At 37.9% G+C, this 109,154-nt stretch overlaps 1 protein-coding gene across 3 annotated transcripts; it reads left to right on the forward strand.

Moving 5' to 3' along the window:
* Positions 1–13,198: 13,198 nt before the first annotated feature.
* RBM20 (RNA binding motif protein 20) lies at positions 13,199–101,995 on the forward strand. 3 transcript variants are annotated; one of them, XM_087872883.1, is made up of 14 exons: positions 13,691–13,983; positions 68,754–68,909; positions 73,332–74,454; positions 75,319–75,380; positions 78,041–78,138; positions 79,545–79,633; positions 82,361–82,504; positions 83,311–83,442; positions 86,267–86,346; positions 87,280–87,967; positions 90,572–91,208; positions 92,323–92,442; positions 94,100–94,221; positions 99,117–101,995. In XM_087872883.1, the coding sequence occupies exons 3-14, from the start codon at positions 73,525–73,527 to the stop codon at positions 99,225–99,227; spliced, it is 3,213 nt and encodes a 1,070-aa protein (XP_087729009.1). In that variant the 5' UTR covers positions 13,691–13,983; positions 68,754–68,909; positions 73,332–73,524; the 3' UTR covers positions 99,228–101,995. The 3 variants fall into 3 exon arrangements, with proteins under 3 accessions (XP_034295968.2, XP_034295969.2, XP_087729009.1); XM_034440077.3 differs by lacking the exon at positions 68,754–68,909 and having other exon boundaries at positions 13,199–13,983; XM_034440078.3 differs by lacking the exon at positions 68,754–68,909 and having other exon boundaries at positions 13,199–13,983; positions 90,575–91,208.
* The last annotated feature ends 7,159 nt before the right edge of the window (positions 101,996–109,154 follow it).

The following is a 109,154-nucleotide window of genomic DNA, read 5'->3' on the forward strand; positions in this document are numbered from 1 at the left end:
AATTCTTGTTGATCAATCATAAATATACTTAAATATTAAATCAAATAAATAGGATTGTTTTTTCATTTGGTTATCATTTCACTTCTGAGAAAATCTTTTTCTTCTCTTTATTTCTCAGCCTACAGACAAGTATTAGAGCTTATCAATAATCATTAGGTTTTTATATTTCTAACTCATTTCTTAAATCAGCTTTAAAAAATTGTGTAAAATCTTTGGGAAAATACTATGAAGTAAAATTTATTTGTAGCCTAGCAATCTACAAATAATTTTTACTGATGTTTCTAATATAGAGTTGTTTGTTGGTATGCATTTCCACCTTCTCAGGAAGGGATTTAATTAATTTCTTTACAGTTATTTTGGGAGCCCTGCCCTATGTAAAAATATTCACCAGGCTATGTTGTGTGTATTAGTTAAGATCTTTGAGAATTTTAGACTGTAATATGATAGCTGATCTCATCACATGCTAGCTTCCTTAGATGTAACAGTTAGTTTGTAAGGTATTTTTTACATTTCAAAAAGCACTTCCAAAATACATACGGTAATTCTAATTTTTTAATAGATTCATCTGTCCTGATCATATGTGTCTATTACTGGAATTCATTTCTTACAATTCAGAAGGAATCAAAATTATTTTAAGAGAAGAGAAAGCTTTAGTTCCTACTAAAAAAAGAATGATAATCATTAGAAATGCTGTTTATTTGTATGTAAACCTAAGTATGATATCAGTTTCACTAGGAATCTATACCAAAATCCAGATAACCACTAGATGGCAACAAAAAATACAGTCAAACCTCTTTGCCATTTAGTAGTAATCTAGATTTCTGCAGTACTGCTGTAGCCCCAAATTTCACTGTACAGTTTTGGCCCCTTTAAAACCGGTTTAAAATACATTATCATATAATTGAGTTATTTATAAAAATAACATAAAATAAACAAATGAACAAACAAACAAATTATCTGAATCATGTGCCAGTAGAAAAGCTCTTGATTTTTAATGTAAAAGGCTAGGTAAATCTATCTGCCATATAACATTTCTTATGTACATAAAATATCCCCAGAACAAATGCTGAAGCTTTGATATTGTATCCTTTTCAATCCATCTCTGTTACTGTATTTGATTTATTTGTTATTTATTGATTTATGGAACTGTTGGCAACCTAAAGCATGGGAAAGTTTGTGCTCTCTGTGTTAGTTTGTGCTATTTGTAAGCACTGGGAAGTATAACCCACATTCATTCTTGTAAAAATTGGGTGTGAGGATTACCATTTAGCTTTTACAAACTTTTTACAGTTCCAGGCTCTATTGGCATACTAATATTTTGCATTTTTTAAGCATTAGCGCTTAGCACTGGCAATGAAATAAGGAACATTCAGCAGATAGTCTGTGCTGAATGCCTGTGATGTTTAGAGCAATGTTTTCCATTTTTCCTTATATAGACTACTATGTTATACTTAGGCTCACCACATAAGATAGGTATCAATCATGAAGACTTTTGAGCACCTTGATAAATACGATCAATCCCTTTCATTATTCAAATCAAAATGATTTTTAATGGCCCAAATACTATGAGATCACAATAAGAAGTCTTGCAATATTTTAGCATGATTGCCAAAATTGCAAGGTAACATTAACATCTTATGAGATTTGATAGTTTGAACATTTGTGTGCAATTTTATATATATATATATAATTATCTATTCCAGGGGCCATCTACAACATCCTCATACTGTACCTATAGTTGCTTTCTAGACTGCAGTTTAGGAACTACTTACTACAGAAACATTTCATGTATGTTTCACACTTGAATCTGATCCTTGGTACATAATGCCAAGGGATCTTCAGGTATAAATGGAGCCAAGACACAGGAGCAGATAGGTCTGAACTTCAAAAAGCTTAGATTCATTGCATAATTTTGCACTTAGAATTCAAAAACAATATGTAGGAAATTAGAATATATTCTTGTCTTTCAGCAAGTGATGGTTAAGTAGAAGTAATCAGTATACATTTGTTATTTTAAAATGAATGCTGGAAAATGAAAAGATTATGCTGATGCAAATTCTCTAAGGTCCCCCTTTCTAGAATAGGTTTCAAGAAGTATCAAGAATGAAAGAGCAGAAACATATCTCATCGCTGACCACAGAGTTGCAGTCAGTGAAAAAATGGTACGAAAACATTTGTTAAAGAAAAATACCTCCATGATTATGCTAACTGGGTTTATATATAAATACATTTTTTTTCCAAGTGTATTTGGTTTCCATAAAGAAATAGAGCAGGGGTGTCATACTGGCAGCCAACTGGCCAGATGTGTCACATGCAGTCCATGCCCATACCAGCTCCGCAAAGATGAAAAAAAGTCACAACACGTCACATGATCAGTGTGATGCAGTGAGATTGACACCCATGGAATAGAACATTATTCCTTCCACTTTAGGCTAACATTTCAATAATCTAATGAAACAATTAAATCCATTGAGATTGGTAACAGTAAGACTGAGACTAATGCTAGTTTACACATTTTTACACTATTAAGCCACAATATAGCTTTCCCTGTAAACCTGACACCTTGAATTCTTAGTGAGAATATTGTTTCATCATGGTCAAAGTGATAGGCAAAAAATTAGAACTCCTTGGATTTTCATTAACTCAACTTCTGCACGCTTGAGTGTGAGCATACCATAGCAGTTTTCAGGTATCTTAAGGACATTGATATCCTACTACATCTGTATTTTGAATCTTCCTTTACTTTAAAATATGGAATAGCTGGTACCAGTGGATAAGTCAGAGAGAGGGAATGCTTAGAGATGAAAGTTAGGAGAAATTAATGCAAATAAACAACTGCACTGTCAGAGAGATATAGAAGGAAATAAGTCACTGTGCGTATATATATATATGTATATATAACATTAGAAAGTAGTTGATAGATGAAGTTGAGCACTATATATGTATAGTATATGTACTTGTAATTTGTGTGTTTGATTAAGAAAAACTTGTTCAGTTTTTCTTATAATTGTTTTAAATGTCCTTTTTTAAAATACGAATAAAGTTTGTTTAAAAAAAAAAGATATCCTACTACATCTGGCATCTTTTTTCAATGTATATATTCATGACTATCCCAAAGGTGCTTTTTCAGGAGGCAACTGGACTTTTTTGTTTTTTCTTTGAAGACGTTTAGCTTCTCATCCAAGAAGCTTCTTCAGCTCTGATAGGATAGTGGGGAATGGAAGGATTTATATTCCTTGCAGACAGCTGGTCATTTGCATCCTTTTAGTGGGTTGTTGAAGCACTTGGAGCACTTAAAGTACATATTCATGAGTAGCTTTTTCATTCTACTATATATCTGCTATAGATACCTAAATCTGCCTGCACCTTAATGAAAATTCTGTTTGAATTATCAAAAGAAAGTTATGACAAAGATAATGTATGCCATTTATATAATATTTTCCTTCTGCTCAGCAAAACAAAAATAAAAAAGGATTGTCATTTGGTCTCCATTTGTTGTTTAAATATAAAGAAAGACTGCAAAATCCATAGCAGGAGTTTTGTATATGTATTAAAATAACAATAATATTTGATATAATTTCTGTAAGAAATGTTGCAGTAACTTATACTGGTTTTCAGTTGTCCTTCCCTTTTGGTTTTTTTCTCTGTAATACTTTCTGAAATTGAAACATTAAATTAATGTAATTATTATGTAAAATTGAATTTACATAATGATGCTGTTATAAATATGGTATACAGCAGAGGTGGGTTTCAGCAGGTTCTGACCGGTTCCGGAGAACCAGTAGTGGAAATTTTGAGTAGTTTGGAGAACCGGTAAATACCACCCCTGACTGGCCCTGTCCCCATCTATTCTCTGCCTCCCGAGTCCCAGCTGATCGGGAAGTAATGGGGATTTTGCAGTAACCTTGCCCTGGATTGGGAAGGGAATGGAGATTTTACAGTATCCTTTTTTTGCCACGCCCACCTAGCCACACCCACAGAACCAGTAGTAAAAAAAATTGAACCCCATCACTGGTATACAGTATTAATTTGTGAAGAAATTTTAAAAATTATCAACCAAACTATATGAATTAACATATAAAAAAAGATGTTGACAAAAATAGGGGGAATCGAAATTCTGTCTTCCCATTTTTTCCCCAATACAAAATTAGTTTTGATTATGAGTAACTTCATTTGTTTCTTGCAATCAGTTGGTGAAACTGTATTATGAATAAAAGCTTATTTTGGATATCACCAAGTAGATATAAATTAGCTGTATTTATGCTAAATGTGGTTTGCTCTAAACATGATTTGTTACATTATTTGCAATTCCCTGGATTCACACATCTTAAACCATAAATGGCTAACTTTACAGATAGTTTAGTGAAATGTTAATCTAACCATATTCTTTTAGCTGATCTAAAATGTAAAGAGCAAAATCAGTGCAAGTGATTTTGGTATAAAAATTATGCATATTTTAAGCAATGTGGAAAATTGTTTAACAATTTTGACTGTTTAACATTGTGAATAGTAGTCTCTTATATTTTATTCACTTTCTTTTTTCTTGGTTTTATTTTTAGCCATGACACCGAACATTTGGTGTTTCTGAATTAAGAAAGGAATAGGAAACTAACTATTCATAACATAAGACTGTATTTTGGGATCCAGGAGTATGTGTAAACACTTAGAGAATGACCACTTGCACTCTGCACTAAACTATCAGAATGTAGGCCACGGATTATCCTATCATCAGCTTTAGGTAGGAGGAAAGAGAGTAAATTCTTGTTGTGATAAATATAAAAGACAGTATGGCTTTAGTGAATGCTGTCCGGAATGAGGAGACTATTACAGAATGTTCCTTTCATCAGTTGACTAAGTTCTTGGGAAGTTTCAGCTCTCACTTGATAACCTATGCAAATATAAAATCTATGCACAAATGCTTGATAACTCTGTGTTCATGAAGTAACCCTATCCAGTGCATGCTTGCAGATCCTGAGCGGACTGAATTCTTACTGCCTTTTCTTTGATTGATTCTGTAATTTTTACCAGACGCTATATCTGATTTATTGTGTCTGGAAATTTTTTTTCCTATGCTGTGCTGACTGTATGACAGTAGAGAAGGGTTAAATAAATATATATTGATTCCTATCACTGTCTTAGTACTTTTGCGACTTCAGAAATAAATATTGTCAATCTTATTGCATATATATGAACTGATTATTTTTGTTAAACAGATTGTGTTTATTCATATTACCATGAAGAAATGAATAGAGTTGGCAAAATACAAATAATTTTAATCAGGGTTTTTTCACTTATAACCATGTATATTTTGGATATCATGTTTTTAATTTAAAATATTTGATTTTCACTGTGTATAGAATACTTACAATAGTAAGTCTATATATAGTGAAATAACAAGATTAGATATGATAGGATGAGAGCCATATTATCTATGGTATCACCTTTTCTATCTAACAAATTTTATTAAAGGCATAAGCTTTCATGAACTACAGCTAACATTATCAGATACAGAGTGGCTAAACTGCTGTAGGATTTAAACTGTAATGCAACCAGGAGAGGGACTACAGGGGAAGATAGATTGGTTATGCAAATGTAGGCTACCTATGAAGTGTAGTACCACTACTATATTAATAATTACAATGTATTAAACAATTAAAACCCTATACTATATTAGTCAAAACGCTCTGTGCATCTGATTGCAGCTCACAAAAACTTTTAATCATTGTTAGTTGGAAAAAGTAGTCCTGATGTAGGGCTTACCATATTCACAACTAAACTGATGTATATAAGATTTCACTGCAAACTACCACAATCATATTGGTAGGATAGCAATAAATGCACAGCACAACAAAAGTATTTTGATTCAGATCATTTCTGGTGTCTGCAGTCTTCCAGTTAATAACAACAGTCTTTTTAATGTGATCCTGGAGAAAATAAAGTGCAAGGGACAACGATATTTAAGTGACTATATAAAATGTTTTTAAAAAGAAAAGCATGACAGTATATGAATTGGAATAGTGACAAATATAAGCTCTATTACAAAAGAATATGCAAAATAGTATAAATAAAACAGCCAAATGTGGATGTATCATGGATGAATGATTTCTTATTTTGGTAATTTGGTTTCTTAGTCCTGATTCTGGGAATGTCTTTGGATGGAAAGGAGGCGGGAGAAATGACTGTAATTTGTAAGAATTCATTCTCTGGACCACTTTGTTTTTTTCACCTTTTCAGTTATACCCACATTTTAAACATAGATGGACTGGGCTGCTGTCCTGTGAAATGTGGAGCTGAGTATTAAGATATACTAGAGATAAGAATATTTGGGAAAATAAGCACTATAAACCTAGATTTGTCATTCTAGCATTAGTAATTTGGTTATTCCAATCCACCATGATTTAAATAAAGTATATATATATTGAACTGAATACAAAAGTTTTTAGATTTAATTTTAAAATTGAGACAATTACTTTCTGTTCCAATCAGAAAAGTTTTGTACTTAAACAAAAGTAGGTGCTAATTTAAAAGTTGATTGTTTTGCAAAAACCAACTAAGGATGCATTTTTACAAATTATTTTGAAATTGCAAGATGTCTATGGAGGTTCTCAGTCATCCAGGTCATGGTTGTCCCAAAGATGCTATCAACTAGCGAAGCATTTCTGACCTGCTCTCGAATTGACATAGAATAGAATAGAATAGAATTTTTTATTGGCCAAGTGTGATTGGACACACAAGGAATTTGTCTTGGTGCATATGCTCTCAGCGTACATAAAAGAAAAGATATGTTAATCAAGAATCATAAGGTACAACACTTAATGATAGTCATAGGGTACAAATAAGCAACCAGGAAACAATATCAATATAAATTGTAAGGATACAAGCAACAAAATTACAGTCATACAATCATAAGTGGAAGGAGATGGGTGGTGGGAACGATGAGAAGATTAATAGTAGTGCAGACTTAGTAAATAGTTTGACAGTGTTGAGGGAATTATTTGTTTAGCAGAGTGATGGCATTCGGGAAAATAGGCAGGGGGATGGGGAACTGAGCCTCGCAGCTACATCAAGGAACTTGTACATCAGTCAAAACAAAGCACATTCCAGCTGGCGATTGTCAAGGCCGTCTCCAAGGAGACCCACAATGGCCAAAGGGAGTGACTTCTACAGCCTGCAAAATTCCTTCCTTGGGGAATGTGACTAATGACACACCTTGGGGGAAGGGTGGAAACAGGGTCAGAGCCAAGGCATGAACTAAGTGAGGTCAGAGTTGGCTTCACTTGGGTCGTGCTGACATGGCGCTCCTAATAACTGAATTTCTTTTGAAGCTTGGCTTGAGGCTCATGATTTAATTAGAGCATTGGATGGAAGCCTGACAGGTACTTTTTTCCAAGAGGCAGCTGAATTTCCTTGTTTTTCTTTGAAGATGTTTCATTTTTAATCCAAGAATCTTCTTAGACAAGAAGCAAAACATCTTCAAAGAAAAACGAAGTCCAGTTGTCTCTTGGAAAAAGCACCTTTGGGAAAACTGCAAGATAGTTTTTAGTTTTATATTTTTCAGAATAAATTACTATTTGTTTAGAAGAGTTGCTTCTATGCATTTATTACAGAATACAGTATGTGAATTAAAATTTGCAATGGTTTTGCATGTAGCAAAATAATTTTCTCCTCCGTTATAATTTTCATTATTCTGAGTGATTATCATAGGTTTATATAGTTTATACCTGTTTTTTGTACACATGCAAATGTATGACAGATGCATGGCAACTGGAATATCACATTTCAGAAAAGAACAGGTATTTTAAATCTGAGAATAAATAAAAATAAATTAAATCCTAAAATATATAATTGCAACAACACTATAATTAGAGGTCTCTAAAGCTTTGGTTAGAGGTTGAGTCTTTGATATTCCTTTCCCTATTTCTTTGTGTAGGACCTTTGCATCTATTATTCCTTCCCCTCCTTACAATACCAAGTTGAGATTTACAGGCTTCAGAATCTGAGTATTTGAGTGTAACAGCTTTTCTTCTGCTCACATCGATGCAGTTCAAAAGTAGAACAGAGACTAATGTGATACATTGATTGTTTCTATCTTTAAATTACTGTAGTAATATCCAAACTTCATATTTAACAATAATTTAATTCTAACTACATTATTAGAAATGATTTTTTTCTGTTTAAAAATAGAGAATCAATTTATAATATATGGGCTGCATTATATTTATTATTTTTATTGATATAAACCTTGGCACTTGATTTTTTCAGTTGGCTGTTTTGTTACATACGTACATTTTATAAGAATATTATAGAGGTGCATTTCAATCTATGGAGGTACCTTAGATACATTAACTATAAGCAGCATTTGAGTTTGTTCAATAGCAATGGAAGCAAAATAAAACATATGATACTGATTTGTAAAATAAATAATAGAACTCACTGCCTTTTAATTTTTTATTCTTTAGCTTCAATCTTTATAGATTTTTACTTCCTCTGAATATTATTTTTCTACTCAGTTTGGTTTTATCTATTGAGGATTATTGAAATTTACTTATGCTTTCCTGTATTGCTTTTAAAGATATGTTGCCCAAAATTGTATTTCATATGTGTTGCAAGTAGCAGAATACTGATAGACTGTTAACGTCTTATGAATTCTTTTTAATATTTTTAAAGGTCATATAATGATTCTTAAAAATGTTTTATTGTATTCTCATGATTGAGAAGGTAATAGGAATAGCAACAAGATAATGCATACGTCTTTGATATAAGGATGGAAAAAATTCACTCTCACATTCAGCATTTGATTGGAAAAATTTCCTCCTGAAGAAATGTTAATGTTTGAAGGTCTGTGCTATCTAAATAGAAGAAAGATGAGGTGGTCTTTGCAGTTTTCTTTACTCCTTGGTATTGTAGGAAGTTAGCACCCACCCTTTCCTAGAAGATTGAAATATTTTAGGAAATATTTGAGAAATGGAGAAACATGTTTTAAAGACAAAGCAGCTTCCAGCCTCCCCACCAATGTTAATGGGCCATTAAGGCCTCAGCCAAGCTCACTCAATGGGCCATCATCTGCAACATAATAGGACCCATCTAGCAACAGAAATTCACCACATGGCACCTGGGAAGATTACATCAGCCAGTAAGGCTAGCCAAGACCCCCACCCCATGAGAGTCTGACAACCAATCAGGATACTCTTCCTGCGCTCCAGGAAGTTCAAAGCCAGAGAGAGCATAAAACCCGGGAACTCACTGTATCTCGCCCCTTTTCTGTTCAGGAACTCAAGCCATGTGATCCTGTCCACCATTAAGCCATCTTTCCAAGCAGTTTCCATGTTCCCAGTGTCTTTTTCCCCACTTGGAGCAGAACCCAAAAGGATATTTCTTCTAACAGTATTGTATCCATTTTCCATTCTTTCTGTTTCCTTTCTGGTTATTAAACATATTTATTGTAGAAACCCAAAGCAATATACAATAACTACAAATTAAAAAGAGTAAGAAAGTTAAAACATAGCACATTTAAAATAAAATAAAAATGGTAACTGATCTGGAATCAAATGCAATAATCAAATTAATAATTCCAGAAAATTAGATTCTTTTCCCTAGTTTTTACAGATAAAAATGCACTGAGACTTCTGGTAATTTCTTTGGACAAATCTGCAAAAAAAGGAAAATAACGTTTTTTTCAGCAAATTGATTAAGATATTAGGTCAGAGAGCCAGGCTTTGTACATAGGACAACACAATAAAATATGAGAATCTAGTTTGATTTTTCTGAAGCGTTTGTAAAAACCGCTATTATTATAATACCTCCCTTTCAGTACCACAGAGGACAACACATTAGTCAATGAAAATGTCTTCAATGAGGACTAGACAAGTTATTAGTAAAATAGTTGGCTAGCATCAAAGATCCAAATTATATTGATCACTATTGTAGATACATTTTCTGTAAAATTTAATTTTTTAAAAAATTACACTTTTCTAAATTTCTTAAAATTATGTTTTCTACCTAAAAAATGTTGTATTCCAAAAATGCTGGTTTAATCTCTGAAGTTGCTTCATCGTATCCTTTCAGCAAGAACTGGGCTTAAGGACCACCCACGGTAACTTCAATTCTCTTCTTACAAGAAGAACCAAATCTATCAACAACTAAAAAGGGCAACTATCTTCTGAATAATTTTCAGACAGTACTTTAACTGGTGTATTCTCATGTAGACCAGATTCCAGACATAAATGTGTGTTAGGCACCAGAGGAACTATAAAGCACTGTTCTTATATTTCTAGTTTGTCTTGCTTCTAAAGCTTTTAAATCCTTCTATATACAGTGCTGTGTGTGATCCAATAAAAGGTTCAGTGTTTTGGCCTTAAGTAATTTAACTCTACCAGGACAAAATTACTGCCTCTTCAGCTAACAAATTAGATTACAGAAGTCTTTGTGCATTCCATGCAATGGATGACTGGAGGACTCTGATTTATTTGAAGTCTAGGTGAACAAGTTGTATTTCAATTATGTGCAGGCTAGTGACAAAGAAAAAGAACAGAGCTGGGGGCTCCTCAGTTTACCAGTTGAGCCAGGACATACATACATATACTCCAACTGAAGTCTGAAGACACTCTGCTGTTTTCTCTTTAAGAATATGTCCTTAAAACTCAGCTTTGCCTTATCTCAGGTTGCCTAACCTCAAATATATTGATCTAATGTTAGTGATCTGTATTGTTCAAATCATTACTGTACTTGTAATTATGAGCTGTAGGCTTTTCTGTTTGTGATATAGACAGAGGCTTTATTTTGCTGGGTGAAATTTCAACTATTATGTAGCTAGAAAAAAGGGGAGGAGATGCTTGTACTGTTCAGCTGTCCAAAAGGATAGTTTCATGTGGGATGTTTGCATCAGTTCAGAATTAACTCTGGATCTGGCTGTTTCAGTGTTTGGAAGCTGGGTTCACTTATTTCTCTGTGATGTATTTGAAAAACTCCCCCCTCCCCCCATCTGCAGTTCTGAAAATCCTGAAGGACATTTATCCTTTGGCAGCAATTCTTGACTAACCTTTCCTTCTACCTTGTGAAAGCAAACCACAATTACAGTACTCTATCTCCCTCAACCTATAGACTGAATATTCTATGTAATCAGTCTGAGTTAGTACTGGTTGGATCAGAGTGTTTTCAGTCACTGAGGATTTATAGCAGTGACAATAATTTCAGGCGAGCCTTAAAATTATTTTTTAAAATAATATATATTTATTTATATATAAACATTTTGAAAACAGTATATTGTCCAGGTATTTCATTTTACCAAAAAACACAACAGATATAGTAATAATAATGATAATATACATAATAATTATAGCAATATTAATAGTTATATTAGCTTATTTATAATTATATTCATTATACTAGCATACTTATAGTCATAAGTCAATCTTTCTTCATCTAACCTCTTTCTCTTATGTCTAACCATTGATAAAACCTATCCCATGTTGAGTAGTACTCTGTATCTCCTTTATCTTTTATTTTCAACGTCAGTCTATGCACAATCCAATATTTTCTGAATTATGCTTTCATCTGATGGGGTGTTCTTATTTTTCCAATATTATCCAAATACAATTCTTGCTGCTGTCAATACATGTAGCATTGGGTATATAGTCCCTTTATCATAGCTTTCTCGTATTATACCTAACAAAAATATTTCTGGCTTTAAATCTATATGCTGTTTAATCATCTTTTTCAGCCATGCATGTATTTTTGTCCAGTATTTTCTTGCCTTCATACATGCCCACCACATATGATAAGTACCAAGCATCTGGTTACAGTTCCAACATTTGGTGAACATATTTTTAAACATTGTTGCTAGTCTTGTTGGTGGCAGATTCCACCTATAGAACATTTTGTAAAGGTTTTCCTTATAAACAGTAGCCATTGTCAATTTGTACTTTCTATCCCAAAGTTTTTGCCATTTGTCTAATTCTATAGCATAGCAAAAGTTTTTTGCCTATACTATCATTGTTTCTTTTACTTGTTCATCTTCCATTTTGAAGTTTAGTAGATAACTATGTAATTTTCTTATCAGTTTTTCATCTGTCCCTATTGTATCTGATCAAGTGTTGTTGGTTCTTTATAGAAACCCCATGTTTTCGCATCTCTCTAATATCTCGATTGTATTTGCAGGTGTGGCCACCATACTAACTCCACCCCTTGATTTTGTAATTCCTGTCTGGTTTTAATTTCTTATTTTATACGTATAATGTTTAATTTTTTGAATAACAACTATAATAACTTAGAAATAGGAGTAAATGTGTGTGATTTATTTTTCTAGTTGTTAGTAATTATTGTAGTTATTTGCTCCATTCTGGTTTTGTTCTTTTAAATTTTGCTGGCATTGATTGAATAAAAATTATTAATTCATTGACATTCCTAAGATTTACAATAGTCACAGAAACCCTGCAGTCATATGATTGACACTTGGGAGATTCATAAGCAGCTGTCATTTATGACCATAACAGGATCCTGTAGTCATGTGGTTGACATTTGCGTGCTTTATAGCTGACTTCTGACAAGCAGTTAGAAATAGAGTAATTGGCAGTAAAATTGCAAGTCGCAGTTATGTGATGTCTCATTTAATGACTTGTGTAATTTGTTTAATGACCACAGCAGAGCTAGCAGAGCTACATCTAGCATGATCACATATTTTGCTTAATAACCACACTGCTTAGCAATGGGAGTTGCAGATCCAATTGTAGTCATTAAAACATAATTACTTGTACTGTGTAACATTTGAATATTGTGTACTATGCAACCATATGAATCTGCAACTGTTGTTTGAGGCAGCCAATGTATAAGTTTCAAGATCACTTTATAGTTTTACTTACTTAAATTTTCCATTTCAGAAATAGTACAACTATCCAAAGCATCTCTTGAAATCATTAAAGCAGCCATCTTATTTAGGTTTGCGAGGTTGCTTCTGTAGCTGTTTCAGGTGTCTCTACAAGTAGGTGCACTTACCATTTCACCACACATCACTATACAATAAAATGGAACTAGTTTCCAAAAATAGTTGCCTGTATGATTATTTTCATGTGGGGTTTTTTTGGGCGGGGGCAGTACCTTTACAGTTTTGCATGGTATCATTTTTTAGTGTTTCACCGCCTTAATCTGCGAGCCTCTTCAATCACTTGGAAACTGTGTAAATGCACAGAAATATGTGCTGCCTTGCATAGCCTGGAATGGGAAGTCCTGGATGGCAGTTGGACAATGATTCTCATTTATAGGGCAGGCGTTTACGGGGTTCAATCTGAGGACAGGTAAAGCCAAGCTCAGTCTTGGGTACGAAAGAGGGAAAGCATGAAGAAAAAGCAGGACACCAGAAAGGGAAGAGGCAGAATCTGGGGAAAATTCCAGATGACCCTAATTCCTGTTTTCCTGTTCCTTGAGCAGAAACTTGGGGGAGATACTTATCTCCAGCCTCAGTGACACAGTATCTAAGCAACACATAGTACGAGTTCCCATCGTCTCCTTCCAACCTGGGCTTGCCCAATCAAAAAACGGCCCGAAATGATCGAGTCTCCAAAAATTTCTTGGTACGGGAAAGTGGCACCTCCTTCTTCCATTGGCTCTGCTGTCGCCGGCGTCGCCATAAATGCCTTTCCCCAGAGTCCCCCGGCCTCCTCAGCAGAGATACCTTTCAGCCGGGCGGGCGAGCGCCAGTGGCATTTGCTTCGGGTTCCTGAGAGACGCGCACTCCAGCCAGGCTCGTGTGTGGCGCTGCTGTCTTTCCCCCCAACCGTTTGGCTGTATCCGAGGGAAATTCGAGTATCGCCGACCGAACGTGCATCTGCTGAATGGTCCCAGGGTGGTCATGAACCAGGCCCCGGACCCCCGTGGCCCCGAGCAATCTGAGAGAGATGCCCGAAGCTCGGCTAATTTCCCGCCGACTGCCGGTGGCGGTCCCGTTAGGGGGATGCCTCAGACGCCCGGCCTGCCCCAACTCGTGCAAAAGTAAGAGGTGTCCGCGTGAGGAGCTGGGGTGGGTGGGTAGGGGAGGGGGAGGGTAAGAGCTAGCAAGGCTAACGGTCGTCTGATCTTTCTTGCCGCTGCGCCGCCCCGCTTTCCGGACAGAGGCAATAAGAGCAACGGGGAACCCTTTGGCCTTGGTGTCGAATAGCTCCAGGAGCTTGGGCGGGCTGCCCCTTTGCCCCTCCATGGTGTGCCTTTCCGCGGCCACGTGGTTCCCAAAGCCAGAAATGTGGTCGCTTGTCACTGTCCAAAAAGTCGTTCGGCGGGGGGGGGGGGGAATGAATGGAACTTTACCTTTCTTCCGTAAGATCACGTTGCGTATTGTTTCTCTTTCCATTTGCTGACTTGTCAAGTAAGCAAAAGCAAAAATAAATAAATAAATAAAAATCAAGGAAATCCTACAAATTCAGACTTTACGATCTGCTAGTACTTAGGTACTAAGCCCCTTAGTTTACTCATTTAAGCGTTTGTTTTTATTGGTCCCGATTTTTGGGCCCGAGGTGCCCAAGTGTAGTGGTTAATATTGTGCAACGTAAAGGAAATGTAAATTTGTCAAAACATCACATAAGAAAATGCACTTGATTAAAGGCTTTGTAGGGGTTATAGCGCTAATAAGGGTATCTATCTACGGAAGACGGAGAATTTAGATTTTCCTGTCTGTAGTATAGGAAAAGATAGACATATCTGTTTATATGCATTTAAAGTATTTGTAAAAGATATAGTTGAATTTCTGATGACGATATTTTGTCATCTGGTTATAATGTTGGAGTGAAATAAATCAGATTACTGTTTGGTCAGTAATTTTAATATTAAATTATTTTACCAGTTATCTACAATCTCTACATTCTCCTCAGTTTGCTTTTATTGGAAAAAAATTACATCCTTTTAGTCTCTGCTATAGGAAAAAGCTTAATTTTCATATTGAGAAATAGTACTAAGGAAATGTATGTGTATATGAATTTATTGAAAAAAGAAAATCATTATGCCTTAACGAAGCAAAAGATTCTTATTTTGCTATGTTGTTATTAAACGTTGGTGGAAGTTGAACCTGAAGTGAACCTGAAATGTTTAAGTTGTTTGCAATTGGAAAATATTGTTTAAAAAAAAAAGCAGGGGGCACTTTTCATTCCATGGTGAGAATGAAAAGGAATGAGTATAATTTCATATTCCTTAATATTCAGAGGAATTTAGAGCAGTAGATGCTAATTTCTGCTTTGTAATATAGGCAAGAATTTGATTTGTTTTTTTGTTTTGTTTTTTTTGCTAAAATGTAAAAGAGTGAAAATTAATAAGAATGACAAACTGAATATTTTCTTTATTGATATGTGACCAACATTGAAATCTGTAATAAATCCCATTGGAAGGTACTGTTCGAGTCGTGGAGATGGCTGAATTTGCCGTCAAGATAATAGATTTTTAATCAGTTATTTATCAGTTTTTGTTTTAGTCATACAATGAATAACACTGATGAAGTTATATATCATTATTTTGAGTTAGTTCTACATGTACTGAGAAGTTGCTTGTTTTTTCAAAACCACTCCTTAGAATCACTTTCTCCTTAGTAAATTATAGCCTATATCGTCTAAATCAAGGATAAATTATAAAGTTTAAAATTACACTATTTTAATTTCTGCTGGTGAAATACACAAATTAAAAATGAGTGCCAGCCTTCAAAAATCGAACAAAAGGCCGTAATGTGTGCAGCCATTCTCTAGCATAGTGGCATGGTGTAAAATAGCAAATGTCAGAACTTCTGTCTGGGTGGTGGAATATGATCACTGTATTTGTAACTGTGTTGCATAATTTAATCTCTACATGGTGACATACTGTAATTAGTGCACCTAATACCTAACGTCACTAAACAGAAAACCACTAGTCGTATGTTGTATTTTTGATCATGATTTGAATGTTTTAATAAAACAAAAAAGTGGTTAACATATAGATTTTTAAATTTTATGTGAAAATTTAATTATGAAGAATGTATTTTTAAATTATTACGAGATTTATGGTGTTTTCCTACTTTTGTGACTACATTGAAAGAAATTATATAGTTATATATATAGGTAGTAGTTATTAATCTGCAAAGTTCCTGTCTGAAAAAAGACAACCAAAAGGATAATTTTCTTAAAGAAATAAAAGATTTAAGACTTAGTTTAGATTTCCTATAATTATATGTTTTTCAGGTTTTCTTTTTTTATCTATTGATTTTTAAAAAGAAAATACTCAATTTGAATTTATCACATGGGTGACAGGAACCAATTAAATTGGTTCCTGGTTAACTAACAGGAAATAAGATGACTTTTCCAATTTTATTACAAAATATAAAATTATATATCTGAATTATATATTTCAGAAATTATAACAGTGGCCACACAAATATAATACTCAGCCACTCAGTCCCCTTGAACATGAGACGATGACATATAAAAAATAAATAGATAGATAGATAGCTGTCTAGAACCAGAACTACCTTCCTTTTAAAACTTGTAGAATCTTAGACTATGAAAATATGGCAACTAATCTATATTTTATTGTTCATTTCAACTGGTATTCAGTTTGAATTAGCTTTACAGAATGTAAAGTTTTGGTGGTGGTAAAATTAAGGAACTATAACCAAAATGTATTAGTCTTTTCTATAATATTAATGATAAATATGAGTTTTAAAAACTGGAAATTTAATACTTCTGTTTCCATAAGCAGACACACTTGAAAATCGTGAGTGTATTTATTGATATTCTGAAAATGTAAGATTAATACATTGATATGAGTAAGTTTACTAATATTATCAGTAAAGCTTTACTTTAAAGAGGAACAAGTTAGAGAAACATCCTGAATTTTAACTGATAACATTAAGAAATGGTAATGGTTTTAAGAGTGAAATATACAGAAAACAATGTATTTCTTTGACTAATTTTTATGGAGTTTGTAAATAAACAGTTTGATATGAATATTTTTCTTTTGATGGCTTTTGTCACAAGTTGCTATAAAGATGTAATCATCTGTTTTATATAAATTATGTATCACTTGCAATCTGTTGGTTTGTATGTATCAGGGATATATTAATTGTATTTATTTCACTGAATCTATAATTTACTTATAATGTGTCACACTAAATTTAATGGGATTCAAATAAGTGCATAATAGTGCGATTGTCAAGCTGCAATGATGAAAAAAGTTATTAAACATGCATCATGACTCGATACAACTATTACCTTTTATGTTTATGTCCTGGTGTCAGACACAACTACATAACTTAGGTGGTTTCTGTCACAACCTTGTAACATGTATTATTTGCTCTTTGCTGTCCTGTGGATGCCATTTTGTTCTCCTAGGCTAAAGCATGTAAAATAGTTAGGTTTATGGGCTATATTTAAATTATCTGAGGGCTGCATAAAAGAAACCTATGATTCTAGTTTGCCATACCCTTGTATAAATGCTCACTAAGAATACATGGTTATTTTGATCTGAACACATTTAGAGTAAAACTATGGTATCTCTGTATGGTTCCAAAAGAGATTATTGTCTGTGAAACTGTATAGTGACTATTTGAGTGCAAAGTATTTAAAATTCAAGGTGAATTGTCAGAGAAAAAAAAAAGTTTATTTGAAGACCATAACTCTGACAATAATGTGAACAAATATATTTTCCCTGTCACCATTGGATCTGTTTAGTGGTTGAAGTAATGAGGAATTCATTAAATCCTGATCTGACATATAAGGGGCAGTCTGTCAGTATTTTGCTATGGTTGTTAATGTTGTTTTTTTTTATTGAAAAGTTTTAAAAAGTTTACATATATATCCCCCCCTTCCCTCCACCCTCCCCAACCCTCCCCCTCCCACCCACCCCCCTCCCTACTTCCCAGAGCAAAATACAGCGTATAACATTCAACAATCATAATCTAACATAGTCTAATTAATTATAACCTCTTACATCCCTCTAATACTTTAACTCCCCGTTTACCAAACTAAATTTGAATACATAATAACATCTCTCTATCTATTTGTAAGCTATTTGAAATTTTTTAGTCCGATATTTACTTTGAATATAATCTATCCATCTTCTCCATTCTATCATATATTTCTCATTTGAATAGCCCTTCAAATATGCTGAGATCTTTGCCATCTCTGCTAAATTTGCTACTTTTAATATCCATTCTTGAATAGTAGGCAAATATTCCTTCTTCCAATACTGCGCCACCAACAATCTTGCTGCAGTTATTAAATTCAGGATCAAATTAGTCTCTATAACCGTACAATCCATGATTATACCCAACAAAAATAACTGTGGAGTAAACTTTATCCTCTTTTTAAGAATATTTTGAATAATCCACCAAATTTTTATCCAGAATGCTTTAACCTTTTTACAAGTCCACCATACATGAAAATAAGTAGTATCATCACAATCACATCTCCAACATTTAGATTGTAAGTTCGGATACATACAAGCTAACTTTTTGGGATCTAAATGCCATCTATAAAACATTTTGTAAAAGTTTTCTCTCAAGTTTTGCGCTTGTGTAAATTTTACATTTCTTACCCATATCTTTTCCCATGTTTCCATCATTATTGGTTGTTCAAAGTTTTGTGGCTATGGTTGTTAATGTTAATGTTTCTTGAGAGGGAGAAGGTAAATTGCTCACATCTAGTCTGACTAGAATATATTGTTTTAATAGAAATATTGGTCTTATTACACTGATCAGTTTAAGTTCTTTGATTCTGAGGATGCCCTCAAGTTTTGCAAAAAATATTTTTATGTGACTGTAATTATTCTTGACTTAGCAAGAAAAGTCATAAGAAAATTGATTTTATTTTAGTGAGGGCTAGTATCAGTACATTTTTGACTGAAATGATGTCCCTAATGTTGAAAGTGTCAATCAGCCTTTCTTGCTAAAATAAACTATTGTTATCTAAAAGTTTCTGATATCTAAAAGTTTGAGACAAGCTAATTTAGTATTGTAGTTTCTTTAGAATATACATTCGGCTGTCTTAGTCTTCAACAATTGTCTACTGGTGAATGAAAGAGCTTTTTAGTAATAGTAATAAGTATTTAGCAGAAAGAAGCTTCTCTGGTATCTTATTAATGACATTTCAATAGCCAATGTAGGGTTTCCCCTCTCTTTTCAAGCTTTCAAGTCTGTTCAAAATTTTAATTTAAATATCTAGCTTTGTAACTTATAAAGTGATTTTATTTTGATACGTGTATAATGTGAATATTTTTTGGAGGATAGGAGTTAAAATAGCTGCTTTCCTCCTCCTCCTCTTCTATACTTTCTTTCATCATTATGTAGTCTTAAATTATCAAAATCAAAAATAGTATCTAAACTAAAGGTGTCTTGTCAAAAAAACATGACTCACCTGTGACTCTAGAACGATATGAAATGATATTGGTTGATGGTCTTTTTGTGGGGATGGGGAACATACTGAAGCCATGTGTCCATATTAGTTTTACTAGACCTTCTAGCAGTCTTTAACACAATAATTTATCAGGATTTTTTTTAGACAGCTGAGAGCTGTATAGTCTAGCCACTTACAGATATAAAATTCAGTTTCCATTACCACCCAGCATTGTGGGAAAATCAGTAATTCAGAAGATTATCAGGTTGGGGAAGGTTGGTTCAAAGATTTGGCAATTTAGGTTAAGATATATCCTGTTGTCTGATTGCTTATCTGTCTGACATATTTTTTATCAGTGCATCAAGTGAATTGGTGATTTTAATGCCATTTATACTTATGTAATATGATTACAACTTGTGTTTGAATTATTTTGTTCATTAAATCCTGTCCAAAATATATATAATTGATATTTTTCTAGAATTCTAAATATTCTGCATAGAACATATATGTTTTTGGGGAAAATCTGTGTAATAGGGCATGCTGTGGTTCCTAGAAGGGAATCTATAAATTATGCATAACCTGCAAAATCCCACAAATTTTGGGAGCAGTAAATTTTAGGAGCAGTATATTTAGTAAATGTTGGTAGAATCCATTTAATCAGGAGAAAAGATCTCTGCACTGGTTTACTTAGGAAGAGGAAAATCATCAATTATCTTCTTGTCAACAGGTCACCTGGTGATTGGGATTTGTGTCAAAAGCATGCATTTGCCGCCCATTTCACCTGTTAGAATGAGCACATTGTTTCAATAAGAAATGCAAGTATTCATTATGTACATCAAGTTAAAGAAATCAAAAAAGAGTTGAAAGTTAATTTAGTCCTGCCATCAGGTAAACACATAAACACACTGAAAAAATACAAGCATAAGAAAATCAAACCACAGTTCAGATCATTTTCCATAACCATAAATGTATAATTTGTACCTAGCTTCTAATTTCATTTTCCCAGTCTTTAATGTTTCTGTGTGCTATCTAGATTCACAGGTCAGATTTGACTGACACATCATATTAAATATTTATTTACTTATTTGTATATTTATTTGTTTGTTTATTTATAGTTTGTCAAATTTATATGGCTGCTGAACTCACATAAAGTGACTTTGGATAGCATACAATAAAACCACCAATTGAAACATTCTATATTTTTCAGAAAAAATCTTGTCTTGGAATCTCTTACAATGAGATATTCCCAAAATTGTACAAACCATTATTGAATTAGATATATTTCATTTAGTTCATTTTTTTTCACTTTGGCAAACTTTCAGAATGTTCATAAAACTACATTGCTAAAGATATTTTTAATAATGGGCAACTGGGAACAGAAGTGTACAAGTTGGGCATCATTGATATATTATTGATACTTTAATGTGGCTTCATGCAGACATTAAAAAAGAAAGGGGAGAGAAAAGCTGTGAGGCATCATGCAAAGCAAGGGCTTCGGCCTGATTGCTCTTCTTTCAATACTAATTGGACCTAGACCTGGAGGAAGGAGAATCACCACAAAATGATGGCTAACAGTATGAAAAGACCACCAAAACATCAAAGTGAGCCAGGCTGAATGTTACTACTCTCATACTGAATTTGTCATGGGTAATCAAGAGGATTGAACAGAAATCGTCTCAGTACGATATAGTGGTCTACTCCTGTCCTCATGCGTGCCCCTTGCTTCCTGCTATATCTCTTATTGTCCATTATCATTGTAATATTCTCTCTTGTCTCTAAACACTTCCAGATACCCTTTAACCCCCATGTCCCACCATTTCCTTTAGCCATCAAAAGTCCCAGTCATAACCCAATCACAGCATTTCTATTTAGCCAGGATGCTTCTAACCTTACACTCAGGACCTCTGAGCTGACTCAGTGCCCACTCAGTCTCAAAACCCAGCCATTACCTCCCTTTCTGCTTTCAGCAGGAAAAGAAGACAACAAAGACACAATTTCACCAAAGTAAGGCAAACTACTATTCTTCATTCGGTCTTTTACCCAGGAGAGTGGAATAGAGGGCTTAAGCCTGAACCCTTTAGAATATTATTTTACCCTCCAAACTGCCTTTGCTCTCATAGTAACCCCTCTCTCCCTCATCAGTTCCAGTTCCAGGTGTTCTAAAGGCAGAGTGGTACCCATCCAGTGTTCTTCTTACATTTCTCTTAGAAAGAGAAATTTAATTTCTACATTAATGAATTCTTCTTTTATGGTTTTAAGCAACAGAATAGAAGCAAACATCCCAATCCTTGCTTCTGTAAGACTAGCAGCGATTCTACTAGAAAAACACTAGCTGTAAGAAGAATGCCAAGACTTTCTGTTCCATTTAAAATTAAAATAGAAATTTATTTGAATTTTTAATTTTTTTTATTAGTATACTTACTGGTATTTTCATGCCTTCTCCCTTTCTATATTATTATGGTGTTTTTAAGACGTAAACAGTTTATTGTTGAGAAATGATAGGCTGTTTATTGCTTGCTTGATTGATTTTGTCGCGTTTCTATGCCGCCCAACTCCCAAGGGACTCTGGGCAGCTAATCTGATGCTGATCCTTTGTTCATTTACGGTAATTCTGATTCAGTTTTTATCATAATAAATTGAATACTTGTATAAAGGGAATTTGTAAAAGGTATAATAAACTGAATGTATGAATTTGGAAAATATATTTCTAATTTATGGATTTTAAAAAACTTACAGTAAACTGATTTATGGTAAATTCCTTCTGTTGGTTACTTCCCTCCCCCAGTATAATACTTTTGATTAATATCTAAACAGTGAATTTTATATCCACACAGGACCATGAAATCTTGTCATTCTAGGCAAAGAGAATTAACTTTTATTGGCTGTATCTGAATTCAAAACCCTTGCACAAAGTAAAAATAAAGCTCTTTCATAAATCCTTAAACCAATTTCTGTATTCCATGAGAGATAAAGTCATGAAAGATGATACCTTAAACCATATATTAAGAGAAAGAAAGAAGGAAGGAAAATTGGTTGTCATTAAGATTTAAAATTCAGCCTTCTCCAGTGAGGCTGTGGCATTGTCCAGACATGGGTTGTTACAGTTGGATCTGCCTAAAGACTAAATCATAGTTTTTCGGCCATGCTCCTCACCTGTTCCCCTCGGGTCCAGTTTTCGACTCAGTTGGCCTGAGAGAAACATCTCTTTGCAGATCTGGCTATTTCAGCCCATTTCTGTTTGATTGGATAAATTGAATAAGTTTTTCGGCTGTATTGATTTTAAACCTTTAGGAGTGCACCGGTCTACCTGGCTTGCTGGAAACACTGCAGATCGCTCCCACTGCGGATTGCCTGTTTCAGGCGGCCTCGCCGCGGAGCCTGGACCTCAGGCGAGCGATTTTAGCTTCCTATGCCACCAACGAGGCAGGCAACTTCTCTACCACCAATGGACATTTATTTGAGGCGATACGAACCTGGCCAGCAGCTCCGGAGCCGCGCCTCTCGGCTGCTGTCGCCTACAGCAATTTAATACCAGTCAGCTGTAGCGCGGCCCTTTGAAGTGCTGAGGAACTCGCTCAGCCACTTTTTAGCCGCTTCACTAACGGGAGGGTGAAAGCCTCTGGCCGTCTTCAGCAGCAATCCCTCGCCTCCAAGGCCAGGACCAGCGGCAGCGTTTGATTGCAGAGCCCCAACAACCTCTGGAAGCCTCCGAAACGCGGCCTGCTGGTCTAGCCTGGCTATGACCCAATGGCCATCGGCGCTGGGAGCTGGCATGCTTGAGGCCTAGCCTAGGCAAGCCGCCCCTCCAAGTAGTGTCTTCCTGCTTGAAAGTGAGCTGGCTAGCCCGGTTTTACTGGCACAGTCGCCACTGCTGGTTCTATCTCATGGCACATTAAGGCCTGTATCAGATCTGGACTCCATTTTGGATACAGTGAGTACATTGCCTAAACAAAATGGCGGATCAATTTAGACAGGGAGGTGGCTGGGACCTCCAAGGGTGGGAAAGCCTCTTACAAATCTAATAAAGGGAGTAAGAGTAAACAGCCCTCTAAAGCAGAGCTCAAGGATCTAGAACGAAGACAAAAGGCCTTAGAAAGACAAATCGCCAAGGCTGCTCTGCAACAGACCCCAATTGAACCTCAATCTCATCGCAGTGATCCTTCTGTTTCCCGCCAGCCTCAATGTCTTAGTTACCACCTTTAGAGCGCTCCATGGCTTAGGACCGGGGTACTTACGAGACCGCCTTCTGCCACCAATAGCCTCTCACCGCCCAGTACGCTCCCATAGAGAGGGGCTTCTCAGGGTGCCGTCAGCCAAACAATGTAGACTGGCGGCCCCCAGGGGGAGACCCTTTTCTGTGAGGGCACCCACCATCTGGAACGAGCTCCCCCCCAGAGATACAGAAGATTCCGGATCTGCGCACTTTCCGCCGTGCCTTCAAAACATTCCTGTTTCAGCAGGCCGGCCTGGCCTAACTTTCCCTTTATATTGCTTTTTGATTTTATTTTAAACTGGGATGTCTTGAATTATCTAGGACCAGAATGTTTAGTATATTTTAATTGGTTTTTTATTATTAACGTTTGTATTACATGTATTTTTATTGTTCGCTGTTCACCGCCCTGAGTCCCTTAGGAATAGGGCGGTATATAAATTTAATAAATAAATAAATAAATGCCACACCTTGCCTCCCTTACTGCAGGCCTGGTCACCTGAAGGTGCGGGGGAATCTTCCACGTTTCCAGCCTCACTGGACAGTGGAGATCAAATCGCTATCACTAACCCCTTTGATTGTCATGTGCCACCAGCAGCAGATGCAGCCCTTAGTGGCAGTTCAGCCTCGGTGAATCCACCAGGCACCCCGGCCTCACCTGTCAGACCTCCCTTGGGTCCTTTCAAGGATTTGCCCAAGAGTATTCAAGAGTATTCTCATTAATGAAGCAATTTCAAAGCGCATAGTGACTGCTCTACAGGGACGTTGCTCAGACGTCTGAACAGTTCTTGCATAGCCGCGTCTCCCCATCAGCAAGACGACAATCCACAGTCCGCATTTATAATGCCACCTGGAGCTTTTTCTCCAGATGGTGTGCCACACGCCAGGTTGACCCTCTCTTAGCTTCTGTTCCACAGGTGCTCGAGTTTCTGCAGGCTGGCCTGGACCAACGTTTGGCTTACAGCACCATCCGGCAGCATGTGGTGGCCATCTCCACGGTATTGTCAGGTAACATGGGGGAACCCCTCGCATGACACCCTGTCATCCGCAGATTTTTATGTGGCACAAGTAACTTGTGACCCCTGACTGTTCATAGGTATCCCACCTGGGATTTGCCCAAGGTCCTCAGGGCCCTCACAGAGGCCCCCATTGAGCCCCTCAGGACTACCAGCATCAGGTATCTCACCATCAAGGTTGACTTCCTGGTAGCCATAACGTCCACTCAACGTTCAAGATGGTGGCGTTATCTATCAGAGAGGATCTCTGTGTATTCCATCCGGAGAAGGTGGTCTTGAGGCTTGACCCTTCATTTATTCCCAAAATCAACTCCTGGTTTCACAGGGCCCAGGAGGTGATACTCCCAAATTTCTGCCCACCGCCATCACATGTTTTAGAACGGAGGTGGCACACTCTAAATGTCAGAAGGGCCCTCAGGATCTATATTAAACAAACAGCACCAACCAGGAGATCCGAGGCCTTATTTGTTTCATTTCAACCAAACTCACTGGGCTCCAAAGTGTCGTCCTGGAACATTGGTCGCTGGATCCGGGCGTGTATTGCCTCGGCTTATCACACCCAGACGATCCCACTTCCCAGGCACATCACCACCCACTCCACTAGGAGTGTGGCTACCTCAGCAGCCTGGGCCACACAGGTCTCCCTAGAGGGGGTCTGCTGGGCGGCCACCTGGACTACTCCTTCGCCTTTCATCAGGCATTATAAGCTGGATGTCTTCACATCAGCGGAGGGATCCTTTGGGAGGAGAGTCCTGCAACAAGTACATCAAGCCAGGGTCGTTCCAGGCCCTTCGGCTTCTCGCCCTTAGGACTGCCAAGCTTTGGTATGTCCCATGTCTGGATGATGCCACAGCCTCACTGGAGAATGGGCGTTGGTTCTACCTGAACACCTGTTCTTGGTGTGCTGTGGCATCGTCCATCCCTTCCCTTCTGATCAAGGTCCTGGAGCTGACCTTCCTCTAACTATTGACAGAGTTTTTCTTCCAGATGGTGGAATTTCTCTTCCTGCTCTGTCTTCGCTGAAACTGGGCCCGAGAGGAACAGGTGAGGGGCGTGGCCGAAAAACTATGACTCAGTCTCTAGGCAGATCCGATTGTAACAACGATGCCACAGCACATCAAGAACAGGTGTTCAGGTAGGACCAATGCCCATTTACAATATTATCTAACTCACCAGAAGAGGATGCCAGAAACAGAAGATCATTATATACATGAATACATATGTTCTTCTCCTACTCCATGGAAAAGTTTAATTTGTTTAGAATGTATTTGCACGTTTTTATATTTTTCAGTCTCATTTTATATTCATTCATTCATTCACCTTTTGGTCACATTTATTCATTTTATCATGCTAGTCTATGATTTTAATATACTTTAAGTAATATATGCTTGTTTACAAGACTATTTTTTAAAATAACATTTCTATAATTTATTTCATACTAAACTGATGGAGATATTAAAAGAGAATGAAATACAAAATGTGAAGGAGAAACATAAATTTCCTCTTAGTGAGACTTTAAAGATAATTTTAATTATAGAAAATGTAGTATAAAATCAAAAGAATCTATTACTGTTATAAGTTTCATATACAAGTGGTTTTGTTTGTACTGATGGTTTTATTGTTTGGCAGAATAATTTAAGCAAAGGTCTTCACACCCTTAGCAGAAGACATGTCTAAACCACAGAAGGTAATCTATTTGAAACTAACTGAGGCTGAAAAAAGGATTAAAAAAAATAATGATCACTTATCCAGTATCGGCTAAGGGTAAAAAATAACTAGAATAATACCAAAAACCAATTAAAAGTAGAACCAATTAAATAGAATTTAATAATATTTAAAGATAGTAGTGAGACAAATGCATAGTGCAGATGTAATAAATATGTGTGGTCACTTTTCAATTCTACATTTTGCTAATCTCTTGTTTTCATATGCATCTGTTACAAGCCATAATAATATCAAAATGACAACAGCGTGAATCATGATGTCATAAAGCAATTGATATGATTTATATATTTACATCATAATATCTGATGCAATTATATGAGTCAAGTCATTTCCATAATCTCCTGATACACACATCATCATTATTTCTAACCTCCCTTTCCCACTGCAAACACCATAATTAGTTGCTTGGGTTAGTAATTGGGTTAGTAAATTGGATTGTCATATCTCTATTCAATGGGCACTTAAGTCAATTGTATTCGGATCAATTTTCAATTTTTAAGGTACAATTGATTCAAACTAAGATGTGTTGCTCCTCGTCTATGAATATTTGCATTTCAATAAAACACTAGTATTCTTGGAATCTGTCAGATGTAGTTGCTATATAAACAACCAGATGATACTACATACTATAAAACAGAGGTGGGTAATATTTTGGCAGCTATAGTGTCATTATGCAAGATGACAATAATGAGGATTTTCTGAAGAGGGATTTGATTGAGAGCGGGAAATTAGGAGTTACCTTCATTTTGTTAAATTCCTATTTTAGGTTAGGCATGTTTTGTTTTACTGTTTATAGTCTCCAAAGAGCCGAAAAATACCATCAATTTTCTGTAAGTAGGGTTGAAGGGACAGGATTATATAAAAGGGGCTTGGGGAGTGCATGAAGTCCTTGAGCCTCATGCTGCCTATCCAGCTGTAAAATAGTGAGATGTTATGAGATCCAACTCCTATCCAAAAACATATTTCCCTTCAGTTCCTTTTACTCTATAAATCTGAACACTAAAAGCTAAAGCATAGATTCAAATTACAGAAAATTTTTAACACTAATTCAAATTATTGTGTTTGTTTGCTTAGGACTTTCTTAGGGCTAAAAGATAATAAAAATACAATCTAATTTAATAATAGACTATATAATAATATGCTTATATGGGAAAAATGACATAATTAAGAATATGCCTGTCTTCAGATGGTATTCTAGGAGCTATTTATGCTATTGTTTCTGCTTATTCAATGACTATACATTTTTTTAAAAAACAACACACATACCCTATTTCTTCCATGATAAGTGGGTCCTTAAGTGTCTTAAGAATTTTGCTATGCAATTGTTGTTGAGAAAAAACAATTCTAAACTTTTAAACCCTTCTTTGAGTTCAGGAAGCTAGTGATCTGCTTTTAGTATAATAGTACATTGCCAAAACTATCTCTCGATTTTTAGCAGCATCAATCTCTGTCTATGAATGGGGAAGTGGGCGTTTTTTAAAATGAAATGGCATATATAAATTTGAATGGTGATAAACTTTTAAGCTAGCAGGAACAGCTTTTAAGCATTCTTTTTATTTACTTTTGTTCTTGCTTCCTTTATATTGTTGTTGTTGCAGCTGTTGTTGTGAGAAATGATAGAAGAACCACTCTGCCAGACCTTTGTTATTATTACAGAGAAAGTACTCAGGATTACCACCTACAGATTAATGCCTTGTTTAATTCTTCAAACAGTTTCTATACAGTCTTAATCTCTGTTCATTATGTCTCAATTTTTAAGTCTGGTTTTGGTGATGACCATGTAGCTATTTTTTACAATTTAGCAAATTGAAATATTTCTGACAATATTAGCTTGCAATATCTAATTTCCATAAAGAATATCTAAATAACTAAACAAATGGAAAAATAATCCTAAAAATGTTTCAGGGGCTCCCAGTAATAACAAAGACTTGTATGTCCCCAACTCAAGACCAGTGTAGCTTCTGTTTGCTGTATTTGGCATTTATGTTTGATTGTTAAGCTGGGAATATACAGATTTCTCTGTATATTAGCAAAACAATCCAATGATTCAGTGATTATTGGAAGAGTTTATTAAGAATCTTTAATTCAAGAATTAAGGATTCTTGAAGGGGTTTGCTCATAGTCTTTAGTAGAGATTGAAAGAGCTATTCTCTCTACTCTCTGAAGTCTTGAGAGATGCTACCAGGATTGTGTATTACTGTGTTGTTCACTCACATAATGTTTTGGTATTTCTCTAAATATTCCATTTTTCTTATGAAGTAGTCTGATCTTGTTCTGGTGACAGTTTGTTCAGAAATAATCAAATCCCCAAAGAAGGTTTCTTTCTTTCAAGGGATTAGAATTGCTACCTCCCTTCATATCATGACATGGATTTTCAGTTACATTATTCTTTTTCCCATAATTATTGGCCACAGAGCCTTTCCTAGTCTAGGAAATTTGTAGCTGTTGTAAAAAATATCTGCTCACATAATCTTTTTTTATCCCAACTCTTTCATCAATATCATTTCTTAGTCACATCTATGACAACCCATCCATTCAGGGCAAGCTGTGACAGACATTTTGGAAGCAACAGTACTTTTAATAGAATTGGTGTCAATGTCAAATGCTTTTTCTGTTGATATGGTGAAGTAACATCTAATGGGTCTGTTCAGTTACTAACAGTGTTACCCTCTTCAATGGATAACTTCAACAGTTGATTAAGAACCCAGGTTCCAGGTTCCTGATTGTATTTCTGCGATATCTTAAGTAATCCTGTCAATATTACTTAAGGTTATATCAGATGCATGGTAGAAATATTTTTATGCTATATCACTATACTCTATTTAAGTATGATGAACCGAAAAAGAAATGTTGGTTTATGTTTTTCCATCCATTTTCTTGCTCCCTGGTTATTTATTTATTTATTTATTTGTTTGTTCAACTTGTATGCCGCCTTTCTCCGAAGACTCAACTGTCAATTGAGACAGTTTAAACCAAATTCAGATTTGAATGCAATCAACTCAAGTGGAAAATGAAATTAAAAATGTGGATGTTATAAAACAGATGTACCTATGTCATCATATGCTGTCTTTAAGATTGATAACCCTCAATCTTATATCACCCAGTGTCATCACTTTGCTGTTAGATATTAAAAGTAAGTAATACAAATATTTTTAAAATATAGGACATATACTTTTAGATATTTTTGTACTTTAATTTTCTGATATATATATTTAAAACTGTAAAAAGCATTTTCAGGATAATAATAAATGTTTAAATAGTTTTGTGATTTTGGAAAATTCTGCAACAACATTTGCTCCAAAGTACAGAATAAAACCATGCTTCAGTTATACAGGGCATAACATTTAACTATGTGTACTGGACTTATTAATAGAATATGCTGCATTTCTTTAATAAACATAAGATAAGCACTTTGCTGAGAGGAAAAAAAAACCTGCTGTGCCTTTCAATATTTAAAGCCAGTTCATCATCCAGCTAAAATTAAAGGGTGAAGTCAGACAGTTCTTCCATTCTATTTTAATTCATTTAGCATGTGAACATGACATCTTTCTTTAGGATTCTCTAATTCAATTATCTGGTTATTCAGGACATTCTCATCTCATATTGCTGAATTTAAAGTGTAAATTTAAGAGATGGACATACTAACATGTTTTCATTTGACTAGGCCTTCTAATATCTTTGCAGTAATATGACAATTTGCAGCTGGTGAGTTTGAAGAATGCGGAAGCGCAACTGATCAGAGATGGGGCTTAGTTAATTTGATATTTGCACCAATAATTTGCACATGCATTAATGTTAAGTCAAGGTGTGCTTTCTGCACAAACTCTTTCTTTAAATAAAAGGAGCTTTTTAAAAGAGCTCAGCTTGGCTTGGATCTAGAACAGTGGTTCTCAACCTTCCTAATGCTGCGACCCTTTAATACAGTTCCTCATGTTGTGGTGACCCCCCAACCAGGGGTGGGTTCTAAATTTTTTACTACCGGTTCTGTGGACGTGGCTTATTTTGTGGACGTGGCTTGGAGATCATGTGACTGGGTGGGCGTGGCTAGCTGGTCATGTGACCGGGTGGCCATGGCTATGTGTATAGGGACTACTCAGAGGGCTGAAAAAAGTCATTTCTGACAGGTCCTCGGACTTTTGACTGGTCCTCACACTTATGATCATCCTCACATTTATGCCTGTGCAGCATTCTTAACAACCATGTCACTCATTTCACAACTGCTTCTCTTCAACATGGTATAAGATAGGGCAAAAAACGTAAAATGTGAGGACAGTCGTAAATTTGAGGACTGGTCAAAAGTGCGAGGACCAGTCAAAAATAACTTTTTCAGCCCTCTGAGTAGTCCATATGCATAAAAAGATACAGCAATAGAGAGGGATGAAGGAAGGGAAGGGAAATTAGAGTAGGAGTGAGGGTAAGAGAGGGAGGAAGAGAGGAGGAGAAGGAGAAAGAAAGAGGAAGTAGGGAGAAGAAGAAGTGGGGGGAAGAGAAAGTAAGAAGGAAAGAAAAGACAGAGGTGGTAGGTTTGAGGAGAAAGATTGCTGTACAATAAAAAAGATGAAAGGGAAGAAAGCCAACCCCAAACAAATATAAAGATATTAAGATAAAGAATGAATTGTTAAACTTTAAAGAATAAAAGAAAACAAATAGCAATAAATAGCAATAATTAGAAACACACATACAAACATACAACGTATTTTCTTTGAACAGAGTATTTGGCCGGTTCACAAATTTAAACAGTTGTAGGAGGTTAGCACCCACCCCTTTCCTAGAAGAATGAAATATTTTGGGAAATATTAAAAAGGCAGAATATTATATTTCCCTGGATGAGAAATGCAGAAGCATATTTTACAGACAAAGCAGTTCCCACCTTCCTGCCCCCCACCCTTTGTTAATGGGCCAGAGGCAGAAAGTCAATCCTTTGTCAAAGGACATTTGCAATACAATAGCAACAGAAACTAACACAGTGGGCCCCATCTAGCAACTGAAACTCACCACAAGTGACCTGGGAAGCATGTGACCTGGGAAGCACATGTGACTATCAGCCAGCAAGGCTAGCTAAGACCCCAACTCCTGGGAGTCTGACAACCAATCAGGGTTGTCGGGGCCCCAAGACAACCAATCGGGGCCCCAAGAAATGCAAAGCCAGAGAGAGCATAAAAACCCGAGGATTTACTGTATCTGCCCCTTTTCTGTTCAGGAACTCAAGCCATGTGATCCTGTCCACCATTAAACCATCTTTCCAAGAAGTCTCCATCTTTCCAGTGTCTTTTTCCCCACTTGGAGCAGAACCCAGAAGGATATTTCGTCCAACGCAGTGTTTAGTCATTTCAATTAAATTTACAATTTCTATATTTCCTTTTTACCATATTTATTCCTCATCTATTTTTTAAAGAAACCAATATTACCCTTCATCCTCATCTCTAATCTTAATCAAATTCAATTTTTCCCTTCTATTCTATATTATACCCCTTCGCATTGTCATCTATTTTTATATCCATCCTCACATTGGTTAATTATGTAATTATGTAATACAGTTGTTTAATACAAATTCAGCATTTTAATATAAATCAATTAGTTATATAACTATCTTTTTTGTATATTAATCAATATGAACATGAATATTCCAATTATTTCCATGCAATCCAATTTCTTACAAATCAATTAATTATATTTACCAATAATAATTAACCAAATAATTTCCCCCATATATTCCTCCAAACCACAACTTAACCATCTCTGCTTTCAACACAATATACAATTAATAGTATCTCAATTATTACAATTCCCTAGTTAAATAGAGCTTTTTTTCTTTTGTGTTTTAAAATCTTGAACCTCCTCTTTTGCCCTAAATTTCCCATTGTTTGCAGTTTTGCACCTACCTTTTTTGGTGAGGAAAAAGAAAAAGAAATCTCTCTGCCTCATTTTGTCACGTTGCAGCAAAGACCCTTCTTTACTTTCAATTTTGCTTTTTCAGCATAGCTAGGGGGAAAAAAATTTGCTCCAGGAATTTACCTCTTTGTAGTCCCGCGGCATTTTCAAAGAGGAATTTACCTCTTTGAAGTCCCGCGGCAAGAATTTAAAGGACTCCGGAGGGAGCAATAGATTGAGAGTGGGCGGGGTAAGCGAACGGCGACCAGGCGATCCAACAGAGGCAGAGGGTGAGGGTGAGTGAAGGCGTGGGGGAGGGCGAGAGAGGGCTTTGGCGACCCCTGTGAAATGGCCGTTCGACCCCCAAAGGGGTCGCGACCCCCAGGTTGAGAACCGCTGATCTAGAATGAACCAATAGAGGGGGATGGATAGAAGATTATTTTCTTTCCATTATCTCTTTTGCGAAAGCATCACAATTTGCTCCAAATTATGTATTTTATGACAGAGAGTTAAAGCACAGGGACTATTACAGGAAAGCATGCACTTACACCTTCTGCAAACTTCAGAAGAATTTTTACTTAGTTTTCACTTTCTAGGATTTTCTGATTTATTTATTTATTTATTTTGTTGTATTTCTATGCTGCCCAACTCCCAAGGGACTCTTGGCAGAATTGCAGAATTTTTGATCTCTGTCTAACAATATTTTAGTAATTTAGAAGAGAGAATAATCTGTTCTCGGTTAATAGAACACTTCTAGGGAACAGGTTCAGAGGGATTTATAGTCAGTTATGAAAACATTCATATGAGACATAATTAACCATTTTGCTATATGTTAAAAAAAAATCTTGTTGGTTTCAGTGTTTCTAAGATAAAAGATTACATTTTTTATTATTAGAATGTTGGTGTTGACTTATTAGCCTTATTAAGAACACAAAATAGTTAAATTGTGTTTCATGGTGCTGATTAAGAACTAAGATGCCATTTGCTTCCAGCTCTTGATACAATTCAGACACTGTAATAGTAAAATATTAGAAAAATATGATTTAGCTCTACAATAACAAGCAGGGTAGTTAAATCAGTATTAAATCTACCAACATGCTAGTTCTTTTGGTATGTAATCTATTACAATTAAATGGTTATTATAAAACATTATATTGAACATTATTTTGAATCACTGGTTTTAGATAATTTTATTGGTATCATATAAAATTACAACTCCCAAAAGACCAGTCGGGATACAAAAACCAACAATGGCAAGCTTTCAATCAATATTGTTTTGAAAATTGAAGAGAAAAAATGAGGGGCATAGAATTAAAATTCATAGCAAACATAAAAACGTAGAATGTTGATATTTTAAAAAATTAACCATAGAGTCCTACTGAGACCCCAGAATTCTAATAGTGATTGATAGAGATTGATTGTTAGGCACAAATTTTTAACTTGGTTGCTATCAAGAAATTGGCACTGACTTTAATTAAAAACTCCCAGAGCTCTTTCTCACAAGATTTATAAAAGGGAATAGCATACAGTTACAGAATTCTCAGTAACTGGATTACTTACACTGTAAATAAATGCCAGTTAATCTTTCAGTTACTTAAGACAGAGACTTTTTGGCTTTTTTAAAATAATAGCCACTTTGTGAATGGTAAGATGCTGATTTCTAGATAACAAAAGAATGTATAGTGTTAGTGTTTTTCTATCTGAATCTGAATCTCAGGAGCTGAATATTCTGTTGCGATTCCTATAATATAAATTACAATTCTATTTCTTGATAGTTGATAAGAATGTTGTTAGACACTTTAAAAATTTGGAGCACAGATCATAGCCACAAATTAATATATGTTTTCACATACTAATTTTATGTATCTAGGCAGTGGGAGAAGAACAAAGCCTGGTTTTTGCTGTTAAAGATATAAAAATACCTTTAAGGCAATGTATGTGGATGGCTAGGAAAGAGAAAAAATATATGTAAAAGATCTTAGTTGGGTAACAACAAGTTTCAGTCACTGGGAATCCTTTGCAGTTCTGCATATACCTATTCTTGGAAAAATAATATGAGAAGCTGAAATGTTATATATCTACAAATCTCCTAGTCATCTTACTGAAATATGTTAGGGTGAGCATTCAGTTGGCAGTCTTTGTCCCTGAACTCAGCTTTTGCCAACGTGCTTCCAGAATATGTGGCTTCTTTTTGAGTTCTTGTTCTGTCTCTGTCATATTCTGGTGCTCCTGAGTTATCCCCCTCCTCCACAATAGACCCTTGGGGTTTTTAAAAGGGTTTTAAAAAGTTTTGGTGGAGACTGATGCAGGCCTAGTAGGCTTATTTAGTGTTATCTCCCTCATGCTCATTCCTATGCAACTTTTGGGCAATCTGTTCATCAGTCCTGCAGCTGTTTAGTACCTTAGGTTCTTTTCCTAGAAATAGCTCTTGTACTGTCTATGATAAAGGAAGTAGGTTAAGGGAAAGGATTCCCTGTGTCTTTTTCTGCTACAAAAATTTGTGTTTTTATATTATTCTGCACACTATATTTTCACCCACCTCCCAGTGTTATTGAATATCCTTTTATAGTACCTTGAAAATCTACCATAAGACATTGGGATATTGTTGGGGGAGCAGCACCCATTGTTGGGTGAGCATTATGACATTACTAGCGATATCATTTCCATATCAATCAGAAAATTATTTCCTGACTACTGAATGACTATTGTTTAAGTGATGTTTTATAGCAGATTATTTTAATTATGAAAATATTCATGTCAATATGTATATTTACTTTTAATTAATAGAGGCATAGAATGGAATAAAAGTGTGATTTGCAAAGACTTTAAGTGCAATGAAATTATAACAATAGTTTACTGTTAAAAATATTTGCAACATTTGTTATATTTTGGATTCCAACACTGATTCTTTTTATCATTAGTTCCACAGTAACATACCATGCATTGGTTATACATACTTTTCTTGTATGTGGGAGTGCAGTGGACCATTTGCTGACACTGTGCTTATTTCTTTTCTGCATGAATAATGAATTAATGAAACATGTTTGGAAACATTTCCAGGCAGAACCAGAACACTCAAAATTGTAAAATAATGAAGCATAAAATACATGTATTATATTGTGTTCCAGGAATAATAATTCATATTTTGTTGCAAAAGTTACTACATTCACTATTTAAATATGGTCTTTTGTTCAGCATTGCTTTCACATCAGTTTTAGTATATTTTGAAATTATGGTAGCTTCTATCAGCCACCTGTTGTCTTCTTTGCCTCACAGTGATTATTCAATTATTTTGATATTAAAATCATAGCATATGGTAACATATGACTAAAACCACTACATTGTGTTTTTCTTTGCTGTGTAAAGAAGAACAGACTATTTGGAATCAACTGCAGGCCAGACAGTGTGAAATTAACACACTGTAACTTTACTTTCTTTGTATGTACAGTATGTTTTCCTTCAAGTGAGGTTTTTTTTTTTTTTTTTTTTTAAATCCTGGCAACTGAACTAGTCCTTGCAGTTTTCTTGGCAAGCTTTTTCGGAAGTTGTTTGCTATTGCCTTCTTCCTATGGCTGAGAAAGTGACTGGCCCAAGGCAGAGGTGAAATCTAAAATTTGTTACTACCAGTTCTGTGGCTTGGTGGGGGGTAATGTGGGCGTGGCCATTTTTTAAAAAAACTTTTAAAACCATTTTTTCTACAACCTCTTCGGCGAAGAGGTTGTAAAAAAATGCTTTCAAAAGTCTCTGACGATCCCAGCTGAGTTGCCTGATTGGCAGAGGCTCTTTTTCTTTTAAAAGCCTCTGCCGATCAGGCAACTCAGCTGGGATCATCAGAGGCTTTTGAAAGCATTTTGTTACAACCTCTTCGCTGAAGAGGTTGTAGAAAAAATGGTTTTAAAAGCCTTTGACGATCCCAGCTGAGCTGCGCAATCATCAGAGGTTTTTTTTTTTTTACTTTTAAAAGCATTTTTTCGGCCGAAGAGGTTGTAGAAAAAATGCTTTTAATTTTTTTTAAAAAAAGCCTCTGATGATCGCGTGGCTCAGCTGGGCATGTGGGGGGGAGAGATTTTTGCTACTGGTTCTCTGAACCACCCGCCTCCATCACTACTGGATTGGACGATCTGGTCCGAACCGGGAGCATTTCACCCCTGGCCCAAGGTCACCTAGCTGGCTCTGGAACTAGATTTCATGGACTGTTGATTTCTAGCCTGTTGCTTAACCACTACATCAAATTGGCTCTCAACTTTACTATATTTCTAGAAATATAAAGTTCTTAATCTGATTCTGACCCAGCTGTTTGTGTTTATGGCATGTCTATGCTTATTTTCTAATATAATGTTGCCAGTCACAGAGAGTGAGTTGGGTAGCAATATAAATTTTCTTTAATAAATAAATAAATAATTCATATATGCTGCATTTTTCTTCTTGTTAAAACAAAGTTTAGTTGTTTACAATTTTAAAGCTTGAGTTTGTTAGTATTATGTTATTAACTATGCATATTATTTGTATATTTTTTGAGGAAGGAGAATAGTGAGGTTTTGAAGTTTTCTATATTGAAAGGAAGATAAAGAGTTATACTACTAGAATATGAAGTTAGATCAGTACAGAAGGTGGTGCCAGCACTTCATGTGATCTTGATTCTGTCTCTCTGTTGATGCAACCTAGCCAATCTACATTGGCTTTTTTGGCAGCAGCTGTACATTGCTGACTCATATTTAAGTGATTATCCATTAGGATTCCAAGATCTGTCTCGCAGTTACTGCTATTGAGCCAGGTTTCACCTAGTTGTACTGTGCATTTGATTTTTCTTGTGTGAGTGTACTTAGTTTTCTCACCATGAATTTCATTTTGTTAGATAGGGCCCAGTGTTCAAGTCTGTCAAGATCCTTTGGATCTTGAGCCTATCTTCTGGGGTATTGACTATTCCCACCAGTTTGGTATCATTTGCAAATCTGATGAGGTTCCCTTTTAACCACTCATCTAAATCACTTACATAGATGTTGTAGAATATTGGCCTAAGACAGAACCTTGGGCTACCCCACTGCATTCTTCCCTCCATATAGATGCAGTTCCATTAAGAATTACATGTTGAGTGCAATTTGTCAGCCAGTTACAAATCCATCTGTTTTTTTCATCCCAGAAAAACTTTGTTTTGAAATATTGCATATTTCAAAAATAAAACAGTTGCAATAAAATTTTACATCCTGATTATAAATGTTGCAATTCTTTTCAGTTTAGGATAAGACTTTGAAAATGTCAAAAGCTCTAAATTCAATCATGCTAATAAAATTATTTATTGTAATTGTTATTTATTTCTGTGCTATTCTCTACAAACAATTCTTTGTAATGATATTTAAGTTTACATATGCTAAAAGTATTAGCACATCCACAATCAAGATTCCTACCATTCATTTAAAATGGTAAAATATAAAGTATAATTTTTGATAAAATTGCACTTTTAAAATCTGCTTCAGTTTATAACATCCTTAATGATTTTCTTTATGTGGTCTAATTTTAATGTTGAGCAAGCTAATTATACTTTTTCAAAGTATAGCTAGGCATTTACATATTGCGTGTCAGAAAGAAAAATTGATTTTGAAATATAAATATATTTTTCCTAATACAGGTAGTCCTCGATTTACAACAGATCATTTAGTGACCGTTGAAAGTTACAAGAGCCCTGAAAAAAGTGACTTATGACCATTTTTTTACATTTACAACTGTTGCAGCATCCCCATGGTCATGTGATCAAAATTCAGACGCTTGGTAACTGACACATATTTATGACCATTGTAGTGTCCCAGAGCATGGGATCACTTTTTTTGCAACCTTCTGACAAGTAAAGTCAATGGGAAAACCAGTTTCACTTAACAACTGTGTTACTGATTTAATAACTGCAGTGATTCACTTAACAACTGGGGCAAGAAAGGTTGTAAAATGGAGCAAAATTCATTTAACAAATGTCTTACTTAGCAACAAAAATGTTGGGCTCAATTGTTGTAAGTTGAGGACTACCTGTATCTTTATCATTACAAATTGCTTCCTGTTTAGCTGAAAATGAAAATGAAAATCAGAATTCTGCTAACTACAAATCTGTTCATTTAGCATTTTATGGAGAACAACATAAATGAAATGAAATACATCAACTTTGCAGTGCAATCCATATTAAATATTGCCACTTTGGCAAATATATAAGTTGGTAATTTATTTTTTCCTTATTTGTAGAGATTTTTATTCTACAAATACAAAACTTCCTTTTATGATAAGTTATAAGAAGAACTTTTGTATTTGTAATAAAAATAGCAGATTATTAGTATCTATTTATTTATCCAGCTTGCATGACCACCCATCTCAACAAGCGCCTGGGTGGCCATACAAATTAAGATTATCCTCAGGGACAGAGCACACCTCTCTATCAGAGAGTATATCATTTAAAGCAGCCATTCTAAGGTTGAAACTTCAAAATAGAGCGTCCTTACTGATATGGAATCCTTAATTTTTGAATCTACAGATTCATGTTGCAGAACAATATTAATTTGGCTTTGCTCAGGGTTTTTTTAGTGCTTTTGTTATCCTAGCAATTCATATTGAAAAACTATTTGAGTATCTATATTACTGGTTTTCTTCCAGGATTTTCCAGATAAATGGTAATCTTTTAGGGAGGTAACAGCATTACCAGATTCCTTTATGTTGAGTCCTTAAAGGATTCCAGAGCACTGACTATGGCTAAGATAAATAACTATGGAAATGTATGCAGCTACTTTGCCAGTGAGGTATCTATTTTTGACACTGAAACCATTAACAAGCTCTGGCTTTTCTCAGGTCAAGTAGCGGCAACAGAAAACATTAGCACTTTTTCTTTGTTGACAGCCTATCGTTATCATGGCAGGTCACAGGGGGTGAGTAGATAGTTGTGGTATTTGGACACCTAGATAGTGTTGTAAGTTTTGGATTTCTATTTTAAATTTTGCTTAGCTGTAGCTGCTATCAGATCCAAAGTAAACCTTATTAGAGAATTGGCTGGGAGAGTGTATGAAAATATCATTAAAGGTTACATCAAGGTATATTTTAGTTTGTTCTTAAACAGCTTTTTCAAAGAAAAACCTGCTAAATATATATCTCTGGTATAAGAAAGTGTTGTTTGTAGAAACTGACAGCTTATTATCTTAAAATATCCTCCCTTTTTTATCTTGGTAGTTCCTTTGGAAGGGAAATGTTTGCTACAGAAATGCACTAGAATCAGTATAATCTTTCTGATCTGCGAACTTAAATGTTTTACTGGGATAAACTTCATTAAACTCAATGGGTGAGTTTTGAATAGACACTTGTAAAATTAGCAATTGTTGATAAACAAAATGTCTTTATACATGATATGTTTTGTATACCAAAAACTGCTGGCAAGAGATCAGTAAGCTTATAATTTAAACAAGAAAGAAAAAGCCTTTGTAGAGTACTGTATCTAATGTTGGTTGCTTACTGTACATAGAAGTCAGATGAAGTGAATCATATTTCTTAGAAGGAACATAATTCATTAAATAATGTGCACATATAAAAATAAATTCCAGAAACCAGATATGATCGGAATAAATTCTGGAATAAATTCCAGAAACCAGATGGTGATGCACACTATTTGCAGAGTAAAATATTTCTGCTATATTTGAAATGGATAATTAGCTTTTGTAAGGTTAAGTACTAATAAATAATTACATTGGAGAGTTGTATAGATCTGTGTGTGTGTGTGTGTGTGTGCACATTTCACAGAGATTTTTAAAAAATGCTACCTGTAATGCTTAAGCATTAATGAGAAATAATTCAAAATTTAGAAGGATTGCACCTCTAAAATGTATTGAAATAGTAATGATCCTAAAGGAAGGAAATATACTACTAGTGGAATTAGAAAGCTATACCAGAATAATTAAATTTCTTGAACTGTAAATAGGGAAGTTTTAAATTGTGGATTTTTAATGTTGCATGTTGCTCAGACTTACTGTGTATGAACTGGGCATCTGTATAAATCTGTTTAATACATAAATAAATGAAAGATAAACAGTGCAATATACTTACATTATTTATCCTCTTTTTTATAGATATGATTAACTTGAAAATAACAGTATTTGAATCATTCTGGAAAAAAAAGAAAAAATGTCTTATTTTTCTTTTGCTATCAGGAGATAGCTGCTTATCTGAGAAAATATAAATTGCAAATTTCATACACATATTAAATGTAAAATAAAATTCAACCTACTTAAATTTAATTATAAAAGGCTTCAGGAATAACAGAAATCTTGTTTGTAGTTTGATTTGATTCCTTGTACTGCAGACTTGTTAAACTCAATGGCTTTTGTCTATAGTTATGTCCTTATAGTTAAAGACTTACTCTTCTGGAACATTTTATATTTTAGTGTTATAGCCCAATTCAGGATACCATTACTTTCAATAAAGTTTTGATTTTAAGAAGGCTTAATTTCCAATAAGACTGCTAATGTGTGATATAATTATTGGGTATGGTTTAAATGTTCTGTTCTGAATTTAAGATGACAGGCTTTAATCTAAAAACGAGTAGCACGCATTCATAAATGTAGGTGCTCAAATATGCAATTAAAATGTGGAAAATAAATATGGATTTAGACATTGTTATATTAATATGTCCAGGCAATAATGATAATGATTTTGTTTTCTGCACTAAGTTTAACGAGCAGTTGATTTTGTAATATTGTAAACTATGACAATAAAAGAATCACTAGCAATTTTAAAATGATCAATGGCAATAATTTTTAAGAATATGTTGTTTTTTATTCTCCCCCCCTACTTATCAGCATCATTGTTAAGGTTTTATTTGTCTTAAATAAAAACATTTTCTTTGAAAATTAACATTTGAACCCAGTTCAGTTAACTTGATAAATATGTGTGTAATATGAGAGAAACTGAAAAATATTTTGCTTTAGTCTAAATATAGTCTCTGTTTATGTAGGTGAGCTTTTTTATGATTATCACTTACTAGATCAAAAAGGATCTGATTGCAATAGCTACTATGTTCCATACGCTGCTGGCCAGTGGTGGAATTCAAATTTTTTTACTACTGGCTCTGTGGGCGAGGTTTGGTGGGCGTGGTGTGGCTTTGTAGGTGTGGCAGGGGAAGGATACTGCAAAATCTCCATTCCCACCCTACTCCAGGGGAAGGATATTACAAAATCTCCATTCCCTTCCTCAGTCCAGGGGAAGGATACTGCAAAATCTCCATTCCCACCTCAGTCCAGGGGAAGGATACTGCAAAATCTCCATTCCCACCCCACTCTGGGGCCAGCCAGATGTGGTATTTGCTGGTTCTCTGAACTACTCAAAATTTCCGCTACCGGTTCTCCGAACCTGTCAGAACTGCTGAAGTTCACCACTGCTGGTGGCTATAATGCACAGACTTTGAAATTGCACAGTATGTTTATTCAAAGACTGAGATGCTATTTTAATAAATATATATCAGAACATTTACCTAATATAAATTCGATAGAACTGTAGATGTCAGTGAATTGGGCAATACTCTCCATGGCTACAGCCATTGAATTATAAATCTCTGACGTCTTGCTATTAATAGAGGATATCAGTTTAGTGTTGTTTGAAGGTTTATTCAGCCGTAGTGCAATAGTACTTAAGTATTACACTTCACTTGCATGTCAGACATATTTATATGACTGAACAAAATCTTCTTATGTACAATAGTTGTTTCAAACTGGATGATTCTAAAGAAATAACAATGAATTATTTATTAATATTGTATAACAATTATAACTTCCAATTAATTTATTGGAATGTATTAATGCCTGTGAGCTGACTTTAACACTTCTGTGTTAATGGAAATATAGGTAAATACAATACAATATAAATAAGATTGCACATATGCTACTGATTTGATATAATGAATTGATTTATTATACAACTCCTCAGCTTGTAATCATGGATATCCAAATTTGCTCATGTTTATGTATGGTATTGAGTGCATATTTTAATGGAATTTCTTAATGAGTTTATCATTTTACTTATCTGATTCTCTTTCCCCAAAACATTCTCCAGTGAGGTTGTGGCATTGTCCAGACATGGATTGTTACAATCGGATCTCCCTAGAGACTGAGTCATAGTTTTTCGGGCACACCCCTTCTCCTTCCTCTTGGGCCCAGTTTCGACTCAGTTGGCCTGAGAGAAACATCTCTTTGCAGATCTGGCTTTCAGCCCATTTCTGTTCGATCTAGTCACTGTTAATTTTTCAGCTTTATTTCTAAGACCTTTGGAAGAGCACCAGTCTACCAGGTCTTCAGCACTTCGACAGGGATCTTTAGTTTTTGGGAGTGCACCGGTCTACCGGCCAGCATTCTATTGCTCCCTTTGTGGCTGCCATTTTCAGACAGTCTTGCAGCGGCCACTTCGCCTCTGGTGGGCACCTTTTGGGTTCTCCATGCCACCAACGAGGCAGCAACAGCTTCCAAACCTGTACCACCAACTAATTTGGGCAGCTGAGTTATGGCAGGAACTCTGGAGTCACCCCTCCTGGCCGCCGCCACCTACAGCATTTTATCGCTGATCAGTTGTAGGGCGGCCCTTTGAAGCGCTGCGGAGCACATTTTGCGGCCTTTTGCCACTCTACTGCCAATGAGAGGGCAACAAAGCCTGGCCGCCCACTCCTGTGTTCCTCGCCCTCAGCAGCGTCTTGGTGCACGGAGCATCGATTTTTGATTATTTATTTATTTATTAGTTCGATTTATATTTAACCCTTCTCCGAAGACTCAGGGCGGATTACAATGCATTAAGCAATAGCCTTCATACTTTTATATATACCTGCTTGGTAGGGTTTTTTTTGGCCCCCACAAGTAGTGTTCTATTTTATACGAAATAGAAAAATACACCGTTTTTTCTAGAGCCTCCGCAACTGGCCTGTTGGTCTAGTCTCACTACGACCACATTCTTTTGGCGCTGGGTGCTGGCACGATCTAAGTCTAACCTAGACAACCCGCTACTCGAGCAACATCCGCCCTGCTCACCAGTGTGCTGGCTAGCCCAATTTTCACCGGTACAGTCGCCACTGTTTGGCTCACCTCGTGGTGCATCCGAGGCCTGTCCCACGCTCTGGACGCCATCTTGGGATGCAGTGAGTAAATTTCTTTCAATGGCGGATCACTCTTCTGATATGAAGGAGGCTGGGTCCTCCACAGGCAGGAAAGCCTCCCGCAAGTGCAAGCATATCTCCCAAGCAGAGATCAGAGATCTCGAACAGAGACACAAGTCCTTAGAAAGGCAAGCCTCTAAGGCTACTCTACAATTGGTTTCAGAAGAATATCGATCACATCTCAGCGATCCACCTGCTTCTCATCTGTCTCAGTGTCAGACCTCATCTCCCTTGCCACAGACTTAGTCACCAGAGGGGGCGGGAGAGTCTTCCATGGGTCCAGCCCCATTGATCAGTGAGGATCAAGGCCCCATCCATAATCCTTTTGATTGCCTGCTAGCGCCAGCAGTCCCAGCAGCCATTGGGGGCACAGCAGCCTCAGAGGCCCCCCCAGGCACTTCAACTCTGCTATCAGACCAGTCACTGACCCTTTCAGGAACCTCCCTGAGGGCCTGCAAGTTCTCATTGACCAGGCCATTGCCGCTTGCGTGGCCGCTACATTCCAGGGGCATAGATCGGGGTCAGTTATTTTTGAACCCTTTTCTTATGGTCGCGTCTCCCCATCAGCGAGCTTGACTGGCCCTCATTCACCTGATGCTGCCAGAGGTAGTGAGGATTTCGCCTTAAGAGAAGAACTTCACTCTGATTTTTCAGATGATGATGGGATCTTCCCTGACACCCCTGCCTTCACGGGGCTGTTTCCTCCAAACCGGTTCAGGTCCTTGTTACACAAGGCGCGAACCACAGCATCCTTAAAAGAGGACGAATGCCAAAGGAAGCGCAGGATTCCCAGCAGGATCAATGCCACAGTCTTTTCTCGGAGCCGGTGCTAGAATAGCTCTTTATCCCGGCCCCACAATTATTCATTGACGTGGTACAAAAGCAATGGTCCAGCCCAGCATCCATTCCAGCTGCAAACAGGGCTGATAGAAAGTATTACTATGTAGCTCCTAGATTTGCTCAGCTGTTGCAGGCTCCCCCTGTGGACAGCCCTGTCGCAGCCCTATGCTCCTCTTCGTCTTATCTGGCTGGGGATACGTCCGAAGGTTTCCGTCCTGAGGATAAAAAATTCGACATCTTGTTTAAGAAGACTCACCAGGCCGCTGCTTGAGCGTTCCAGGCGTTTTCCTCAGCCTCTTTCTACAACCGTACCACTCTTCTGTGGCTTCAGCAACTTCAGGCCAGGGTAGCCCCTAACGAGGCACATCTTCATCAAGACCTCAACAAAATTATCACTGCTACCCAGTTTTCTGCCGACGTGACTTTAAATGCCACTAAATATGTGTTGAGGGCCCTGGCATCTACAGTGTCTTCCTGGAGATTACTATGACTCTACCAGTGCCAGCGGACCTGAAGACCAAATGGCGTTTGGCCACAGCTCCTTACTCCGGGGATAAACTGTTTGGTGAGTCATTAGATCCGCTCCTCATCGAAACCAGGGACACGTGGAAGGTTTTGTCTTCATCGACCAGATGGGCCAAAAGGAGATCATCCTCGACCATTGGTTGCTGGATCAGAGCATGTATTGCCTCAGCCTATCAGGCCCAGGTACTTCCTGTTCCCAGGCGCATCACTGCCTACTCCATCAGGAGCGCGGCTACCTCTGCGGCCTGGGCCATACAGGCCTCCATTGAGGAGGTCTGTGGGGTGGCCATCTGGACTATCCCTTCGCCTTTCATCAGGCATTATAAGTTGGACGTCTTCACCTCAGCGGAAGCATCCTTTGGGCGGACGGTCCTTCAACAGGTGCACCGAGCCAGGGTTGCTCCAGGCCCTTCAACTTCCCGCCCTTAGGACTGCCAAACTTTGGTATGTCCCATGTCTGGACGATGCCACAGCCTCACTGGAGAATGGGCGTTGCTCCTACCTGGACGCCAATTCTCTGGGGCACTGCTCAGGGTCTGGCACTGTCTTTCTTCTAACATTGAGAGAGTTTTTCTTCCAGATGGAGATTTCTCTTCTGCTTTGTCGTCATCGAAACTGGGCCCGAGAGGGGCGTGGCCGAAAAACTATGTCTCAGTCTCTAGGCAGATATAACAACCCATGTCTGGATGATGCCACAGCATCCCAGAGAATCAGCATTCAGGTAGGACCAATGTCCATTTTCCTTCAGGGCATGCCAAAGCTGCACTCTAGTTGGTGATTCAATGATAGCTTATATTTTCATTTAAAAATAAATTGTTCCCTTTTATTAGGGCCTAGATACAATGAGGTATTGGATGGATGGATGGATGGAAGGATGGATGGATGGATGGATGGATGGATGGATGGATAGATAGATAAATATTTATGCTGTTTTTCTTTAAAATACTTCCTTATCCTTCAGTAGTCATCCTTCTTAAAAGTCACCGTAATTGAAGCTTCCACATTTGGAGAATGGTTATAGTTGAACCCATCCATCCATCCATCCATCCATCCATCCATCCTAAAATATGAGTGGTGCCATAATTAGTGTATAAATTATAAATATTATGGTGATCAAAGAATCACCTTGCAGAAGATGGAACAAATATTGGAAAGTGCATAAGGGATTTAAACACAGTAGGTGCTTTGAAAAGATACAGGCATGATGTGTATTAATGTATTAATTTAATGTGTAAGGCAGCTGACTTCCCAATAATTCTGGGCAAGTTATGTTTTGTAGATGGGGGAGGGCTGAGGAAGCACTCAATGAGTGAGGTGAATAATGTTGCAGTATAGAAATGGAAGAAAATTGAGCCTTGCAGTGGTCTTGGCAGGAGGGTCCAGAAGGTGAGTGTTTAACCTCCTTCCCTCCCTACTTCCTTGTCACTCTGGTGATTGGAATGCTTCAAATATAATAAGCATGAGGACTGGTCGTAAGTCCATTTTTTCAGGTCTGATGAACAATCATTGAAATGGTCACAAAGTGATGACTAAAGGTAAAGGTTTTTCCTGTCCAGTCATGTCTGATTAGGGGGAAGTGCTTATCTCTGTTTCCGTGGTCATGTACGCCAAGGCATCCGGAACGCTGTTACCTTATTCAAGACTATACTTTTCATAATTTCTTGCTATGTGTTGGCTGAGGCTGATGGGAGCTAAAGTCAACAGTACTGTTTGGGACCATTGGCTTACCTCCAGTTGAAGCTGAGCCATGTCCATGCCATCAGTGATTATGACCAAGAATACAGGAAGCAATAGTTCTGAAAGTTAAAATTATCTTTTTATTTTAAAATATAATCCAGTTAGTTTAGAAAGTTTGTGATAAATAATGGTTCCTTAAAACAGACTAGTGTTAAGTAAAATTATGCAACTATAGTGAAACTATAGTGTTTCAAAATATAATACAAAGAGATTTGGAATTATGCTCTATTCCAATTTTAAAATTTAATTTATTTGTAATCACCATTTTAATTTTTGGTTAAGCAGATTTTAGAGTATAATTTGTTTTCTTTTTAATTCTTCAGTATAAGAATTGACTAGCAGGGGTGTCAAATTTGATTTCATTGAGGGCTGCATCAGGCTTGTGTTTGACCTCAGGGACTGGGGTGGGCATGGCCAGCTTGACATCACTCGTGTCAGGGGGCACCTGTGGTGACCTGAGTGTTCTGCCAGTGAAAACGGGCTCCCGAGCTCCATTTTCGGCTGTGATGGCATCCTGCAACCCTCTGCCAGCAAAAATGGGAGGGCTGCGGGCAGCCCTACCAGGCTCTGGTTCCAGCCACGATGGAATCCTGCAGCCCTCTACCAGCAAAAATGGACCTCGGGGGCACCGCGTGCAGCCTTCCTGAGCTCCGTTTTCACTGCAGAGGCACTGCAGGCTGGTCCTTCGCTGTTTCCAGGGCAGCCATGCAGGCCTGATCTAAGCACCCCATGGGCTGAATCTGGCTCGCAGGCCTTGAGTTTGACACTCTTGGACTAGAGAAAGCATTGGGTCATTCTTCTTTCCACATATAATACAGGCTTGTACTGTTTCGCCCCCATGACTCTCAGCAGAGCTCTGATGAAGCATCCTCCTCCTCATTGGCTGCCACTTTGCTGGGGGAAGGGGAACAGGGAGCCATGCAACAAAGGAAGACTGCACCCCCACTTGTCAATCCTGCATGTCCCCAATGCCCCCCTTCCCCATTGTTGACTGCAATCACCACACAGACAGCCCAGCAGACAGCAGGGATATGAACCTCTCTGTAGTCCTCCCTTTGCTGCCTACCACTGTTAAGAGATTTCAGTTTTCGGACTTGGTTGCAAAGCAGCCAATTGCTGTTCATCTGTCGAAACTTACCGCCCAGCTGATTGGGTGTGGTAGCTAGAGGGAGATGGGAAAGGAAAGAAGGAATACATCTCTCCCATCTTCTCCTGCACCACACAACCTTCAGATTTCTGGGAAGTATGGTCAGAAAGCACGAGCAGTGTGGCATCACCCAGCAGCCACAACTTTGTGAATAGGAGTAGTGTGAAGCTCCTTGAAATCTCAATTACACAGAAATAATGTGTCTCAGATTTCGTATGCATTCTTTAAGTTAGCACATTTTTTATTCAAAAAAGTTTGTGTTATGATGTGCTTAGACTTTAGGCTAATTGAAGATTACAAACAGAGGAGAGTTTTACCATAGTAGTATATAGATAATCCTATCAACAAGTTGTTAAGGAAAAATGAATGCAACTAATATTCACTCATCATTTGCAGTACAACTCTTAATCTGGAGAAAACAAATAAATAAGCAAATAAATAAATAACAGTTATCATAAAAACTATATATTAATTGCAGTTAAAATAGGAATTTTATAGCCATCTTTGGTTTATCTGATAGCTTTGAAAACCAAGTAGTATTCCAGAAAAGGACCTGTGACTGAAAGAATACTGAGTCTGCTAAAGTCCAGACATGTCAGTAATTTCATATGCTCTGAGGAGCTGCTCCACCTTTATTTGGAAGTATGATACATTGTCAGGACATAACTTGGCCTTCTACATATATTCCCAAGCCAAGTCACGCACAGAGAACTCTATAAACAAGATAATGTTGCATTTCTTCTCCATGTGCCTTTTCCATTCCTGTCCTTAGATTGCATCTTACTTTGGTCTATGTCTGTTACTAGTCAATATTAAAACACACTTATAAATATATTTATTAATATTTTAGAGATTATAGAGAATTATAACTGGGTTTCACATCACTTAAATTGTAAGACTCTACCCTGATTAAGTGTTCTCTTTCCCCTCAAATAAATTTTCCTACTACAATTGAGCCCAGAATTTACATTGCTAAGCAAGACACTTATTAAGTGAGTTATGGCTCATTTTACGATCTTTTTGCTACAGTTGTTAAATGAATCACAGCAGTTGTTAATCATGTAGTTGTTAAGCAAATCTGGTTTCCCCATTGATCATGTGATAACATGACCCCAGGAGAATGCAACTGTCAAATATATGCCAATGCTGAGTGCCTGAATTTTGATCATGTGACTGGGGATATTGCAGCAGTTGTAAGTGTGAATGGTCACTAAATGAATGGTTATATGTCGGTTGTATTCCATAAGAAAGTATAGAAATACATGAAAATGTTATGCACTGTTTTTTGCAATTTCTTGTAATATATATATATTATATATATTGTAATTATATATATATATGTTTTCTGAGGTTTTCGTGGGTGTTTGTAGGTAGGTCTTTGGTTATTCGGGTTTTCTCCCGTGTAAAATTGGAGGTTTGCCAAGAAACCTCCAATTTTACGCGGGAGAAAACCCGAATAACCAAAGACCTACATAATATATATATATATATATATATATATATATATATATATATATATATATATATATATATATAGTAAGTATTTAAACAAGTTTCTTCATTTCTTAACAATGAGCTTTTTTGCAATTTTCCTTAATATACATTGTAACTGTTTTTAATTGGAAAACAATATTAAAATTTGGGAAACCGCAAAATTTCTAAGTTCCTATTTTACACATTAGTTCATGAACTGCAATTTAAAACAGGCCATATTATTATCAAATATCCATATAGTAAAATTCATCCATTTTGGTGCCTGTCTACCTGCTTATTAATTCTTTCATTTCCTTACCTTCCAACTTTTTATCTGAGGTTTGCTGGTATGAACTTTTTGCTTAGATCCTTTCAATTTCCTCTTCAGAAACTGGTTCTTTTTCCCAGACTTAGTGAATTGCCTCCAAACAGTTTCATTCTGAAAGCTATGAATGTGTTTAGAAATGATATTATGGATATAAGAGCATGTGTAGAAGGATTTAATCCATCTGACTTTTCTCTAATATACTGGTATGTGCCTTAAAAAAGTTTTGTTCTTACGCTTTATTAGCCTAATGATTCTCTTGATGATTGATTTATACCAGGTTCATTCCAATGTTCCCAGCTATAATATATCTGAAATGAAAAATCATGTGCTGCAGATGAGGTCAGTAGCTGTGTTGACAGATATGGGTGAGTGTTCTGACTGAATATCACAGTCAGTGTCCAGAGAGGAATGTCCAGAGAGGAGCTTCTGCTGCTCTCTGATCATTTGAGAGCAGAATGAGACTTGATAAATGTTTCTTTGTGTAAAGGCTGTTTAGGTTATTGCTCATTTGTAGCAGTTAAAATCTCTAGAAGCTTTGTGGCTTTATACGTAAAAACATAAGACATTAAATTTTTAAAGATCCTTATATTGGTGAATCTGGTTCTGTAAGCTTTACAATGTGCATCTTAACCAGGGCTGGGTTCTACTTACCTTTACTACTGGTTCGCAAGGGGCCGCACACTTTTTTTCCTGCCTCTGAAAGCCTCTGAAACAGAGCTTCAGAATAAAAGCCTCTGAAACTCTGTTTGAGGGCTTTTTTTCTGAAGCTCTGTTTGGGGTCTTCTTTTCTGAAGCTTCATTTCTGATACTTTTTTCAGCCTGTAAAACCTCCGTTTGAGAAGCTGGGCGGGGCTACATTCGGAGTATAAGACGCACCCAGATTTTCACCCTCTTTTTTGGGGGGAAAAGTTGTGTCTTATACTATGAAAAATACGGTATTCTATTCTATTCTATTCTATTCTATTCTATTCTATTCTATTCTATTCTATTCTATTCTATTCTATTCTATTCTATTCTATTCTATTCCATTCTATTCTATTTTCAGTATCTCCATGCCTTGGAGATTGGGTTTTGGGGGAGGGAGGGGAATTTATGGCCTCTTTAGTGACCATGGGTTTATTTCAGGTAATATCAGCTCTGATGCACATAGATGAGCGTGCACTAGTCTTGCTTTTTCAGAGCAGATGGCATGTACCGGTAATCTGAGGATGTCACCATCAGTTTTGCCATGTTCGGGAAGTGATAATAGCATAACTTCCACACCTTTGAATTATATCCATATTCAACCTGACTTCTTTCAATGGATACTAGTACAACTAGATTTGGGAAGTAAATGCCTCTCTAAGAAAAACAGAGATGAATCCAGCCTTGAAAGAGACTATTTCTCAATCCACTAAACAATTTCTTCCCCTTTGCAGAAAAAAATCTGGGAAACAGCTATAAATCTTAGAAGAGGATTATCTGAATTCCTTCCAATCAGGTTTTAGATCTGACACATAACAGAAAAAAATTGGTTACTCTAAGGCAGGGGTATCTAACTCGCAGCCTGAAGGCCAGATGTGCCATGCCCTGGCCATGGCCACCCCTGGTTTAGCAAAGAGGGAAAAAGTTGCAATATGTCATGTGACAGCAATATATCGTCGCAAGTTTGACACCCCTGCTCTAGAGGATAACCTCTGTCAGTACCTCCATGGGAGCGCTGTATCTGTTTTCATTCTATTAGTTCTTCTGGCAGTGTTTCACCCCATTGACCATAGTATTGTTTCTTTTTGAACTGCCTCTATTCTTGCATGAGTAGGTGCTTCAACTCAGTCTCAGGAGAAAAGTGGTTGAGTTAATTTGTCATGGCTAGGATTCAGACTCTGACTCTGAAGGAGCTGCTCCAGATAAACCAGTAAAAAGTCAGCCTCTGAAGACACCAAACCAGGAATCATCTGAAGATGATCAATCACAGGCACCATCGGAAGGATGGAACAGCCAGATGATATTGTACAACCTCTAAACCCTTGGACTTGGCAAGTAGAATGGAGCACAGAGCAAAGTTGCCCAGTTACGCTCCTTGCAAAATAAGGTAGTAACTCTCTTAGTTATAGGACAGCTGGCTACAGCATGATCCATGTTTGGAAACCACGGTCTGATTTTCTTCTCTGGTATGTCATTCCTGTGAATCCTGCTTTTGCAACTCTTGACTTTGAACTGGCTGACAAACCTCAGTTCGCTGTCCAAACTTTGTACTGAATTTTGACTATTCTGCTGCATGCTCCTGTTGAAAACAGAATCATCCAGATAAGCTTTTTTTTCAAGATGCTGTTGATTTACTTCCCTAGTCTGCTGTTATTTGCTCAATACTGAGTAAATTGTAAATTTTTTACCTAGCAACTATGTGCATATGAGTTTGAAACTGAAACAGGACAAAATGATTGCTTCAATGTGCAATTCCACTAACATCATTCCTTTCTCTCCTATTTCATATAAATTTGAAAACTTTGAGAGAGGTCATCCATTAGTTTGGAAAGAGATTCTATTCGTATGTTGATATTCAACTGTAGATTACTACTGCAGCCTGAACTAGAGATGGTGTGGATGTTCTGATTCAGTGGTGGAGGCTGTGAACTGAAAGATGTAAAACAAACTCAGATTAAATCTGAACATAATTGTGGTACTGCTCATCCAGAAACTTCTGGATTGCCCAAAAACACTGGTCCCAATGATGAGATTGCACATCCTGTAATGGAGCAAGTCTTTGAATTATGAGTTATCTGAATCCATGCCTCTTAGAACATGAGGTGATAGTTGTGACTGGGATAGCCTTTGCCTAGCTAAGACTGGTCTGCCAGTTATGACATGATCAAAAACTCATGCTCTCATCATAGTGTGGCTTGATTATGTCAATCCATTCTATATGGGGCTACTTTTGAAAACAACTTAGAAACTACAGCTGGTACAAAATTGCTACAGCCAAACTATTGATAAATGGCATTTACTACTGCAGCATAACTTTTATTCTGTGGTCACTGGTAGGTTTCTGGGCCCCAATGTGAACTGGTGGTTATTAACCCTTTATACACAGTTCTGGACTATATTGAAGGGCACCTTTTTCCCCCGATCTAGTCTTTTACTGGTCTCTCAGTGAATAGAAGAGATGAGGATCCATGGACTAGGAGGCTACACTTCCCTGTGGTAGCAATATGCATTAAACTTTGTAGCCACTAAGGCATTGCCTTTCTTTCTCATAGCTAACATTTCACAAGGTTAAGAAAACAATTTATTCAAGATGACTTATGAGCTTCATCAGAGCTGCTGCTGTTTTTTGCTTTATGTATTTCTAATGTTTTGGGAAAGTTACCTAACTCCATTTGGGTAGGAACTTTGTGATGTTTTATAAGTTAGTTTAATTTTATTTCAATGGATTTTGGTAATATTACAAATATAAAAATATTGTTAATAAATCAATGTAGAGATATATTTGTTGCATCTGCACTTTTAAAAGTATCTGTACCAGTAGCTGACCTTCTGATATTTTTTTTCTGGCTGAGAAATAAGTACTTTTTTATTGAGGACCATAAAAAAGTCTTACCAAGTGAAGTGCTACAGATTAACAAACATAATTCCTATTCCTTTGCTCACATTAAAAAATGTTGGGAATGGGAACACGTTATTTATGCCTGTACATTGAGAGCCTTGCATAAAGAATAAAGTTAATGTCTACAGTAACTTAACATCCCATGAGTACAGGAATAATTTGCAGTTATTTCTTGTTTAGAACTGTATTGGAAGCCTATATTTAAATTAATTTTGTTCTTAAGATATCAGTGGCTCAGTCTTCAGAATAATAGCCCTGTAGATTTAATATATCAGCTATTCAGAAACAAATTATTTCCTTTTTGGATCTTTTTCTGTGAATAGTTTGTTTTCCAGGTTATTTATATCCTATAATATTTGCCAAATACATGATGTAATCCCCTAACTTGTAGTTTCATTATTTGTTGCAAGTGGTCTCATGTTTCAGACATGGTATGAATGAAATATAGATTTTATGCATTGAAAAGTTGTCAGTAGTGATTTTGTATTTACTTCTAAAACCAATGTCTAAATTGTCCCAGAGCTATTAGGTTTGTGATAAATTTGGGGCACCTAAAATTTTTTGTGTGTAAATCCAGGATAACAATTTTAAATCCAGTGCTGTACAATGATAGTAATGTCGTTGTATATTGTGCCATCTGTACAGTAGGCTAAACTGATTGGTAACACTACTGCTTCTTGGGAAGTGCTTGGATTGACAGTCACAGCTTCATAATGATGACAGATAGAAATCTGCTGTGTCTGCAAGTTTATCACACCCAACAATTTTTAATGTGAAAACCATTCAGAGAGCATAGCCAAATATTCACTTCTTGGATTAGTCAAGATCCTAGGAAATTAGTATTTAATAATAACTTGTTGATAGACACATAGAGTTATTACATCATTTAGATTTATTTGCTTCTGGAAGTCTTTCAGTTTTTGCTCTTTGACTGCATGTGCTTCTTTTGTATAGGAATTATCTACATTGGTCCTATAATATCATTTTTGATGTTATGTATAATACTTCATATATTTCATTTTCAGACTTTTAAGAATGAAACTTAATTATTTTAATTGTCTCATTTATAGAATGAAAGTAAATGTATCTAAAAAACCTTCAGTTTTAAATTTTTTGAAGGGGAATAATTTAATATGTGAAAGCAACACTGAATATCAAATTTGCAGATGACACCAAATGGATAGAATAGCTTATACTGTATGATTAAAAAGAAATATAAAATTCAAAAATCTTCATAAATAAAAGAAAGAGCCTGGAAACTATAGAAGGAGATTCAATAAATAATATTAATCATGTAAGAATAAGAGTTAAATGCTGTAAATTTAGGATGAAGAATAATAGGCTTGGCAATAATAGATATGTAGTTAATGAAAACAAACCAATTGTAAAGGAAGGGTGCATAATAAAAGTTTACAGTAATTTCCAAAACTCAAGCAACAATAATTCCATTCTATTTCTAACAATTACCGAGAATGCTTCAAGTATTGTATTCCTTTGTGGACACCGTTGTTTTAAGAAGCATCCAGTGTGATATTGTAATTAAAGTGATGAACAGTGGGGAGATTCCAGGTTAGATCTGTCTTCAGCCATGGAAACTTCATGGCCGCTGACTTTCATTCAGCCTACCTTACTTTCCTGAGCTGGTGATTTATTTATATGTGTTATAATAAATCAAAGATAGTATAAACTTACCAGAAAATCATAAATCTTTTAAAGGGAAAGAGTCGTCATAATCTGTTAAGGCTGAATTGGGTTGGATACATATTTAAATTCAGCCCCACTCTATACTGTCTACATTATTTCAGTTACTGTGTCTGTTCCTTTAGTAATGGTGGGATAGCACTTTTAATATAACCATTTATATAAAAAAACATAAATTGAGAACAATTTTTTCTCTTAATATTGGGATTCAACTATCTAGGGAGCTTTTCACCATGACTACCAATGCCTTCTGATGAGGCAAACCATACACTCAGAATGTTAATATATCTCTTAGTGCACCTGTTAACTGATCTTCCAGACTTGGTACCCAATGTATAATGATTTGTTATTACTATAAATAGAAATGTTCACATACTAGCTCATATCGTAGGCTTGAGCCTAAATATAAAGGTCAAGTTGTCCGATAAGTGTCTGTAAATCAAAAAAGTATTTAATTGGATGGTCATACTAGTTCTCCAGCGCGTTGCTTGGAGAATCCAAAGTGTGGGTTATTCATAGTCTATTAGCCAGAGACTGAATGTATGTTCCTTTAAATTTCCTGGTCGCGCCTCCTGTGCTCGGCTGAGGTTCAATTTTTATTCACTCAGTAGAGCTGAAGAGATTGTTTCTTTGGCTTGCTCTAGCAAATAGACTTTTTTTCCACGCTTTGGATTCTTCAATACACATATTGAGAAGCTTTCATTACGAGAGTTGCAGAAGTGTTTCTTGCCCTGAAATTGGATTCCTTTTATCTGCATCTCTGGACTGATTGTTTCCTTTTCTGCTGCCGGCGGTGATGAGTCGCCCTGGGTCTCCAGGCTAACTCCCCCGGCCTGAGATTGTTTGAGGCAGCCGCACATTCGGAGCTCTGTCCCCTCGGGACCATCTCTGTCTCCTCTGTATTGTCGCTGGTGCGTGCCTTGGTTCCCCGGCTTGCTGGCACAACCGCCACTACCATTTAGCTCCTCTCTCACTGGGGTGGCTCCAGAGTAACTGCCAACTGACAGGGCATACTCTGTGCTTATTTCTGGCTTTGCTGCGCTGGGAGCATTGTTTATCTGCTCACACAATTGGCTTGACCGCAGAGGTGCTAGAGATCGCTCTCCCAATCTTGCACCATTTTCGGATCACTGGCTGAAGGACTAGGCGCTGAGGAATGGTTTCCCACCTCGCACCATTTTGAAAACTGGCTGGCTGGCCGCGGAGGCGCTGAGGAGCGGTTTCCCACCTCGCGCCATTTTGCAATCTAACTGGCCAGCTGCAGAGGCACTGGGGAATGTGTCTTTCCTCTAAATAAATTTCGAGCCGCGTAGTCAAGATGCTTGGACTTGATACCATTTTGCTTGTCAACACCTTGGGGGCACTAGTGAAGTGGCGCTCAAGGGTAATGTTTTATTCCAGCGCCTGGTCAGCTGACACCTTACCTTTGGCTGTTTCTACTCCTGCTGATGATTAGAGTTTATGTATTGCTGGCTGCAGACCTGATGTAGAGTCTGGAATTTACTGCTGGCAACTTGCATTGGAAGGGACGTTATACACCGCCTAGGGGCACTCCCTGCTCAAAAATAAAAAATTAATTATAGTAAATATAAGAGACATTATTGTTTTTCTCTTATCACCAACGTCTACAGGCCTGGGATTAACTTTCCTGCCTTCCTAAATTCACTCGATTTCATAGCATGGCTGACCTAGAGTTATCATTGGACCTGGAACAATCTGACAGCCCCTCCACAGTCATTCCACCTGCTAAGCAGAAATCCAGAGGTTCCAAAAAACGCACTATGCACACCTTGTCCATGCCTGCGTCATCTTCCTTACGGGCCTCTAGGCCGTTGTCTGCCAATGACAAGGCTGAGCAGTGGAGGCATAGAGCCTTGGAAAGGCAATTCAAATTGGCTCAACAAAAGACCCAGTCCTCCGGTCATCAGCGGTCGGCAGCATTCGGTGCAGTGGTCCTGGGATCCATCACTGGGACTTGCACCTTACCGAATGTCCCTCAGGGCCATGATTCTGGTGTAGCAGTAACAAAGCCAGCTATTGCCGAGGGCGTTCCTGTGGTTCCTGCAGATGTGCCTTTTTGTCCAGGAGCGGCTCCTCCCACACAACAGCCTGCTAGCCAAGCCACTCCGGAGGCCACATTTATCCCCACCGTTGCAGGTCTTCGCGCGGGGGAAGGGGTTCAATCGAGTCTGCCCTTCAATGTCCAGTCTATAGTTATGAAGATGATCTCCAGATTTATAGCAGCGGGATCTCTTCCTACAGCTCACTTTGCTGGTTCACAGCCAGCTTCTCACTTGCAGGCCCCGATGCATGTGGACCACCATCCAGACTATGCCTGTCATCAGGATTCCGTCCATAGTGAGGATTCACTATGGGACGATGACGATCACAGGGAGTCAGAATTTTCAGAGGATGAGGGCCTCTTACCGGACAGACCACACGTACCAGGCTTTTCCGTCCGTCCCTCTTTAAGTCCTTATTGCACAAGGCCAAAGTTACAACTAATTTGGCTCCCTCTGATGGCCAACCTGACTCTTCTGATACTTCTCGTCCACATGATGGACTGTTCACTGTTCCAAGGGCAGAACAGGAGTTTATTGTTGAGGCCTCGCCGGGCCTTGCCATACCTGGGAGGGCTGGGGAACCCGAGGCTGTCGGAGACTTCCACCTGGATGCCTGAGATGTGTGGGAGAGAGATCCGGGTGGCGACCAGCCTTTTGCAAGACATCGAACGGCAGCCAGCGACTGTTAACACCATCAGCAAGGTTTCTGGCTCTCTGTATGGCGCCATTTGATGACATCATCGGCAGCACAGACATTGCGGGAAATATGAAACTGCTGTGGGGGGAGAAGTTGATGGTGAGTGTACCAGATGATGGCTTGTGGAATAGAGATAAATAGCGCTGCGTGGCGACTGCGCGTAGCGGTGACTTTGAACCTGTATTCCATCTTTTTCCTGGTGCCCAGGGGCTGGAGAGGGATCCTGGATCTCAAAGAATTGAACAAGTTTATTTTGTAACACCAATTCAAGATGCAATCCCTCAGGTTGATCTTGGGTGTATCCATCCAGGGGATCTGATGACATCAATAGACCTCAAGGAGGCCTACCTACACATTCTCATCCGGACGTCACATCAAAGGTTCCTCCGTTTCACATACGCCAATCGGCATTTTCAGTATCGGGCCATGCCATTTGGCCTGTCATTGGCCCCCAGGTCCTTCATGTAAATACTAGCAACAGTGACAGCCTCTCTCAGGCAGATACCCATCAGACTGCTCTGTTACTTGGACAACATTCTGATTCTGTCGCCCTCTGCCAATCAAGCCTTGCAGGATCTCAATGCTGTGCATCAATCCTTACAGTTACACGGATTTTCCCTGAACCTGGAGAAAAGCCAGCTTCATCCAACCACTTGCATCGTCCATCTGGGTGCAGTGATAGACTCTGTGCAAAGCAAGGTTTTTCTGTCTAGGGACCGCCGCCTTAGCATCCACTCCTTGGTGCTTCAAGTTCTTTCACTCCAGTCTGCACCGCTGATCCTCCTGTCGATATTACTTGGGAAAATGATCTCATGCATCGCTATCATCCCTTGGGCAAGATTTCATTCCAGGCTGCTACAGTGGTACCTGTTACTGTACCAGAGAACCTGCCGCAGCAATTCCAGGGCACGGGTTCAACTCACAGCGACATCTGTCCCTTCGCTGGTGGAACTCGAGGGCCATGCACAACAGGTGTCTGTTTCAAGAACCTCAATGCATGACCCTCACAACAGATGCGAGCCTGCTCAGTGGGGCACCCATCTTCATTCCCAGGTTGCCCAGGGTCGATGGTCTCTGGCGGAGTTACTCAATGACATCAACTGGCTGCAGCTATGGGCAGTCCGGCTTGCCCTTCGGCACTTTCACTCCTCCTAACAGGCCAACATGTCCTGATCCTCACGGATAACGTGACCGCAAAGGCACCCGTGAACCGCAAAGGTGGCACTCGCTCTGTGCCATTCATGGAGGAGTCGACCAAACTGCTTACCTGGGCGGAGAAGCACACATTATCTCTGATGGCGGAGCACATCTCCGGGTCCACCAATCTCCAAGCAGATTGGTTGAGCAGAACACAGATAGATCACGTGGAGTGGCGTCTACATCCTTCCCTCTTCCATGAGGTGTCAGGCCAGGTTGTCCGGTCCTTGATCTGTTTGCTTACCCGAACAACACTCAACTGCCATGCTTCTTCGCTCAGTTCCCGTGTCCGGTGCGATGCTCTCCGCTGTACTTTTTTTTTTTTAAATTTGATTTATATGCCGCCCTTCTCTGAAGACTCAGGGCGGCTTACAATGTGCTCAGCAATACTTGGTCTCCGGGCCTACTCTATGCCTTTCCACCCCTTCCGCTCATACTAAGAGTAATTTGAAAGATGCTTGCGGAGAAGGCGGAGGTCCTGCTAGTCATCCTGCACTAGCCTCGCAGGTTTTGGTACGTGGACCTAATGAGCCTGTCTGTTGCCTGTCCCTGGAGGATTCCTGGGGACAGGATCTGTCTCAGCCAGGGGGTCATACTGGAGTGGCTCCAGTACACTCATACCTCAGTGGCTCCAGTTGACCGTCTGGCACTTGAGAGGATTCTCCTAAAGAAGGACAATCTCTTGGGACGGGTGATCTACACTATTCAGGATTCTAGACGTGCATCTATGATCAGGATCTACAATGCCACCTGGAGGTCATTCTGCTCCTGGTGTGCCAAAAAGTACACCGATCTGACTACAGCATCGGTGTCTGACATTCTTGAATTTTTATAGGCAGGGTTCGACAAGACTCTTGCCCTGAACACTCTTCGCAGGCAAGTGGCGGCCTTACACATGGTCCTATCAAGTGGTGACGAGCGTTCTCTGTCACACAACTCGAGGATTCGGAACTTCTTGAAAGGGGCTACTAACATCCGGCCTCCTGTTGTTCACCGCTATCCTACATGGGATCTTTCTCTGGTTCTTCAAGTTCTTACGTCATCCCCCTTCGAACCATTGGCTTCTATCAGCCTTCGTCTTCTGACTCAAAGTCGACTTCTTGGTGGCGATAACTTCTGCACGTCGGATTTCAGAGCTCACTGCCCTGTCTGTGAGAGAAGATATTTGTGTCTTCCATTCAAATAGAGTTGTCCTGCGGATGGACCCCTCCTTTCTGCCCAAGGTAAACTCCTTATATCATCGCGCCCAGAAGCTTGTCCTTCTGGATTTCTGCCCGAACCCGAGGCATCACTTGGAAGATCAATGGCATACCTTGGACGTTAGGAGGGCCTCCAAAGGTACATTAAATGGACTATGTCTTTTCGAAGATCAGAGGCCCTCTTTGTTTCTTTCCTTCCAGCTTCATTGGGCAAGAAAGTTTCTTCTTCCACAATCGGATGATGGCTAAAGGCGTGTTATCTGTAAAGCATATGCACTCAGGAACAAGCCTCTACTGTGGCGGATTTTGGCCCACTCAACGAGAAGCGCTTCTGCCACCGCGGCTTGGGCCACCCAAGCTTCTGTTACTGAGATACGCAGAGCAGCCACATGGACTACATTAACTCCATTTATCCACCATTATAAGGTCACTCCTTTGCTTCGGCTGAATAGACCTTTGGACGCGTGTATTGCAAACAGTTCGCTCATTGGTGGCCACCCGGGACCAGTCAGCTGCCTTCCCTACTTTGGACTAGCTTGGGTATATCCCATGCTTTGGATTCTCCAAGCAGCGCGCTGGAGAACGGGCGTTGTCTTATCTGAATGTCCTTTCTGGGCGCGCTGCTGGAGAATCCAACCCACCCTGTCAAGCTTCTGTTTTTTAGGCCCAGATGGCTCGAATTTCGACTTCTTATGTGAGCTCATCATTCTGCCTTCGTGAACAAAACTGAACCTCAGCTGAGCACAGGAGGTGTGACCAGGAAATTTAAAGGAACATACATTCAGTCTCTGGGTGCTAGACTATGAATAGTCTACGCTTTGGATTCTCCAGCAGCGCGCCCAGAAGGGACATTCAGGTAAAACAACATCCGTTTTGTAGCATTCCTATATTTTTCTTAGTTCTTGTAATTGGTGTGCATTGTACCAACAATTAATGAATTAACATTTTAAGTCTAATTGGTGTTTATTATCTAAAACTTAAAATATCATGAAATATCATGAGCCTTGGTAGTACAGTGGTCAAAGGCACCCTGTTATTAAACTGGTTATTAAGATCAGCTGCCTGCAATTACTGCAGGTTCGAATCTCGCCAAGGCTCAAGGTTGACTCAGCCTTCCATCCTTTCTAAGGTAGGTAAATTGAGGACCCAGTTGTGGGGGCAATAAGGTGACTTTGTATAAATATACAAAAGGATGAAGGCTATTGCTGAGCACATTGTAAGCCGCCCTGAGTCTCCGGAGAAGGGCGGCATATAAATCAAATTTTAAAAAAATTAAAAAAATATGTTTGTGTCCAAAACATTTCTTATATTGAAGATTATATCTTCTCAACCGTTGTATCAATTTCAGTATTTCATACTAAAAATTTTTATCAAAATGAAATTACTTACAAAAAAAGGCCACTAACATCCTTAAAATATCTGTAGATTTATATAAGGCTGAGGATTTCACTATGTGTTTCCAGTAAGTAATGCTTCAAGCCATTACAGCTCATGTCGAACCCTTGTCATGATCTGACCACTCACTCCTTCGACTAGACTTTCTAACCGCTACACCCCGCCGCAGGGAGGCGGAACCGACCTGATGGATCCTGATAGGTTCCAGATGGAGCTTGGGCCAATTCCTGAGACTCTGGCTCATGACTCGGCTGAGGACTTGGTGGCTGCCTGGGACAGTGCGGCTGCCGGGGCCTTGGACCGTGTCGTGCCTTTGTGGCCTCTGACCCGGCACTGAACTCACCTAGTTCCTTGGGTCTCCGAGGAGCTGAGGGAGATGAAGCACCGGAAAAGACGCCTGGAGAGCAGTTGGAGGACCAGCCGATCCGAATCTGACCGAACACTGGTGAGGTCTCACATTAAGACCTACCTAGTGGCGATAAAAGCGGCAAAATCTAGCTATTTTTCCGCTCTTATTGCGTCATCAGATAATCGCCTAGCCGTCCTGTTTAGGGTGACCCAGTCCGTCCTCCATCTGGGAGCGCGGGATGACCCCTTGCAGGGTCGAGCTGAGGATTTTGTACAGTATCTGTATGATAAAATCGCTCAGATTCGGGAAGGTCTGGCCTCTGACTGGGTAAGTCCGGATGGGATGATTGAGGCAGGTCTTGAGAGTGTTATCTGGGAGGAGTTTGATCCTGTGGCTTCCGAGGACATGGACAGTATTCTGGGACGGCTGAACACGACCACATGTTTATTGGACCCGTGTCCCTCCTGGTTGGTGCTGGCTTCCCGGGAGGTTAGATGAGGCTGGCTCCAGAGGATTATTAATGCTTCTTTGAGTGAGGGTGTCCTGCTGGCTGCCTTGAAAGAAGCAGTAGTGAGGCCCCTCCTCAAGAAGCCCTCTCTGGATCCGGTTGTTTTGGCTAACTATCGTCCAGTCTCCAACCTTCGTTTTATTGCGAAGGTTGTTGAGAGTGTGGTGGCGCGGCAGCTGCCACAGTACCTGGATGAAGCTGTCTATCTAGATCTGCTCCAGTTCAGCTTCAGGCCTGGGCACAGCACGGAAACGGCATTGGTGGATGATCTCTGGAGGGCTCGGGATAGGGGTTGCTCCTCTATCCTGGTCCTATTAGATCTCTCAGCAGCTTTTGATACCATCAACCATGGTATCATGTTGCGCCGATTGGAGGGGTTGGGGGTGGGGGGCACCGTTTTGTGGTGGTTTTCCTCCTACCTCTCTAACCGGTCGTAATCTGTGTTGATGGGGGCAGCGGTCGACCCCAAGGTGCCTTGTTTGTGGGATACCGCAAGGGTCGGTCCTCTCGCCCCTCCTGTTCAACATTTATGTGAAGCCGCTGGGTGAGATCATCCGTGGCTTTGGGATGGAGTTCCATCAGTACGCTGATGACACCCAGCTGTACATCTCCACCCCAGGCCACCCCAACGATGCCCTTGAAGTGATGTCCCGGTGCCTGGAGGCCGTGTGGGCCTGGATGGGGAGAAACAGGCTCCGACTCAACCCTTCCAAGACCGAGTGGCTGTGGCTTCCGGCATCCCGATATAGCCAGCTGGTGCCATCGCTGGTATTGGGGGCAAATCACTAGCCCCCACGTAGAGGGCTCACAACTTGGGCGTCCTCCTGGATGCACAGCTATCTTTAGAAGAGCATATGATGGCCGTGGCCAGGGGGACTTTTTATCAGGTCCGCCTGATATGCCAGTTGCGTCCCTTTCTGGATCGGGACTCCTTATGCACGGTCACTCAGGCACTCGTCACTTCCCACCTGGACTACTGCAATGCTCTCTACATGGGGCTCCCCTTGGGGTGCACCCGGAGGCCCCAGCTGGTCCAGAATGCGGCCGCGCGGGGGATTATGGGAGCAATGGGGCGCTCCCATGTGACATCTTTCCTGCACGAGCTGCATTGGCTCCTGGTGGTCTTCCGGGTGCCCTTCAAGGTGTTGGTGACCACCTTTAAAGCGCTCCATGGCTTAGGGCCGGGGTATTTACGAGACCGCCTTCTGCCACAAATAGCCTCCCACCGGCCAGTACACTTGCACAGAGAGGGCCTCCTCAGGGTGCTGTCCGCCAGACAATGTCGGCTGGTGACCCCCAGGGGGAGAGCCTTCTCTGTGGTGGCACCCGCTCTCTGGAACGACCTCCCCCTAGAGATACGCACGATACCAGACCTCCGGACTTTTCGTCGGGCCCTGAAAACTCATTTATTTCACCTAGCCGGGCTGGCTTGATCCCATTCGTTTCGGTTTTAATTTAAAATTGGTTTTAATTGGGTTCTTTTAAATTGTGGGCCGAAATTATTTAATTACCTTTTAAACTGTTTTTTAAATTTTGTATGCTCTGTTTTATCTCGGCTGTTCACCGCCCTGAGTCCTGCTGGAGAAGGGCAGTATACAAATCAAATCAAATCAAATAAATAAATAAATAAATGTTAAAATTAAATGTACAGGCTTAAATTAATATTGAATCAATTCACTTTGACTTGAGTTTAGAGTTGCATTGTATGGGAGGAATGGTGTTTGCACTTTCACAGGGTAACAAACTAGACTAGTACTACCAAACCAAACCCAACACTATTCCAACACTGCCTACAAAAGCAGTGTTGAAAGTGAGTTGATTGTTGTTAGAAGACTGGAAAGCCCCATTCAATGGTTACTTCCACTTGGACTCTTTGATCTAAGCCTTTAACTTCAGATTGATGCTTTTGGATGTATCTTTAGCAAGTGTCTTTTTGCATACATAATTCAAGATGCTTGGCCTCTGTGCAAGATTAATCATAACATGAACAAGCTTGTACATCAATATCCTAGGTCTAGGAGATGTCCCTGTTAAGTACCCAATAGAGAAGATGCTATCTCACTTCCTGTTGAAGTACAAATTATACAACTGAATTTGTTATTTAATGTGGTAAAATAAAATATACCCCCAATTTTAGAAACCCTGATTTAAAAGTAAATTTGCTATTGATTAGTGCTATTTACAATTATAGGAAAAGGTCATTATTCTGCTATTTAGTTTGCCTGGAGATTAGGCAGTAAGAAGCCTTCCTTATGTTTCAATATGCTCTTCTCCTGGATTGTGACTGTGGGATACTTTAGTCTGAGAGTTACTGTCATTACAATTACTCTGAGCCATGAGCCTTCATAATTTGGGGTGCTGCGTCTCCCCATTTATTCTACTTGAGCACTGAAGATTTTTTCTTCTTGACTTTTCATGCTGAATATAGTGAGTGGCAAGATAGAAACAGTTTTTTTCATTAGTATTTCATTTGCTTAAGAATGCTTTCTTCCAAGAGAATTGCCTGAATCTTCCTTTATTATCTTTTTGATATTTCTGATAATATCTTTTTGATACTGGGCAGGTCTCTCTTACGTTTTTTGGTCCCAGTAGTTCTATGTTGTGCCTTTTAATTACTATGTTTTTGTGCTACTTTTGAGTCTTACTGAGAGACCTGTTATTTCAGTTTTTGCTGCTTTTAAATATTGTGTTTTTTGGACTATAAAACACACTTCCCCCTCCCAAAGTGGGTGGAAATGTCTGTGCTGGGGGGCAGGGGGATTGGTGTGGCATTGATCAGCTGTTCTAGGTGGCGGAGATTGCTGCCCCTGCCCGTTTGCGGCTCAAAAACTTGAGATTTTATGACATCAAAACTATTCATCCGCATAAAAACAAGGCTCTACAAATACTAAGTGTGCATAGATTGGCTTATATTTTTAAACCAGACATGAAATACAGATTCTGAAAAGTCTTGAGCTTATGGTACTTGTGTAGATCTGTTTCTCCTAACTGCTGCTAATGAGAAATTCTTGGAATGCAATTATACTTATTTGATAAGTAGCTAATGAGTGTTTTGAACATTCTGTGTAATAATAGGGAATTGAAACTCTGAAAATGAACCCTGATTTATTTTAGAAAACAATGTTTATAGTTCTTTCCTGGTGTTACAGTAACTGCAGTAATTAGCATTGGCATGTGATAGACAAAACATTCCTTTATATCAGGCAAATTTTTCTGTTCTTTTTTTCCTGCTGGTATGCAGGATTTTGTTGTTGTTGTTGTAAATGGCTTTCTTTGTGCATCAAGAGAAGGAATTTAATCTTTTAATTAAAAATATGAATCATAACTTATTAACTTATTTTCCTTGAACTGGGCAGTATACACTAAAATGCTCTGGAAGCACATAAAAATAATTGTTTTCAGATTTAAATCATATATAGATATAAAATATTTAGTACTAGTATATAAAGTTCTTTCTATCTCAATAAAAACTTCATCTACTTTGAGTAAGCTAAAATTTGATTTACTATTGCTTCTGAAATAGTCTTTTTTACTTCATCTTTGGATTTTGGGTATTGAAGAGGATACAAAGTTCTGGTTCTTGCTCTTCTGTTGGCCTCAACCATTGTTAATCTATGCTGTAGTAGTGTGTCTTTGATGTTGCCTCTCCATCTTCTTCTGGGTCTGCCTTGTGATCTTTGACCTTCTCCTTTTTTTGTACATACCTTGTACAGTATGGAATCCCATAACATCCTCTCTAGGTAAGCAAACCACTTTATTTGTTGTTTCTGTATGTTGTTTAAGATTGGTTCTATGCCAATTCTTTCTCTTACGGTCTTATTTCTGATTTTATCTCTTCTGGTCACTCCAGCAGCTTTCCTCAAACATCACATTTCCGTGGTGACTACATTTTTATGTTTTATTGTAAGTGTCCTGTTTGGCACTGGTAACCTAGGGCGGGAATGAATATGCTTTGCATGAGATATTTCTTTGTGTTTATCACAAAGGGGAGTAAGCTATCCCAATACTTGGTTCGCCTTACTGCATGTATGTTAATCTCTTCACCCATTTTACCATCTTCGGTGAATGTTGTTCCTAGATATTTGAACTTCGATACTTGTTTTATGCTTGTTTCTTCTATTATTACGTTTAGTAGAAGATCAAATATAACATAGTTGAAAATACACTAGAAAATGAGAATAAATTTTAATCAGAAAATACATGTTGCAGACAATTAAGTAAGAAATCTGTTATTTCATTAATTAATTTGCAAAGGTAAATGAGATGCAGGGGACTTTTACATAAATCCACACACACAAAGATAAAATGTAGAGATTGGGATTATTTCAATATCTATTATATTTCAATATAATGGATGGAAACTGACCAAGAAGAGATTCAACCTAGAAATGAGGAGGAACTTTATGACAATGAAAACAATCAACCAATGGAACAGCTTGCCTTCGGAAGTTGTGGGAGCTTCATCACTTGAGACTTTCAAGAAAAGATTGAACTGCCATTTGTCAGAAATAGTGTAGAGTCTCCTGCTTGAGTGGGGGGTTGGACTAGATGACCTATAAGGTCCCTTCCAACTCTATTAATCTGTTAAAGTTATATCTAACAGGCATGTTCTTTCTTGAAGGGTAATTATACAATCCACTGAGTATTGTTTCAGTCAGGCATCTCCCTCTAGTGGTGGGCCTCCACTAAATTTACACTTTTGTGGCCATTATGATTAGTCATTTGGATTATCAAAGCCTTGTTTAATTCAGTCTTCTACTAAGTATGTAAGTCAGAAGTAAGTTAAAAACAAGTAAATGAATAAGGAAAATAATTGTTAAAGTCTTCATCTAAAGTTAAAGGCTTGCTGAAAAAATGTTCTTAAGCACCTTCTAAATATCAAAATTATAGGAACTGACTGTGCCAAAATGTTAATGAATTTATAATAAATCACATATTTGATTTAAGTCTCTAAAATTAAAAAAGGTGCTGAGATTGTGTTTCCAGAAAAAAGAAGCTATTTAAGTCATTCACTTTTTGTGATTGCATTATAGTAAAGTCTAAAAGGGCAACTTTGCGGGCATAATTTCTAATATGAAACATTTATGAATGTTTATTAATAAGATAGAAAATATTTAAGTCTTTTAACTTCAATTTTTTCCTGTTTCCTGCTTCAAGTTTGGCTAATCTTGATAAATCTAAATATGGATAAAGCTGATTAATACTAGAATTGAAGACTGATCTCAAGGTTATAGCCCAGTCTGGGAAGCTGGAGAAAAAAAAGGAATCCTGAAATAAGGTTGAAACTAAGCACTTCTGTATTGCATGTATGATTTGCCGGCAAGTTACGGAGCACAAATTTAATACTCCAGCATTTGCTATTAAAATCTACAATTTCATTTAATCTTGTACTGAAATTACATGTTGCCTAAAGAAGGAATTCCTTCTTTAGGATTCTTTAAATCATTTCTGTGCTGTGGTGTTAATACTGAACATATGTTATAAATATCAAGTGATATTACTTGCTATTTACACTCAATGAGTCTAACATAGTAAGAATGGTATGCAGAAACATGTGACCTGTCTTCTAGTGTAGCTTGGAGTTTGGGTGTCAGTTTTTTGTTTGTTCAATCAGGAGTATATTGTAAATAGCATGCAGAAAGCAATTATAATATGAATGGAATTTTATAGGAAAATATAGGTATTACACAAAATATATCTTCACTATTGTTTTTCTTGAGACAAAAAAGATATTACAGCTGTTGTATATTACAAAATACAATTTTTGATTTTGTCATCTAATCTCTTGTAAATTCTAGAACTGAAATAGAAGAGAAGAGAATTCTTTATTGGCCAAGTGTGATTGGATACACAAGGAATTTGTCTCCAGTGCATAAGCTCTCAGTGAACATACAAGCAACACATGATAAATCATGATCATAATCATAAAATACAATAATCATAATCATAATATACAACATTCAGTGATAGTCATAGGATACTAAATAGGCAATCAACATAAATCATAAGATACAAACAACGAAGTTGTAGTCATAAGAAGCTAAGGAAATAGGTAATAGGACAGAGGAGAAGGATAATAGTAATACAGTCCTACTGGTGGTTTGACATCCCAGGGCATAAGACAATGTTATGGGAATTAGTTGTTTAGCAGTGATGGCATGGGGAGAAAAAAACCCTGTCCTTGTGTTTGTTTTTGGCGTGCAATGCCCTATAGCGTCATCTTGAGGGAAGAAGTTGAAACAGTTTATGTCCAGGATGTGAGGGGTCTATGGTGCAGTATACAGGTCCTCAATGGAAGGCAGGCTGGTTGCAATTATTTTTTCTGCAGTCCTAACTATCCGTTGAAGCCTGTGTCTGCCTTGTTTTGTTGCTTTGCCAAACCAGACAGTTATCAAGGTGCAAATGACAGACTCAATAATAACTTTGTAGAACTGTATCAACAGCTTCTTGGCAATCTGAGCTTTCTGAGTTGGCGCAGGAAGAACATTTTTATTGTGCTTTTTTGATGACATTTTGTATGTAGGTATCCATTTTAAGTCTTGAGATATTATAAAACCTAGAAACTTGAGTATTGTAAGAGATGGTAGAATAGGAGGGCTTCTTCTAAAATCTACTATCATCTCTACAGTTTTGAGTGTGTTCAGTTCAAGAGTGTTCCGGCTGCACCAAGGGGCCAATTGTAAAACTTCCCATCTGTATGCAGGTTCGTCATCTTCTCAAATGAGACCAATCACTGTTGCATCATCTGCAAACTTCAGTACTTTAACAGAGGAATCCTTTGTGATGAAGTCGTTGGTATAGAGAGAAAAGTAATGGAGAGAGCACACAGCCCTGTGGGACACCTGTGCTAATTGTACAGGTATCTGATGTAATTTTGTCTGGCTTCACCTGCTGCTTCCTGTTAGAAAGTTTATGATCCACTTACAATAGATTCCTGTATTATTTATAATATAAGAGCTAGTTTGGTGTACTAGTTAAGGCATCAGGCTAGAACCTGGGAGACATGAGTTCATTATTTTAGTTAATTTACATTTAGGTAATGAACTACTTAAAAATCTCTCATCAACTATATTCAAAGTTATTTTGTAATACTTGGATTGTTTGACCATGATTATATAATTGTTAAAAATTACACAGAGAATGTTTCACTGATTTTATGCATTTGAATTTTTGTTATATATAAATAAAGCATACTGTTTAGTAATATTAATGCTACTAGCAAGTTATATCAATACACTAATAATATATTTGTATATGTTTGAATAATGATCCTATTTTTTTTTACAAAAGTAAAATTAACGAAGAAATATTAGTGCTTTAGAAAAACCATTCCTATAAATAATAATATATGTAGATTTTTAAAATGTTCTCTCTCCGTCCCTCCCTCCCTCCCTCTTTCTCTCTTCCTCTCTTTCTCTCCCCACTCTCTCCTCTCTCTCTGCCCTCTTTGTATACTAGACATTTGTGCAGTGCTAACTGCCATCATCTCCTAATCCTGATTGTGCAATTATTTTATGGTTTACCTCTCCATATAAAGTTGTTATTGTTTTCGGAATGTGACTTTCTTATAAAGATAGGGAATTGCACTTAATGAAAAGCTTAATTACTATGCTACATTGTATGTAGTAATTTCCTTTTTGGGGGGATGATCTAGAAATGCTATAATAGCATAGCAATAGCATTTAGATTTATATACTGCTTTACAGTGTTTTATAGCCCTCTCTAAGTGGTTTATTGCCCCCAACAATCTGGTTCCTCATTTTACCCACCTTGGAAGGATGGAAGGCTAAATCAACCTTGAGCCTGGTGAAATTTGAACTCCCAAATTGCAGGCAGCCAGCAGTCAGCAGAAGTAGCCTGCAGTACTGCACTCTAACCACTGCACAACTTCATTGAATTATGCAATGTACAAAGACTGTAGCTTTTAATTTTTTTATGTATTCAATAAATATCCAGAGCATAAGGCACTAAGAGTTTCTGGTCACAAATCGGTATTCTGTTAAATGGATGAGGTTTTTTTGTTCTTCTCCTTACAACCTAGGTTGCAAACAGATTTACTATTCTGCAACTTGGAAGTTATTCTCAAAATGTAATTCAAAGATAATTTGTTCCTAGAAAGATAGTGGAGTTTTTTTTTAAAGCACATAATTTGCTATTGATTTTGGCATTGAATCAGCAATTGTTAGATTATTTTTGTGGTAATTTTATTGAACACTACAATGTAAAATATAAGAACTAATAGAAACTAAAAAAAGAAAAGAATAAAAAAGAAAAATACATGCCAGATATCAAAAGGGGGGGAGGGGGAGAGACCCAATCCAAAACCCTTGTCTAGGTAATTAAATGTAAAAGGAAAATGTCTTCCTCTCCTTTCCTAACTGAATAAATACTACAGTACATAAAACAATCCAAGACTTTCTGCTAAATTGGCAAGCTCACTTTCTAATCTGTTTTTTCATAAGAATCCATTCTTTGTGCTTTGTCTACCAACTGAGTCCTCCATATTACACCTCAAATGGAACTTTATATTTTAAACAGTACGCTTAGAGATTAGAGAGCACTTCCATATCGACTGGTTTAATTTTATTTATTTTTATTTTTTTTTATTTATTTATTTGTTGAGTACGTATTAGATAATATACATAAGTATAAGCATGAATTTTAATACATAAAATGAATACAATTAAAGAGAACATTAGGACAGGGATGGTAGGCATGTTGGTGCTCTTATGCATGCCCCTTACAGACCTCATAGGAATGGAGTGAGGTCAACAGTAGCCAGTCTAAGGTTAAAATTTTGGGGGTTTTGGTAGAGTCAGGTAGTGCATTGCAGGCATTGACCATTCTGTTGCTGAAGTCGTATTTTCTGCAATCGATTTTGGAGCGGTTCACTTTAAGTTTGTATCTATTGTGTGCTCATGTATTGTTGTGATTGAAGCTGAAGTAGTCATTGACAGGTAGGAGATTATAGCAGATGATTTTATAAGCTATGCTTGGGTCATACCGAAGACAGCATAGTTCTAAATTTTCTAAGCCCAAAATTTCAAGTCTGGTGGCATAAGGTATTTTGTTGCGAGCGGAGGAGTGGAGAACTCTTCTTGTGAAATATTTCTGGACACATTCAATTGTATTAATATCTGATATGCAGTGCGGGTTTCAGACAGATGAGCTGTATTCAAGAATTGGTCTAGCAAATATTTTGTATGCTCTGGTTAGTAGTGTAATATTACCGGAGAAGAAGCTATGCAAGATTAGGTTTACAACCCATAATGCCTTTTTGGCAATGTTGTTACAGTGGGCTTTGGCTGCCTTGGGGAACACCGCTATTAACAGGTGCAGGATTTGATAGGGCACTCCCTATTTTGACCACTTGTTGTCTGTTTGACAGGAACGCGGTTATCCAATTATGGAGGGGTCTGGAGATGCCATAGGATTTTAGTTTTAGAAGTAGTTTGTCATGTACCACTGAATCAAAGGCTTTACAGAAGTCTATGTAAATTTCATCTATTGCTTTGCCCTGATCAAGATTTGTATGTTTTTGCAGTGAAGAAGTTGTAGATTACAGGATAATTTACTTCTGAAACCAAATTGTTTATTAGAGAGTAGGTTGTTTGTTTTTATGTGGAGGGTAATGGATTGGTTGATGATTGATTCCATGACTTTGCAGGTGACGCAGCATAAAGAGATTGGTCTGTAATTTTCGACTAGCCTGGTGTCTCCCTTTTTGAAGATAGGGATGACTATGGCTAGTGACCATACGTTGGGTAGGGAGCTGGTCCTGAAAGATTTTTCGAACATTATGCTTAGGGGTTCTGCTATAGCAGTAGAAAGCTTTTTTAAGAAGTATGCACATAGTCCATCAGGTCCAATAGGTAGAGATGGTTTTAGTCTATGTAGTGCCTTTTCAACATTATCTTCTGTGAAATCTATTTGTGTTAGATCGTTGTAGTTATTAGTGGTATGACTAGGGAATGTTGGGCATGTTTACAAAGACTGAGCCGAAGAATGTGTTATCCTTTGTGCTACAGGGAGCTACCAAGGGATTCAGGAGTTACTGGCAGATACACAATATATCTTTCATAGAACTGCACACAATGAGAAAGGAAATAAAAGTATAAAAGCAATGAGAACAAACATGCATTTCCCCATATAATCTATTATTCATGGTTTATTAATTTAATTAAATTTATAAAATATAAAGTAGGTTTTGAGACCCTCTGGGGCTGAACCACTAGATAAAATGAACTGAATATATAAACAGAATGAGAACTTTATATAGAATTTTACTCTATTCCACATCTCTAAAGTTGCAAGTATAATTGTCTTAACTCTTTGTGCGAGCCAGGACTGGATGTCTATGTTGGGCGAACATAACTAATTTTAATTAAATATTTTTTTATTTCCCCCATCTCCATCCTAGTGGAGTGAGACAAAGTAAATCTCTCACTTTATGTTCCAAATAATTCATAAATTGATAATTACATGTTGCCAATTACTTTTTTTGCTCCCAAACGTCAGATGAAAAGAATGACTCCATATCACTCTTTTGCTGGTCACCATTGGCTGTATAATTGTGCTTTCAAACTTTTTGTGAAGATATATTTGGACTTCTGAAATTGATTATACCTACTGTCCCAGTTTCTCTAACTCCATTGAAAATAACCTCCAAGGCATTAGAATTATTTTGTAGATTAGAACTCAAAAGTACCAATGTAAAAGGAAATGTTCATTGTGCCACAACCCTGTTGAACTTACAAAGAAACATTGTATGCCAGTGAAAATTATTTGTGAGACAGCTCTTCAAATAGTGAAAAAATAAAATATTTAATAATGCAATTTGGGCTTCAGTTTAGTCATTAGCAAAGCCCCTTAACTGCAATTCATACATTATATGGATTTATAGTTTTATACAAACATTGATAATGACAACCATGATTGAATGTCACTGTTTTCTGTGCTAGAAAATAATTTTTTCATTTGTAAGATTCACATATACAAATTTGACTAAATCGAGCAGATTTATTGTTCTTTAGTTACACTTCTCTTAGTATTTTAGCTTGCAAGCTTCTTTTTGACGTCCCATTCGTCTTCATAAATGAAATGACTGTTGCAAATACTTCATAAGATGACAATTACATATCATCAATTACTTTCTTTGCTTCCAAGGATTTAATAAGGATGCCAGGAATAATATTGTTCCTCTTAGTCATAATTTGGTGGAAAATGCCTACAGATGACATTGATCAAAGACAAATTAAAATTATTGCCTATTACTTTACAGTGCTGCCAAACTTCTGGACAAGAATATATTTACTGTCAACACCGCAAATCCACTGCTTCCTTCTTCTGCAAGTCTTCATTTGGCTCAGCTTCAGGCACAGCTTACACTACACAGACTAAAATTGGCTCAGACAGCAGTGAACAACAACACAGCAGCTGCAACTGTCCTGAACCAGGTTCTTTCTAAAGTGGCCATGTCTCAGCCACTTTTCAATCAATTAAGACACCCTTCCATGTTTAATACTCTTCCAGGACATGCTGTAGGTCCTGGGGCCACCAATACTAGATTTCCACCTGGTGGAATACATTTTCCAACACAGAACCCATCTTTGACGGCCCATGGTGGAACTCTGGGGTCAGTAAGTAACCTTCCAAATCAAAATGTCAGTACTGTAGTCCTAAACCCTTTTGGGGGTGTAATTTCTCAAACAACTGGACAACAAGCTGTATCTATGGGTCTAAATAAAACTAGTGCCTCCTCTACCACAAGTGGATGTTATGATTACAATGAACAGCTTTTCTCCTCTGATGCTGGTCAATGCTGCCAACAGAGCTTTATAACCAGTGGTTCTCATCCAGTCCCAGTGTCATCTGGAAATGGAATGTCTGAAGGCCAACTGGGATTTCAGAAAGAGTTTTATGGAGCTATGTCTAAAGGCCAGCATACAACCTGTACACAGTCTTTGACATCTGCTGCTGACTCTCAAAATTCTCATCAGAATCAAAAAGGAAAAATGGGTTCTATAGTACATGAAAGAGATACAAGCAATCAATGGGAAAATCCTTCTACTTTCTCTAGTCAAAATAAAATTGACATTATGCCCAATGCCAATGTGTGGCCATCAACAAATGTCCCATACGAAGTAAGGAGTGATCTCTATAACCCTGAAGAACCAACACCAGATACAAAATTTAGCACTGGTACTCCATGTTTTTTCAGCAGAACTAAAAATGGTAAACAAAATTACAGTAACACACAAACAAGACAGAAACAGGAACCTGTTACTTCTGGATTGCCAGTGAGGCCTCTTCAGTCCCATGAATTAAATGACTTTCATAGTATTGCACCTCTTAGCTTCCCACACATTTGTACATTATGCAGTAAGAAGGTATTTGACCTTAAGGTAAGTTTGTTTCAGATTTGGACCTTCTTGTTAAGTTGTCTCTTTCCAGATAATAAGTGTTTCGTTGCTTAAGAACTATCATACCTGGGTTACTTTATCAATAGAATCAATGCATTATATTTTTTCTGACAGGATATATGTATTTTTAATTTTAAAAGTGATAAAACAAGTTTATATCTAAAATCACAAGGTATGCTGTTCTATATCTTGCCATGGTACTATTGTAATTATTATAGTTAATAATTTCTGATACTATTCTACATGCATATGCATTTGATGTTTTACTAACATTTGTAAATGAAAAGATGAAATGTCATTAGAATTGCCTGGAGAATTTTAATGTGGGTAAAATAACTACCACCAGATTAAATTTGTTCTACATCATTGATATGTAACATTAATATTCCATCCATAATATTGCAAATGATAAAGATCTGACTATTTTACATTGGTAATTGTCACAACTCTGTGCAAACACTCAAATTTATATTCCTCCCAAAATCACAAATCCCACTCCATAAAGACTGGATTCTAGAAAATGTGCACTTTTGTTCACGTGTGTCCAGTGACATTTCTCTAGATGGGATTAACATAAATTGAAATTGTTTTCTTACCCATAGAAACATCACCTAATTATACAGAGTAATGGACTTGAATAATTTATGGATTTACTTGACTAAATGAATGATTTAAGGTCTTCATTTTGGCCACCCTATTTTTCAAAATATAACATCTTTTCTTTTATCATAACTTGATGAATGGTATAGAATTTTTTTCATAAAAATGACAAAGTACTATGGATATAGCACACAAGATGTATCTTTTCTGGTAATTCATTCTATCTTTCTTGTTCTTTTAATTGAGGACTGGGATCAGCACATTAAAGGAAATCTTCATATTCAGAATTGCTTGACTTTCTCAGAGAAGTGAGTAGTTGAAATATATATCAGTGCATCATCTTTAGTCTTTTATATTTGTATCTAGTGAATGAATATATATCTTCACACATACACACTTACTCATGCTCAGAAAACAATATAAGAAACAGAATTATTTTCAAAAGAAAAAAATATTGTGACTGACAATCTATGACAAATGTAATATTAAGATACAGCTTTGAAAGTGAGATTTCTACTTGCCTAAACTGGGCTTCATACCAATAGATGATCTCCCTTAATCATTTTGTGTACATGTTAAACAGGAGAGGTGAAAGGCTTCAATTTGGAGGCACTCCACTTTGCAAGACCCTAGGTCAGTGTTGGCAAACCTTTTTGGCACTGAGTGCTGAAATGGGAGAGAGCGCGTGGGCAGGGGGGAACTCCCGAAACCAGAAGAACAGCTCCCCGACGCATGCATGTGGGAGCACCAGAAACCGGAGGAGCAGCTCCCTTTTGTGCATGCAGGCGCCGGGAATCTGAGCTTCTGGTTTCTGGCGTGCACATGCACACCATCACCTGGTCTTCCAGTTTCTGGCACACATGCATGCACAAAGACCAGCTGGCCAGTGCGCACATACCGGAAGCTTTGTTTTCCAGCGCATGCATGCACACCAAGGAGCTGCTTTTCCAGTTTCCGGTGCTCCTGCGCACATGAAGACCAGAAGAGCAATGGGTTCCCGGAGAGATGGCTCTGCATGCCACTTCTGACACGCGTGCAATAGGTTCGCCATCACAGCCCTAGGGCATGACTTGTCTTTCCCCACCCACCCTGTCTGGAATGACTGTAGAGGAAGGAGAACCACCACATTGCCTCCCACTCCAAAACCTTAAGTTGATCCATAATACCATGGTCAATGATATTGAAAGCCAGGGAGGACCAGAATGGTTATACCACCTCTATCCCAAGCCTTCCAAAAGTCATCAACAAGCACAGTCAATGCTATTTCAGTTCTGTGCTCTGGACTGAACCCGGATTGAAAAGATAATCTGCCTCATCCAGGGCCCACTGTAGTTGTGTACCAACCTCTCAGTAACTTTCCCTAAAAAAGGAAAGACTGAGTGAAAGTTGTTTAACACTGTTGAGTTCAAACATCGCCTCCTGAGAAGAGGCACAACACTGCCTCCTTCAAAGAGTCACTTTCAATGGGCAGCAAAATTAATAAATAAATAAAGCAGATGACACCACCCCTTCTTGAAAAGAGGCATTGATCATTGCTTGGACCCAACAACATACTACCTCCTGGGTGGCCTTTATCAATTAAAAGGGCATGGGAAACTAGCTCGAACTCCTCCCAGATAACAAGATACAGATGTAACCCTGTCACGTCCAAAAGATTTGCCCAGCTAGAGCCCAACTCCAAGGGAAGTTGAGCAACTTTATCTGACATGTTTAGAATATTCGTCACAGCAACCTTCCAAGGGTTTACCCAGCTCCTTTTTACCTAGGAGGGACCTGGCCACCAAAACAGGACTGCTGGTTGGTAGTTGCAGGTGCGATGAGAGTAGAGAACTAGTTACACTAAATTGCTTTTATTGCCACAAGTTAAGTCCTAATGTAGGGTATTTCCTGTGCTCAGTCAGTCCCATTCTTTGTCTTCCTCCAATAGTGCTTGAGTATCTCATGTCACTTCATTTTTTGGAACAGCTCTGTAAAACATGGTGCTCTATGAAATCAATGTAGACAGAGAGTGTGGTTCATGGCCCCCCATTCCAAGCTGTGACCAGGACTCTGGTGAGCTTTTGACCAGAGCTTCGGAAAGAACCTCACATTCCCTTTAAAACACACTTGGCCTGGGTAGGCAAGTTGAATAGACTCCACTTGCCTGACATAGGAGGTGGCTGTGGAGAATTCTAGGGCGAAGAGAGCGTGGTCCCTCTGACAAGAGACTGATACTAATGTCCCACAAAACCAGATCATAACACCACTATCAAGGCAAACACAAGATCTATTGAGTGACACCTCCCCCCCCATGTGAATAGGACTATGGATAAGTTGGACAAAGTCCATGTCTGCCATCGTGACCATGAACACCTGCACTATCTCAGACCCCCTTCCCAGAGCAGCAGATTGAAATACCCCCATACTATAAGCCTAGGGAACGCCACTGGCAGCCCAGACACAGAATCCAAGAGTGCAGACAGGCATGCTGCTACACTGCACAGTAGAAGATAAATGAGTAGCAAACCATACTGCTCCCATGGCCCAACCTTTTATATCCAGTGATGTTGGGAGCAGGATAGATTGCAGATACTCTACTACAGATATTTTTGTGAAGTCTAACTACGCTGTTCTTAACAAAAGCAGAAGGAATGTTCACTGAATTCAGATAACAATTCTCTTGTATCTAAATTCAGTTTATGCTTCAGTTTTATTTATATTTTAATTATAACTCTAATCATTTATTTTGTATTTTCCAGCTGTTTTCCATGGTTATTTATTGGTTGAAAAATTTTAAAAGATTCCAAGAATAGCCAGTTGTACTAACTTAATGTTAAGTTTGATGTTTAGAATAATTTCATAATTTCTGTTACTGGTGTGGTATTATTGTATTTCTTCAGTACAACATTTGTGGTAACTAAGCTCATTAAGATCCGACCCATGTATTCTTATTCTACATCTGAATTTCAATTTTTGTTTCTTTTTTTAGCACTGACATACATTGTATGTTGCATTCAGCAGCAAAAGGAGTATTGCATTCTTCCTCTCCAAATAATAAAAGTGTGTTCAATGTGTCTGGTACTGAAGGTAAATCATTCAAGTAATACACACACACACACACACACACACACAAACACACACACACACACACACACACACACTGTGTTTCCCCAAAAATAAGACAGGGACTTATTTTCTTTTGACCCCCGAATAAGGGCTTGGCCTTATTATCGGATGCTCTTATTATTTTGGGGGTGCAGGAGGCGATGAGTGTGAGACTAGATGTCCTGTCGCTGCCATCGCCTGCCCTTCCTGTTCTTCACGCCGGCTGAGTGGCCCAACATGTCCCACCACACCCCAATGGCAACAGCTGCTTCCCTTCCCCACTGTCTCTTTATCGAGAGGGGTTGTAGGTGGGGTGGGCGAGAAGTGGGACGCACGTCTTATCTTTCCAGCTCCGTCGTGTTCCTCGTCATTGTGTCCAGAGAAACACGCTGTAAAAGAAAACCTCGCAAGTTCAATCAAACTTCTCGAACTCGCGATAAAGTTTTCTTTTACAGCGTATTTCCCTGGACACAACGGTGAGGAAAGAGATGGAGCTTGAAAGGTAAGACATGCGTCCTGCTTCTCGCCCGCCCCACCTCCCACTTCCAAATTGCATCCCTAAAGGGGGTGGGTGGATAAGCAAGGGGCATGAGTCCTACCATGCTCTGCGAGGGGGGGGGAGAAGAGATGGCAAGGAGAGCCATGTCTTGCTCCACGCCTCTTGCTTCTCCCCCGCCCCTCTGCCACCCCTCTCGATAAAGAGACGGCAGGGAAGGGAAGCAGCCAGGCTGCTGTTGCCATTGGGGTGGGATGGAACGTTTTGGGCTGCTCGGCCGGCGCAAAGAATGGGGAGGGGAGGGCATGTCCCCCTCCTTGCCCTTCTCCGGCCTCACCTCCTCAACTCATTTTGGTTGCGCGGCAAGTAACCAGAGGAAATGGCGGGCCTGGCTGTGCATATATGTAAGTAGTTGGTGGGGGGGCTTATTTTGTGGGGGTGTTTTATATTATCGCATACACTGAAAAGCCTGATTGGGCTTATTATCCGGACATGTCTATTCTTCCTGGTTATATCTTGAAGTAATAAGTTAGCTTAGCTTTCTGTAAATTCCTCAGACTTTCATCATTCATTCATTCATTCATTCATTCATTCATTCATTCATTCATTCATTCATTCAATTTCTATAGCTGCCCAACTCAACCAAGTAACTATGGATGGTTTATAATTCTAAAATTACAAAACAATTAAAGCAATTTAAAAAACATTAAAACAATAAAAACAAAATAAATAGATGCAAACAGCAGTCATCACTAGAGCAATTACTATCAAGAGTAACTGAAATTATTTTACTCTGTCAAAATCTATGTTTAAGGAAATGCCTTCTTCTTCTTTTTTTTTTTTTGCATATATATAATGGTAGATTTTCATGGAATATGTGTCATTTCTTTAGATTACCCTTTAAATGCTGAGTCATACAATTCTACATCTTCATTTGGCCAGTCAAGTTCCACATTCTCTTACGTACCACCTGGTGGAAATGTGAGTATTTTTATTATAGTTGGTTGCACAATCAGCCATCTGTTTAGACTGGATTTGGAATTTTTATTCATCTATGGAATCCTTTCTAAGGGCCTGACATAGGCAGATGTTGTTGTTTGATGGTGTTAAAGATATTGTCACAGGATGCAAGCTGTTCCAAGTAAAGCTGCCTTTTGCAATTGACAGATGGTGATTTTGTCAATGCCACAGGCATTCAAGTGGTACTCCAGATGTTTTGGGATTGCACCCAAGGTGCCTATTACAATTGGTTGCTTTCTTTTGCCACAGTTGTTCTACTTTTATTTACAGGCCTTTGTATTTTGTTGTTTTCTCCAGTTCTTTCTCTTTTCTTCTGCTATTTCCAGGTATTGCACTGTCCACTATCAAAACCCTTTGACTTTCTCATTGATAATTGTTAAATCCGGAGTGTGGCAGGTGCTTATCTGTATTTTCAAGTCCCAGAGCACTTTAGCTTTTCATTTTCCGTTCCTTTTTTGATCCCACTGTTCTTGCTTGCAGGCAAATTGTATTTCCTTCAGATTTTCCAATGCTTCATTGTTGCTACTTTGTCATGCCGTTGCTTGTAGTCATTCTGTCCGCTCTTCTTCCAGCAGCTAACTAAGTGGTCCACTGTTTCTTCAGCTTCTTTGCAAAGATGGCATTTATTGCAAGTTCCTGTCTTTTCAATTCTGGCTTTGAATGTATTTGTTCTTAAGACTTGGTCTTGTACAAACAGAATTAGTTCCTCTGCCTCTTTCTTTCCCACTCTTTCTGGCCATTGTCAGCTCTTCTTGTTATCTGTTTTGCCTTCTAGGTTTTTTTAAAGTACTGGTCATGTAACACTTTGTCTTGCCTTCCCTCTTTTCTATTCTTCATTTGGTCTTTCTTGTAAACCAGTTTGGTCTCTCCAGTATTCACTAAACCTCCATGGTATACTAGCTTCTGTGTATTTTCACTGTCCTTCAGTGAAAATAGCAATAGCAATAGCACTTAGACTTATATACCGCTCCGTAGTGCTTTTACAACCCTCTCTAAGTGGTTTACAGAGTCAACATATTGCCCCCAACAATCTGGGTCCTCATATTACACACCTCGGAAGGATGGAAGGCTGACTCAACCTTGAGCCGGTGAGATTTGAACTGCCGAACTTGAGTAGCCTGCAGTACTGCACTGTAATCACTGTGCCACCTCGGCTCTATTGAAGATGCAGTGATGGACATTCCAGTAGCCTTTTTTCTTCTTCACTATAGTCCACCACACAGTCATCCAGAAGTTTAGAATGGATTTGGCATTTTTATCCACTTACCAAGTTCTTCCTGAAGACTGGAATTCCACTGGAGTCACTTTCTGTTCCATACTGAAATTGCTCCTGGAGACTGGGTTGCATGTTAGAGATAAGCCAGATTCTTTATCAAAGCTACAAGGAAAAATATGACTTAAACCAAAATTAAAAAATGCCATATAAAGAAATTCAGGGAGAGACATCTTCCTAATTCACATAAGTATAAGACGAGATGGGGAAATAAAGCACAGACCATCTTGCAGAGTCTGTTACTGTAGCCAATATTAATAAACAAAGTTTTAACTATCACAAGGAACATCTCAGCTGCCATATTGAGTCAGTCAGTGTATTCTACACTGGGCCTAAATTATCAAGATGACAGAGAGAAACTGCAATACAAATTTCATCTCTTTAAACACCACAATCTTTAAACACCATATCTATTTAATAACAAAAAAAAAATCCTTTATAGGAAGCTGTGGTAAAGTGAATAAAGTTAATAAGAAATGAGAGAGAATGATAGTATTGTATAATTTACATATTTTTTTTGTGTAATAATGGAATTATCCTGATATTAAGTAGTACCCATTATTTGACAGAATACAAAGGAAAGCCAACAATCCAAAGTAATTCCATCTTTCTTTTTTGAATACAGATTCTTTAAAATGTAACTCTGTTGGTTCTCATTGGGTGCATTGCCTCCTTTTAGAGGAATCAAGCTCCAGAGTGTTAACTGGCAGGATCTTAAGTCAGCATTCAAAGCCTGTTCATGTTCTTTAGTTGCAAAGATGTGATCAAGTCATTCTCCTTAGTCTCAAATTTCAGTTGCTACTCAAGGCTAAGGGTAAGACACTAATGAAGTGTGAAGCTGTGTTGCCTTTTCAGCACAGATATCAAACGTCGCTTCTCGGGTAAATGTATAATATTCATAGTTATCCGTGGGGGCCAGAGAGTGTGAGCAAATGGCAAAATATGAGTCACAACAACATGATGCAAACCATGTGACTTATCTACTTGCCCCTGATATTTCATTATTTTTTTTATCATTGTGATGTGTACTAAGACATTGATGGTACAGTTATCTCCGGGAGTATTAGAGAAATGGGATGTGTTTTTAGACCTGGATGATATATGCATAGTGATTAGTAGAACGGTGGATTTATAGATTTCTCCAAAGTATTGTTGCAGTCTGTACCTTACATAAAAGTGTTATTTATATATCTTTCAATATACAATTACATGATAGTATTAATTTTTAACCAGATTCTTTGGCTACAACAAAAGGGAGATTATATGTATTTATGAACAAGTATTTGAGATTCTAAAAATATCAGCTCTGTACAAACTAAGCGCAGGATAAGAAGTGTGATTTCAAATTTGTATGTTTAGCTGGTGGTTGTTTTACAACTTGTTTCTTTTTCTAAATTTATTTTTAATAATTGCAGGTTCTACAAAGGAAATATGTCCCAGGTCGTGTAGTACACATCTGTAATCTTCCTGAAGGAAGCTGTACAGAGAATGATGTAATCAACCTTGGACTTCCCTTCGGAAAAGTCACTAATTATATTCTCATGAAATCTACCAATCAGGTATTTTTTTTTTAGTTATAGAAATGTAAATACGTCAACCTTTTGTTTAAATTTTGCACATTCTATAAAAAATGGTTAGGAACTCTGATGATTGAACTTGGGGTTGATAGGATTTGGAGTTGTAGAGAAAACAAGGTCTCTTTTTTCTGTTTGGGAAAGTATACCGTGATAATCCTTTTGTGTGTTGTGTTCAATATATCTGAGATCTAATAAGGTTCCTTTTTGGAAATCTCTGTGTGTAATAGAAAGAGAAACAGGGAGAAGCAAGGTAACTAGTAAACACTAACAAAGCTTCAGCCTTTCTATTCCTCCCTCTTTCTTTTCATTCAACTGTTTTCCTGGTTTGCAGAATATTTGTCAACCTACCTACTTACCTTCTACACTGATGATCTATCATGATACCTTCTTTTCCTCTAGAATTAAAGATAGTAGCCTCCTTTAATTTTCTGCAACTAATATTCCAGACTATTCCATTAGTGGTAAAGAATGTGTGTGTGTATACTGTATACATATATATCTATCTATCTCTATCTCTGTCTCTGTCTCTGTCTCTGTCTCTGTCTCTGTCTCTATCTCTATCTCTATCTCTATCTCTATCTCTATCTCTATCTATCTATCTATCTATCTATCTATCTATCTATCTATCTATAATGTGTGTATAAATATGTTGAAATAATTTATATTTAGAAAAAATACATTTTAAAAATATATACTTTATATACTATTGTAGTTTTTGCTATGTACTAAATTTCTTCTATGTACTAAATAACTTAACTAAACTCTAAACATTGTTTGAATTATCACAGGCTTTTTTAGAGATGGCCTATACTGAAGCAGCTCAGGCTATGGTGGAATATTATAAAGAGAAACCTGCAATGATAAATGATGACAAGTTACTCATAAGAATGTCTAAAAGATATAAAGAACTTCAACTAAAGGTGATATTGTTTGTCATGTCATTCTGTTAATCTGGCTGCTCAGAAATGGTCTTCGACTGCACATTTTGGTTTACAGATAAAATTTAAGTATTTATTTTTATTTATTTATTTTATTTTTATTTATTATTGAATTTCTATACCGCCCTACTCCCGAAGGACTCAGGGCGGTGCACAGCCATGAAATAAAACACATAGATATACAAAATTTAAAATCGAATAAAATGAATTAAATAAATTTGGCTGAATTAATACCCATAATTTAAAATACCCATATTTTAAAATCCATTAAAAATTTAGAATTTACACTTAAAAGGGAGAAGATTTAGGCGAGGCCAGCTTGATGAAATAAAAGCGTCTTCAACTCGCGGCGGAAGGTGCGCAGATCCGGAATCCTCCGTATCTCTGGGGGGAGCTCATTCCAGATCGTCGGTGCCCCCACAGAGAAGGCTCTCCCCCTAGGGGCCGACAGCTGACATTGTTTGGCCGACGGCACCTGGAGGAGCCCCTCTCTGTGGGAGCGTACTGGTCGGTGGGAGGCTGTTGATGGTAGTAGGCGGTCCCGTAAGTAACCAGGTCCCAAGCCATGGAGCGCTTTAAAGGTGGTAACCAAAACCTTGAAGCGCACCCGGAAGACCACCGGGAGCCAGTGCAGCTCGCGCAGGAGAGGTGTTACATGGGAGCTCCTTCCTCTTATCTTCTTTTTCTGCAGCCATCTAGTGATTGATATGTACAGAGTATATGCATTGTTCATTGATGGGTTCTATTTCCTGTTTAATTTGTTTAAATATGCCAATGATACAAACAAAATGCATCAAAATGATGCAAATCATGACTTCTTTTACTGTTTCTTTTTGTTTGATCTTTGACTGATTATGTGATTGACCAAGCAATTGCAATTACATATTCCCTACAATTCAGAATGCACATCCTATCAAGTTTCCTTACTAACCTATAAAAGAATTATTTTTAAGTGTTTTTTTTTTTAAATAATTGGAGCCTTTTTTCTTAAAGGACTATTTCTACAGAACAGTTTATTGCAGTGGCCCTGTGGAGTGGGGGATTCACTGTGGAATAGGTTTCTGAAGCCTTCTTCATCTTCTTCCCTCCCTCTCTTTTTCTTCTGGGATCATTCCCATAAAATATTTTATTGTAATTGCTTCTAAAGAAAAGAAGACAATCCAGTCATAGCACATTGTTGAGATAGATTTTTCATGCTTTCTTTTCTTCTCTTCCATATTTCTGTACTAACAGATAAGCAATTCCATACCCAACCTTACATGAAGACAAGGCTATGTTGTGACTTTGTCTCTTCCAAAAGTAATCACAAGTACATTTTGCTATTTTTCCCCTTCAAATACTCCTCCTTGGTAGACTTTGGATATTCAGTGAACCTAATATACTAGGTATTCAGAGCTGAGAAGTTCAGATGAAGTCTTTGACTAAGAACTTTAAGAAAGGATATCAGTATTTTATTTTAATAATGGTGACTCTCTCTTTTAATTAGGAATAAAATTAGGATTCATTCAGCTTCAGAAAAGAAGCTCCCAAACAGAGCCTCAGAAAAAAAGCCTCTGAAGCTGTGTTTGGGGGTTTCTTTTCTGAAGCTGTGTTTGGGGGCTTCTTTTCTGAAGCTTCGTTTCTGATGCTTTTTCGGCCTCTGAATCCTCAGTTTGAGAAGCTGGGTGAGGTTACATTTGGAGTATAAGACGGACCCAGATTTTCACCCTCTTTTTGGGGGGGGAAAGGTGTGTCTTATACTCCGAAAAATATGGTATCAGTTATTTTCATATGTACAGGTAGTCCTTGACTTATGACCTTTCAAAGTAACAGTGGTACTGAACTTGTCCCCGAAGTGCCCTCATGGTGATGGGATCAAAATATGATTGCTTGGCAGCGCACCCACCCTTAGGCCCACAGGGCACTTCAACTCCCCACACACAACTATCTCCCTAAACAATGTGCATTTGACCCCTTGCACTCTGTGGGCCATGCCGCCCTAGCTGACCTTCACCTTCTTCTTGCTCCTACTGCTGACAAAATACGCCCAGCCTGGTCCTTTGCAAGGTGGGTTGTTAGCTGCATGAGGCTTTCTTTCCAGATCACATGTGGCAGTTTCCTTCCCAGACCTGGAGAAGATGACCTCATGTGGCCAGCAGCTGCCTCATGAAGAGTCAGACCAGGCACGTCTCATCAGCAATGGAAGCATAAAGACAGTGAAGGTGAGCTGGGACAGTGGAGTGCAGAGTGGTGAGGGTGATCACGGATGTTAACTAAGGTGGAGTGGCTACAGCTTTGTTTTGTGCCATGCTGCTGGGTCACACTAGAGTTGGGCTTTGTGCTACAGCTCAGGAGCCTTTTGTAGCCCCAGAGTCCTATGCACACTCCCTTTGCCCCACACTGCTGGTTCAGACTGAGGTTGGGCTTTGTGCTGCAAAGGGCTTCATGCTGTATCTTAAGCTTCTTACAGCCCCAGAGCTCTGGTGTGCCAAGAGGCTCCTTTGTGCCCCACTGCTGGGCCAGACTGAGGCTGGGATTTATACTGTGAAGGGCTTTGCCTGCCCCTCATGCAACATTGCACTTCACAACCACCTCTTTTAGCAATGGAAATTTCACTCTCTGCTCTGGTTGTAAATTGAGGACTACCTGTACACATCAACAAGGAATTAACTGAAAAATATAACTGATTTGATTGTTTACAATGAAAACTAGAAAAAATTCATGAAGGATGCAATGGTGAGGATAGGCCATCTGACTAGCCAACTTTTTTTTTAAGAATGTTGAAGTATACATTTGTTTACAGTTGATATATGTTTATTTTGCTTAGAAACCAGGAAAGAATGTGGCAGCAATAATACAAAATATCCATTCTCAAAGAGAAAGAGATATGTTGAGAGAAGCAGACAGGTATTTTTTCATGTTGATATTGTTCAATTTTTGTGATGTATGGAAAAATAATGTGAGTTCAGTAGAGGAGAAATATTACTGGTCCTTCCTAATAATTTGGGAATAAGCTAGAAAGTTTAGAAAAAATATTCATGCAAGATAAACTAGTAGTTCCTTACAGTTTGAAATTTTCTCCTATTTGAATAATAATATGTTATACTGTTTACTTTGTTTTTGTTTTGTTTTTTTTTAAATCACTTTTATTTTGTATGGATTGCTTATATCTACCTAATAAAAGCAGTCCATATTGAATAAAGCAAGAACTCCCTTTCTTGCAAAGAGCCGCTTGGTCATCCCATGTCTTTCCTCCTTCTGAAAAGTGTGGAACAGCTGAGCTATTTTTGCAAATGCTCCAGTAGTGAAGAACTTTGTCAGCCTTTTGCAAAGGGGAAAGATGTCAGTCACCAAGACACGGATAGCAATGGCCAGAAATGGAGAGATGCAGCATAGAGAGGCAGAGATGGGGAAATAGCTGTACTTCAGGACCAGAAGTCTTGGGACCATCCCATCCTTGCCTTAGGAACCAAGATAGATTAAGATAAGAGATCTAAATATCTTTTTCCTGAATAAATATCTAATATCACCACCAGAGCTCTTTAGTTATATAACTTAATTTATATTATTACTTAGTACTAGTATTGAGTTTTGTTTCTGACCATAGTAATATATTAACATTTTACACTTGTTTCTGCTCCTCTGATTAAATATACAGTATATGATGCAAACCACATGGCAAATATTATTATAAGGCAAGCATGATATTCAATATTATTGACAATTTAAAATGCACATGCTACATCTAAAAAGAGTAAACTTAAAATAGCTGTGGACCTTAAGTAGCAGCTGATTTATTTATGATTATATGCAGCATGCCACTTTTTCCCTATGCTATAGATATGGACAGGAAAGGCCTCGATCCCGCAGCCCCATAAACTGCTCACTTTCTCCAAGATCACGGACTCCAAGCTTCACTTCCTGTAGTTCTCCCCGTAGCCCATTAAGCACAAACCGAACAGAGTGGGGAAATGGAAGAGAGCCAAGGGATCAGTTTCCTTATTCTCAGAGAGAGGAAGATAAAGAATTACTGCCATGGAGAGAGAATGTGGAAGAGAAAAGAGATCGGAGTGACATGTGGACTCATGAAAGAAAACATTATTTACGGCACCCGGACTTGGAAGACCATGTTGAATCAACCCGAGGGCACAAAGAAAAATATTTAAGAGGGGGCTCACCTAGTGCAAAAGGGGCTTACCTTTTGCCTGCGTATAAGATGAGAGAAGAAGATTGTTACAGAAAGTCATCTAAGCAAAAGTCCAATAAATATCAAAACCAAACATTGGATTTTGCTTTGAAGGGCAAAAGAAAGGAAGAGACAAGATTGAGAGAACATAAACATTCTCATTGTGAAGACACAACTAAGGAGGAAACAGCAGAACAAAAGTCCATCATGATGCCTGACACTATCAGGCAAAAGCAAAGCAATGAAGAGAAATTAAAAGAAAATGCTAAAAAGGCAGAGGACATGACACCTGGTATAGTTGAAAGAAATAATGTAAAGAAAGGAAAAGAAAATGAAAATGAGGTAATAAGTACTATAAACTATCATGAATGTAAAAATAATTATTTTAATTCATTATTATTAACATTAATTATGAAAGAACTGCAATTGTTTTATAGACAAAACAACCACAAAAATCTTTTGTTTAATTAGACTATACATTTATTTTTGCAAGGTCAGTAAGTACTCAAGTTTGTTTGTTTGTTTGTTTGTTTGTTTGTTTGTTTGTTTGTTTATTTATTTATTTAATTAATTACATTTTTATACAGCCCTTCTCCTGCTGGACTCAGGGTGGTGAACAGCCAAGAATAAAAAACATCCAATACAAAATTTAAAATTATTAAAAGAATTAAACAAATTTTGGCCCAGATTTAAAACATCCCAACTAAAATCCGTTACAATTAAAATATCTAGGGGGGGGGTGTTACACCAGCCCAGCTTGGTGAAATAGAAAAGTTTTGAGGGCACGGCGAAAAGCACGGAGATCTGGTATCCTACGTATCTCTGGGGGCAGGTCGTTCCAGAGGGCAGGTGCTGCCACAGAGAAGGCCTCCCACTGGGGGTCGCCAGCTGACATTACCTGGCTGACGGCACCCTGAGGAGTTCCTCTCTGTGGGAGCGAACTGGCCGGTGGGAGGCTATCGGTGGCAGAAGGCGGTCCCGCAAGTACCCAGGCCCTGTGCCATGGAGCGCTTTAAAGGTGGTAACCAACACCTTGAAGCGCACCCGGAAGACCACCGGGAGCCAATGCAGCTCGCGCAGGAGGGCTGTCACATGGGAACGGCCCATCGCTCCCATAATCCCCTGCACGGCCACATTCTGCACCAGTTGGAGCCTCCGGGTGCTCCTCAAGGGGAATCCCATGTAGAGAGCATTGCAGTAGTCCAGGTGGGAAGTGACGAGAGCCTGAGTGACTGTGCGTAAGGAGTCGCGATCTAGAAAAGGATGCAACTGGCGAATCAGGCAAACCTGATGAAAGCCTCCCTGGCCACAGCCGTCATGTGCTCTTCTAAAGACAGCCGTGCATCCAGGAAGACGCCCAAGTTGCGAGCCCTCTCCGAGGGGGGCAGTAACTTGCCCCCAATAGCCAGCGATGGCACCATCTGGCTACATCGGGATGCCAGAAGCCACAGCCACTCGGTCTTGGAAGGGTTGAGTTGAAGCCTGTTTCTCCCCATCTAAACCCGCACAGCCTCCAGGCACCGGGACATCACTTCAAGGGCATCGTTGGGATGGCCTGGGGTGGAGATGTACAGCTGAGTATCATCAGTGTACTGATGGAACTCCACCCCAGAACCACGAATGATCTCACCAAAAATAGCAAAAATAACAAAAATATTGTAGAATGTTATATCTATATACTACTACATTTTGAATCAAGATAACTCAAATGGGCTGACCTACAGAACGTGTCAAAAATCTAGGACTATGACTCCTATGGAATTGAAATTTGGTTAAATAAAAAGGTTCTCAGTTCAGTTACTGCTTAGCACAAATTGCATAAAAATAAGAGTACAGGTAGTCCTCGATTTACAACCACAAATGAGTCCAAAATTTCTGTTGCTAAGTGGAACATTTGTTAAGTAAGTTTGCCCCATTTTATGACCTTTCTTGCCACAGTTGTTAAGTGAATCACTGTAGCTGTTAAATTAGTCAAACTGTTGTTAAGTAAATCTGGTTTCCCCATTGACTTAGCTTGTCAGAAGGTCATAAAAGGGATTCACGTGATCCCAAGACACTGCAATCATCATAAATATGAACCAGTTGCCAAGCATCCAAATTTTGATAACATGACCATGAGGATGCTACAATAGTCGTAAGTGTGAAAACTGGTCATATCCCTTTTTTCAGTGCCATTGTAACTTTGAATAATCACTAAATGAACTGTTGTAAGTTGAGGACTACTTGTTCTAAATTAGAATTTTTACAAAGGCACAGGAATTGCAGGCAAACAAGACCATCTATAAGAATTTTTTTAGAAGTATTATCTTTTTTCTCAAATAATCTGTTATTTAAGATTAGATCAAATTCTCTCTTAAGCCCTTCTCTTATCACTTAACAAAAGAGAACTTGAGGGAAAAATTATTTCTTTCTCTCACTTTTAAAATATTTCTCAGTTTGTAAATAGACATAAAATGCTCTCTATGTAGCTTGAGACCTTTCCCCAGGATGGAAGGTGCTACCTGAGTAAATACCTTTTTTTGAACTTATATATTGAATACCTTTTCTTCCAAATTTGGTCTACTTTTTACATTAATATCACTTAAATACCTGTAAAGCTTATTTAACACTGTTTACATTTTAAGATGTGTTTTGATGCACTGTATACTCAATATTATTACTTTTGTATTCTATTTATTATATGGTTTGAAATTTAAAAACAAAATGTAAGTACTATCACTACATAAATCCACATGTATTTATCAGTAATAAATAAATATTATTTGTCATGGCATTTGAGTCAGATAGTTGGCTTCGTGTGCCTTCTTGAGGTCCTAAAGGACAGGATATAAATCTAATAAAGAAGTAATAAAGAAGCGATTTGATTTATTATTAAAAACAATTTGTAATAAGCAGTCTACAGGTTTATTTATTATAATCTTCCCAATAAAATTTGCCTTTTCTCAGCAGGACTGGGAGAGTGGAAGTGACATGGAAGCGGAAACTTGGTATCCAACCAATATGGAAGAGCTTGTAACTGTTGATGAGGTAGGAGAGGATGATCTTATTATGGAACCCGATATAACTGAACTTGAAGAAATAATAACTGTAAGTCAGGAAGAAGAAGAATGTTCCATAAGGACTGCCTTAGCTGCTGGATTGGAGGTAAAGAATGAACACAGTTTATTAAGTACAAAGGAAGACAAACCTAATATATTGGAAGCCACCATAAGATCAGAGAAAGAAAATGCAGATGTAAGTGACTCTGAAGGTGATAATACAGTGACTAAAGCAACCCATCTAAACTTTGATACTGAAGATAAACCAGATGAATTGCATGAAAGTAAATCTGAAGAAGATTCGGATCAGCATGATAATGACAGAAAAATAGATGAAAGTTCTAATATTCAGTTAAAGTTGGAGAAGCAGTACATATCTTCAGATCCTCCAAAGGAAGAGCCCTTACAGCAGAGTGATACAGTTGTAGATGATTATAAAGAGATAGAAACTTTGGAAAGCAGGAATAATGAAGATAAAGATATCCTGGCAAAAAACTCTCAAGAAGAAAGAAATTGTGGAAGTGAGGAAAAGCCAAAGACTCAAAGTATGATGTTCCCTTTTCCTTATTTTTATATAAGCAGTATATTTAAGTTTACTATATTTTAGTACAAATGTGTGTTACTCAAGCATTTTAACCTTCTGGCCAATGAGCTAGATTGATGAACTGATTGTCAACATTAAATCATATCAAATATTATCAAGGATATTATGTAAATGTTTAGCAAATACTCTTGAAGAGTTTTCTTGTTATGACCTCTTCTAAGTTCTTACAATTTGACATATTGTCATCTTAAATTACTTAGACTTGTCAGTGTGAACAATTATTCTTCATTAATGACTTGTTGATTTTTTAAAAAAAAGTTATTAGGGATCAGAAAACACACAGCTTGGAAATGAACACGTTGTTCCTACTATCAGTTCCATCTGCCTGCTGTGCTAAATAGCCAGTTTCTGGTGCAGCCCATCAAGAAGGGCGAAGCTTTCTTCTTACAAGTAATCTGGCTGACCTTCTCTGCTCCTGCCTTTTCTCTGCCCTACGTGTTCTTGGATCAGGTGCAGAAGGCAGTTCCTCTTCTTCATCACTGACTGGTTGCAGCTGCATGTTTTCTTCACCTGAAGCCTCAGGGTGCTGCTGCATCTGTGCTTTAGCCAGATCCCTCTCAGACTGCCGCTTGGAAATATTAACTAACTTCTCTCCAAAGTCCAGATGAATCTGGAACTGTTTCATCTTTCTCCAAGCTAACATCTGGAGAGAATACTAAAGAAGCAACAGGGGGAGTCATCACAGTGTCTTTGTTGGGACAATCCTAAAATGTTTCAGTTTTGGCCTCATATTTTAAGGATATTTTTGTTTAAGAAAATAATTTGATAGAAGCTTCTTATAGGAGCTTTTTATTTAATATTCCAGAATATTTTATTTACCATTGTGCTTTACAGTATTTGCAAGATTACAATTTCCAAAATACTGTAATGTAAACAATTCAATAACTTCACCTAAATTCTTAAGAAAAAGTAGATGGAACAATGCATAGTAATTTTGGAGAATATCATATGAAAGAATCCCTGAGTGATCTAGAAAATGTTTTGTAGGTGGTATTGTAGGCTTAGGTGTATGTGAAGAAACTACGTTCATTCAAAATGTTCCTCTGTTTTTATAGCAAATTGTAGGTATACAGAAATAAAAACTCCTGATTTCCCAGAAGCTGAATCAAAAAAGTCGTATTTTTCACCACCGTGGGAACAAGATGATGTATTTACAGAGCTCAACATTCCACTAGGTTTGTCTGATTAGAAGTAATTCACATATAATATTACTTTTTACGGTATCTTTATCTTATAGAACAATGTATCTTGAGTTTATTCAGAGAGGTTTTCTATCTTGAGAATAATATTTAAAACTCCAGATTCAAGAAAATACTGTGAACAGTATCTGTTAAACAGAATCTGAAAAATCACAGATGCCCAGTTGCTTCAATATGTAAAGTCATGTATTCGGTTCTGAACAGAGTTAAGTTTCATTAATCAAGATGAGCATGAACCATTTTTCTTTAATGAAACTGAGAGAAATCAGTTGATTTTTGCTAATTAAATTCAGGGAAACAGTCTGCTTCAGATGAATAAATAAACAAAATATAAACAAATCTTTCTGCTTAGCTGTTAGAATGGATAATGATGATAATGATAGTACTGATATCATATATGGAAATGACGATAATCAAGGAAAGAAAATATGAGTAATTCAACTTTCTGCATATTATATATTTAAATTGAAATGTTAAAAAATTAATTGGAAACACCAATCCTAATAAAGTAAACAGGATTAAATGAGTATGGATGAATGGTACTGACTGGATTTTATTATTAGCTGCAGACAACATATCAGAAGCCCAAGACAAGAGCAAACTTTTAAGGAACCTCAATACAAAAACCAAAAGGAGAGAAAAATATTGAAAGCACTGAATGCTCACTTTAAAATGTTAAGTAACCATGGGTTTGATTGATTATTTAACTGCTGCATTTCCAGCTGTTTCCCGAGGTCAGAGCTACTATAAAAGAGAAAGAATCCCAGAATGAAAGGAAATTGAATTTCTCACTTTTTTCCCTTCCATTCTTTAGAAACAGAGGATAAATTTAGTTTATTTTCAACTGTAAGCCTTCCTTCTAACATTTGGATTTAAAACCCTCTTTTCTCTAAAAGGAAGAAAAAATATACAAGGAATGAAAAAGGCTAATATGCTTTGTCCAGATCTTTTTTTTTAAGAAATGCAGGTCTGGCATGTGGAATCTTCTTGCTCCAATTTTACAAATTGGTCAAATAAAAAACAACAATGAATATTTACATATTTCTATAGTTTTTTATTGATGTAAATGGCTCAAATGTTCTATGTTGAATTTAAAACATGTAATAGTTGCAAGATGAAAATAATTAGATGTTTACTCATTGAAATAATTAGAAGTGGAAACATGAAAAATACTATAAGGCTATCTGTTAAATGGTATTGGCTATACTATACAGGTAGACCTCAATTTATGACCACAATTGAGCCCAAAATTTATGCAGTTGTTAAATGAGTAAAATGGTTATTAAGTGAATCTGGTTTCCTCATTGTCGTTGCTTGTCAAACTTTTGCAAAAGGGGATCACATGACCCTGGGACACAGCAATGGTCATAAATATAAGCCAGTTGCCAAGCATCTGAATTTTGATAATGTGACCACACAGATACTGCAATGTTGTAAGTGTGAAAAAAAGGTCATAAATCCCTTTTTTCATCACCATTGTAATTTTGAATGGTCACTAAATGAACTATTGTAAGTCGAGGACTACCTGTAGTTCATTAGATTCAAATTAACAACAAGCTGAATTCAACATTTTTTTCTCCTATGCAAGTTTTTTTAAATTTATTCCTAATCGTTAAATTCATTTTTTTTATAGGGGTGGAATTTGTTGTTCCCAGAACTGGCTACTACTGCAAACTTTGTGGACTTTTTTACACAAATGAAGATGCAGCAAAAATTCATCATTGTAGAAGTACTGTTCACTATAAAAATCTGCAGGTAACAAATTATTATTTCATTCAGATTATTAAATTATCCAAACTATTCACAGCATATGCAAGATCCTTAACCTGAATATGTACAGTATTGTGGTATATGCATCATCATTATTCTTCATTGCAGTGTTGTGTTTCCCTTCCGAGCTCAATTTTATCATAGTAGTGGTGGATGAGGAAGAATATTGTAGAAAGTGCACTCCACTATAGTAGCATAGAAAACTGCATGATATAGGATATAAATTATATTACTTTAGTAGTATACAATCTTTTTAAGTATGTACAATGTATTGTATTACAATAAGCAGAGCTATGCCTTCAAGTTCCAGTGACCTTCATAATACTATGCTGTTGTTATTTCCCCCCCCTCCCCCAATATCTTGCAAACCAAAGTAACCACTCTGTCGTGCAAAGGAAGAATAGATGTCCTGCCTCTATTTGAGATAGAAGGGGAGGTTTACTTCTGTCATTTCACAACGTGAAACAAAACCGTATCTTCACACTGATTCTTCATCCCATTGATTTCAATGGCTCTAATAGCTACCAGTTTACATGACTGATATGAAGGACATCTACATCCATACAATGAATCTGGACAGACTATCACCAGTGCCTTCATTTATTACTAGAGAGTATCTGTTTCAGTTCAAGATGCTTCTCTTTGATCTTTCAACTCCAGCAAAAGAGTATTAAAATGCAACAGGGTTGTGTGAGTCCACTTCATACTTTCAAGTGAGATAAGTTTTTCATTACTTTGGTAATTACTTTCTGGCAGCTCCTTCAAAAGAAGAAGTAGTTGCTAATGCCAGAGCTATATTAGATCTAGCTTGCTTGCACTTTTGTGTCAACCACAAGAAATCTCACTTAATTTGTTCCCACTTCTTGAGATTTATGGGACTTATGCTGGATTCTCCAGTACTTTTTTCTAGCAGGCAAGATTACCTCACACTCTATCTTGGCATTTTAGCCTACAGCAGCAGTATCTACTTGCATCCTCCAGAGTCTGCTGGGTTATGTGGCTACTTTAAACTTGCAGTAGATCAGATTGAAGTTTTCCCGAGAGAATTAACACCTCTTCACTTCAACCCTCTATTTATAACCTTCCACAAACACATGGCAGTACTATATCCTGATATCCAGTTTCTTCCTCAGATTGTTCCTTTTTCTTCATTTTAATCATGATATTTTTTTCAAGCTTCAACAATATATAAATCATATACTGCTTTTTACCCCAAGAGCTTTGAAGAAATTTGTCCTTCATATACGTGTCCTTGTAAAATAAATAAATACAAAATAAAACAAATTTAGGAAGGTATATAAAATGGTGATTTAAAAATATCAAAACTACTAGGCAATTGTAACCTGTTAGCACATCATTTCAGAGTTATTTCTTTTCCTACTAGTACACCCCCAAAATGCTTTTCCTGACTCTCGCCCTGCTTCCCTCACTTTCTCCCTGACTCATATCCTCATGTACCCTCCTCCACCCTCACAGATCCTCCCTGAGCCTTGTCACACCTCTTGGGCATCCTCCCCAACCTACACTCTCTGGCATCTTCCCTGACCTGTGCCATGCCACTCATGTGCTTCTGTGCATTCTCCTGAACCTTGTTATGCCTCTCTGTACCCACTATCTCCCTCCCTCATCTGGCAGGAGCCACTTATTTGCCTACTGTCCTTGGACTAGCAACTTCCTGTCAGTTTCCCCACTGAGATGTGGGAAGCTGGCAGGGAATGTTGGAAATGACAACACATCACTGAAGCAGACACAACTTTTCCAATTTTCAATCCCACAGAAGTCATGAGTTCCAAATTTTTGATGCAATATTTGTTAGTCCATTTGAGATACGTTGATTAAAAATTGTTGCCTTATGACGCTCTATTTTGCCGAATTGAATGTTATAAACAATCAAATACAAGAGTTTTAGTAGTATATATATGTATCATTATTCAGTGTTGTGTGTTTCTGTTTTGAACGACTTGCCTCCAGAAGTTGTGGGTGCTTCAATATGGAGGTTTTTAAGAAGAGATTGGACAACCATTTGTCTGAAATGGTATAGGGATTCCTGCATGAATAGGGAGTTGACTATAAGACCTTCAAGATCCCTTTCAACTCTGTTATTCTGAACAAATTATGTTTGGGATAAAAGAAGTTGTAAAATTTTAAAAAGTGAAGCTAGCAGAAAGAAGGCAAAAATGTTTTTTGCACTTTCAAATGTACTTTTCCATGGAATATTGAAGCTAATATTATCATTTCCATATGTTATGAGAATGGTGGACATGCCATACTTCTGAGTTAAATCTAAAATGAACTAACTAGAACAGTGTTTCTTAAACTTTGCAAGTCCATCAAGCAATTTGGATCACAAAACTGCTCTTTATAAGGAATACCACCTACATGTCTATTTCAATTCAAACAGTTAGTCAATGAAAGGAACATTGAAATGAAACATGGTTTAATAATACACTTTTCTCCCCTTTTACCCCTCAATTTAAAAACAAGGGAGATGTATAAGAATGTAAACATTGGTGTGTGCCTTCTGGAATAACATAATAAATTTTAGAATCAATTCAACACTGATTCTGTTTCAATATTTGACATCCATTGTAGTGAGTGCTGAAAACCCTCTTTTACAATCCTACAAAGGTATAGGATTCCCAATGCCTTTTCACTTAAAAGCATGTACTCTTTTTAAACAATGATTTTTCCCAGTTATTTCAGTATGTTTGGAGGGGGCCTCAAAAATGTTCTAGTCATTGTTTGGTTAGTGGGGGCCTCAAAAATGTTCTAGGTGCATGTTTGGTTAGTGAAAGCTGAATAGATTCAGAACAACTCACATAATACATTTACACTGTTTGGGGAACATAGGTGTTTTATTTATTTATATTTTATATTTCTTAACCCTCCATCTCTTTCACAGTTTTGTAGAATGTAGGTTAGGAAGCACTAAACTAAACGCTAAAATACTTCAGTTTAATTCTCTAGTTGCACATCTGAAGAATTTTTACACATCATATCATTAGAGCTCAAGAGAAGATTGTCACCTCACCTTGGCCTTTCTTTAGAGCAAGAAGTGAGATGATGTACATACCATGATAAGTCATGCACAAGCTTAACTGAAAAAGGAGATGGGAACAGGTGAAAGGCTTGCCTTTAGGATTCTTGGTGTTCCTTTAGCATAGCCACTAAATCTAAGACCAAAGCAATTTTACATAGCTGGATAAATGTGCACTTGCTTATTAAGATCTGGACATATTAATGGTTTTAGTAAACCTAAGCAACAGATGAATCTGTTTTTAAGAGTGTGAAGTAAGTGGCATTGGTTTGGCAAGGCTTCTTTACAAGAAGGACTAAGAGTATCAGCTTCTTGTATGTGTGTGTGTGTTGTGTATTTATGCATGTCTACTGAATTTAACTTCTAATTAAGTGCACAGCTGTTCCAAAGGCCCTACTTTGCATCAGTAGTATTGCCCTGCCGTTTGGCTCCCACCCAGACCTGGCTTTAAAGAGTCTTCAAAACCTGGCTCTGCTCCCAGGCATTAGGCTAGAGTGAGCGCCAGTCCCTTGGGTGTTATGTGGCTCTGTTTGGAGGCTGACATTTTCCCCAAAACATCTGTAGTTATTTTGTTTGTACTTTGGAATTGTTTTAATATTGTATACTATCAAGAGTCACAGAGGAGTCAGGCAACCAATAACAGACAAACAAATGAATAAGCAAGAAATCCCTAGAATTGAGTAGTTCTTGAATGTTGAAGAGGGATCATACTAAAAAATAAGAGAGATGATACTACATAATGGCCCATATATGGCTGTTGCTTTTCTTTTGATCAGCAATTTTAACTATAAGTGAGTTGGGAATTTTCCAGAAAATCAGATGAAAATGCTTTCTGTTCACTATTGATTTGGGGCTGCTTTTAGCATCAAATGTTACAGTTTGTCCTCAATTTATGACTATAATTGAGACTGCAAAATTTGTCATTAAGTGATACAGTTGTTAAGTGAAGCATCATGTGACTGCACTCAATTTTAACAATCTTTTTTGCCATAATTGCCACTTGCCATCTTTCAGTTGCTTTTCCTATTGACTTTGCTTGTTGAAGGCCAGGGAAAATTTCAAATAGTGATCAAGTGACTGTTGGACACTGCAACTATCACAAGTACAAGCAGTTTGCCAAGGTCTAGATCACAGGTATCAAACTTGCCGTGTCACAATGAAGTCAAATGACATATCACAACATTTTTTGCCCTCGCGGAACTGGGGTAGGAGTGGCCTGTGTGTGATGCATCTGGCCCATGGGCTGCCATTTTGACACCTCTGGTCTAGATCATGCAATCATAGGGACACTGAGATATTGTAAGGGTAAGGACCATTTGTAAGTCACTTTTTTCAGTGCCATTGTAACTTGAAATAATTACTAATGAATAGTTGTAAGTCAAAGGCTACTTGTATAGACATTATTTGTCTTCCCTTCCTATCAGTTTTTTTAAAAATTGCAAATTTATTATTTTGATTATACTATGATTATATTATGATAACTTTTTCATCATTGTAAAACACATTATCAAAATTATATTGCACAAACATTTTTCAGCAATCATGCTAGATAATTGGAAGCATTTTGAATTTTTGCTTTATGTTTGGAAAAAAGTGCTAACTTGTGTTAAACATATCCGCACATGCTCACCTTAACATCATTGGTTAAAGATAAACCAAGCGAGACTGGCAAAGAAGAGAAGCTGAGGTGAGTTGATACATATATAATGCTGCCACTGGGACTAATCATTAGGTTTGTATTTCGATCTTTTGGCATTATTAAATGCTTTTATGGGAATACATAGTGTACTTTTGTCAATTTAATTGTTCATTAATTTAAAAGCAGTTTCTTTGTCCCACATAGAAATACTTATCACAGCTTGCAGAAGAGAATCTGAAGATGAATGAAAAAGAAAACAGCTCAGCCCAAGATGATACAGGGATTGTCCCACACTTCGAGGAGAAAAAGCTATGATTTTTTTTTATCGAATTGGAAACTTGCTGATTTGTTTGCTGTTCTCAATGATGCACCTTTAGTTTGCACTTTGCCAAAGAAAGTAAATCATAATTAACTTTTTCTGGCAGCTACACTAAGAGCACCATTAAAAATATAATCCCTGCAATATAATAAAGCACAAGTGACAATATCTATAAGTAGTAACATCCATATCTCCATAAGGGATACTGTTCTCTTTAAATCAGAATTCTCAGGGATTTTCTCCATGTTACTTGGATTACAACCTCAGTTAGTCCGTGAATGAGGCTTATCTGAAAAAGAAATAATCTGAATGAAAACTTTGCATTAGTAGTTTTGTTCAATGATCATTCTCAGTAATATACTACAGCTTACATTACATTACAGGTGATCCTTGACTTACAACCATTCATTTGTGACTATTCAAAGTCACTGAATGGCACTTAAAAAAGTGACTTATGACTGGTCTTCAAACTTATGACCATCATAGCATTGCATGGTTATGCAACAAAATTCAGGTGCTTGGCAACTGGCATGTGCTTATGACGGTTGCAGCATCCTTGATCACGTGATCACCATTTGTGACTTTTCTAGCCAGCTTTCAAGAAGCAAAGTCAATGGGGGAAGCTAGATTCACTTAACGACCACATGATTCACTTACCTGCAGTGATTCGGTTAACAGCCATGACCAAAAAGGTTGTAAAATCGGACATGAATTACTTGCTTAGCAATGGATATTCTGGTCCAAATTGTAGTTGTAAATCAAGGACTACCAGCACAATTAAGATATTATATTACTGCTGATAATACTGTTTCTTTTGGGCAATGCTGTCCTTATCAGGTATAAGGCAGTTCGTGCTATATATTTTCAAAGACAGTTTTTAATTTGCACTGAATTGGACGGAATTAAAGAAACCCTTCTGTTTTCAATTCGTGAACATATGTAGAACTCTAAATTTTTGTAAGTCTAGCATACTATGACTCATGTTTTCCCTGCTAGTCTTATTTTCTACCCTCTTCCATGTTTCTTAAAGCTAATTTCTTTTAAAGCCATTGTTTGCTAAATCCTAATATATTTGCACAGGAATATAATAGTACTTCTAGATGAGCAGCTGTTCAAAAGCCTATCTATGGTGCTGTAAATGCCATGATGGGACTGGCACATACATAATACACATTTTTTTATTAACTCAGTAACATATTTTAACAAATCAAGCATTCTGATATGAATCAACTAAATATAACAGTTCTCATTAGAACTGCCTTAAAATTTAATGTTCATAAATTTTACATTAATTATATAGCTGCCCAGCACATTACGTGTGTGTGAAAAGTTCATACAGATTTCACTAAATAAAGCACGAATTTATTTGCTTGTGGATATAATAACTGCTGGTATCTGCCATCATAAAAAGTTACTATAAAATATACTAGATAACAGTCCTGAACCATATTGCAAGAGCAAGTATAATTGCTCTAGAGCCTTGTTTAGGTAGTTTAACAATTTAGAGAAAATATTTCTACCATTTGTTACTTCTGAAGTTGTCCAGTTATCCCATGAAATCTTTTTTTTATAATTAAAAAAATCTTTAGTTTCAAGATCTCCCAACCAAAATCTGATTGTATTACCTGCTTCAATATCAGCTTTTTCTTAATTGTAAAGCAGAGGAACCAATATTTTCATTGTTTTTATTTTTAATAAGTCTGTGCCATTAAATAATTCATTAAATATCCAAATCCCTGTCTCAACTTTACAAGAGTTAACATAACAAGAGACATAACATGTTTCAGAATAATAAACTTAAGAACTTTTGAGACCCTAGCCTTTGGCTTGACTTTGTAAAATAAAGGCAAGCATATTCTTAAAGCATATACCACATTTCTTCTATTTCAGTAATATTGGTCAGTTAAAACATTTTATCCCAAGTTTAAGTTTAAAACTGTCTAAGGCAGCTAACAAAAATATTAAAATAGGGAATAATAACAGGGAAAACTAATATATCTTTACTTCTGGTATTACAGAAAAGGCACAGTTGGTTTGTAGGGGGAACATAACTATATTTGTTGTTTTAATGTAGATCTTAGTGAAAATAAGCTCACAAACAGTGAAGAATACGTATTCCAGCAGCAGACGATAGAAAGATGTGGAATTGCTTATGCAACCAAAATGACAATTTTGCTTTGGAATTGGTACACTAAAAACCTGAAATTTTAAAACACTTGCTTTTCCCCCTGCCTTGTTCTTTATGATTGTATTTCTGAGGGGGGCATGCACAGGGTAGCTTGAAGAGAATCCAAAGACTTTATTATAAGTATGTAAAAAGCTTATTTATAAACAATTGCAAAATATTTGAAATATTTTAAAATCTTTAGGTCTTGCAACACCTTACTTGTCTCAACCTATTACTTTTTATGGTTTCATATCACATACCTTTCATTTTAAAACTAAGGAATCTAACTAAGCCCTAAAATTTGACAATTTTTTTACTGACTGCAACACATAAATAGTATTAGGCTTTCAGGGTTTCTATATCAAGTTTGATGTATTGATAGATACTTGAACTGGACCAGATGTTACTATTTATTAATCATATAGTCTTGTTTAATTATTGGCTTGTAAACATTTGAGATGTGTCAGAAGTTTAATCAGGAAGAAGCACACATTTTTATTGTCTATATATCTTGATCTATTGATGCAATTTATTTCAAATTGCATTTGTAAAAATAAATGAACGGTTGTAATAAAGATAATTTTTAATGACTGGTGAGCTTTGGTATCCACAGTAACTTTCCTCTGGGTTCCTGTTCTTGTGCAACCTTTATTCAGCTTTCAATTACTCTGACAAATGCTTGGATTGGCTGTGTCCAGACTGCAGTGTGCAGAAAAGAACTTTGGACTGAAGTTTAACCTTCAACATGAAATCATAATTAAATGCTAGCTTTTGTATATCAACTGGAGTGATGATAGTTGTGATTTATGTAGAAGAGGACTGATGTAGTATAATTTTTTCTCTTGCATTTTAGACTTGGAGGCAAGCGTCAGGATGATTTTATGTTCTGTTTCAACCTTCCTGAATTTACCACCAATTCTAAATAGGGAAAAGCAATTGCTGGCAGAATTTTTTACTTATACCACTGGAGCCATCAGCAAAGGAACCCTAAAAATTATGTGTAGGAGGAAGACCAAACTTTGGTAATATTGTTATTTGTTTTTGCAGAAAGCTCAAATCACACTGTGAAGTTACTTCCAAAGAAATTCATCATTTGAATTCTGTTCTTGTCTCAAAGATTAAATCTTTTTAAAGCATTACTCAAGCCAGTTCCATTTTTCTGTTTTAATTCTAGCATTTTTGTTGTGAGTGGTCTGCCCCCTACTGGATAGTTTATTTATTACTTATCCATTTATTATTAATTTATGAGGACCCAGATTGTTGGGGGCAATATGCTGACTCTAAACGTCTTAGAGAGGGCTGTAAAGCCCTGTGAAGCCCTGTGAAGTGGTATATAAGTCTAAGTACTATTGTTATTGCTATTACAGCAACAGTATTAATTTTTCTTTGAACATGCATAAAAATATCACTAATATATTGTTTTACACAGCCCTGTAATTAAATTACCATTTTAAATTCAATTTATAATAAATGATTACTGGTACATGTTACATATTCAGTAAAGAATTACTGATTTAGAAACTGATGCTCATTATATGCAGGTATGCATTAAAACTGTATACAGTAAAACATTTCATATTATGTATTCTGGGTTTTAGATTTGTGGGAATTGTGTTTCTCTTTTACATCTGTATCTTTTTTAAAGATAAAGAATTTTGAAATTATTGTGCAAATTGTAAGCATTTCAAACTTTTGTATAGTTTTAATTTTTAACACCTAATTTAATTTAATTTAATTTAATTTAATTTAATTTAATTTAATTTAATAATTTAATTTAATTTAATTTAATTTAATTTAATAATTTAATTTAATTTATATGCCGCCCCTCTCCAAAGACTCAGGGCGGCTCACAATACATTTAAAAAATCATTATAAAAACATTAAAAAACTCATTCACACCATTCATGGCCGGATCTCGCCAGATCACAAGAGTGAGAACAACGGCCCCAGACCTTTCGGAAAAGCCAGGTCTTCACCACTTTTCGGAAGGCCAATAGGGTGGGGATGGTCCGGATCTCAGGAGGTAACTGGTTCCAGAGAGCTGGGGCAGTCACAGAGAAGGCCCTCCCCTGCGGGTCCGCCAGCCGACATTAGCTGATGGGACCCGGAGGAGACCAACTCTGTGGGATCTTACTGGTTGCTGGGAGCTATGCAGCAGAAGGCGGTCTTGAAGATAACCTGGCCCTGAGCCATGTAGGGCTTTTTTTACGCTCTCATAGAGAGGGACTCCTCCGGGTGCCGTCAGCCAAACAGTGTCGACTGGCGGCCCCTAGGGGGAGAGCCTTCTCTGTGGGGGCACCTACCATCTGGAATGAGCTCCCCCCGGAGATACGGAGGATCCTGGATCTGCGCTCCTTCCGCCGTGCTGTGAAGACCTTTTTATTCCATCAAGCGGGCTTGGCCTGATCTCTTCCCTTTTTAAATACGTAAATTTTAATCTGTTTTTAAATTATTGGGGTATTTTAATTTGTCTGGGCCAAATAATTTAATTTGATTTTATCGGGTTTTTAAATTTTGTGTATTTATGTATTTTATTGTTGGCTGTTCACTGCCCTGAGTCCTTCGGGAGTAGGGCGGTATACAAATCAAATAAACTAACTAACTAACTAATTTAAAGGTAATAACCAACACCTTGAATTGTGACCGGAGACCAATAGGGAGCCAGTGCAGCTTGCGGAGAATTGGTGTAATGTGGGTGTACCAAGGTGCATCCACGACAGCTTGCGCGGCTGCATTCTGGACCAACTATAGTCTCCGAACACTTTTCAAGGGTAGCCCCATGTAGAGCATGTTGCAATAATCTAACCGTGAGGTGACAAGGGCATGAGTGATTGTGAGGAGAGCCTCCCGATCCAAGTAGGGTTACAATTGGTGCACCAGGCGAACCTGAGCAAAAGTCCCCCTAGCCACAGCAGTCAGATGTTGCTCTAATCTTAGCTGTGAGTCTAGGAGGACACCCAAATTGCGAGGCCATTCTGAGGGGGACAATTTCTCCCCCCCCCAGAACCAAGGATTGGCAATCGACATAGTCTTTAGGAGGCAATACTCACAGCCACTCGGTCTTGTCTGGGTTAAGTCTGAGCCTATTGACTCCCATCCAGACCCTCACAGCCTCCAGGCCCCGGCACATCGCATCCACCACATCACTGAATTGATGCGGGGTAGAGATATACAGCTGGGTATCATCCGCGTATTGCTGATATCTCACCCTGTGTCATCGGATGATCTCACCTAGCGGCTTCATGTAGATGTTAAATAGGGGAGAGAGGACCGAGCTTTGAGGCACCCCACAAACAAGGGGCCTAGGGGTCGACCTCTGTCCTCCTACCAACACCGAATGTGACCGACCAGAGAGATAGGAAGAGAACCACCGTAACACGGTGCCTCCCACTCCCAGCTCCCTTAGTCATTACAGAAGGATACCATGGTCAATGGTATAGAAAGCCGCTGAGAGGTCAAGTAGCACCAAGATGGAGGAATGACCCGCATCTCGGGCTCGCCAGAGATCATCCATCAGCATGACCAAAGCAGTTTCCATGCTGTAGCCAGGCCTGAAGCCAGGCTGAAAAGGGTCTAGATAATCCATTTCCTCCAATGACTGCAGGAGCTGAAGTGCCATGACTTTCTCTACAACCTTTCCCACAAAGGGTAGGTTGGAGACTGGACGAAAGTTCTTTAATTCTGCTGGATCCAGGGAAGGCTTCTTGAGGAGGGGCCTTACAACCGCTTCTGTCGCGATCCACTCGACACCCCACCTCACCTCGCTGCTTGATCGAGGATCCAGCTCAGCTGCTATGGAATAACAGTGACCATGGGGGTAGCGACGGGAGCGACGGGGACTCTGCTACACGGTGGTGGGGGGTGCTTTATGTAGGCGGTCGGACACGGTGGTAGCCGGCCGGGGAGAGGGATCATTGATTACCTTCTTGCTTTAATGGGATGACAGCCCGGTGGCACATGCGCAGTAGACCCGGAAGGGCGGTGGTTTAATAGCGTGTTGTTTAAAAAGCGTTGGGAGGCAGCCGCTCCCAACGCCGACTTTGTAATCAATGATCCCTCTCCCCGGCCGGCTACCACCGTGTCCGACCGCCTACATAAAGCACCCCCCACCACCGTGTAGCAGAGTCCCCGTCGCTGATACCGTCAGCTGTGCCGTGCAGCGTGTGAAGGAGCGTGAGGAATAAAACAGTTGCAGCAAGCCGTGGTTTCGTGTGTTCCTTTCTCCTTGACACACGGAGACGCAACGCAGAGTTGACAGCTTCCTTTAATGGTTGCGGGAAGGCCCCTTCCCTCAAGGACGCATTAACTAAAGCCTGGAGCCAGCCTCATGTCACCTCCCTGCTGGCCAAAACCAGCCAGGAGGGGCACGGATCCAACAAACAAGTGGAGGAACTCATCACTCCTACAGCCTTGTCCACTTCCTCAGGAGTCACAGGCTCAAACTCATCCCACATAATGGAACTAAGACCTGCCCCCGTCATCTCGGTCGGAATTGCCCAATCAGAGTCCAGGTCCATCTGAATCTGAGCGACTTTATCTGACAGAAACTGCACAAACTTCTCAGCTCTACCCTGTAAGGGCTCCTCCACTTCCCCTACATTAAGGAGGGAGCGAGTCACCCTAAATAGGACGGCTGGGCGTGAATCAGTGGATGCAATAAGTGCAGAAAAGTGCGAGCATTTTGCCGCCCGTATCGCCACTAAATAAGCCCTAATAAAGGCTCTTAAGAGTGTTTGGTCAGATTCGGAGTTACTGGTCCTCCAGCGTCGCTCTAGACGTCTCTTCTGGCGCTTCATCTCCCAGAGCTCCTTGGTAAACCAGAGAGCTTTCCTGGATCCACCGCCATGGAGAGGTCACAAAGGCGCCATCCGGTCCAGTGCCCCAGATGCCGCACTATTCCAGGTAGCCACCAGGAATTCAGCCGGATTGTGGACAAGGGAGTCAGGTAACTCCCCAAGCTCTTTCTGGAATCCTTCAGGGTCCATTAGGCACCTGGGGCGGAACCACTTATTGCTATTCAAATCACCTTTATATTTAACCAGTTATACTGTTACATATAGTTATTGTAGATATTCTTCAGTCATACCTTTTATCATTTTCCACTTTTATTACATCAAAAAACACACTTTGTTCATAATATGTGGGGGCTTCTGTAATTGCACCAAAAGCTTTTGTGGGCTGTATATGGCCTTGAGACTCCAGATTTTATATATATGCTCTAGAATCTCTGCCTAGCAGCTTATTTGTGAGTTCGGCTAGTATCTTTATTTCTTCAGCTGCTTTTTTTCCTGACCTGTTTAAATCTGCTCACAAAATCTCTCTCTCTCTCTCATTCTGTCTCTTTGCCTCTGCTATCATGCTATGTAGTCCTTTCAAAATGAGCAGAATTTTTCATAACACAGTGAAGGAGTAATACATATGAAACCCGAAAAATAAAACACATAAAAAAGAAGACAGAATATTATTACACCTAATCAGGCCAACACGCTCACTCTACTTTTTCATACCCTTCTTTGTAAAGCATCCTTGTTTCTACCACATCAAGTTTTTACTTTTCTTTTCTTTTTTTTTTTGAGATTCTTTGTTAACTCCATCTAATTTTGTCAGTCTTTCCCTTCCTTTTAAAGCTATGCACTCTTTCTTATATATTTATTTTGGGATTTATATTCACTCATTATATAAACAAACCATTTTACATATTTTTCATGTTGGGCATTCACTTTTGTATTCAATACACATTCATTTAGTAACTAGTCATTCTCTACTCTATTTTTCTTCTTTTATTACGTTCTTATATACCCAAGTCCAAGATTGTTTAGCTTGCCTGTACATCAACTCTCATTTCCAAAGTAGAAAGAAGCAGACAGCCATTTTTGCTTCTTTGACAAACATTAATTCTTCACAATAGATCTCATATTACTATATTAGTAGTATATCCTCAGTCAAATAGCTCTAAGAACAGCCGAAGTGTTTCTTACATGTTTATCCATAAATAAACAACCAAGGAGATGTTGCCTTATTCTCCAAGCCAATGTTTCTCAACCTTAGCACCTTAACATGTTGGATCCTCAGTTCCCCAAATTTCCCTTCCAGCAAGCCGATATTCCATTTATTCTTACACATGTTTTACTGTCATCATAGATAACTCTCACTGTATTCAGCAGTCAACCTTACATTCCCTATTTGTGCAAAAGATTCCACAATTCAGGCCTATTCACTTTTCCCCTTTTTATAAATCAAGTGTCATATAGACATCTTTCTTTCTTATATCCATGCATTTCTTGCACCCTTATTGTCACAATTCAAACACTTCCCCAAACACAGTTAACAAACCACTCCCTCTATTTTTTTGCATTTTCTCTCTGTCTCTTAGAAGAACAATAATGATGTTTTTCCATTACCAGGGGTATCAAACTGGCATCCCATGGGCTGGATGCATCACATGCAGGCCACACCCACCCCAGCTCCACAAAGGCAAAAGTCATGATACATCATGTGACATGGCCGAGTTTGACACCCATGCATTAGTCAGTCTTATATGCAATCACACATAAGTTACATACCTATATTTCTTTAGGGTTTTTCATTAGTTTATGCTTTTCCTATTTATTCCTTTTCCAAATCCCAGTCTTTCCCTTACTATCATCATCAGCAAATAGGACCATAGATACTGCTTTAATTACCCATCAGACTTTTATTCTGGATTACCCATGCCACAATCATTAAGGCAATATTCGTCAATTCTGACACATTTCGATCTTGTGGCCATTATACCACAAGCACAGTTCAGTTTTATTCTAAAAGGTTCACACACCACTAGGTATGCTCCCTACTTGTAGGACTACTTCCTACCCGCTTTGTAGGAAAAACAATGGCAGACCTGGGAAAAGGGTTAAAAGAGGGATCAGCCTAAAATCCATATAGCCATAATAAGCAAACTAAGATCAACCCCTCTTGAATGCCATTGACCCTTATTTAACTGAGTTAATTGATAAGATTCCTGTGCTTAGGCATAATTAGCAATAAATTAGTTTAATAGGATTTTCACGTGTGGACCTGATCTTTCATGCCTGACAAGTTTAGAGGTAAGTCACGAATCTGTGCATACATACAAAAATTATTTACATACTGATTAATAGAAAAAATAGGGGCTGGTAACCTTAGGTTTAGCTGGTAATAAATAGTGCATTGTAGAGGATGCATTTGTAATTTCAGCCTTTTAGGGGAAGATTTATTTAAATGTAAGAATATTCAAGAATATATTTCAAGAAAATATAGCAAAATACACAACAAAAAGAAAAAAAAAGGACAAGGGGATAGGTAAATAAGCAAATTTAGTGCTGAGCCACTCATGCTGCTACATAAAGAAGCGACATAAAATAAAGAGACAGTTTGGTCTAGTGGTTAAGGCACCAGGCTAGAAATCAAGAAATGGTGAATTCTGGTCTTGCCTTAAGCATGCAAGTCACCTGGGTGACTTTGGGCCAGTCAGTCTCTCTCAGCTCAGCTTGCCTCACAGGGTTGTTGTAGGGACAATAGTAGGAGGAGGAAGGAATATTTGGTATATTCACTACCTTGAGTTATTTATAAAAAAATAAAGGGATAAAAATAATTTTAAAATCTATAAACTACATGGCTGTGCACAATTCACACATCTGTGCCAGATGGAGAATGAAGTTTTAAAATACATACTTCTGAAAAAATATACAGTATTAATGAGCTGATCACGAACAGCCCATTTCCTGTAAATTCTAAA

Source organism: Pantherophis guttatus, chromosome 6, assembly GCF_059756535.1.
Source record: "Pantherophis guttatus breed Tessera chromosome 6, ASM5975653v1, whole genome shotgun sequence".
In the NCBI taxonomy this organism is placed as follows: Eukaryota; Metazoa; Chordata; class Lepidosauria; order Squamata; family Colubridae; genus Pantherophis; species Pantherophis guttatus.

Coding starts and splice junctions, on each gene's coding strand:
- RBM20 (XM_034440077.3), top strand. CDS start 13,625: ATGCCTTTCCCCAGAGTCCCCCGGCCTCCTCAGCAGAGATACCTTTCA. Junction 92,443..94,099: donor AGAGCTCAACATTCCACTAG/GTTTGTCTGATT, acceptor TTTTTTTTATAG/GGGTGGAATTTGTTGTTCCC. Junction 94,222..99,116: donor TTCACTATAAAAATCTGCAG/GTAACAAATTAT, acceptor TGTCCCACATAG/AAATACTTATCACAGCTTGC.